The sequence below is a fragment of the Macaca fascicularis genome, chromosome 10 (genome assembly GCF_037993035.2).
Source record: "Macaca fascicularis isolate 582-1 chromosome 10, T2T-MFA8v1.1".
Taxonomy (NCBI): domain Eukaryota; kingdom Metazoa; phylum Chordata; class Mammalia; order Primates; family Cercopithecidae; genus Macaca; species Macaca fascicularis.
Genome location: NC_088384.1, coordinates 54246790 through 54366667, shown reverse-complemented (window position 1 = coordinate 54366667; position 119878 = coordinate 54246790). Strand labels below are relative to the sequence as shown.

At 41.4% G+C, this 119878-nt stretch overlaps 1 protein-coding gene, 1 non-coding gene and 3 pseudogenes across 2 annotated transcripts; 2 read left to right on the top strand and 3 right to left on the bottom strand.

Annotated features, from left to right (window-relative positions):
- Positions 1-13206: 13206 nt before the first annotated feature.
- On the bottom strand, positions 13207-14707 carry LOC135965528 (unconventional myosin-Vb pseudogene; annotated as a pseudogene).
- Positions 14708-26958: 12251 nt separating this feature from the next.
- Positions 26959-27329, bottom strand: LOC135965337 (cyclin-dependent kinase 2-associated protein 2 pseudogene; annotated as a pseudogene).
- A 3996-nt stretch (positions 27330-31325) lies between these two features.
- Positions 31326-63705, top strand: LOC135965276 (POTE ankyrin domain family member B-like). The gene is made up of 16 exons (XM_074003175.1): positions 31326-31609; positions 31871-31996; positions 36721-36835; positions 36995-37168; positions 40073-40179; positions 41510-41647; positions 44404-44474; positions 50285-50355; positions 51728-51772; positions 52805-52971; positions 59864-59987; positions 60643-60789; positions 60898-60963; positions 61348-61598; positions 62281-62517; positions 63243-63705. The coding sequence occupies exons 1-16, from the start codon at positions 31326-31328 to the stop codon at positions 63703-63705; spliced, it is 2586 nt and encodes an 861-aa protein (XP_073859276.1).
- LOC135965798 (U6 spliceosomal RNA) lies at positions 43189-43295 on the top strand. Its single transcript, XR_010578911.1, has one exon. It is a non-coding gene; the product is annotated as a U6 spliceosomal RNA (small nuclear RNA).
- Positions 63706-101060: 37355 nt separating the features above from the next.
- On the bottom strand, positions 101061-105537 carry LOC141407767 (uncharacterized; annotated as a pseudogene).
- Positions 105538-119878: the final 14341 nt, after the last annotated feature.

Sequence of the window (119878 nt, the reverse complement as noted above, 5' to 3'; positions counted from 1 at the left end):
CTAGGTTGGGTCTCCTTCTGAGAATCTAATGGCTGATGATCTTTCACTGTCTCTCATCACCCCAAGATAGGACTATCTAGCTAAAGGAACGCAAGCTCAGAAAACACAAGAAGAAAATTTATTTGCCTGAAGGAAAAATAAATATGAGCAAATAAACAATTCAACCTACATATTTTAACTATAGAAAAGGTCAGAAAATTCAACAATTCCTCATGAATCTGTAACTGTTAATAATTCAAACTCTATGGGTTATCAGCAAAGGTTTTTAAGATATTGGTATTGAACTTTAAGAACAAACTATTCTTTTTCTCTTCCATCAAGTAGATTGAAGAACAAATGCCATTAAGTACAAATATAATTAGGTCCACACTATAGGAAGCCACTTCCAAATCTTTCCCAGTGAAAGATTGGGAAAGCTCAGGGCTCCCACTGATTCTGCATTATGGTGAGTTGTGTAATTATTTTATTACATGTTACAATGTAATAATAATAGAAATAAAGTGCACAAGACTTGTAATGTGCTTAAATCATCCTGAAACCATCCCCCTCAACCCCTGGTCTCCGGAAAAACTGTTTTCCATAAAACCAGTACCTGGTGCCAAAATGGTTGGGGACTTCTGCTGTATACCTAGATCTTACGTTAAGTGTTCTTGCCACGTACAAAAAGAGCAGTAACGATAATAATAATAATAAAGAAGGAAACTTTGGAAGGTGATGGAGATGTTTGTGACTTTGATGGTGGTGATAGTTTTATAGGTGTATACTGATTCCCTAACTCATTGAGTTGTATACATTAAATATGTGTAGCCTTTTATGTCAATCATACCTCAATAAAGGGTTTTCAAAAATAATAGTGCTTCAAAGGATTGTTTGAGGATAAGTAAATATTGACTTTCACTTAAAATTTTGCCTGGCGTGTAATATGTGTTAACTACTTATTTGTTAAATAAAATAAAAGATGATTTGAAATCTCCTTAAGGTCATAAAATTCTACAGCATTTATGTTCTACCATTTTATGTTTAAATGCACTCAAGGTATTTTCTCATGCATCTCTTCAGTCAATCATTTAACATAATGAGTTAGTAAACAGTGGCACATAAAATTGATGCAAAAAAGTCTGAACCTCAGGGAATTCCCAGTTTAGTGGCAGATGCATATATTACACAAAGCATTACAAGAATAATGAGTGCTATGAAAGAGAAAGCACAGAGGACATGTTATTGAATGCATGATATGGTTGAATGAAATATATTATAAGGCAAAGGGTAAAAAATTCAGCAATTCATCCAAAATTTTGTCAAAATTCAAACATTGACTATTCTCTGAGGATGAAATCATGCTGCATTCATGACATGATATTAAGGTAGGCACCACACTGAAATAGACTTTCTTCCAAGAAGTCCTCATTATATTAAAGCCAAATGTCTCGTCTGTGTAAGTCAGTTTCCTCTAGTACAGACTGGATGCAGAAAAGATACTGATATTGTTAAAAGAAATCATGACTCAACTTTATTTTTCAGACGCATTGATATTCCATTCTTTTTAAAGCACTTTTGGAGATTTTATGGGACCAAATTTTTAAAGTAGCAACTAGTAAAAAAAGAAGAAGAAAATTTATTTGCCTGAAAGAAAAATAAATATGAGCAAATATTTAAACCTACGTATTTTAACTATGCAAAAAGGTCAGAAAATTCAAAAATTCCTCATGAATCTATAATTGTTAATAATTCCAGCTCTGCAGGCTGTCAGTGAAGGTTTTTAAGATATTGGTATTGAACTTTAAGAACAAACTACCCTTTCTCTTCCATCAAGTAGATTGGAGAACAAACGCCATTCAGTACAAAATAATTAGGTTCACACTATAGGAAGTCCCTTCCAAATCTTTCACAGTGAAAGAAAAAGAGCATCAATAAGGAGTAGTATTCGTCCATTCATATCCATAGGGCCTGAGAGTTAAGTAGAAAAGCAATTATAATTACTATTCTGTATGGTCATGTGATTCTGTCTCTCACTAGGAGTAGGGATGATCAGGAAAGATAAATACTACCTTCATTGGATGGTGTTCGTCATCAAAGAGCAGAGTACCTTCTAGCTGATTAAAGCCAAAAGAGATCAGTGCAAGGTGATGAATGGATTATAGAATCATGGAGAGTGCTGGGGAAAAAAAAAAACAAAAAAGATTGTGCTTTCCAGAAAAGGTACAATAGAGAATGAACCACCACAGGATCCACCTTGTCTATGATCAGGAAGCCACATACTCAATTGAGAAGCTCACATGAGAGCTGTTTCCTGTCCATCCACAGACCACTACTGCAGTTAAAAAGTGCCTTCAATGACTGAGAAGCTGTCGTTGCCGCGCTCAGCTTCGGAACCGTGTTATAACAGTTATGTTCAGAACAGATGTCCCACTTGCTCCTCTGGATGCCTACGGTGCTGCTTACTGGACACTGGTACCTCTGCTAATCATTCTACAGGAAAATAAATAAATAATTTAATAAGAAAATTAAAAGTTTCCACAGCAGTACCTATAAGAAAATCCTCAGAAGCGGCAAATGTCCGGCTTTCACCTCAGTTTTCACCTTCTGAAATATGTGCAAATATTTCCAAATCACTCTGGAATCTTACCTGCAAAGAAATTCAAGAAATACGGTTTTCAGTTTTCTCACCTTGGCAGTTCAGAAAATGTCACTAGAAAGAAGTTGGATAGGATGTCATAAATCAATTCACAACATATTGCCTATTTTGAATTTCAATTGAAACACCTATAATTAATACTTATTATTTGGTGCTTCTTAGGAGATTGGTAGTTTAGTACAACAGATCTAACCTCCGAGTAATTAAAGTCATTTGCAATTCATTCTTGTGAGAAAGCACTAGATTTGGATGAGTATTTTGAGGCAAGGCCAGGAGAACTTGTCTCAAAAAACTCATCCGACTCTATTGAGTTTCTCAAGACAGGTAGTGAAGATTTAGATAAATGAGAAATGGCTAGAAATGCTAATATTTCTTTCATGAAATAGTTCCTAGATGAGAGTGCAAATTAGTTGAGTAAGTCTGCTCCAATAGGGTCATGGAAATATCCCAATTTCTTCCAACTTGTACCTCTGCTATCTTCTAGGTATTATCCTCAAAGCATGGCCAAAGCTGAGTTTCAGGCACTTCCTATTTTCATTTGTTAATAAAGGAAATAAATAGTGAAGAGGCTCTCATGTTTAATATCATTCAGACAAAAAATGACATACATCAATTTCTCTCACACTCCATCAATGAGTATTTAATAACTTGACTTCTCCCAGTGGCAATAGAAACAGAAGTATAGTCTTTAGCAGGGCAGCTTTGCACCTAACCAGAAATCACTGATCCCAGAAAAAGGAGAAAACAGACAGATATTAATGGAAACACAGGATGTAGGCACAAGGGAATAAAGAGTGTTGTTTTTTTGATGGCACTCGGATCTCTGAACTTCTTCCAAATTTTGTCACCTATCCAAAAATCACATTGATTGACCATCAAAATTTATTTTTAATCAACTGCTACACTTGTTTAGATTATCCATTAATTTCTTTATTGGACCTGACTGGAAATGTAGTTCATGATTAGAAAGTTGTTACCAATCATTAGAGAATATTTTTTTCTTTTTCTTTTTCTGGGAAACATACTGCAGCAGGCAGATTCTCATCACCTGATGTACACACTGTATTTCATCCTCCCCGCTTGAGTGTGGTTGAAAGTTGATATGATGGATTTTACTCTCATTATGAGTTTACATTAAATGGCCAAGGCTAGGGTATTCTACAGATACAATTAAGATTCAAAATCTGTTGGTTTTCAAGTAATAGAAGGGGATATTATCCTGGGTAAATATTATTTCCTCTAAAAAAGCTTTTAAAAGGGGGACTGAGTCCTTTATGAAAGGAGATTCTCCTGCTGGCCTTCAAGACACAAGTTGTCATGTTTTGAGAGATGGGCCTCCTGGGACAAAGCCCAGAGGGCAGCCTCTGGAAGCTAAGAGTGGTCCTGGCCTACAGCTAGCAAGAAAACTGGGACCTCTATCATATAACCAGAAGAAAATTAATTTTGCCAGCAACCACTGAGTTTGGAAGGAGATCTCAGATGAATCTCAGATGAGTTTGCAGCCCTGATCATGTTCTTGATGGTGGCTTTGTGAGAGCCTGAGCGGAAGATCCATCTAGATTGTGCCCACATTTCTGACCCATGAAAAATGTGAGATAATCCATGGGTCTTATTTTAAGCCAGCAACATTATAGTAATTTGTCATGCAGCAATAGAAAGCAGTATTATTCAACCTTTAAAAAGAAGGAAATCCTGCCATTTGTGACAACATGCTGAACCTGAAGGATATTATTATGCTAAGTGAAATAAACCTAATACAGAAGGGCAAATACTATATGATTCCAGTCATAGGAGGAATCGAAAATAGTCAAACTCATAGAAGCAGAGAGCAGAATGGTGGTTGCCAGGGACTAAGAAGGAGGAGGAAACAGAGGTGTCTGTCAAAAGGCACACACTTTCAGTTATGCAAAATAAGTAAATCCTAGGGGATGAAGGTACAGCATACTGCCTATAGTTAACAGTACTGTAATATGCACTTTAAAATTTGCTAAGAAGGTAGATCGTATGTTAAGTATTCTTATCATAGAAAAGTGAATTCAAAAAGAGTGGGAGGGAGGTTTTGGAGGTGAACAAAGATGTCTATGGCATCGATTGTGGTAATGGTTTCACAGGTATATGTTTATCCCCAAACTCAACAATTTGTAGACATAAAATATGGACAGCTGTTTGTATGTCAATGATACCTCAATAAAGTGTTTTTTTTAAAGAAGACACTAAAATAAACTAATACCTACACCAAAAAAGTTTTTAAAAGACCTTTAAACATGCTTTATTTACGCACGTTGTTTTTTAACTCAGAGGGATTTTACTAAAGTCAGTAAATTAATAGGTAATTAGGAAAAACAACTCTTTAATACATTTTTACCAGTGTCATATTTAAATAAAATTTGTGTGTCTTTATACACCTTAAACATATTAATACAAAAGCCTTGGGGCTACAAATTTAGATCAATCAATTTGCAGAAAGTGTGTAATACCTTACCTACTTGACAGACCAAATGCTTAAGTTAAGCTAATCAGGCTTATTCTCTGTCAAAAAAATTCAGATATCATTTTTAAATTCAAATGTAGATATTGAAATGTGGCAACTTGGCACATATCTCACTTATAAATTCCAATTCCTGGATAAATTCGCAATTAGCCAAGGCATGGTCTTGCCATGAGCTTGTTTCATAGAAGAATTAATGAACCATGCTATTCAACATTTCTTTCTGATGTTCCTGCTCTTTCCTTTAATAAGCCTTTCCCTCAGGCTTACAGTGAGTCGATACAGTGCCCTCTGTATCAGCTCACTGCAACCTCTGCCTCCTGGGTTCAAGCGATTAAATTATTTGACTGCAGTCAGAAAATGGAAGAGCATGTATCATTAAATGAAAATTATCCACTTGCATTGCTCACTCTGTAATATATCTGATTTAATAACATCCTAATATAGTTTTAAATACCACATTTTCTAAGGCAGCTCTTTGCCCTTAACATAAATATGATATATACAAAGAAGTATTGATTAAAAGAAGTTACCTGAAATCAATATATTGAATTGTCTACTTGTTTGATGCCTCATAAAATTTTGCACTCCAGAGTAAAGCATGATTAAGATTCAGGATGAATAAGGTTTTTTCTTTTCTTTTGTAAAGTGAGACAAAAAGAATGTTTACAAGCATACCTATGATGCATTCTCAGATTAATTTTATGAGTTTCATAGATTTTATAGATATGAAATTTTGTTGTTAAAATATCTGTGTCTTGATACCCCGGTTTTATGTCTACCAAAAAGAAAGAAAAACAGCAATTCTAAACTCTAATATGGACTTAATGTGTACATTATAATGATAATCATTATTTATTCTTATTTATAAATATTTATTCTTCCTCAGTAGTCACTAAAAATTATTTTTGTGGCAAGTATGTATAGGCATTTTCTTTAGATGTTTATGAAAATAATCATCACTATATCCAGATAATTCCAGATAGCCATATGCTTGTTGAGGTGAAAGAATCTTTCTAAGATACAGACAGAAAGCATATGTGATTGAAATAGACACTGGATGGTATTTCACATACGCAATATGAGCTCTGATTCTTTGACAGGACAGGTGAATGAAGGATTCATGTTTGAATGATTGGCATTAGTCCAAAGCATTAAATAATTAAAGTGTCCATATTCTCTGCCCAGTAGGATCTTTTAAAATATCATCCACACAAATACAAGTGAGGACATATTTTTTACAATGAGATGTCAAATTTAAAGACAGCAAAAAAAAAAAAAATAATGAATATACCTCTTAGGCTAATTGTTTACCTTAGGGGCTTTAATGATATGGAAAGTTGAAGTTTAGAATGAGAAAAGCACCAAAAAAGAAAATAATGAGTCTCCTGCCTTTCACATCTGGTAGTCTTAGAGTGAATGTCAGAACTGTCACAGGTCAAATAATGGCCCAGTATGTTTTCAAATAAGTGACACTGAACACCATGTTTTAGTAGTACATGATTGTCCTTCCTGATGCTAACCTCAGCACTTAAGGACATGCTTGCCAAACATCATAATTTCTCTTAATAACTCATATCAGATAAATCTCCAGCAGAGAACTATGCTCTGGCCTCCAGACTCATGCCAGGTAGCCTAAGTACTATCTCCACTTGGAGGCAAAATAGGCATCTCAAAGTGAACATACCTCGAAAAGAGCTCTTAATCTCTCTCTACTCTGCTCCCCACTTACCCAGCATCTTGTCCATTCTCACCTTCTCTCATCACGTTCCTCATGTCAGGAGGTAATAGACTCCGTCCTTATAGTTATACAGTTATTAAGCCACAAAACACCTTGCTTATATCCTAGGCTGCCCCCCGCCTTTTAAAAAATTATACTTTTAAGTTCTGGGATACATGTGCAGAATGTGCAAGCTTGTTACATATGTATACATGTGCTACGGTGGTTCGCTGCAACCATCAACTGTCATCTACATTAGGTATTTCTCCTAATGCTCTCCCTCCCTTGCCCACTACCCCCTGACAGGCCCCAGTGTGTGATGTTCCCCTCCCTGTGTCCATGTGTTCTCATTGTTCAACTTCCACTTATGAGTGAGAATATGCAGTGTTTGGTTTTCTGTTCCTGTGTTAGTTTGCTGAGAATGGTGATTTCCAGCTTCATCTATGTCCCTGCAAAGGATGTGAACACATTCCTTTTTATGGTTGCGTAGTATTCCATAGTGTATATGTGTCACATTTTCTTTATCCAGTCTATCATTGATGAGCACTTGGGTTGGTTCCAAGTCTTGGCTATTGTAAATAGTACTGCAATAAACATAGGTGTGCATGTGCCAACCCCATCAAAAAGTGGGCAAAGGATATGAACAGACACTTCTCAAAAGAAGAAATTTATGCGGCCAACAAACATATGGAAAAAAGCTCATCATCACTAGGCTGAGTCCATCCTGCAGACCCTGGCCAAGTAACAGAAGAAAGGAGTACTCAGACAGAAGTATACAGGGTAAGAGCAGGCTAGGGGGCTGCCAGCACTAGGGACAGAGGAGAGTTAGCAGTCTCGATAAGCCAGAGCTGCTTGTATTTATTCAGTACTGGTATAATGTCCAAGGCCTGGAGCCAACATAATTGCTGGGTAATTAACATTATTGCTCCCCTAACAGGGGCAGTCTCATGCTCAGAAGTTCAAAAGTCAGTTTCCGGATGACACAAGTAAACAAGACTATTTAGATAAACTCTTTTACTTTTCCTTGCACCTATTTCTCGTCCTTAGCCTCAGGGTAAGAGAATTCGCTGCCTTCACCTTTATTCTCTCACGAAGCTTTTGCAAGACCTTCCAGCCTTTCAAGAAGGCTTGCGTCTTTCCTTATAGCTTCTCCCACCACCCTGACCGACATCCTACATCACTGGTCATTAGAGAATTGCAAGTCTAAACCACAGTGAGATACCATCCCACGCCAGTTAGAATGGCAACCTTTAAAAAGTCAGGAAACAACAGATGCTGTAGAGGATGTGGAGAAATAAGAATGCTTTTACACTGTTCAAGGGAGCGTAAGTTAGTTCTACCATTGTGGAAGGCAGTGTGGAGATTTCTCAAGGATCTAGAACCAGAAATACCATTTGACCCAGCAATCCCATTACTGGGTTTCTACCCAAAGTATTATAAATCATTCTCCATTATTTGTTGACATGGAGTTTCACTCTCGTCGTCCAGGCTGGAGTACAATGGCATCATCTTGGCTCACTGCAACTGCCACCTCCTTGGTTCAAGTGATTCCCTTGCCTCAGCTTCCTGACTAGCTGGGATTACAGGCACCTGCCACCAAGCCCAGCTAATGTTTGTATTTTTAGTAGAGACAAGGTTTCACGATGGTGGCCAGGCTGGTCTCGAACTGCTGACCTCAGGAAATCCACCCATCTCGGCCTCCCAAAGTGCTGTGATTACAGGAGTAAGCTGCCACTCCCAGTCACCCTCTTTTTTTTTATATATAGCTCATAGCATGTTAATAAGTTTTATCAATAGTAATTCAAAACATCTTCAGATTCTGTTCCTGTGTCACCACCATCACTACCACCCTGATCCAAACCACCATCTCTGCACTCTCCAGTTAGATTTACTGCTATAGCCGCCTAACTGGTCTTCCTGCTTCCCTGTAGCCCCTTGCCTTCGGTCTATTCTTGTCTCTGCAATTAGGGTGATTTTTAAGAATATGTCAGAAGAGCCATTCTTCTGTTTAAACCCTCCAATGACTTCATTCTCCATCCCACTCAATGTATTAGTTTCCTCAGCTACTAAAACAAATTACCACCAACTGAGTAGCTTAAAAGTACAGAAACTTATTCTCTCACAGTTTTGGAGGCCAGGAGTTGAAAGTAAGGTGTCATCAGGGTCATGGTCTCTCTGAAGGCTCCGGGGGAGGATCCTTCCTTGTCTTTTCCTAGCTTCTCATAGTTGCCATCAATCCTTGGCATTCTTTGGCTTGTAGTTACATGATTCCAATCTCTTCCTTCATCTTCACATACCTTATCCACTGTGTGTTTTTCCAAATATCCTTGTTCTTACAAGCACGCTAGTCATTTGATAAGGGCCCATGTGAATCCACTTAACTCGATTGACCAGGCAAGGTTTTATTTCCAGGTAAGGTCACATTTACAAATTCTGAGAGTTGGGCTTTGAACATCTTTTTGGGGAAGACACAGTTCAACCCACAGTACTCAAGTCCAAAGCCCTTACCATGCACAGATCTCCAGTCCTTTGGTATTCAAAGTGTGATACATAGACCAGTAACACCAGCATCACCTGAAACTTGTAAGAAATATAAACTCTCCAGACCACCTGAATCAGAATCTTTATTTTAATGTGAAACCTAAGTGATTTATATGCAAATTAGAATTGAGAAGCATACCCCTCAAAATGACCTGCCTACTTTTCTTATTATTTCATCTGCTCCTCACTCCGTATCACTCTGTCATTAGTCTGCTTTCATCATATTGGCCTTTTTGATATTCCTGTAGTGCCTGCACTATTCCTCCCGCAGATATTTGCATGGGTTATCTAATTACTTGCACCAGATGTAAAGATACAGTTATTATGTATAGTGCTATATAATTATACATATAACTTCAGCTCAGTTGTTCCTGGATATTCTATTTTAAATACACATCCTATCCCATTCTTCTTCCTTGCTTTATTTTTCTTTTTTTTATTCAAAAGTATTTCCATAAATTTTTATCCACAGCTAAATATTACAGTGAGCATTCCAAGCATTTTTCTGTAAACAAAGGTGTAGTTTACAGATTTGTTCAAAGTGGAAAATATTTTCATCAGTATTTCTTCCATGGTGTTAGGTTCACCCCTGAATATGTTCTGAACTCTTTCGGAGAGACAGTTCTTCATCTAAATGTCAGGTGGTGGCAAAATGTTATATTCAAATCTGGATTGTTCTGATACAGTATCACTTCAGAATGTAGCTTAGTTTCATTTCTGATTGATCCCCTTTCTTAGAATTAGAAACTTGTTTTTGAAAAACAATGTTTTGTATCTAATAAACTTTATAATAAAAAACCCTGTCCTGTGTTTGTCATTGGCATTAACCTCTGTCTACACCCTCTAATTCTCTAATTATGGCACCAGTGGGTACAAAAGGTAAATTATGGTTATTTGGTTCGTGCAGCAAATTAATTGGAGAAACTGATGACAAATGTTCTGTGAAGAACTACAAGGTCTTACCCCATGCGGTCCCGTTTTAGTGACCATTTACTTATATAGGCATTATCCAAATGTCTCAATTTAGGACACCCTTGGTGTCTTAGTCAAGTGTATGAAAATTTATGCAGAAGAAATAAATTCTAATTTATTGGTTACTGGAATCTTAATGTATGAAGGCTCTAAGTAAATATTTAATTAATTGATGGTAACAGCGTTAATTTTTAAAAGTTCCTAGTTTTGTTTTTGTTTTCACAAAAGCCTTAAAATGCTTCCAATGTTTTAAAAGACAAAACTCCACCATGATATCACATTAAACATTAAAATTATTCACACAGCAACACTTATTTCAGAGAAACAATTGATAAGTCAGTTATGTTAGTAACTACTAAAGGCACCTGGTGAGAAAAGCATCCACTAAATTTTACATATTAAAAACTAAAGAGACATCTAGTGCAGAGTTCAAACCTTTACGTTGAATTGTTAAAGAGTCATTAGTGATTTCATGACGCTGATAAGTGTTCAATCAAGTTGAAATGATTTTTAAAAATGCAGGGAAAATGCTAACAAAATACTATATAGTTCCCCTAAAGATGCTTCTTCTAACCTCCCAAGTATTAAATAAGACAGATCTAAATATTAAGTACATATGAAGTATATATTTGTTAGTCATCTATAAATTTTGAGTACAATTCCAGTGATATACCTTTATCTTTTGGAAGAGAAGAACTAAACCTACCATTTCTTGGGCTAAATGGACTATTCCTAAGGTCTTTCCCTCCCATTTATTCTAATTGCCAAGTTTTTAATTCAGTAAGCTCTTGACACCTAGTGATTAACCAGTAACAGCAGAATTTAGTGACCAAGAGAGATGGAGAGAATATGGTGTAAGACAGTATATAACGACAGTAAGCCACTGTATTTGTGGAACCACCGCATGTCAAAACTCCTTAATACTCTAACAAGGCATTTTTGGTCTTTAAGATTAAGGACAGTCCTTACATAAGAGACTCAGTTTCAAACTAAAGTGCATCAAAAGGCAAATTATACTTCAGAAACAACTCTAAAGAGGTAGCCAAAAACCCAGTTGTTTTAGATTGGCCTTGTAAATGAAGTCAGCACATGGATCCACGTGTCATTACCCATGACACGGGTAAGTGTCATGGAGGTCAGTGATTATGTAACTGTAACTGAAAGAAAAAGGCACAGCTCTACAGACGCCCAAGAGAAGCCGGTATGTTTAATGTGGATGTAGAGGGGATAATGCCCATGACAACTGATTGGAACACAACTGTCAGCAGCCTTAACACAGGCTAAGACTGGGTTAAGCCCCAGGAGATGCAGAGAATGACTGAGGAAGCGGTGCTCTAAGGGCACAGTACAGAAGGTAGCTTGGAGTGTGCTGTGTTTCCAAGGGCCTTTTAAGTTGGGTGGTTGAGTAAAAGAGGGTGGAGGCAGGCTGTTCTACTTCCAATTCATGGAGAAATCTTATTTTCTCAGTGTAATACAGAGGCTGTTCTATGATTTGTAAACACTATACTTATCATTGGAACAGCATACTGCTATCAAGAAATAGGGAAAAGACAGTAAAAAAAAATGTGTGGAAAGAATAATAATGGGTTTCTAACTGAATGCTTGCTTTTGAAGAGCCAGAAACAAACAAAAAATCCTAAGAGCAGCAAACATCTTCCTCTGTTATATTACTGAATTACTCTTTTTTTTGATTCTTATTTCATAGGAGAGATATTTACAATTTTGAATTACAATGTTTGAAAAACGTTGAAAATAACCTGAAAGGGGAAAGTTGACCTAGGCCATTTTATTCTCTTAAAAAAACCCAAACTTTTATATAATAGTAATCCCTGAACTGATTATTTTTGAAGGCTTTTCAGGTGATCTGATGTGCAAGTTGAGTTTGTTTTACTATTTAGTTCTTTGGAATAGTAGAGCATTATATGATGCTCTTACTGGAGGCTTAATGGGATTAAGAGATTAAAAGCTTTCACATTGTTTGGTTTTTACATCTATAAATAAAACAAGTTGATATCATTTTCTAATATTTAGCTATACACATTTTTGTGAAAATTCTGTGGGACTTGGAAAGTGTTATGGATTAGCATAAGAAACAAAATATTTTTCCATCTTTCTCACTTGGAATTTCACATAGCAGCATTTTAATCATCTCTTCCATTAAACCAAGATTACACAAAAGCATTTGAGGACATTGAGGACTGGCACTTCTAATTTTGCTTCAGAAACCAGTACTCTAAATATCGGGTTTGGAGGTCAGTTACATCACTGTCTTTGTATAATCAGTCATTAAAAAATATTTTGGGGACATTTCTCAGAAGTCTCATCCCCGTATTTTTGTTCTTAACACATCTCACCACAAACTCAACCACACCTATGGTTTGCAAACTTTGGGAAATGTCAGTATATGCCATTATCATGGTTATTAGTACTATTATTTGTTAAAAACCCTTTGAAGACAATTTTATGTGACTTATATATATAGTTAGTATTTTAATTTGGATATTCTCCAGTTATGTGCAAAGATTAAAACTAGGCAGTGTCACTTTATATAACTGGCACCTTTTATATGGCTATGGGGACTGCTTGGTGTCTATAATTATTATGTATATTTGTTGGACTGAAATCAAACTTAAAGTCTTCCATATTTCAAGTGTTTCTGTTGTAAGCAGTAGGTACAGAAAATAATGACATAGTTGTGTCTAATTCTGTATAGTTCAGCACCCTCCACAGCTGTCAGTCTCTGATTTGATCTACCTTTACCATACTGAACAGATCCTTGAATTTACTTTTGTGTATATCCTTCCTTCTTGCTCACATTGGGAATCAGACTAATGCTGGAAAGATGCATCTTCAGACTTTATTGAGGAACTCCAGATTGAGACACGCTGGGATTGAGTCCGTGGTTAGAGAAGATGGATTAAATAGAAACAAAACAGGAAACATGTGCTTGGCATCTAATAGCAGTTGCTGAGGGTGATTCCACTCTTGTAGTTGTGCCTGGATCGTTGGTATAAAGGCCGCTCTTACCCGTTCTTCAGATTCATTCAGGGGAGGATAAAAGTTTTAACATTTTGACAGTCTACTGGGTGCTGAGGGAGGTACACATGGAGCAGATGGCCTCTGCATCCTCCTGAGTTTTCTTCTTTAATTGCAGGTGCTGGGCTGTTTGGATCAGAGGTTCCACAGTCTGAACTACTCCACTCTGGCTTCTTCCCCGAAGCCAGTCCCCAAGCTGACTTATATTGTACCTGAGTTGCACGTCTGTGCTCCAAGAGCAGAGGTCCTTCCACAGGAACAGGTTGTTAAGAGTCACTGCATTGATCATGTAGAAGAGCTGTTTGAACACCTGCAGGATGATCGCAGGGTCCAAGCCCTGGTCACACATGACTGTGTGAAAGGCATTCGTCTGGCAGATGATAGCTTCCAGGCGGTATGAGTTATCCCCACCTGCCATGCTGGAGGAGCGCTTCCCGTAGCCAGTGGGCTTCACACCAGATAGACCCTGAATGCTGTCATTTTCCAACATGGCAGAAAGTGTCATCGGCTGCAACACACCCTCGGCAATTTTAATGAGCTGCTGGTAGATCTGAATGGAAAGGTCACACAGCACCTGACGGTGTTCGGCGAGGTCGAAGTTCTTAAGGCAGTGTTCTGCTTTGTAGTGTTCTGAGTCATGAAGCCCTCATCCCTGCTGTACTGCTTCAGACGGTGAACAAGGCGGCAGGTGTTGGATAACAAGAATGACGTCATCTCAAAGTCATCTTTGTGCTTCTTCAGGACTTTCTTAATGCTGTTGATGGTGGAGGTCATCAGGGAGTGCACCTTGGGATCGTCGTTGGTGTAGTCCGCGTGTCAGATGCACATGTAGAGGATGTAGGCGGGGAGACAGGGCACTGCTCCCGACAGCATCTTGGGCTTCAAGTCTGTCACCAGGTTCCAGATGAGGAGGGCCTCGCCCTCTTTGTGGTACTCCAACATGCCCTGGAAATCCTTCTCTTTCTGCTGGACTGTGACCTGCCTGTTGAGCTCATGGCGCTTCCTCTCACTCTGGGCCAAGGCCTGGGCAGCTTCTAGGTCATGCGATTTCTTCATGTAAACCTTCAGTTACTTTTAGAGCTTTCTCTCATTCTTTTCCTCTCACTTTATTTTTCACCACAGAACTTCCTATCAGCTAGTATGTTGAATATTTTGCTTATTAACTTTGTTTATTTTTTTCTCCCTCAATTAGAATATTTGCTCCTTGAGTGCAAGGATTTGAGCCTGTTAGGTTCACTGCTGAATTTTAGGCTCCTGGAAGATACTCAGCATTCAAGAGAGACCATTCAATAAATACATGTCAAATGAATGAGTCTGTAAGTTCATCAATTTATTTGCCCATGTGCATTAACTTTTGCCCATATACATCCAATAACTCTTGTTATATGAAATCAACTCTACTATTTCCTTCATGTAATACTTTCAAAATATGTGTGTATATAAATATATACAGAGATCATAGATCATGTCATCATATATGACAGATACATACACACATGTATGACTGACATATATATAAATATATACACACATTTATATGACTGATACATGTATATGTACATATATACCTTATATAAGTGGAATCAGGCAGTATTCAAACATTCAATTAGTAATGACTATAGTTTAAGAGAAAGTTTAAAGCTTCTGATAATTTAAATAAGAGCAAACATCACTACTACTAGTTTTTTGGGGAAAAGATTACAAATAGGGATAGTGTGATAAAAGTGTACAATATTATTTACATTTGTGCACTTAGATCCACGTTCAAACTTTGGCTCACGTATATATGTATAGCACATTTGAATATGTGCTACAATATGCCATTTATAAAGACTGAAAATAATAGTTTATAAACATTATTTATTTAGCAACCTCATGAGCTTGGTTTCAAAAATACCTGAGTTACATAGCATAATCCTAGTGATGGAGAACAGATCAGTGGCTGCCAAGGGTTAGGGTTGGTTGGAAGATGTGATTAGTGAGGGATAACATGAAAACATGTTGCACTTTATGGCGATAGAGCAGTTCTTCATCCAGATTATAGTGATGGATACATAAATCCACACTTCATAGATCTATACACACATCACACATACATTCACACACACCTGTACGTGTAAAATCCTTTGAATAGTGTCTGAACCTGAGTTAATGGCATGGAAACAATGTCAATTTCCTGATTTTGCAATGCACTAGGTTGAGTTAGAAATAATCATTGGGGAAAGTTGGCTGAAAATAATATGGTCATTCTTTTTAATATTTTTGTAACTTCATATGAGTTAAATTATTTTAAAAGAAAATATTAAATTCAAAAATCAAAGCCCATATGACTTTGGACATATTACTTGATTTCTTTCATAGACCTTGATTTCTTCACCTGTAAAAATGGAATAATAGTATGATTCATATCTTATTATTGTCATGCTTAAATCATACCATTTATTTAAGTGCCTATATACATACACACACACACACGTGTCTATATATATGACTGACTTAGGTCTATGACTTAAGATGCGGAAATTGGAATTTACCAGAACATTTGTGAATTGATTTGTTCTTATGTTTCACCAACTGTCATGGTAAAGGACACCTTAGCCCTAGTACATAGTATGAAAATACATAAATGCTTCTATTTGCCATAAATTTCTCTTGGTTAAGCTTTATAGAGTTTTTTTTTTTTTGTTTATGACATAGAAATATGACCACAAAGCACATGTGTACCACAATATAAATTTCATGTATTTTGTCTCTTTGTATTATGTTTTCTTTCCATTTACCTCTTTTCAAGCTAACAATTCCTCATCTCCTAATACAGTGGGCCTTCCAAGCACTAACTTCTTTAGACAGTCATGTTCTTTTAACTGGAATCCACAGATAAAGTTATGAAAGCATGGAAAAGGATGAAGAACCTTGACTCCTTCCCCTCTCCATCCCCCATTGAATTCAGTTCGGCCCAAACTTGTATTTGTTTTATTCTTCTGGAAAAGAAAGTATAGTCATTACCCTCAATAAATATACAATCTAGTTAGGGAGATAGGACTTCAGAGTAGGATTTCTTAGTTTTGATTTTGATTATCTTACCTTCAGATATTTGGAAAGACCCAAATGCTGTATGCTTGTGGACTACAAGCAGTATGAGTGGAAAACAAAAGTAATAAATGTTACTTATGACTTTATTATAATGTTAGGATTGTCAATAGTTAACACTTACTGAAGGAAGATTTAAATTGAATATTTCTAAATGGGAAAATTTTAAAAAGCAGGTGAGTCAATAAAGTTTAGGACCCAGAATCTACTGAGATAAAAACTCAATGAGAATTAATTCTCTATTGGTGGTGTAGCAATTCTCGAGGTTATTTTTGAAGACTCACATGAGAGCTAAACAGTAAAAAAGGGCTGAGACCATTTCAAGGGATGGAGAACACCTTCCTTTCTTGTTCAGATGATGCTCTGAGACATTGCCATTTATTTTTAAACAAACTTCCACTTAGGAACTTTAAAACCACTTATAAACCAATAGCCACAAAATAAGTGAGGAACTCAGTGTCTAAGCACTATTGTTCTGCCAGACACAGTACTGGGCGCATATATAAATGCTATGATTTAAGCATGACATTAATGAGATAGGAATTGTACTATTGTTCCAGTTTTACAGGTGAAAGAAATCGAGGTCTACAAAATAAATCAAATAATATGTTCAAATTCATAAGGGCTTTGATTTTAGAACTTTGAGATTTTTTGTTTAATACCTATTATTTTTCAATAATTCGTCTCAACTCAGAAGAAGTTAAAAAATACTAAAAAGAATGACCGTGTTATTTTCAGTCAGCTTTTCCCAATGATTATATCTAACGTAACAGTACGTTGCCAAAATCAGGAAATTGACATTGTTTCTATACCATTAACTCAGATTCAGACCCTATTCATATTTTGAAGGATTTTACATGTACTCTTGTGTAGGTGTGTGTGAGTGCATGTGTGATGTGTGTATAGATCTATGAAGTGTGGATTTATGTAACCATTACCATAATCTGGATGCAGAACAGCTCTATCACCACAAAGAAAGTGCACCATGTTTTCAGGTTATCCCGCACTAATCACATCTTCCAACCAACCCTAACCCTTGGCAGCCACTGATCTGTTCTCCATCACTAGGATTATGCTATGTAATTCAGGTATTTTTGAAGCCAAAGCTCATGAGGTTGCAAAATAATAATGTTTTATAAAATATTATTTTCAGTCTTTATAAATGGCAAACTGTAGCACATATTCAAATGTGCTATACATGTGTAGGTGGCAAAGTTTGAACATGGATCTAAGTGCCTGAATGTAAAAAATATTGTACGTGGCCAGGCGCGGTGGCTCAAGCCTGTAATCCCAGCACTTTGGGAGGCCGAGGCGGGCGGATCACAAGGTCAGGAGATCGAGACCACAGTGAAACCCCGTCTCTACTAAAAACACAAAAAATTAGCCGGGCGCGGTGGCGGGCGCCTGTAGTCCCAGCTACTCAGGAGGCTGAGGCAGGAGAATGGCGGGAACCCGGGAGGCGGAGCTTGCAGTGAGCCGAGATCGCGCCACTGCACTCCAGCCTGGGCAACAGCGTGAGACTCCGTCTCAAAAAAAAAAAAAAAAAAAAAATATTGTACACTTTTATCACAACATCCTCATTTGTAATCTTTTCCCCCAAAAGCTAGTAGTAGTGATGTTTGCTTTCTCTTATTTAAACTATCAGAATTATAGTCATTACTAATTGAAAGTATGTTTGAATAATGCCTGATTCCACTTACATTAGGTATGTAAAATAGTTAAACTCCTAGAAACAGGGTAGAATACTGGTTGCCAGGGACTGGAAGGAGGGGAAATGGGGGTTGCTGTTCAATGGGTATAAAATTCAGTTACAACAGATGAATAAGTTCTAGAGGTATGCTGTCAACAGAGCACCTATAGTTAACAAGATTTTATTGTGCAGTTAAAAATTTATTAAGAGGCTATGTCTCATGTTAAACGTACCTACTTCGTTAACAGAAAAAAACATGGAATATTTTATGCATAAAAATTATGTATGTGTCTGAATTTCACATTTAGTTTCACAAATTGAACTGGTGCTAAAAAGGTATTTTTATATTGAAAAACATGTAGTGAAGGAGAAGTTACAAATGAGGGATCATTCATAAATAAAATACAATCCTAGGGACTGCTGTTTTTCTATTTTGAATACCCTCCACAATTAGTCTTACTAATTATGTTGATTCAATGCAAAATAATGATTTCTCGAGAGACAATAGAGAGTAGAGAATAAGTCCATTCTTGAGAAAATTTGTAGTTAGTCAAAGTAATTTTTTCATCTTCTTTTCTTATTTAAACCTCAGGTACTCTCTGCCACTCTCTGCTCTTTTTTTCTGGTGTAAAATATGCCAGCTATCCAGAGAGTCAGGGCTTTCTCTAACCGCTCCTCCCTAGAGATGTCAACAGACTTTTACTCAGCTAGACTGTCTAGTTGCCTGTCTTCATATCAAATTCGCAAGACCTGTGGACCTTTCTCTTAGGCCCTTGCAGGGCAGTGCATAATATATTCCATGCTAATTATCTAATGAAGTTCACTAAGTTAATATTTTATTATACCACATAAAATATTCTTAGATCTAACAGTACAAAAATTTCCAATTATGGGCTGGGCACGGTGGCTAGCACCTGTAATCCCAGCACTTTGGGAGGATGAGGCGGGCAGATCACAATATCAGGAGATCAAGGCCATCCTGGTTAACACGGTGAAACCCCATCTCAACTAAACATACAAAAAATTAGCCGGGAATGGTGGCGGGCACCTGTAGTCCCAGCTACTTGGGAGGCTAAGGCAGGAAAATGGCATGAACCCAGGAGGCGGAGCTTGCAGTGCGCCCAGATCAGGCCACTGCACTCCCACCTGGGAGACAGAGCGAGACTCCATCTCAAAAAAAAAAAAAAAAAAAAAAAAAAAAAATTCCAATTAAGTCACTCCTTTGAATTACATCTAAAGGCTAATTTAAAGAGGGTATCACAAAAATAGAAATGATAGTGACAGAAAATGGTCCCAATCTTCACTGCACTGTTGCTGAGACCACCTTGCCACTCATGATTATAGAATGCCTTTCAGGTAACATAAAAAGAGCCAGTGTTAAAATGGAACCTTACTACACCCATGTGTGACAGGCAGGACCTCTATTATTATTCAAAGCTTACAGATGAAGCAGTTAGATTCGGCCCAGGTCACTGGCTTATTAAATTACAGGCTAAGACAGAACCAAGTTTTATTCTCAAAGAAGACCATAAAGAAGAACATTGATCCAAATGAATTATAAGTTTCTTACAGCCCCAGTAGCAATAATTGATAAGCTAATGATTTCTTTAATAAAAATCTGATAGGACAAGTAGAATGTGACAGAATCAACATGATCTATTAATCAGATTTGGGTAGTAGTTGGTAGCTAAATTTTGGATACTCCTGGACATAAAGATGACAATATTTATGACTATAAAGATGGCCATTCCACAGTTTCAGAATTTCTACAGAGAAAGAGATGAAGAAACTTTCTGAAGTGAATGAAACTGTGTGAAGATGAATTATTTGGTTGATAAACTGCTGTCATTCTAAATTGACTTCACTTTCTGAAAAAAAAAGTGCATAAGGATGAAATATGTATTGAATGAAAATTATCTTTTGTTTTTCCATTTTTTACGTAACAAAAAAATCAGAAAAACAGATTAAAAACAAAAAGAAAAGATGACAATAATAGACAATGGAGACTACTAGAGGCAGTAGGGAGGGCAGCCAGGGTTGAAAAACTACAGGGTACTAAGCTTCATACCTGCGTGATGAGATCCATCATACCCCAAACCTCAGCATGGCACAAAATACCCAGGAAACAAAGCTGCCTGCATACCCACTGTATCTAAAATACAATTCGAACTTAAAAATACTAAAAAATAAATAAAGCATATCACTACTGTTAGAGTAGGACATTATTTTAATTTGGGCTGCCAGAACATATTTCCATAGACTAGGTAGTTTAAATAAAAGAAATATACCTTCTCACAAGTCTAGAGGCTGGATGTGTCCTAGATCAAGGTGCTGTCAAGGTTGGTGTCTTCTCTAGCCTCTCTCCTTGGCTTGTAGAGGGCTATCTTTTCCATGCATCTTCACTTCATCTTCCCTCTGTACCTGTTTGTGTTCAAATTTCCATTTTAGCTTAATTACCTCTTTAAAGACCATGTCTCCAAATACTGTCACTGTATTTTAGGTACTGGGAGTTAGGAACTCAGCATATGAATTTTGAGTGAACACATGAGGCAAGGGTGAAATACAGTGATTATTTAAAAGGCTGTTGCATTATCCAAAAGGAAACATTTTTCTAATTGCACTAGAATACAAGTTATGAGATTCAGTAATTATATAACTTTACATAATTTTGTTGTTTATTTGGTTTTTTTGGAGGTTTTCTGTTTTGTTTTATAAGTAGGTTTCAGTATTACTTAGTGATAGTCATGGTGGATATTTGAAGAATAATTTCTCTCTTTCGGATTATTCCTCTAACACTACAAGCAAGTATCACTGTGTTCTTTCTCTAAAGGAAAATATAAAGCATAGACAAATTAAATGCTGCTCAGATTCTAAAACTTTGAAAATACAACAATGGAGAAAACAAATAGAAAGTTTGTAGCTACTCAATGACTTGAGCATTGAGTGAATCCTAGCATGCCTATTTTTGCATAGAATGAAAAAAGACACAGCAGGTTCCTTTGGAACAACAAAGTAAGAACATTGACTACAGCTTTAACACCCTTCAAAGAAATTTTTGGCAGAATGCAAAAGTATGCATAATTGAGAAAAGTACCCTAATCTGTAGAATAAAATAGGTATAAAAAGAGGCTAAACAAAAATGCTGCTGCCTGTTCTTTTCACAACAATTTTCCACCTGTCCCTGACTGCTGTGTTTAGGGAATCCAAGTTTAGAGCTGAAAAAAATAGGAGGTTGGAGAGTTTAGGACGAAGGCAGTGTAGGGCTGTGTAAATTGCAGAGAACTTGGAGCCAGAAGACTTGAGTGGAATGCAATTGTGGGTGGGCTATGAATCGGGGAGCCTGGCTTTAAACCCCAACTCAGACATGTACTAATCCTATGATCCCAGGCAAATACCATATCCCCTCTTTGACTCAGCTTCTACATTTTTAAGTAGAGATAAAAATAGTGCCTTACGGCCGGTTGCAGTGGCTCACGCCTATAATCCCAGCACTTTGCGAGGCCGAGGTGGGCGGATCACGAGGTCAGAAGATCGAGACCATACTGGCTAACACAGTGAAACTCCATCTCTACTAAAAATGCAAAAAATTAGCCGGGCGTGGCGGGCGCCTGCAGTCCCAGCTACTCGGGAGGCTGAGGCAGGAGAATGGTGTGAACCCGGGAGGCGGAGCTTGCAGTGAGCCGAGATCACACCACTGCACTCCAGCCTGGGCGACAGAGCGAGACTCCCTCCCAAAAAATACATAGATAAAATAAAAAAATAAAAACGGTGCCTTACTTTCTCAGTGCCTGACTCATATTATTTATTAACTATTAGCCACATTTTTATTATATAACTAGATTGGAACTGGGTACGTCACCTTACTTTGTGTCTCAATTTCTTCAACTGTAAAATGAAGTAGTTAGACAATGTGAGCATGTGATATCACAACCAGATGTGAAATTCTGTGGTCCTATCAGGACAGCAACAAGAAACTCACTGGATGCTATCACCCTACCATTAGAATAGGTTTGGAAATTATTTGAAGCCAGCAAAGTGAATATGAAAATAAAGAATTTGAAGCACAGTAGGGGAGAAAAGGAGAGAAGAGAAATAAGAAAAGTCACTTTTACAGAAAGATTTTTTATATCTACATTTATCATCTGAAGCTATAATTATATCAAATATATGATTGATTGCATAGGCAATAAAGTTACTCTAAAACAGTCATTTGTGCACTGCAAGAAGAGTGGTTTTTTCCAACTTCCTTTTGTAAGCCAAAAAGTGAATGAGGCAGATCTCAAGTGATTTAGAGATTTTGCTTTGCAAAGTGGAGGATACTTGCAAAGGGAAAATAGGAGGTTGGAGAGTTTAGGACGTAGGCAGTGTAGGGCTGTGTAAATTGCAGAGATCTTGGAGCCGGGAGACTTGAGTGGCATGCAACGGTGGGTGGGCTATGAAATCGCGGAGCCTGGCTTTAAATCACAACTCAGATATTTACTAATCCTATGATCCCAGGCAAATACCATATCCCCTCTTCGGCTCAGTTTCTACATTTTTAAATAGAGATAAAAATAGTGCCTTATGGCCAGAAAAAAGAAGCACAAGTCACAAGTAGGTGGTGTCCTGTGCTTTTTCTAAAGAGGGTTTTGGGAACTTAAGTGTTAAAGGAGAAAGAGCAAGCAGGCAGGAAATTAAAACCGGGGAGGAAAAGAGAGAGAGAGTAGGCAAGGAAGCTAATCGCTACATTCTTGCAAGGCTCTGATAGTTCTCAGTGAATCTGTATGTTACATGTGGCAAAAAAGAAAAAGAGGAAGGAGTCAGTTGTGCATGCATCCTCGCTCTCAATAAATCTACATTTTACATAAGTTAAAGTAAGCATGTGAAATTACAGCTATCTGTTTAGGAACAAAAGGATGGCAGTTTTCGCATGACTCAGGTTCCAAGCTTAATTTTCCTTTGTCATAGTGAGTTTGGGGTCCCGAGATTTTATTTTCGTATCACACTTTCTCCTAATATAAAGCTTCCTCATAGTTGCCTTCTTTTTTCAAACATTAACAGCCCTCGTGGTTTTCTCTCCTTTTAAGTACAGAAAAACATAATACTGTATAATAATCTTATCTGTCTTAAATACAAGACTGCTTATGATTCACTTAAAATTTAAAAAAAGCTCCACATTTCTGGCTTTTAGCTGGATTATGATTTCAAACACAAATCAGAGCTTTTTAACATTGAGCTTGAGTTTCATAGACACAGTAAAGTGGAAATATAGACTTTTTCTTAAAACAGTGTTATGACAGTCAAAAGAATCGTGGCCAAAATTAATTACCTGTTGTAAACATCATTGCAGTTTTTTACTGAACTATCAGACACTTTCCAATGCCTATCACAGTGTATACTCTAAGTAAATATTATGGGTCCAGGCACACTGGCCCAGGCCTATAATTCCAGTGCTTCAAAAGGCCAAAGCAGCAGGATTGCTTGAGGCCAAGAGTTTGAGACCTGCCTGGCCAACATACCACAACCCCATCTCTAAAAAAAAGTTTTTTTTAATTAGCCAAGTATGGTGGCAGGTGCCTGTAGATCTAGCTACTTGGGAGGCTGAGATGGGAGGATCATCTGAGCCCAGGAGTAAGGTTACAGTGAACTATGTTCACACCACTGCACTCCAGCCTGGGTGACAGAGTGACACCCTGATTCTAAAAATAAAAAATAAATTAAAAACACATAAATACATAAATATTATGGAATCAGCAAATAAATAAATTGAACAAATGATTGAGTAAAATTACTTGGTAATGAGGCCTTTCTTGTCTATTCTTACACAAAATAAATCCCCAGGCCCCCACATCCCCCTTACTATTCATATTTTCCTCCATACCATTCATAGTCATGTTGTACTACATGTGTATTTGGTTATAGTCTTTCTCTTGCTGCTAGAATGTAAACTCCATGATAGAAGAGACATTGTTGGTGTTTTCCTTTGTATTTTTTTCACTGCTTAATTCCCAGTGCATACAGTAAGCACACAATAAATATTTACTGCATGAATACTTAAGCAAGTCACTTCCCTAGATTTCTTTGAATTATTTATGTTACTTTGAAATTAAAATCTCTCTTCTGTACATCATTTTTCCTTCAATCTTCACTTTTAATATCTGTCACCAGCAAACTTAACAAGTCTGCTCTTTGTCCAGGTCAACAATGAGAATTTTTAAGCACTTTATTCAATGTGTACTGAGTGCTCCTCCATAATGGACACTCTACTATACATTTCTGCCTTACTTGTGGAATGTATTCAATGTAATTATGCCACACACGTAGACTTCCAGATCCTTGTGTCAAACTTGCTTTCCTTGGCTTTGTGTGAGAACACATACTCTTATGAAGCTCAGTTTAAGGCAAATATTTCTTGAAAATACAAAACTGATGGATATATGTATGCAGGGTTCCTTCTTATACGTCTTTTATAAACAATGAGGTTGTATTTCTCCTTTAGTGTTTAATGTGTTTCATCAGATAATGCCCTACAAGTTTTATCAAAGTTTTCGGTCTACGTTTTAAGGTTGTATGAGAGTGAAAAAACTGCAGTGTGCTGTTTCACTAATAAAACTAGGACAAAGGCCATTTAAACTTAAATATGTGAAACACTTGGTTTTATTAATTTCAAGCATTTTAAATGTCTAAATTTGGACTGGAGTAAAGACATTTCATAGAAAAACAAATATTTGTACTTGTTTATTTTTTAATCTTGATAACTTTTAATAGTTTACAGCCACAGTGGCAGCTTTTACATATGTACATGCGTTTAAATATAGTTTCATACCATAAATAGCCATGTGGCAAAATACCTGCCTCTAGGCAAAAAACAAAAAAAACAAAACAAAAAACAAAAAAAAACTTTGCCATTACATAAACACATTTAAGTAATACTGAAAATAGATGTGAGGTAACTTTTTATCTAAAGTGACTGTAGCCTATATTAAGACATATTCACTGTAACAATTCAAGTTTTAAAATCCTTGTTTTATAACTCTAAAATGTGCCTTTTTTTAAAAACACATCTTTACATTTATTGCTATTGTACATTTATTTGGCAGGAAACAGGGGTGTTTGATGTCTTGCAATGATAAAATTATCCTATTCAATAGAATATTATCTCACATTCTGCATGACTTTTGAACATTCTATAAGACAATTACATAAGAGAAAAACCAATTTGTAGATATCTGAGTGAGTACAACCATTTAATAAATGTGAATAAAAACATTTCCGAACATTTTAATATACACTGCATTTTCTGATAGTAAGATTTTAGGTTAAAATAAGATCATAATTTAAAAAGTTTACCATTTTGAAAAAAATCATATCACTGTTTGCAATGCCATTTTCATACTTGAGATGCTAGTCCAACATACTGCTTATCCATTTGCTTTTGTTTGATTTTATTATTAGATTCATGATAATGCTAAAATACACACATGCACACACACAATTACTTCGGGTTTTTTTTATTATTATTAAAAGCCCAAAGAAAAGTGGTGACAATGTTCAGTTGAAATTTTGAAATTGGGTTTTATAATTCTGTCCACATAGCAAAAGTTGAAATGGTCGATGAAGAGGTAGTTTTTGAAATAATGCAGCAAGTAGTAAAATCAACAACACCAAGTGAAAATTATACAAGGAAACACAATAATAAGTTAACAAAGGAATTATATATAATACACTTTTTCTTCGTGTTGACAAGACATGATTAAATCCTTTTTAATATTTTCCTATCTCATAAATAAATAAGCTTGCTTGTTAATACTTTGTCTAACTCTAATTTTTATTCTGTTACCAATGTCAGTAATACTTTATTTTTCATTATTTCTCTTATAAAGTGACTTCTGAACTTCCTAGTTTGTTTAAACTATCACAAGGTCAGAAAACCAAACACAGCATGTTCTCACTCATAGGTGGAAATTAAACAATGAGAACACTTGGACACAGGGCGGGGAACATGATACACCGCGGCCTGTCATGGGGTGGGGGGCCGGGAGGAGGGATAGCCTTGGGAGAAATACTTAATGTAAATGATGAGTTAATGGGTGCAGCAAACCAACAGGGCACATGTAAACATATGTAACAAACCTGCATGTTGTGCACATGTACCCTAGAACTTAAAGTATAATAAAAATAAATACATAAATAAAATTAAATTAAAAGGTAAATGCAAACATATTAATCATAAGTAAATGAAATATCTGATGATCTCATTATGTCTGGTAGTAATGTCATCTCTGAGTACTTAAATATTCATCTATATATTCCGTTGCTAAATTTCCCTTTATTTCTCTTTTATATTAAACTTTTTTTTAGAGAGCGCAACTCCAAATCATCTTTTATTAATGTAGAAAGGTCATATTTAGCAAAAGACACAAGGCAGGGAAGTGTCAGGCCTGAGGCCTGAGCCCCTGCTGAGGGAGAAGGAGGCTGGGGGCACGTGGGAGAAGTGCTGGGAAGGGCTGAGTGGTGGGGGCCGCAGAAAGTTCCAGTGGGCAACATTGTGGGCAGATCATGGGTGGGACTCACGGGGACCTCGCTGCTAACTCTTGTTGCTTTGGCAGAGTGGGGTGGGGGGAAGGGAGGATCGTTAGTGCTGCCACCTGGAGTGAGAGCCGCCCCTTGGTTCCTGAGGGCACCATCAAGGGACACAGGACAGGAAGCCCAGGATGGTTAGTGCAGCTAGGGATGAGGGCCAGGGAGAAGCAGGTGCTCTGGAGTGGCCGGGAAAAGTCCAGACACGGAGGCTTATGAGCTTCCTGTTAAGTGCGTGGGTTCCGCCCTGTCTCTGCCAGGCACTCTGACTAGGGATGGATGATCTCCCTCTTCAGGTGCTCCGTGGTGGTCTTGCTCCCAGCAAAGGTGGTCCGGATCCCTTTGCCCATCTCCCCTGTGACCGACAGCAGTTCCCTGTGGGTGCTCTGGGAGCCCTGGGCGCCAGGTGGTGTCATGGCCTGCATGCAGCCGATGGAGGCGGTCCAAAGTCGTTAAATAGCGGTCTGAAAGGGACAGCAGCTCCTGGCACTGAGCCCAACGGCGACGGGACACTTCCTGTAGGGACCGGGGTGCCCAGCCCAGGGGTGCTGGAGCCTGGGGTGCTGCTGGGGGCAGGCGTGATGGGTTTGTAGGACATCCTCAACTCCTGGGCGCTGGGGATGCCAGCAGGCCGCTCCTCGGGGGTTGGCTGCCTGGCCGCTCAGCAGAGATCTGATTTGCAAGCTGGCTGCACGGCCCCCCTACTAAATCTGTGTTGAATTTTTTAACTGCAGTTTTTATTAATCTAAATACAGTTCAGATATTCTCGATGAAAATTTCACATTTGAGTTAGTTGAGACATACTAAAATGTAAAATACACAATGGATTTCAAAGATTTCATATGAAAAAAGAATGCAAACTATCTCTAGTAATTTTTACATTGATTACATGTTGACACAGTATTTTGGATATATTGAGTTAAAATATGCAATTATTTTTTTTAAAAAATCTATGCTACATTTTTGTTAAAAAATTTAAATAAACTATGAAATTACTTCTTGGGATAGAAAAGGGGACATTATTAAATATTTACCTAAATTTTTTCAAAAACGTATCTTTAACAAAAACACATTTTCAAACAAAAAAGTATTTTAATTTTGAATAGGTAAAATAAACTTATTCCTGCTGAAATTCAATCCTGGCATGATTTCTTTTTTATGCATTTGAGGACTCAGTTTATAACCCAGATAAAACATAAAGCTTATGAAACTCCTCTGAGAATGTCGAACACAAATTACCTGTATAGATATCAGGGTGCAGATGATGCTGAGGCCGGGCTGGCTGAAGAAGAGCAGGATGAAGATGCTGTACTGGCACAGGGGCTGGCCCCGGTTACCCGTCCTTCATGTACGTGGCGATGGTCACCTGGCTCACCAGCAAAGTGAACAACAGGTCGTTGGTGGCCAGCCGCATACCAGTGTGTAGAAGGCGGTCTCCTTCTGCTCCTCGCGCGACTTGCACAGCAACACGATGGCCACCAGCTTGCCCACCACCCCGAAAATGGACGGTCCCAGGCTGTCCAGCAGATTGGGCTCCAGGTGAGGGACACATTGACCTAGGAAGGGGTTAACATGACGGTGGCTGGTGGTGTGCAGCCCTGGAGTGTGAAGCTGAGTCTGGGGTGATAGAAGAGAGACAAAGCCTCCATGAGTGAAATGACCACCTGCAGGATGTCAGAGCCACGCCCAGGAAACGGGATGCTAACATGACAAGGGAGGATCTCAGTCCCACTCTCTGGATTGCAACCACTTACCAACTGCAGCCACCCAAATCTCCAGGCTCGCTCTGCTCCTGCCAGCGGCACACCATTGCTGATCTTAATATGTATAAACTGAGCCTCACATTCCTCTTCCTCTCCCCCGCACCCCCCCCCCCCCACGCCTATCTCACTACTCTGACAAGAGCCATCTTCAGGGAAAGGTAACTCCCTAGTATTATTCCTGACAGATTCTGAGTTAATAAAATGCTCACAGAAACCCTGGAAGACAATTTGGAGAGTGTTCTCTTTCCTCCCTGGCTCCGCTGGCAGTGCCCCATCTCCACGCCTTCTACCCAATGGCCCAAATCCCATGTCACATGTAGCGGCCCCAGTGGTGGCCTCTGCACGACCCCCCATGGTCAGCCCTCAGCTGTCCTGGACCAGCCTCCAGCCTGCCTTCACCTCCTCCTGCTCAGCCTGGAAAGTGCCAGGGCTTTGGCTTCTGAGAGCCAGGTCTCAGTGGCTGCGGATTTAGGGATCTGAGGTCAGAGTAGCCAGTTTTCAAAAACGTGGGAAACAAGAGGGCCAGCGGGATGGATCTGGAAAGAACAGTGCTGGGTTACTCGTTCGATTTTTTTCCTTCCTTCAAACATGAGTCCCAGCTTTGCTGTGCCCCCCGGTGTAGGCTGTGGGAGGACAGCTTCCAGGTGTGCGCCGCACGCACAGGTGGCAGGAAGCCTGGGTCCCGGCTCTGGCCGCTGTCCGCCCCAGTCGCTAGCAGTGTCAGCAGCTACTGATGTTGGCGGCTGCCGCTCACTGACATTTATAAAGTACTCCACCCTTGGCTGGGTGCGGAGGCTCACGCCTGTAATCCCACCACTTTGGGAGGCCAAGGCGGGTGGATCACCTGGGGTCAGGAGTTGGAGACCAGCCTGGCCAATATGGCAAAACCCTGCCTCTACTAAAAATACTAGAATTAGCCGGGTGTGGTGGCGGGTGCTTGTAATCCCAGCTACTGGGGAGGTTGAGGCAGGAGAATCGCTTGAACCCGGGAGGCGAAGGTTACAGTGAGCCGAGATCAGGCCACTGCATTCCACCCTGGGCAAAATGAGCGACACTCTGCCTCAAAAAAACAAAACAAAACGAAACAACAAAAACCCCTGCTCCTCCACCCCCTAGCATCAGAATACAGCAGAACATTTAGGTACCCACAGAACATAAACCAAGATGGTCTGTGTCCTGCATTTTAACAAACATTAGAGTTTTAAAAGAACTGAAATCATGTAGAATGTATCCTCCAGCCAAAATGGCATCCAATTAAAAATAAAAAAGATAACAGCAAAATCTTAAATACTTGAAAGATAAACAGCACACATTTTAGTTTTGTTGATTTTTTTCTTTTTTACATTTTTATTTATTTTATTTTAAGTTCTGGGGTACATGTGCAGGATGTGCAGGTTTGTTACACAGGTAAATTTGTGCCATGGTGGTTTGCTATACGTATCAACCCATTGCCTTGGCATTAAACCCAGCATGCATTAACTATTTTTCCTGATGCTCTCCCTCTCCTGCCCCCATCCAGGGGCCCCATTGTGTGTTGTTTCCTTCCCTGTGTCCATGTGTTCTCATTGTTCAGGTCCTACTTATAAGTGAGAACATTAGGTGTTTCGCTTTCTGTTTCTGCATTAGTTTCCTGAGGATAATGGCTTCCTGTTCCATCCATGTCCCTGCAAAGGACATGATCTCATTCTTTTTTATGGCTGCATAGTATTCCATGTTGTATGTGTACCGCATTTTCTTCATCCAGTCTATCATTGATGGACATTTGGATTGATTCCATGTCTTTGCTATTGTGAATAGCGCTAAACAGCAAGGACACTCCTAAGGGAAACGTCTCAAGGGAAACTATTAAATATATTAAACTGAATAAAAATACGACATATCACACTTGATTCAACACAGGTAAATCCAGTGCTGGCAGGAAAATGTGTTTCACTAAATGTGTATGACGGAAAAGTAGAAATTTCTCAAATAAAATTTCAGCTATCACATCAAGAAAGTAGAAAATAGTAGCAAAATAAAACCAAAACAAATATAAGAAAGAAGCCCGAGCTCTGACCAGCAGCCGTGGCCACCCGCAACAGCACCGCCACGAGTCTCTTGCGGGCTTTCCTCAGAGGAGCCTGTCAGCATCCTCCAGTTCCAGGCGCTCTAGCCCCTGTCCTGCTTCAAGAGGCTTTTTCCAACCAGAGGCCTCTCCTCCATAGCCTGAAGGCTCGGCCAGTTCCCACGAAGTTTGCCGGGAACGCAAGGCTGTCACTGATATTCGTGGCACCAAGACTTGTGCGCAGGTTGCACACATTGGCCACTGTCTGTGCCACGTGCAATGACGCCGCCTGAGGCGCGCACACCGCACGCGCACCCCCTTAACGGCTTGGCTTGCCTGTAACGGCGAGGCCTGGCTCTGCGTTCCTGGCTTGGCTTGGCGTTCCTCGCTTGGCTCGGCGTTAATCGCTTTGCCCGGTGTTTCTCGCTTGGATTGACGTTTCCTCCATCGTTCCTTTGCTGGGCTTGACCTTTTTGCTGCTGGGCTTGGCGTTCCCTTGGCTGGGTTGGGTGTTTCCTTTGGGCGGGGCGGGGCGGGGCGGGGGTTGGCCCTTCCTTGGGGGGGGGGCGTGGGATCACCCCGGGTGGGCGTGGGCTTTCCCCGGCTGGCTGTGGGTTTTCCCAGGTGGGGTGGGCTGGGCTCCCCTGCTGGGGTTGGCAGGTTTTGGCTGGGATTGACCTTTCTCTTCAAACAGATCGGAAACCCAGAATTTCCTGCTAGTTGGTGAAACTGGTTGGTAGACGCGATGTGCTCGCGACTCCCGGCCTCCCCTGGCTGTTCAAAGCAGATGGTGGCTGAGGTTTCTTCAATACCCGCTGCCTCCGCTGTGAAGAAGCCATTTGGTCTCAGGAGCAAGATGGGCAAGTGGTGCCACCACTGCTTCCCCTGCTGCAGGGCGAGCGGCAAGAGCAACGTGGGTGCTTCTGGGGACCACCATGCCTCTGCTGTGAAGACACGTAGGAGCAAGATGGCCAAGTGGTGCTGCCACTGCTTCCCCCGCTGCAAGGGGCGCGGGGAGAGCAACGTGGAAGCTTGGGAAGACTACGACGACAGCGCCTTCATGGAGCCCAGGTACCACGTCCCCAGCTGCAAGGGGCGCGGGGAGAGCAACGTGGAAGCTTGGGAAAACTACGACGACAGCGCCATCATGGAGCCCAGGTACCACGTCCCCAGCTGCAAGGGGCGCGGGGAGAGCAACGTGGAAGCTTGGGAAGACTACGACGACAGCGCCTTCATGGAGCCCAGGTACCACGTCCCCAGCTGCAAGGGGCGTGGGGAGAGCAACGTGGAAGCTTGGGAAGACTACGACGACAGCGCCTTCATGGAGCCCAGGTACCACGTCCGTGGAGAAGATCTGGACAAGCTCCACAGAGCTGCCTGGTGGGGTAAAGTCCCCAGAAAGGATCTCATCGTCATGCTCAGGGACACTGACGTGAACAAGACGGACAAAGAAAAGAGGTAACCGGGCCTGGGCTGGGAGGAGGCGGGACGTGGGGGGATGATGGAGGCATACCCTCCTGGAGGGATCGGGGTCCTGACTTTCTGTTCCTCCGCAGGCCCCACACCACCCTGGGTGTGGAAACCTCAGAGAGGTCAGGGCACAGGCCCTTTATGAACAACAACAAAGAAACAAAACTTTAGCTGATTTCCTATCCGATTATAATTTCCCTTATAGAACACTAATAGACTGTATGAAAGTGACTTAACTCGCAAAATCAAGTCGATGCAGCAGATTATTTTTAATGTACACATTTTAAAACAATGTTCTATACATTATAGAAAGGTGTATATTGAGAACTAAGTCCCATAATATATCAACTTCTGGGCTAAGTATTTTTCAAATAAAATCCAATATGGATTTGATATCAATGTACCCTATGTAAATATGTCCTTTACTGAGGAACCTTACAAGGAAACTGAAATGGGAAGATGGTTTGTGTCCTTGAATAGGAAGATTCGTTTTTCTTAAGATGTGAGCTTTTTCTGTGTTTATCACTTTTGCGCAAGCCAAATAAAAATAGCAAAGTTTTAGCATTTTTACACTGCACATCCTGTATTTTATTGCTGTAATAAGTTAATTTTTTGTAACAGAATGGAAAAAGACTTGCTTTTCCAGATATCAAAATGTGAATGTGCTATTTCCACAAATTGTTTACTAACAACTGAAAAAATATCAATGAATAGAACAGAATAGGAAATCCAGAAATACCCAAATATATGTAAGAATTTAGCACTTGATAATGGCGATGTTTCATATTGATAAAGCAAGATTAATCATTAATAAATGAAATGCATGCTGTTTGGAGAAAACTAGCTAGATTTTTATGTCACAAAAGTAAGTTCCTGGAGTATAGATTAAAATTTTTAAATATACAAAAGGAGAAAAATACCAGAAGAAAACACAAAAGCCTATTTATATATGCAACTATTTATTTATTTATTTATTTTTCTGGGACAGAATCTCACTCTGTTGCCCAGGATGGAGTTCAGTGGCGCAATATCAGCTCACTACAACCTCTGCCTCCCGGGTTCGAGCAATTCTCTGCCTCAGCCTATTGAGTAGCTAGGATTACAGGTGCCCGCCACCACACCCGGCTAATTTTTTGTATTTTCAATAGAGGCAGGATTTCACCATCTTGGCCAGGTTGGTCTTGAACTCCTATCCTTGTGATCCACCCGCCTTAGCCTCCCAAAGTGCTGAGATTACAAGCCTGAGCCACTGAACCAAGCATATATATGCAGATATAATAAAATAAGCTCAATTTAAGATTGGGCAAGGTACTTTTTTGCATATCTACCAGTGACCTGTGCACATAGGAAAACGTAGTGTTCCTGGTAAGAGAAGGAATTTAAGTTAGAAGAGGAATGAAATACTGTTTTCTATTGAAGTTAGAAGAGGAATGAAAGGCCGGCCGTGGTGGCTCACGCCGGTAATCCCAACACTTTGGGAGGCCAAGGCAGGTGGATAACGAGGTCAAGAATTTGAGACTAGCCTGGCCAGCATGGTGAAACCCCGTCTCTACTAAAAAATACAAAAAATTAGCCAGGCATGGTGGCATGCACCTGCAATCCCAGCTACTCAGGAGGCTGAGTCAGGAGAATTGCTTGAACCAGGGAGGTGGAGGTTGCAGTGAACTGAGATTGCACCACTACACTCCAGCCTGGATAATGGAATGAGACTTCATCTCAAAAATAAATAAATTAATTAATAATAAAAATAAATAAATAAAGGAATTAAATACTGTCTTCTATCCACAAAGTTTGTGAGGGTGAAGAACAGTGGTATTTATGTAGTTGCTGAAAGTTTAAGCTGCTGCAACTTTTCTAACACACTTCGATGATAAGAACCACATGTTAAAAATGTGTATGCCTTTTACCTATCGACTCTATTATACTGAAATATCTATATGAAATAGACACATATGTTTTTCTTAGTATTGCTTAAAATAGCAGTGTATTGAGAAGAGCTCACATAAAGATTTTATGCAAAAATTTCAGTGCATCCATAGGATGAAATAACATGTAACCATTGAAGGTGTCAGTAGATACAGAGATATGTTGTTGTGCAAAGATGTGCTTTGCTATATCAAGTGAGGAAAAAATCAGTTTGTTATACACCTACACAAACAGAATCTGCTCTTGAGTTACCTGAAAACATGTAGAAAACATAATCAAACTTATTTCTGGGGATTTGTAAGTGAAGTTCTTCCCTTTCTCTTATCTGTGATTTCTGCAATGAATATCTGAAAAGTTTCAGTTGAATTTCACTAGTAATGAAATAATCCTTGGGAAGAGAAGAAATATGCTACTTGCATAGATACAAATAATTTCTCACATTTTATTATTTATTTTTATTCCTGTGGATAGCTATCTTCTGTGAAGTTTTACCCTCTTGAGAAGTAGAGGGTTTCTGTTTACCTGTTCCTGTAGATTTTATTGTATATACATTTTATTATAAAATTATCTTTTCATTATATATATAAACATGTGTAAAAGGTATGAATTATTTTATTTTAGTTATATATTTATGAAAACTAAAATAGCAAATATAAATGACCATTACTATTGTAAATGTATTGCTCTACTCAACAGTAGCATTCTTTAAAAATATTGAACTCCCAAGCTGTGTTTATGCATTCTTTCAATCCGTTTAGTCATCAAACATAAGCCAGACACCTATTATGTGGAAGGCATATTCTACCATCTCTCAGGATCCTTCCATCTTTGAAAACTTCATATTTACCTGCTGGGCCTGAGCAAGTTGAGAGATTTAAAATTGGGGCATTAGGAGGTAATCTGAATTGAAACTTTTCTTCCCTCCTTTCAAACAAAAGCATTTCTGAAGGTAGACAATAGTAAAAGATAACTCTCAACTACCCTTCTGAAAATGTATAAGTCTTGAGTAAAGACTGTTTTAGTACTTTAAAGAACTAAAATGTGGTACACAAACAGCATGGAATACTATGCAGTCATAAAAGAAAGAACGAGAGCATGTCCTTTGCAGGGACATAGATGGTGTTGAAGGCCATTATCCTTAGCAAACTAATACAGGAACAGAAAACCAAGTACTGCACGGTCTCACTTATAGGTGGGAGCTAAATGATGAGAACGCATGGACATCTAGAGGGAAAGGACACACACTGGGGCCTATCAGAGGGTGGAGGGTGGGAGGAGGGAAAGAAGCAGCAAATAGAACTAATGGGTACTGGGCTTAACACCCGGGTAATGAAATAATTTGTACAACCAACCCCCTTGACACGTTTTTACCTATGTAACAAACCTGCACATCCTGCACCTGTACCCCTGAAAGTAAACGTTGAAAAAAAGCTCCACAAATAGTTTCATAAATTCATTTTAAAAGGAGAAGAATTATAACAGTCTTAAATCCTAATATGAATGATTGGAAATATATAATGTACATACATTGTATAAATCTAAGGTTTTTGTTTTTTTTTTTTTTTTTTTTTTTTTGAGACGGAGTCTTGCTCTGTCACCCAGGCTGGAGTGCAGTGGCCGGATCTCAGCTCACTGCAAGCTCCGCCTCCCGGGTTTACGCCATTCTCCTGCCTCAGCCTCCCGAGTAGCTGGAACTACAGGCGCCCGCCACCTCGCCCGGCTAGTTTTTTGTATTTTTTTAGTAGAGACGGGGTTTCACCGTGTTAGCCAGGATGGTCTCGATCTCCTGACCTCGTGATTCTCCTGTCTCGGCCTCCCAAAGTGCTGGGATTACAGGCTTGAGCCACCGCGCCCGGCCAAATCTAAGTACTGATAAAAATGAGCCCATGCCATTCATTTGAATTTCAAGCTTTCTTTGGCGTAAAGTTTTTGAAAACCAAAGTAAGAAATAGATTATTTTAGAAATTTGTTTGTGTTTTCACCTCAGCCCTCTTATTCCATACTTCTTTTAAGAACTAAAATTTATCTAAATGCTAGTCATCTGACTGGAACCGCCCCAGACGTGTTGTATTGTAATATATTCTACTTAATGTAAGGCACCAGGGATTGTATGATGCCCCATTATTGTATGTCTCAATAAGAGAATTATTTAAATGCTGCCAATTATAGTTATAGTAAATCATGAATTATAAGTGGTATTTCAGTGTGAGAAATGGTGAAACATAGAGACAATGATCATCTTAGAATCACTAAAATACATCGTTACCTGTAATCTTTAAGACATACCTGAAAGTGTAGGTATAATTGTATCATCTCACTTAATTCAAATGTTGTTTTTAGTGGTATTAGTAAAAATTATAATATCTTACAATTACTGAGCTGTTATTTGTGTTAGGAGCTATTCTATATCTTTCATGTAGAGTCTTCCTTAAGCATTACTGTGGTTTCCTCTGAGAAATCGACTCTTTTCATTCCCATTTTATTGATGAGGAAATTGAGAGCCAAAAAAGGTAAGCAACAGCTGGGAAGCATCAGAGCTTCAAGTAGGATTCCAGCCCATGTTGAATGCCATTCAAGGGCTCTGCTCTTCCTATTCAAATAGGCTGCTCTTTCATTCATACAGTGAGTCATGAGGTAATAAGTAGTGTGCTTTCTTCAAAGGGAAATTAAGTTTGTTTTGAAGGCAGAGTAATAGCAGGCTATTCTGTGTTTGCTATTGCATGAATCATTGATGTAGCTGTAGATAGTGCACTACAATTTCCTAAAAAGTCTTCTCACTCTCATAGGACTGCTCTACATCTGGCCTCTGCCAATGGGAATTCAGAAATAGTAAAACTCCTGCTGGACAGACGATGTCAACTTGATATCCTTGACAACAAAAAGAGGACAGCTCTGATCAAGGTATGCAGTAGTCAACTATATCAGTATGAGATGGCTTTGATTTCAATACATAGCATAAAAATGAGTTTTCTCATTTAAATGGAACTAGTTGGTGAAAGCTGTGGAATGTTAGTTTTAATTCTCAGGACTTATAATTTATTTTTGGTCTAATACTGACAGGCTGTACAATGCCAAGAAGATGAATGTGCATTAATGTTGCTGGAACATGGCACTGATCCAAATATTCCAGATGAGTATGGAAATACTGCTCTACACTATGCTATCTACAATGAAGATAAATTAATGGCGAAAGCACTGCTCTTATACGGTGCTGATATTGAATCAAAAAACAAGGTATAGGTCTACCAATTTCATCTTCAAAATACTAAAATGCATTCATTTTAACATTGACCTGGGTAAGGGCCAGGCATTCATTTTAACGTTGACCTGGGTAAGGGCCAGTTTTCCATATTTGGAAGCTCAAGCATAACCTGAATGAAAATAGTTTGAAATGAGTTAATTATCTAAGACTTTGTTTTAAATATTGTTACTTTTAAAGAAGCATTCGAGGGTACAGTTTTTTTTTTAATGCTCTTGTGGTTTATGTTTTTTTAAAACACACTGAATTTGTAAAAGGTAATACTTTGTTTTTTTTCATGCCAGGTTTTTTTTCCCCTAATAAGTGTAAAATGACAAAATTTGCCCTGGAAATAGGTTTTACATTAAAACTCCAAGAAAACTCAAACAGAGTTCAGTGAATAGTAATCCTGCCCCTTTGGCAAGTTCCCCCCCCCGCCCCGCAAAAAAACAGAACAAAACAAAACAAAAAACAGTAATAGATATGAGGTGATGGATTTCTCAGTGACAAGTCTTTTTCTCAGTGACAAGTCTTAAGATATTTCTGATTGCACATGAGGCAGAAGCAGAAAGGGAAAAAGACAGCAATCAGAAATATCAAGGCCAATTTGGAAATTAGGTAATGGAGGGAAAGACCATGAAGAGGTTTTCTGTGTGTGTGTGTGTCTCTGCACGTGTGTGTGTGTGTTGCTGTTGATCATTCATTTGTTTCCTTTGTATGGTGAGACAAGGTTCTTTTCAATTTTAGAGAATGACAGTTTTCAGTTTGGGAGAGGGAGTTAATGGGTTGTAAACTGCTTAGAGATCAATTTCAGGAAGCCTCTGAGGATCCAGATTGGCAGTGAATAGGTGGTAATGTAGTGGGAAACACTTGAGCAGAGGGAACGACAAGTAATTAACTGACTTAGTGTCCTATTCTGGTAAAAATGGCCAATTGGAGTCTCAACTCTGCTTTCAACTCTAGAATATCTTGATGGGAAGGTGGGTGATAAGGGGCTTATAAGGAACAAGATCAGGTTGGATTTTGAGTTTACTAGACCTTGTTCTACTCTTACCGGGGAAAATTATGTGATATTTTCAGCAAATGAGTGTCTCTCCTACTCTTTCCTCTTTTTGGCCAAATCCTCAAATGATAAAGGGAATTGGTTATGTGGATGAGCGCTGAGACTGAAGTAATCATCTATTGCACTAGCTTCCAGCTAGAGTTGTGCATTCCAGTTACCTCAGGAAAATTTTTAAATAATCCACAAGTCTAGGCTTTCCCCTGAAGATTTTGATAGAGTAAGTCTAATATGTACACTTAAAAATGTTTCCTTGAAGCCAGGCATGGTGTTGCATGGCTGTAGTCCCAGTTGCTGGGGAGTCTGAGGTGGGAGGATTGCCTGAGCTCAGGAATTCGAGTCTAGCCTGGTCAACATACTGAGACCCTGTCTCTAACAACAACAACAACAACAACAACAAATTTCTTAAAATCTGGATACACTTCTGCTTAAGAACCATGAATACATAAGTGTAATATGTAAATTCTTATGTATCAGAAACTTAAGATATTTCTAGAAGAGTTGGAGTTGGATATGTGCTAATTCCTTTCAATCTTTCCTTTCCAATAACATTAATCTTTTTTTTGGTTTGTTTTTGAGATGGGGTCTCAATCTGTTCCCCAGGCTGTAGTGCAGTGGTGTGATCACAGCTTACCACAGCCTTGACCTCCCCAAGCTCAGGTGGTTCTCCAATCTCAGTTTTTTTTGTTGTTGTTGTTTTTTGTTTCTTTGTTTGTTTTTTAGTAGAGACGAGGTTAATGCCATGTTTTTCAGGCTGACCTTGAACTCCTGGGCTCAAGTGAATCACCCACCTCAGCCTCCCAAAATGCTAGGATTACAGGTGTGAGCCCCATTCCTGGCCAAGTCTGACTTTTATATGTGGATGAGACATTAAAATGAATATTATTGGCACTATCAGCTTACGGAATAATACCTTTTCCTTTATACCTTCAGTTATTCCCTGCCAATCAGAAGGTCTTTAGAAATTTGCAGTGAGTAGTCTTTCATTAAGTAGAGAATGGCCCTCTCAGGATTTTGTGTCTCTTTGTTCAGTTATTCAAGTGCTTAGGTCAGTAAGTCATTGTTAAGAGCAGAGTTTTCTCAATTAGAATTGTAGCAAATTCTAAACCTTTTTAAAAATCAATTGAAGCTGTATCGTGGACTATCCATTATGTCTCTTATGTTTGCAGAGCTTTGACATAATCAAGATGACAGGTTTAAACACTAAAAACCATGGAGTTATTAAGAATATAGACGGGAATTCTGTTAGTTTCAGTAATCCTATGAACTGATGATTTAGTTAACAATCTGGAAAAAGTAAATACAAATAGATTTTAAATGAATGAATGGAAAAATTCTTCAAATGGGCAGTAGGAGTATTAATAGCAATTTTTATTGCACATTGGAGCTTGAACTTTTGGTAAAACATGTGAAACTAAAGAAATATTTTACATTCAAATTCTTGCTTTATACACAAGAATTTTGTCTTAGGGTTGGATAATATAGAGATAAAAGATACATCCCCTGCCCTCAAGAAGCTCTTTGTTTAAATGGAAAAAAAAATCATCATCCAAAAGTGCCATGCCAAATGCTGGGTTAGAAGCAAAGAGTCTTAGAAGCAGTAAATGTTGAAAGTGAGTTTTTGAGATAATCAGAGTTGATGTGGTCAGGCAGCGAAGGGGTGTTTCCAAGGGAAGCAGCAGCATGTGGGAAAGCACAGAAGAGTGAGATGGAAGCAGCTACATTTGATTTACTTTCTATGAGTGTAAGTCCATGGGATCTTATATAAAGTTTCCAGTTCAGCTGAGAAATACGTAATTTTTTAAATTACATATTGTTTTTGTTTTATATTGTTTTACAGCATGGCCTCACACCACTTTTGCTTGGCGTACATGGACAAAAACAGCAAGTGGTAAAATTTTTAATCAAGAAAAAAGCTAATTTAAGTGCACGTGACAGATGTGGAAGGTATAGTTATTTCTTTTAATCTGTGTGCTGTTCGAGATTGATAGCAGTCACTCAAGTCATAAATAATAAATTAGTAAGATTAAATTATACTTATTGGGACATAGTGATGAGTATCAACACAAATCAGTTAAGTAGAAAAACAATTATTTGGACTGGGCAACATGAAGAACAGTTTTAGTAGGATTCATCTTCTCTTATTGTATTGACTGATGTTATTTGTTGTATGATGTTTTTGGTTAGATGATATTATGTTAGCTAAAGGGATTTCATGTTAATTTTATGAAATGTGAACTTTAGCTTTTAGTTTACTTTATGACCCAGTATTGAACTTCTTAACCTTTTCTAGTAGTTTTTAACCTCTGTGTCGTATATGCTTTTCTGCTAAATATGCTGCATGAAACATAAATAGGAGTTGAAAATCCTTTTTTCTATTCAATGACTCTGCTTTAAGTTGCCTTGTTTGAAGAATATTAATGTTAGCTTATCCCTACTTGACAATTAATTGCTATTCCCACATACTGTGGGTCCAACAGCTTTTGCTTTTTTATTTCCAGTGTATTTTGATGGTTTTATTTTTAATTGGTATGGAGAGAGGGAGTGAAGATAGTTTTAAGTGGATACACTTTTCCTTTAATGAAGGCAAGCCGTAGGTGGGTGATAAAGAGAAAAGAGCTAGGCTTTGGATTCACACAAGACTGGGTTTAATCCCTGGCTTTCTTACTTGGTAAGTGTGTGACCTTGGGAATCTTATTTACCACCAAATGTGTTGTCATATATGAAAAGTAGGAGAATATATCCTTCAAATTGATTGTGCATAAGTAAGGAAGATATATATGGCATTTAATTCAGTGCCTAGCACATGCTTATTGGCATCATTAACTGAAACTCCTATGACTATTCTTACCATTATTATTAATATTACTGCTTTCAGCAAGCAGAGAGGTCTTACTTATCTTACCCTCTAGCTGATTTTCTATTACAGCATATCAGTCTAGGGAAGCTGTAAGGAAATCTTCACTTATAACTTTGTCCACTTCAGATAAGTGGCCCTAGCATTGTTTCTTGCCCGTTGAAAGACTTTAAATTAATGTCTTCTACTTTCCAATACCTCACCGAGATAAGAGGTTTCCTTGTTGTCCCTTCCTTTAAACCTTGTTGGTATTTTACAAAGATGAACACTTAAGCACCCAAGTGCTTGTGTGTTTTAGTGCATGTAAATCTTTAATTCTGCATGGACAGGCAAGATGTTAAGTTGATAAAGTATATCAAATTAGCTTTTAAAATAAGTTTATTACAGTTCCTAAGGGAGAAATTATCTCTGTCATTTTAGAAATGCTCTCATACTTGCTGTACGTTGTGGATCAGCAAGTATAGTCAGCCTTCTACTCGAGCAAAATATTGATGTCTCTTCTAAAGATCTATCTGGACAGATGGCCAGAGACTATGCTGTTTCTAGTCATCATAACGTGTAAGTGTTTACATTAAAAGGCGAGTTAATGCTAAATTGAGGTTTAAAATAATTATAACAATAGCTTCTTATATATCAGGTGAGATGTCATAGTGCCGTTCAGCTAGTTTTAGAGTGGCAGTCAGTTAGTCCCTTGCATCAGCCAGAAATTGGAAAAAAGGCAAGACAATTTAGAAGTACCAATGGATACAGGATTCTTTATCTCAGGACTTTTAAGACCTTGATACTGCCGGGCGCGGTGGCTCCAGCCTGTAATCCCAGCACTTTGGGAGGCCGAGACGGGCGGATCACGAGGTCAGGAGATCAAGACCATCCTGGCTAACGCAGTGAAACCCCGTCTCTACTAAAAAATACAAAAAACTAGCCGGGCGAGGTGGAGGGCACCTGTAGTCCCAGCTACTCGGGAGGCTGAGGCAGGAGAATGGCGTAAACCCAGGAGGCGGAGCTTGCAGTGAGCTGAGATCCGACCACTACACTCCAGCCCGGGCGACAGCGCAAGACTCCCTCTCAAAAAAAAAAGAAAAAAAAAAAAAGACCTTGATACTTAGAGATCCCAACATTGTTCATTTCATCCAAGTATAACACCTATGGATGGGATTAAAAAACAGTGTCATATCTTTGATTTTTCTGATTAGTTATTTGGGTCTTGAAATGTCCAGCTTAACAGAAAACCTTGTACTGTCTTCTGGAGACTATTTCCTACATACTCCTTGAATTTTTCAATAACTGAAGGGATTCACTAAATCCAAGGAAGACAGTCCCTTTTATCAAGTCAGAAGGAGGAGAATAAAAAGGTCATTCCAGTCATTCTGATGTTTCCCTTGTTTCTGTTGCTGCGTTGTTGCCACTCAAACTGGTCCTGTTGCCTGGTAATGGTTGACCTTTGACACCAAGATGCCCTTACTGATTCAGATCCCTCAAGTCTTTAAGTTCCCATATCTATGCTTCTATGCTCAGCCATTGTTCCCAAAGCACCAGCACCCTGCTCTGGCAGCTGGGCATCCTGTCTTGATCTGCAGACAAAGTGAGCAAAATGACACTTGCCCCCATATTCAGAACCTAATGTGGAAACCACATCTTAGCCAAGAATTAGCTGAGACCTTCATGGTACAAAATCCTTTGAGGCCGTTGTTGGTCTTTTCTCTGGCAGATATTAATTGGGCTTGTTCTAAAGGGTCAGAGGGGTTCAAATAATGTGACAGAAAGAGATCAGTGTTTGTTTCTTCTTCTTTGCTATCAGATCTGTACTATGAGGCACCTTTATATTCTCTATAGAACCTTAGGCAGTAGAAAGTCCCATATGAACCTTCTCCGAGCAGTGGCTCCCAGTTGTGGTCGGCCCTTGAGTGATCTCTTTTACATGATAATGAAAATCGTCCAAGCTACTTCATCTGTAACTCAAGATTTTAAAATATTTTCAAATTCTACCTCACAGGGAGCCATTGAAGAGAATTCTCAGAATCTCAAGTAGGTTAGTTGGACTTAACAGAACCAAGCCCTGTGCATGACTCATCACTAATCATGTGTAAAAGTAGGGCTTTGTGCTTGCTTCAGCAGCACATATCCTAAAATGGGAACAATACAGAGAAAATTAGCATGGCTTCTGCATAAGGAAGCAGCACAAATTTTTGAAGCATTCCATAGTTTGGTCAGTCACTGGAAGGTCATTTGACTATTTGCTGACTAGCTCTAAGGAAACAGTGTGAATCAAAGCAAAACATGGGTGCCACCAAAATATTGAAATTGTGATTTGCACTAAAAAAATAGTCATGTAAGATGGTCTATGAGGTGATTCAGAGCTGAATAATGTGTTTGGTGCAAAATATGTTGTTAGTGTGTATGTCAAAAATTAGAGAATGTCAACTTACAACTTCTTCATGGAAAATAAAAAACATATAGGTAGAGTTTTGGTCTCCATGTCAGCTGGAATTGAACATCAACATAAACCATTATCCTACGAAACATCCGCTGGCTCAGAGTTGGAGTCGGTAGAGAAGGATCACTGGTCCAAGCCAGGTCTTAACATCCATTGGTTTTTCTGCCCTTGGTGTGATTGGTCAACTCCGTAATAGTGGACACTCACATTAGCTACTTTAATGAGATATTTATGAGTAAATTTAGTTACAAACTAAGACGTAGTTGAGATGCCCAGAATTATAAGCCCTAAGGAGCAGGAAAACTAAGAAGCAAAATTAAGACTTAATAACACTTGCTGAAAACTATAACATTTGCATATTAGAACCTATGAACAAAATATGCATTGGGTTTTATTTGGGATTCCAAGATAATTTTAGTTATAATGTTTAGGAACAGATTATTCCTTTGCTTTACTATTTCTCTGAGCATTTAAAAAATGTTATCTTGTTAAATCTTTGTAACAACCTAGTGAAAGAAGGCAGTAAAGTCCTCATTTTGTTGAAGAAGATAAGCAAGTCATCCAAGAACAAATAGCAGCTGTTCATTATGGAGCTAGGACTTAAGCAGAGTTGGAACACTTTCTATTATGTCATGCTACTGCAAGCTAATTTACTGGGTCACACTGCTCTCAATTTATGAGCATTTCACCCTACATTTTTGTCTTCTTTACTTAGAAGCTTCAAGAGAAGTTTGTAGAATGTACTCATAAGTGGATGGGATAATACTGTTAAGTTCTGATATTATGATATTGTTTGAAATACTCTAAGAATTTTACATTTGGTAAGTGTTTTACATCAGTATTAAAATAGTAATGTGGTTTATTACATTTTTATACATAGAATTTGCCAATTACTTTCTGACTACAAAGAAAAACAGATGCTAAAAATCTCTTCTGAAAACAGCAATCCAGGTAACACTTGTGATAGTGAATTACTTTAGGTCAGTTGTCCCCGATCTTTTTGGTACCAGGGACCAGTTTTGTGGAAGACAGTCTTTCTATGGGCTGGGGGAAGGTGGGGATAGTTTCAGGATTATTTAGTCATGTTACATTTATTGTGCTACTTTATTTATATTATTATTACATTGTAATATACAATGAAATAATTATACAACTTACCATCATGTAGAAGCTGTGGAAGCTCTGAGCTTGTTTTTCTACAACTAGATGGTCTCATCTGGGGGCAACATGAGACAGTGACAGATCATCAGGCATTAGATTCTCATATGAAGCACACAACCTAGATCCCTCGGGTGGGCAGTTCACAACAGGGTTCATGCTCCAATGAGTATCTAGTGCTATCACTGATCTAGGAAGGGGCAGAGTTCAGGCAATAATATGAGCCATTATTATTGGTTGGCCGTAAGTACAGGTGAAGCTTCCCTGGTTTGCTTACTGCTCACCTCTTCCTGTGTGGTGTGGTTCATAATAATCCATGGACTGCTACCAGTCTGTAGCATGGGAGTTGAGGACCCCTGCTCTGGGTGGTCCTACCATAGATAAAAAAGTAAAAGTAAGGAATTTTTGATCTCAAAAGAATGCTGAAGCAAAGTTATGTTACATATGCTTGTCCCAACAAGGTCTCACTATTACTGACTTCATTCCTCCTCATTTGAAGTTGGAAAGAGACACATTTACTTTGTTGGAACAAGATGTGCTCTTCTACCTGTTGGTTAGTTGTCATGATAACAGCAATTTTGTTAGAACAAATGCTCTACTACCATTTGCCAAAAGATTGTCATAATAAATATACAAATTTCTCAACTCTTGGCTCAGGAGATTATAATAAAATTAGAAAAATGTTTCACAATAACAAAAATGCTAGTATGCTACCTGGTTGTGGACACCTAATATATTGTATAACCCAAACGGTATGAGGACACCTTTAATTTAGCCATCAATTTATCAAAGAACTTTTATAAGTTTGGTTTTACAAGTTGCAGGAGATAAAGATGGAGCAGATGTAGTTTTGATTCTTAAGGTGCTCATAATAGAGCTGTCTCTATTTCATTTCTGTGCTTTTTCAATAGAATTTACAAAGAAAATATTTCCATTTATGTTTTCACTTCACTTAACAAATAACTATCAAATGTCTTTTAGATACTAACCATTTTTCTAATGCAACAGAACACAATTAAAAATACAGACAGGAGCTTGTTATTATCATTGCCATTATTTTTTTATTTCACTACTTTATTCAGTTCTTACTGTGTGCTAGATGCCCACTGGAAGCTTATAATTTATTATATATTGATTATGTGCCAGACATATGTGATGAGGAATGAAAGTTTTGGTAAAAAAAAAAAAAAGTAGGTATGATTCAAGGGAAGCATGCAGAGTGAGAAGAATTTTTCTAGGTAAAGAAGCAGAAGAATAATGTTTGACAGAAGGAACATGCAACAAGATTGTGTGTTGGCCAGAAGGAACATCTAAGGAGATTGCCTGTTTGGCAGGAAGGGCAGCAAGTGCAAAAGACAAGATGCTTGAGTGAACTTTGCAGGGTTTCTGAGCAGTTCACTTTTGCTAGCACCAAAAGTGTGAGATACCAGAGGTTGGGAATGAGGTGAATACTTAGCTAAGGCAAGTTTATGACAGACTTTTTAATACTACAGAAATGAGTAGGTTTTATCCTGTGGGCCATGGGAAGTTTACCAGGTAGAATGCTTTGGACTGCAAATACTGATGAGCAGTGGTGAAAACAGTAGGAACCAGAGTTGTTTTGTTTGTTCAGTGATATCCTAGGGATCCCTCTTGTCCCTCTTTCTGTGCTGTCGACAGTGTTTTATTCATGTCTCCTTTCATGGTTGGGTAATCTGCAACAGCTCCAAACATCTTGTTCTCACAACACAACATCTCAAGGGCTTCTTTTCTTCACCTGTGTTTTCTAAACAGGGAGAAAACTTAGAAACACACAAGGGGCTTCCTGTAACATTTCATTGGCTGTGTTACACTACCTGCTCATTCCCAAACCAAGCACTGGGAATGCAAATACGTGATTAGCTTAGAATTAACGTTTCTCTTTCTGAGGCTGAGGAGGGAGATTCGGATAATAAACATCCCAATAGACTTGTGTTTCTTCTGCAAGAAAGAATAAGGAATGGCTATTGGTAGGGAGTCGACAAGGTTTGCTGCAGGGGCTCATTGGAGATATGGGAGCAGGGGAGTCACAAGATTAAATTTGAGTATTAAGGCATTCTGGTTATGGTGTAAAATGGGTTAGCAAGCTTTTCCTGTAAAGGACCAGGTGGGAAATATTTTAGACTATGTGGTCTCTGTTATAACTACTTACTCCTGCTGTTGTCTGCTGTTGTAGAGTGAAAGCCACCATGATTCTATGTAAGCAAACAGGCATGACTGAGCTCCTGTAAAACTTTATTTACAAGCCATAAGGCAGATTTAATTTGGACTGTGGCCTATAGTTTCCTGGGATTGGTGGAAGGTTACCATGGAAAGAAACCAGGAGACAAAGGAAGCTTTTGCAATAGTCAGCTATAGTTTCCGTCACACATCCTTGGACTAGTATCAATGTATTATAAGGTTTTCACCCATCCATGGTGGAATAAAGTTAGGAATCTCAGTTACTCATTTTAATATGTTGGTCTTTGTTTTTATGGTGTTATGCCTTTTTATTTGTTTTGCTTAATTTTTCATGTAAGAACTAACATTAGTAGTTGACGGTTTTCTTTTAAATAGAAGCCATTTTGTAAAGTTTATGTTCCCAGTGGCAGTGGGAATATAAAGCAGAGGCAGAAGAGAGGTATAGTCCATATGATTTAGTGATAATTGAATGAGAAAGGCTTGGGGGACCGAGAGAAATGTCAGATGATTTACAGGTTTCCAGGTCGTACACTAGTATTTAACCTGGACATGAGGAAGGAGTAGGAAATTTTCTGGTGAATACAGAAGAGCAAAGAGCTGCAGGTCAGCAGAAATGACCAATTTTTTCCTATGCATGTTTAATGGAATATTCATGTAGCATATTTTGAGTAGGTAATTGGATAACCAGCATTTATAACTCACATCCTACTACTTTGACTCTCAGTAACAAGACTTATCAAAGATCAAAGAATCTGAAAGTTGATGAAAATGCCTATGTGTATCACCATCAGTGACCGAAAGTCAGCATCCACAGAACACAGAATTGGGATAGGTGAACTTAATAGATAAAGATGAATATCAGAATTGTGTTCCTCTTAGGGAATGATAGTCTCCATGACCTGTGTGAGTCACGGCTGCCAGAAAAGAAAGAGAGCAAGGAGTGTATTAAAGAAGCACAGCAAATTCAGTCCTAGAGTGCCCTGCTTGACTTCATGTCATAGTTCTGATTTCTAAAATACTATTTTCTGCAAAATATGCTTTCTGTTTTTCCCCTCTTGTAGCCTGCAACCAAACAGAATCCCTTCAGTGGGACATTTTTGTGTTCTTCCTTTAAAAACAGCAACATATAAATAACAAAAAGAAGTAAGAGAAAGAGTGTTTTTTTATAGGCTAGTATTTAACATAAACTTGAGAGTGAGTACCAAGATTATACTTAGAATTTACAGACCGGGTAGGAAGACGAGATAGAAATCTGAAGATTACTGACTCAAACACAGTGTAGTTTCATTGCTTTATTGTCACATCTCTGAATTCACAACTATGAATTATATTCATATGCATTATAACTTTAGAAAGCACCTTCCCAAACCAAATATTAAGTGATTTATTATAATTTCTTTGACTTATTATAGAATTGACTTTCCAAGTGCTCATGAGAATTATTGAGAATTTGCTACATAGTAACATCTCAGCTGTGTCCACAAGAGCTATCTGTCACCTTGTCTTAATGACTATTGGCTCACTAGGAATATTGGTTTTGGCATTAAAATGATATTTTTCTAAATGCAGATAGGACCAGGGATCACTCTTGAACATTAATGTCCAAGCATCTTAAAATTACACATCAGGTTTCATAATCTGACTTCTGTCCCACTCTCCATCTTTAGCCCTTTTCCCTGTGCGCCCTTTCTCTGGCATTACTGAGCTGCTGGTAATGTCCTACTCACTCGTTCACTCTTTCAGGCCTCACTCCTGCTCTTGCTGCTGTGTGGAATGCTGTTACCCTTTCCTTCCCTCTACTGCTTTTAATCTGCCTAGCCTCAATATTTCAGTCTGTGCTTGGGCATGTGTTCTAGAAAAGCCATCCCTGATATGCTTTATTTTCATTGTTTTTAAACCCTAATGCCTAGCATGTATGTAGCAGGACTCAATAAGAAATTTCTGAGTAAAATAAAGACTGTTTTTACAAAGATGATGTGCAAGACTGTTCTCTGCAGTCTTGGAGCAGAGGGGACAGACATGTGGGGGAATAATGTACAGTTCAGGTGGTAAAGATTCGGTAGAAAAATCAGTGAAGTCAGAAGGCAGCCTCAAGAAGGAGGTACCTTTTTATCTGGGGAAAGACATGCAGAATCAAGGAAGACTTCACATATCATTGTTTTAAAAGATGAAAATAAGGCCAGTTTTTGTGTCTCACAACTGTAATCCCAGCATTTTGGGGGGCTGGAGGAGGTGGATCACAAGGTCAAAAGATCAGGAACATCCCGGCCAATCATGAAACACCATCTCTACTACAAATATGAAAATTAGCTGGGCATAATGGTGCATGCCTGTAATCCCAGCTTCTTGGGAGACTGAGACAGGAGAATCACTTGAACCAGGGAGTCAGAGGTTGCAGTGAGCTGAGATTGTGCCACTGCACTCCAGCCTGGTGACAGAGAAAGACCCTGGCTCAAAAAAAAAAAAAAAAAAGAAGAAGAAGAAAAAAAAAAGAAAATAAAATAAATTTGTCAGAATAGTAGAGGAAACATTTTAGGTATTAGGAAGACATTGTGCACTAATAAAGGTGTCAGTAGTAGTTTTGGAAATCATTTATAAGGTACTATTGTTGCAGAAAACAGGAGGCAGGAGAGACCCAGTGGGTGAAACAGGATTTTATTTAGGTGCACACCGGTTCAGTGGATTTGCATCCAAATGCTGAGTCCTGAACAAAGACAGAGCCTAGCTTATAAAGGCAAGCTTACAGAAGCAGAACAAAGGCAGTTAATCATATAGTGACAGTTTTGCAACCTCAGCATAGCTTGTGACTTTGCAACCACATTGAAGGAAAAGAGGAACTTGCAAAATATATGCATTTGTACAAATAGCTATGAGTAAATGCTGAGGGGAAGGGGAGACGATAAAGGAATTTGTTTTCTGAACCTTGCTCTGGGATGTCTGGACCCATACCTGTGGGCTCTGGCTTCTTGGACAGGGTCAACACGACCTTACCTGGGCCCTGCCTGTTACTGTCCTTAAAGTCAGAGTAGCTAAGTGCAGGAAAACTTGTTTCTCTTTAAAACTAAATTTCCTTTCCATTACATTTACTGCTTCATGATTAGGATGTGGAGAACAACATACTGTGTTACCTTATATGTTTCTACTGTATTTTAAAGTTGTGTTACTGGTGGTTTTGTTCATTTATGTTGGGTGGATGAATTTGTGAGTGAATCTCATCAGGCGTCTCCCCAAGTGGTTTGTTGAAGTCTTAGAGAGTGATTTCCTAAGTAACTATTTCATGAAACACTAAACACTCAATTTATGAGATAAAATAAAATGTTGTCTTAAATCTATTTTTATAAAGGCAATAGTTTTTAACTGTTCTAAGTGGTTCATTTTAACTGAATATATGGATTTCTCAACAGAACAAGACTTAAAGCTGACATCAGAGGAAGAATCACAAAGGCTTAAAGGCAGTGAAAATAGCCAGCCAGAGGCATGGAAAATTTTACATTTAAATGTTTGATTTAATGCTGTTTTCTTTGCTTTAATAATATTAGGCTGTCCAAATGAAATTATCTTTCAGACTAGGTTTTGAGAATCAATAGATTCTTTTTTCTAAGAACTTTTTAATAGATTCATAAAATTTAATAAATTCAGCAATCTCATTAACAGAAGAATCAATAGATTCTAAGTTAGCATTTGAAACTTAACTTAAAAAACATAACCACTATAAACTTTAAAGTACTCTTATTTTACAATATTCTTATTTAAAATATTCTTATCTGCCTTTTTGATTAGCTTATAGGTAATCTTTCCTTTTGGAATAGAGGCAAAAGAAATTCCAGAACTTTGTTCTTTTATTCTTACAACACCCTGACATGATAAAGAAAGTAACATCAATTATTGGATTATATTATTAAGCAATAGAATTATGAACAATGTAACACTGATGGTCCCTGAGCTGGATTCGTGGTTGAAGAGTAATCATGGCCAGTGATTGAAAATCTGCAGTTTTATATTGCAGTCACTGATAGCAAGGTGAAAGATATATTCTGCCTTGTGATCTCTCATTGACCTCAGCGTTTCTCTTCAGGGAGGGAACCAGGTCATAAAAGCAACCCAAATGCCTATTACAAGAATCGTATCTTGCAGAATGGGACCTTTGGTGTTAGTGCAGAAACACAATAACATTTGAACTTACTGCAGTTGCAGAAAATCAGTACAGATTATTAAAATTTTTATCCACTGTCATTAGTACACATTAGAATATATTAGAACTGGACTTAAGCAGATAAACTAGATACATAACACTATCATATTACAACATATAATTTCAATTAAAATTTAAGAATTTGCATTTCTTTCTGTTTGGTGTTGATTTCAGCTCCTAATAATTGAAAGCATGCCTACAATCCAGTTAGTAATCTGTAGAGGCTCACTGGTTAGGGTTTGGTGAGGTAAACTCTTTTCAAGTGAGGAAGACTTTGCAACACTACAAATCATCCGCTGATGCATTTTTGGCAGATTTAACACGTAACAAATTAAGTGGAGTCCAAACAAATGGTGACAAAGTTAAGTTTGCTGGTTCATGTTTATCTTCTCCGGTTGGCTAAGGTGAATTATTTTTCTCATGTTAGTCAGAAGCCAGTGATGTGGCAGTAGCTGAACATAGATTAAAAAGTTAATTTTTAATTTTAATTAATTATTTATTTTAACAGTTAAATTTTAATTTTAATTATTTTCTAATTTTTCATTGTCTATACTTGATTACTTAAAATAAAATTATTTTTAAAACACGCATTCCAAAAGAGGAAACATCACAGAATTACAACAAGCAAATTAACGTTCTATTTTTTCATTTGCAGGAAATGTCTCAAGAACCAGAAATAAACAGGGATTGTGATAAAGAGGTATACCATTATATTCAAATGTTTCTGTTGAATTAGATTTTTACATTATGTTGTTTAATAAAGTGTTGTAAGTATAGGCATACATGATCCTATCATGTAAGTAGCATAAATCATCAGTGAAAAATTTAATATTTAACTCAGAAAGAATTCTGTAGATTGAGTTTTAAAGAGATACAAACCCCAGAGATATTCTTTCATTATTATGGAATAATCCTGAATGGTGCCGTAAAGTGCTAGGTCATGTGACTTTAGGAGCTTTGGATCAATCATTTTATCTTTCTTGGTTTTAGTCTGATTATCAATAGTTAATGTGGCTAAAGAAGATCATTTCTTATTCTGTGTATCTTCCAGCTAGAAAATTGTATGGCTATGGAATGTGAAATTTGGGGAGCATCTTATTTTCTGGGCATCCACGCTTGTACCTCAGCAGTTTTGCTCTGCTCCTTGTGTTGTGGCAAACTTTGGTTCCCATGTTTCAGTGAGAACCATCACGTTTTTGATATCCCAGGGACCAAATGAAAAAAAAATGATCAAAGGCAGTGGGGGAGAAGAATATCTCAGTGCAGAAAAGGGCAATCTTCCTTTCTATTCCTGAAGCCCCACAGTGTCTCATCCTCTAAATCTGACTGCTTAATGTGAGATCTAGGTGGTAAAGACAGAAGAAGACACATTTTGCATCTTTGTCTTTTTATTTGTGTGCTCCCACGAGTCAAACGGGATAAATATATATATAAGATTCTGAAGAGTGGTTGGGAATAAAAGCACAAAATGAAGGAGGACCCTTTTTGAATTTTGAAAAATTCTATTTTATTCAGTCAAACAGAAATGAAGCAAACTTTACAATGTTATGATAATTACATCTTAAAATTAGATGGTAATTGTTCTGTATATATGACCAAACTTAAGTGTGAAATATTTTTAATGACTACAATAATGACAAACTGAGTCAATTGATAAAATCAATTTAAAAGGTTCTTTTTATTCAATAAAGTGAATATCCTTAATATCCTTAATATCAAACTTCCACTCAAGGCTGAAGAAGAAATGAAGAAGCACGGAAGTAATAATATGGGATTACCAGAAAACCTGACTAATGATGCCACTGCTGGCAATGGTGATGATGGATTAATTCCACAAAGCAAGAGCAGAACACCTGAAAGTCAGCAATTTCCTGACACTGAGAATGAAGAGTATCACAGGTAAGCCTATGGCAACATTTAATAGGAGACAGCCATATGCTGTCAAACATCCTAATTTGGGCTAATATTCATGATTAAAAATTTTATATTTTTCCTAGGATATTCAGCCTTGCCTGGTAATCAGAAAAATGAAAATCAGCAAAAAATGAGTTACCATTTTTTCCAGTCATTAATTTATTTGAAAAATAACGAGTATTGGCAAATGTGAGGGGAAAGGAATTTCTTTACGTTTTAGTGAACTTTTATTTTAGCTTCAGAGGTACATGTGCAGTTTGTTATATAGGTAAACTGTATCATGGAAGTTTGGGCTACAGATTATTTCATCAGCCACATAATAAGCAAAATACCCAAAAAGTAGTTTTTTGGTCGTCTCCCTCCAGCCATGCTCCACCCTCAAGTAGACCCTTTTGCCTGTTTTTCTCCTCTTTGTGTCCATGAGTTCTCATTGTTTAGTTTCCACTAAATGATTAAGAATATGTGGCATTTGATTTTCTGTTTTTGCATTAGTTTGCTTAGAATAGTGGCCGCCAGCTCCATCTGTGTTGCTGCAAAGGAAATGGTCTCATTGAAAAAGACATGTCGTACACTGTTGGTAAATGCATTTCGAACATTAATTGAGTAGCATATTCACACACACATATATAACATAGTAAGGATATATATATATATGTTAAGGATACTTGTATAGATTTGTTACGTATATACTTACGTATAAGAACATTTATTACAGCATCATTATATCAAAAGATGGATCCTTATCAGTAGGAATTTATCATTACTAAAAGTAAATCCTTACCAATAGGAAATAGCTCAATTTTCATTCCCAGAAAATAATGTAGTATGGAACCATTTTTTACAAATGAGGTTAGATCTAGAGTATACGGATTATTTCACAATTAAAATGTATTTAAAACCTTTACTTTGATAACACATCTTAAGATAATTTTGTTAGAATTCTTGTAATATCTGCTGTGTTGCAAATGGAAGCTGCATGCTCCATTGACACTGTACCTTGATTGCTAGTTATTAAATTTTTGTTGTCAGTGCCTGAGTGCTGAAATATTGGATCTTCAATCTGAATATTGCCAAGGGATTGTATGGGGATCTATATTTAATATAAACATTTCAGTATATTGGGTAAAACTTTTATTAAAATGTATCAAAGGATCTTTCATCTACTAAACCAGGATTTGGTCAGATTTTTCTGCAAAGAGTCAGTTAGTAAATATTTTAGGCTTTGCAGACTGTATATATATTTTTGAGACAGGGTCTCTGTTGCCCAGGCTGGAGTGCGGTTTTGTGATCATGGCTCACTGCAGCCTCAACTTTCTGGGCTCTAGTGATCCTCCCACCTCAGCCTCTCTGCTAGCTGGGACCACAGGTGTGCAACATCACACCCAGCTAATTGACTCTGTGAACTGTAGAGTGAATAAGCGTGGCTGGGTTCCAAGATACTTGACTTACAAAAACAGGCAGTGGGATTCGGCCCACAGGTGTTAATGTGCTGACCTTGTGCTAAAAGGAAGGTGCTGCTAATGCAATAACTCTTATTCATAAAAGTGTCCTGCATGTGTGACATTATCCTTCCTTTTAGAAAAGGATATATTTCAGTATTCAGCACACCACATTTTTCCACAGTGACTTCATATAATTTTTAAAATTTCATTTATAACATAAGACTATTTTCTGCATTTCTGCCACTTTATTCCTGTGAATAGAACTCAGTAGTTGACTGTGATCAATTACTTTGTATATTTGATGAGTATCAACTGTTCTAGAATTGGCTGATTTTTATCAAGCCAGAAATACTCTCCTTGAAACGTTTAGTGTTTCTTGGTCTTTATGTATAAGCATGAACAAAGTGATATTCAGCTTATGGAATCTAGAATTGTTTAAGGTGACTTTTAGTTCTATAGTTTTAAGAATTTAACACCTCAGTCTGGCATTTTTAATGCCACATGTGTATAATTTTATAACTTTTAAAATATATAATTGTTATGTAAAATTTGAAGACTACACCTGTTATATAAAATTTGAAATTAATTGTCTATTATTTTCCATGACTGTGGAAGAAAATAACAACATTCTCAGCCATGACTTCTAAGTATGATGTCCTTAAAAGAACTGTCTACACTCATGAACTCAATTTTCTTTTCATTCACTCTTGATCTCACACCAGTAAGTCTTCAGTTTCAGTACTCCTCCAACGTTGTTTTTCCTCAAGATTATCACTAATTTTTTTTCTGTAATAGATCTAGGCATTTTTCGTACACTTCATTTTATTTAATCTGTTAGCAGAATTTGAGCAATGGAGGACATCTCCTCTCTAACAGCGTCTTCAACTTGGCTTTCAGGACCTCAGTCCCTCAGGCTTTTCCTCCTGCCTTTCTAATCCATTCATCATGGCCTCTTTTGCTTGCTCCTCCTCATCTTTCTCCATTTGGACATTGTTTTTTCCGAGGGCTCAGTCCTCAATCTTCTCTCTCATGACTTTTTCTTTTTTTGAGACAGAGTTTCACTCTGTCACCCAGGCTGGAGTTCAGTGGTGTGATCTCGGCTCACTGCAACCTCCACCTCCTGGGTTCAAGTGATTCTCCTGCCTCAGCCTCCTGAGTAGCTGGCATTACAAGTTCGTGCCACCATGCTCAGCTAATTTTTGTATTTTTAGTAGAGACAGCATTTCCCTATGTTGGCCAGCCTGGTCTCAAACTCCTGACCTCAGGTGATCTCTCTGCCTTCGCCTCACAAAGTGTTGGGGTTGCAGGCATGAGCCACTGCACCCAGCCCCTTGTGACTTTTTCTACCGTGTATATGCTAGTGATTTCCAAATGTATGTCTCTGGCTCAGATCTCTCTCCCTAATTCCAGATTTCCATATGAGCCTGCCTAGTTGATATCTCTATTTGGTTAGCTATTGGGTATCACACACTTGTCAGACCCAAAACTGGGCTACTGATGGCCTTCCTGAAATCTACCCCTCATGTATTCTTTCCTACTTTGGTTAAGGGCAACTCTTCCAGTTGCTCTGCCAAAAATCTCGTTGTCATTCTTGACTCATCTCTCTCTCCGTCTCTGACACCTTACATCTATTCTCTCAGTAAATCTTGTCAGGTCTACCTGAAGAATATGTCCAGAAGCCAATCATATCTTCTACATCTGAGCCACCCTCATCTGCAGTCTACATGAGTGTCATAGACTGGTAATTGATAGTCCTGGCTTTTAAAAACTTCCCTTTTCATCAATTCTTAACTCAGTGGATGTACTTAAAATATAAGTCAAATTGTGTCAGTCCTGTGCCCCAGCCCTTCTGATTGCCTCCCATTTCACTCTGAGTATGTGTCAAATTTCCTCCTAATTATCTTCCTTGCTCTGCTTTAGCCACACTGAACTTCTTGCCATCCCTTATCTACCCCTAGTGCTTAAAGACTCCAAGCACACCTCTGTACTTGGCAGTTCCCTGTGTCTGGAATGCTTTTTCCCCAGATATCCTTCTAGCTTACTCTTTCCATTCCTTCAGTTCTTTATTTAAAACCTCCTTTCTGCTAAGAAGCAGAAAAAGGGTAAAAAGAAACACATTATGGAACAACCACTTTCTGAGGAAGAACCATGTACTGCCCAGATGCATCATGCTTAAGATTCAACTGGGAGTGTACCAGGGAGGCTCTCTAATGTAACCAAGGGAAGGTTCAATGAAACAAACTGATTTATCATCTCTAACTTCAAATCCATTTGTATCTTGGCATCAACACTCTTAACCTTATATCATCATTTCTTAGAGTCTTTGATATACAAATAAAAGATTTTTTGTATTAGAAAGAAATCCCCTTTCTCAGCAGAGACTTTTCTGACCATCCCAACTTTCCCACCACCCTCCCCATCAAACACATAAACATTTCATTTTCCTGCTTTAGTTTTTCTCCTCTAACGTACTGTATATTTTGTCTTCTCTGTCTATTGTTATTGTGTGTTTATCTCACTCTCATGAATAAGGATTTTATTTTTCACTACTATATCCTCACTGCCTAGAAAAAGGCCTAGCATATTGGATGTAGCTACCTAATAAATCCTTATTAAATGAGTGAATGGAGTTTATCCTGGGTATGTTGTTTGATTGATTCTCACTTTAAAATTTTGACATGGGTCATTCTATTAGTTTTGTCTGGTAATTATATGCATTTTAATAATTGTTTTGGCTTTTTATAATAAGCTACATTCTTTATATTAATTTTTTTATTTAGGGAGAAAAGCCCAATATTGCAGTTATTCATTATTTATTCTTTTATTTGTAATCATAATTGTAATTATGGTAAACTGACTCAGAGGAATTGCAAACTTTACTAGTATTTTATTTGATTTGATTTTTGAGATAGAGTCTCACTCTATCACCCAGGCTGGAGTGCAGTGGTGGGGTCTCAGTTCACTGCACCCTCCGCCTCCTGGGTTCATGTATTTCTCTGCCTTAGTCTCCTGAGGAGCTGGGATTACACTGGCATGCCACCACAGCTAGCTAATTTCTGTATTTTTAGTAGAGACTACTAATTTCACCTTGTTGGGCAGGCTGGTCTCGAACTCTTTACCTCAGGTGATCCACCCACTTTGGCCCTTCAAAGTGCTAGGATTACAGGCGTGAGCCACTGCACCTGGCCACCTGCTTTAAAAAAAAAAAAAAAAATTGGGGTGGCACATTTAATGGACTTACAAATTCTTTTCAAGGGATTATTAACCTTTGGTATTTGAAATAAAAAGACAGAGTTGGAAATTTTTTGCTTCCTATAGTAAGAGGAATACTGGTCCGGCACTGGCTATTCTGATGGAGCAGGTGCTGCTGCTTGGCTGTATTTCAGAAGCAAGCTGCTCACGTCTGTATTGGTTGGTGAGCAAGACCAGTGGTCATTGATTGGTTGACTAGATTTCAAACTGGCTCTGGGTGGCTTCTTGTTACCATTGGTACAGGTCATTTCTTTCCTAAGTTACACTCAACTTTAACTGAACAGTTTCTGTTTAAAAGTTACCTTCAATTAACTATGTTCAAAATGAAACTATTTTATATTCCAGAATTTTAGACCTCATTTTAAAATTGTGGTCACGATGAATTGGTTAATAATAGCTCTCAGGAAGATCTGTTTACATTTTTTAAAATACATATCTCTTTGCATAATTTATTCCTTAAAATTAATTGCCTTGTTTCTGTTATTGGTATTTCTAGAAGCTTTTGTTCAAGTCCTAACATAATCTCCAGTAGGAGATTTTAGTCTCTTTGTCAGTTAATATATGTATATGGTAGTGATATTCTCTTTTTAAATTCCTTTTCTTGTTCACTGTCTTCTCTGTACAATAACAGTAATATTCTTATACATTTTTACCTCATTAAAAATAATTACAGTTTTCAGGTCATGTGATGCCAACATGTTTGTTCCTTTTGCTTGGTGTGTGTGCTGCTATTCAGGCTCTGTTGTGGTTCTACATGAATGGCAGCTTTTTAAAATAACTCTGTGAAGAATGACATTGGTGCTTGGGTAGAAATTGTATTGGATCTGTAGACTTCTTTAGGCACTATGATCATTTTCACAATATCAATGCTTTCAGTCCAGGAACATAGGATGTATGTTCATTTATTTGTGTCATCTCTGATTTTCTTCATTGGTGTTTTCCAGTTATCCTTTTATAGTTGACTCACCTCCTTCGTTACATATTTTCCTAGGTATTTTACTCTTTTGCAGCCATTGTCAAAGGGACTGGGTTCTTGACGTGACTCGCAGCTTGGTTGTAGGTTGTGTACAGTGGTACTACTCATTGGTATTTGTACATTTTGTAGCCTCTGAGACTTTACTGAATTCATTTATCAAGTCTAGGAGTGTTTTGTAGGAGTCTTTAGGGTTTTCTAGGGATAAGATCATATCATTGGTGAAGAGATAATTTGACTTTCTTTTTTCCAATTTGGATGTCCTTTATTTCTCTTGCCCAATTGCTCTGCCTAGGACTTCCCAGTTTTATTCTTAACATGCATGAAATAAAAGTAAAATCAAAAGTGATTAATGATTACTTTATTTCACATCTCTGTCACATACACAGATAAAATTAATTCAAAGTTGAATGTTAAAGACACAATATTAGACCCTGTCTTGTTCCAAAAGGAATTTCTAAGTTGTCTATAAAATACAGAGGAATCAAGAATATAAGTGGAAAGAGTTTCCCAAAAATAAATATAAAAAGTATGGGTTAACACAGGGCTTCCCAATCCCCAGGCCATGGACCAGTACCAGTCCCTGGACTGTTAGGACCTGGACCACAGAGCAGGAAGCTAGTGGCAGGTGAGCAAGCAAAGTTACATCTGTTTAAAGCCACTCTCTGTCACTCACATTACTGCCTGAGCTCCTCTTCCTGTCAGATTGGTGGTGGCATTAGATTGTCATAGGAGTGTGACTCAAACCCTGTTGTAAGCTGCTTACACAGGGTATCTAGGTTGTTCACTCCTTATGAGAATCTAATGCTTTATGATCTGTCACCATCTACTGTCACCCCCAGATGGGACCATCTAGTTGCAGGAAAACAAGCTGAGGCTCCCACTGATTCTACATTATGGTGAGCTATGTAATTATTTCATTATATATAAGTAATAATAGAAATAATATGCACAATGAATGTTATGTGCTTGAATCATACTGCAACCATCCCCCAACTCAGGTCTACAGAAAAATTACCTTCCACAAAACCAGTCCCTGGTGCCAACATGGTTGGGGAGAGCTGGGTTAAGAGATGTGAGACCCCTTTGCCTTGTCTTGGATTAATGTGGAGATATGCATTGTGTGAATGACATCTGATGGCACCATGTTGCCCTGTAGATCATTTTAGGGACACCTCCAGTATTTCATGAAAATCAAAATTTCTTCTAGTGATGAACAAAATGATACCCAGAAGCAAGTTTCAGAAGAACAGAATGCTGGAATATCACAAGAAGAGATTCTGACTGGTAAACAAGAGCAGATGGAAGTGGCTGAAAAGAAAATGAATTCTGAGGTATTTTCTTTAGTCATTTTCAAATGTTTTAATATGTGTATTTATTTAAAAGACAACTTTATGTATTTTGGAAAGTACAAAGGATTTTTAAAACAGAAGTGCAACGTTTAGATGCCTATGTGTACATTGTGGAAGGGTACAATGCTTAAACAGTTATGAATAAATGCAATTCTTATAACTGACTGTAAAAATATTAGAAAAGCAGTATATTGATAAAACTTTCTTCAGAAAAAGGAACTTAAAGAACTTTAAGAAATTGCTTCTGTCCAAATATATGCATAGCTAAGGTTCTTACAATGGTGTGGTTGATAGATTAGATATCAGAGAATAAACCCAATTTAAAAAATATACTCATGCATATTAATCTTATATTTTATGCATTTGTGTTTTTTATAATTCATAGAAAGGCTTTTCCAATTCTGAAATTCTAAAAATCCTCTAGTGACTTATTTTTCATGGTCTTTAAATAAGTATTTCAACTTTTTGGAATTTACACATTTTTAGATTTGAAGTTTTGTCCAACTTTTTTCCAGTTAAATATCCACTATGGGAATTCTTTCCTTTTACAAATATAAATGTCATACTTTAATTTCAGAAGAAATCATCATATGTCATTCTCTTGAGTGCTAATTAAAAGTTCCCTTTGTTTACTTAGGTTTCTCTTACCAATAAGAAAGAAAAAGATCTCTTGCATGAAAATCGCATGTTGCAGGAAGAAATTGTCATGCTGAGACTGGAAGTAGACAAAATAAAAGAGCAGAGCCAGCTAAGGGAAAAGAAACTTTTGGAGGAAATTGAAAGTGTGAAAGCAAAGAATGATAAACTTCTAAAGGCTGTAAAATTAAAGGAGGATCATTAACAAAAATCAGCATTTAAGTACATTGGACAGCTTAGCATTTTGACAACTGAGAATAATGATAAACTTCTTAAGGCTGTAAAATTGAATAAGGAAGCATTAGCAAAAATCAGTATTTCGGTAGAGTGGACAGCTTAGCATTTTGACCGCTGAGAATGCTCAGTTCTGAACTGCAGAATGTAAGACACAGCTAGGAAACACTGGAAATGGAAATCCTATCATGTCGTTTTAGACTGACTGCTGCCCTACATGACTGTGATCAATGTCAAATAGATGAAAGAGACTTCTTTACAGAGAACAAACATGAACAGGTTTATTTACAGGAAAAAATGAATTCTCATATATCTAACCTAAAAGATAACAGTGAGATTCTTTCTGAACAACTCTATTGTTGACAGCAAAATTAACAGCCTAAACATTAAGCTGCATCACACAGGATAAATTCTGAGAGACAAGATGGGGCAGGACCCTATCTTTCCTGTTCAGACAACTTAGTCATTCTAGTGTGTGGGCTTTGGAGACTACAAACCCATCAAGGGCAGAAGAGATCCTGTGGCACGGCACAGCTGCTTTACCAAATCATGGCCAGACTGCTTCTGTAAGCAGGCCCTGATCCCGTTCCTCATCACTGGACAGGACCTCCCACCTGAGGCCTCTAGCTACCCCCACCAGTGTTCCCTGGCCAACGGAGATTTGAAACCTTCCTGGGACAGAGTTCCCAGAGAGAGGGGAGGGCCACCACCTTTGCTGTTTGGGTACCTAGCCGTTCTGGCCCATGGGCTTTGGAGAGCCCAAGCTGACCAGGGGTGGAAATAGTGTCTCAGTGCAGCACAGCCACCCTCCAAAAACGTGGCCAGACTCTTGTTTAAGTCAGTCTCCGACCACATTTGTAATCACTGGGTGCAGGCTTTCAACCAGGGTCTCCAGCCACCTTCACTGCTGTTCTCTGGCTGACAGAGGTTTCAGACTTCCCTGAGTCAGAGCTCCAGGGGAAGGACCAGACTGTCATCTTTGCCATTTGGACAACTTAGCCATTTCAGCCTTCAAGTTTCAGAGTGTCTGAGGCAACCAGGGGCTGAAGTCAACCCCCAGCACAGCATAGCCACTCTACAAAAATGTGACCAGACTTCTTTTTTAAGCAAGTCCCTGTTCCTGTTCCTCCTGACTGTTCAGGACTTCTCAACTTGCCTCCAGCCACATCCTACAGGTGTGTACAGATTGGCAACAGGTTCATACCTCCGAGGTGCAGAGCTCCCAGAGGAAGGGGCAGGCTATCATCTCTGCCTTTTCGCAGACTTCACTGCTGATACCTTCAGGCACTGGAAAATAGGAGGCCATTGGGGACTGGAGTGGACCCCCAGCATACCACAGCAGCCCCACAGAAAAGTGGCCAGACTGTTATGTGGGTGCCCATTTCCATATCTCCTCAATGGGTAGGCCCTCCTGGCAGGGTCTCCAGCCAGCCCCTCACTGGAACTATCAAGCCTGTAGCAACTTGGCAATTCCCTGGACTGAGCTTCCAGGAGCAACTGAAATCCTCTCTGCTGCTGCCTCTGCAGTGGAACTGCCCTTGCTTCTCTCAGAATATCAAGGGAGCAAAGACCCTAAGTGCCATATCGACACCTCCAACAAGCTGCAGTTGACCCAAGGAACACACCAGTCCACTTCCCACAGGTACCACACACCCTGCACTGTTCATCACCAGACAGGGAACCCTGGCTTGGGCTCACAGCACAGACCCTCCATCCTGGGGTGATTACATTAAGTAACTGCTAACTTACATCTCTCTCGGGTGGAGCCTCCAGGAGACAAGGAAAGTTGTAGAGCAACAAGTCAGATGACATGCAGCCCAGAGGACAGGGACAGCTATCTCTCTAGCTCTGCTTGCTCTTATGAGACACTTTATCCCAGCACTTAAGGAGTGCTGCGATCAGACCAGCCCTGTCTCATGTGCAAGATTGCCCAGCACAGATCAGGTCTAAGAGTTTCCTTCTTTAAAAAGGGGAGTTGCTTAAAAGAGAAGTCTGGCCATGTTTGTGTAGAGCAGTTGTGCTGTGCTGGGGTTCACTTTTGAGAGTTCTCTGAGACCTGATCTCTGCTAGGCAGTTTTGCACATCAGGTGAGGCTGGTCTGACCTCAGCACCCCTTAGTCAGCTTGCCTCTCCCAGGACCCCAGCCAGGCCACACCTGCTTACAGGACACTCTCAGATGCACACACCATAGCTTCTGTACCAGTGGACCGTGCCTGATTAGTGGAGAGCTGCAGCAAGGTGGCCCCTACAGCCATGCACCAGCCTGCACATCACCTCTCCATACTGCAGCCCTTTATATGGAAACTTCTCACATCCCTTTGCTGTGTGTGTTTACACAGGTGGGTTTTTCTGTACTTGCCCTGATAGCACTAGCACATGGGAGTGCAGCACACACCCCAACCCACACCAACTGCCACTGAAGACGAAGCCGTGGTTGGAACAGAGCCAAAACCCCCACCCTTGTCAACATTTCACCATTGAGGTAATGCTGTGCAGAGAAAAAGGGACCTTCTTATATCCTGAGCGACCACTGCTGCTTTGGGGGAGGGGGGGCTCAGAGAAGGCACCCAGAGGTGCACTGGCCAGCAGTCCACCCCAAACCAGCACTGCCTCCAGTGTAACAGCACACAGAGTCAGCAGGGGCCCCCTGGCCCACACACCAGCAGTCTTGCCTCCACCCCCGGTCAACGCTCGCAGGGAGACAGGGACTCTTGCATCCGCTAGCATTCCGCCGCAGCTGCCACACTTGGATCCCCTCAGTGCGGTGGACTCCAAACCTCAAGGAGCCAGAGAACAAAGATGGGGCCCGATACACGTTCCCCAGAGTTAAAGCACACAGTTCAGGAATTGGGAGCTGCGTCTTGGCCCCCTAAAATCCTCCAAAAACAAAACCAGTTGGCTGAGTCTGCCTTACACCACAATCAAATCCTGATGGTCATCAGATATAATAAAAGAAAAATACCCTGTCCAAAGGTCAGCAACCTCAACGACTGAAGGAGGATAAGCCCATAAAGATGGAAAAGGATCTGTGCAAGAAGACTGAGAACTCAGAAAGTCAGCATGCCTCCTTTCCTCCAAATGACTGCATCAGCTCTCCAGCAAGTGTTCAGAACTGGGTTGATGCTGAGATGTCTGAAATGATACAAGCAGAGTTCAGGGTATGGGTAGGAATAAAGTTCACTGAGTGAAAGAAGTACGTTGTCATCCAATACAAGGAAGCTAAAAATCATTGTACAACACTACAGGAGATGACAGACAAAATAGGCCGTACAGAGAAAAACATAACTGACCTGATAGAGCTGTAAACCACACTACAAGAATTTTCATAATGCAGTCACATGGTGATTGTGTGTGATGGCATTATGAAAATTATTGTAGTGTGTGTGGGCACCCGAGAGTGCCCTGTAAGCAGGTGTGCCCAAGCTGGAGTCCTGGGAGGGGCAAACAGACTAAGGACAGCAGAGGTCTGACCAGCTCCATCTCATGTGCAAAACCACCCAGCAGAACAGACGAAGCAGAGGAAAGAATCCCAGATCTTGAAAACTGGCTTTCTGAAATAAAACAGGCAGACAAGAATGGGAAAAAAAAAGAATGAAAAGCAATGAACAAAACATCCGAGAAATACGGGATGATATAAATGACCAAATCTGTGACGAATTAATGTACCTGAAAGGGATGAGGAAAATGGAACCAACTTGGAAAACGTACTTCAGAGTATCATTCATGAGAATATCCCCAACCTAACCAGATGACCAACAATCAAATTCAGGAAATCCAGAGAACCTCAGTAAGATATGCCATGAGAAGATCATCTCCAAGACACACAGTCATCAGATTTTCCAAGGTCAAAATGAAAAAAAATATGTTAAAGGCAGCTGGAGAGAAAGGCAAGGTCACCTACAAAGGGAATTCCATCAGACTTAGCAGAACTCGCAGCTGAAACCCGACAAACCAGAAAAGATATTCAACTTCTTAAAAAGAAATTTCAACCCAGAATTTCATGTCCAGCAAAATGAAGCATCATAAGTGAAGGAGAAATAAGATCCTTTTCAGACAAACAAATGCTGAGGGAATTCATTATCACGGGATCTATCTTACAAGAGCTCCTGAAGGAAGAACTAAATATGGAAAGAAAAGACCATCACCAGCCAGTACAAAAACGCACTGAAATACACAGTCCACTAATGCCAAAAACCAACCACATACACAAGTCTGCAAAATAACCAGCTGACAGCATGACGACAGGATCAAATCCACACATACCATGACTAACCTTAAATGGAAATGGGCTAAACGCTCCAATTGAAAGACACGGGGGCAAGCTGGATAAAGAACCAAGACCCATTTGAGTATGCTGTCTTCAAGAAACCCATCTTGCATGCAGTGCCATACATAAGCTCAAAATAAAAGAATGGAGAAAAATATTTCAAGCAAATGGAAAACAGAAAAAAAGCAAGTGTTGCACTCCTAGTTCCTGACCAAACGGACTATAGCAATAAAGATAAAAAAGACAGGGGGCCGGGCGTGGTGGCTCACGCCTGTAATTCCAGCACTTTGGGAGGCCGAGGTGGGCAGATCTCGAGGTCAGGAGATCGAGACCATCCTGGCTAAGATGGTGAAACCCCGTCTCTACTAAAAATACAAAAATTAGCCGGGCACGGTGGCGGGTGCCTGTAGTCCCAGCTACTCGGGAGGCTGAGGCAGGAGAATGGCATGAACCTGGGAGTCGGAGCTTGCAGTGAGCTGGGATCGCGCCACTGCACTCCAGCCTGGGTGACTGAGCGAGACTCCGTCTCAAAGAAAAGAAAAAACAGAAGGAGATTAGAAAGGTGGTCCTGACCTTTGATAAATCTCATTATTGATTGATACCAACCTGGGCTATCTTTATTGCCCAAACCAATAGGATAATTTGCTGAGGTTGGGGAGCTTCTCCCCTGCAGAGAGTTCCTGATCTCCCAAAATTTGGTTGAGATCTAAAGTTGATTTTGCTGTACAAGTCCTTTGCTGAAGTTTTACTCATTTCCAACAACAAAGGCAAGTTTTCCTGCTTCCATGGCGATGGAGAGCAGGCACCTCCTTTCCTGAGTTTCGGCTTGCTTCTGACAGGAAAGGTGAGTGTCAGTTTTTTCCAGCTTCTAAGATGGCAGAGAACGATCACCAGCCTGAGACTTATTTCCAGGTAAGTAGCTGAATTAGAATTTTGTCTTAAAATTTTTTCTGATGACTAAAATTTAAGATTATCCACCAGCTGCTTTTAATTTCTCCTTACCATGAGAACACTCAGTAATCATATAAATGGTGCATTTGTTTGTTTTGCTCAATTCTTTGTGTGTGTTTGTGTTTGGGGTTTTATTGTTGTTGTTTCACTTTTCTCCCATCTCTTCCTGACTTGGTCAAATCCAAGGAAATTTTCCAAATTGTGGGGAGCAAGGCATCTGAATTGGCTAAAAGCCCTGTGGCTGCAAAAATGAAAAAAAAAATCCAGTTATCAGAGAATATTTTTTATGTGTTTTTTTTTGTTTGTACATAAGCAGGCTCACCTACATAACAAGGCCATCTTTTGCTAGCCAAGGCCAGGCTGAAGGAGTAGTCTTGGTGACCCAGTGTTAAGATTCTGCCTGTTAACTACAGAAACCTGAGTTTGGTTCCTAAGTCTAGTTCTTTCTGTTTGATGTTTGTGTTACTTTTAAAATATCAGCAGTTTGTCCAAGCTATGATGTGGTAGTAAAAGATTCAAAAGGATTTTTTTTTTAAGTTCTATGATTAAAAGTTTACTTAAAAGCAAATTTCCTTTTTTTAAAATTATACTTTAAGTTCTGTGGTGTATGTGCAGAACATGCAGGATTGTTTTATGGGTATACACATGCCATGCTGGCTTGCTGCTCCCATCAGTCCGTGATCTACAGTATGGATTTCTGCTAATGCCATCCCTCTCCTAGCTCCCCACCCTGACAGGCCCTGGTGTGTGGTGTTCCCCTTCCTGTGTCCATGTGTTCCCATTGTTCAACTCCCACTTATGAGTGAGAACGTGTGGTGTTTGGTTTTCTGTTTTTGTGTTAGTTTGCTGAGAATGATGGTTTCCAGCTTCATCCATGTCCCTGCAGAGGATATGAACTCATCCATTATTGTGGTTGCATAGTACACCGTGATGCATATATGCCACATTTTCTTTATCCAGTCTATCCTTGATGGGCATTTGGGTTGGTTCCAGTCTGTGCTGTTGTCAACAGTGCCTCAATAAACATACGTGTGCATGTGTCTTTATATTAGAATGATTTATAATTTTGGAGGTATATACCCAGTAATGGCATTGCTGGGTCAAATGCTATTTCTAGTTATAGATCCCTGAGGAATCATCACACTGTCTTCCACAATTGTTGAACTAATTTATACTCCCACCAACAGTGTAAAAGTGTTCCTCTTTCTCCACATCCTCTCCAACATCTATTGTTTCCCGATTTTTTAATGATGGCCATTCTAACTGGCATAAGATTGTATCTCATTGTGATTTTGCTTTCCATTTCCCTAATGACCAGTGGTAATGTGCTTTGCTTCACATGTTCGTTGGTTGCATAAATGTCTTCTTTGGGAAGTGTCTGTTGATATATTTGCCCACTTTTTGATGGGGTTCTTTGTTTTTCTCTTGTAAATTTGTTTAAGTTCTTTGTAGATTATGTATATTAGCCCTTGGTGAGATGGAGAGATTGCAATAAATTTCTCTCATTCTGTGGGTTGCCTGTTCACTCTGATGATTGTTTCTTTTGCTCTGCAGACACTGTAGTTTAATTAGATCCCATTTGTCAATTTTGGCTTTGGTTGCCATTGCTTTTGGTGTTCTAGTGATGAAGACTTTATCCATGCCTATGTCCTGAATGGTATTGCCCTACTCAAGGACATTTCTGTGCCTGAGTGCCATACCACCTAAAGTAATTTATAGATTCAGTGCTATCCCCATCAAGCTACCACTGACTTTCTTCAAAGAATTAGAAAAACTGCTTTAAATTTCATATGGAACCAGCAAAGAGCCCACACAGCCAAGAGAATCCTAAGCAAAAAGCACAAAGCTGGAGGCATCACAGTACCTGACTTCAAACTATTCTACAAGGCTACAGTAACCAAAAGAGCATGGTACTCATACCAATCCAGATATATGGACCAATGGAACAGAACAGAGTCCTCAGAAATGACACCACACAACTAAAACTGTCTGATCTTTAACAAACCTGACAAAAACAAGCAATGGGGAAAGGATTCCCTATCAATAAATGGTGTTGGGAAAACTGGCTAGCCGTATGCAAAAAACTGAAACTGGGCTATTCCCTTACGCTTAATACAAAAATTATATTAAGATGGATTAAAGAGTTAAATGCAAGACCTAAAACCATAAAAAAACCTATAGAAGAAAACCTAGGTCACCAACTGCAGAGAAAGGTACTTGCAGTGAAATGCATGGTAAAAACATGCATTCCCGGCTTCCCTGAGTGGGTCGACAAGCACAAGCCGCAGTGCAACAACTGTGCTTCAAATGGAGCCACACAGAGAAAAGCAGCAGCAGGATCAGGAGCAGGGTGTGCCTGCCTTCAGGGTTCCAGTCCATTCCTCAGGGCTCAGATGGCCCTGTGGGCTTCTTCGTTGCAAAGAGGGAGACCACAGGCCATCTTGAGGAGGACTTTATGTTCAAGTGCAGAAAGCAGCCAGGAGTTCCACCCAGTGGACTCGGCCTTCTGCGCCCCTGGCCAGATTTAGAATTTGACCCGAGGCAGGACAAGGTCACTCAGAGTAGCATGGTGGTAGCTGGGGTCTATGCATGCCAGGCAAGGCCAAACTGGCTCAAGGAGCAAGCAGCCAGGTCTACAAAGGTGTGGCTGGAACAGGTGGAACAGCCACTGACCTCACCCACTCAAGGAAGCAGAGATGGTTTCAACAGCCAGACTGGCTGCCTCCTGATGGCTGATGGAGCTGAGGCCTGAGGAGAAGCAGATGGCACTGGGGCCCTACCTCTAGGGTAGACCTGATGTACTATGAGCGGCAGTGAGTGACGTTGGTGGCTGGTCCACCAGCTCCTGGCACACCCTTGCAGAGGTGGTTGGTTGCTTTTTGAGCCAGCTTGGCCTTGCCTGGCATGCACAAGCCTCAGTGCAACAACTGTCTTACACATGGAGCCACATAGAGGAAAGGAGCAGCAGGCTCAGGAGCAGGGTGTGCGCTGCCTTTAGGGATCCAGTCAATTCCTCAGGGCTCATATGGCACTGCGGGCTTCTTTGTTGCCAAGAGAGAGACCACAGGCTTTCTTGAGAAGGACATTCTTCTCAAGTTCAGAAAGCAGCCAGGATTTCCACCCAGGGGCCTAGGCCTTCTGTTACCCTGGCCAGACGTAGAATTTGGCCCTAAGCAGGACAAGCTCACTCAGAGCAGTACTTTGGTACCTGTGGTCTGTGCATACCAGACAAGGCCAAGCTGGCTCAAAGAGCAACCAGCCACCTCTGCAAGGGTGCGCCCAGAGCAGGTGTAGCAGCCACCAACCTCACACACTCAAGGAAGCAGGGATGGCCAGTTTCCAACAGACTGCGTGACTGCCACCTGATGTCTGGTGGAGCAGAGGCCTGAGGAAAAGCAGATGGCACTGGGGCCCTACCTCTAGGGAAGAACTGATGTACCATGAGCGGCATCGAGTAAGGTTGGTGGCTGGTCCACCGGCTCCTGTCACACCCTTGCAGAGGTAGCTGGTTGCTCTTTCAGCAAGTTTGGCCTTGCCTCGCATGCACAAGCCTCAGTGCAACAATTGTCTTACACATGGAGCCATATAGAGGAAATGAGCAGCAGGCTCAGGAGCAGGGTGTGCGCTGCCTTTAGGGTTCCAGTCAATTCCTCATGGCACAGATGTCACTGTGGGCTTCTTGGTTGCAAATAGGGAGACCACGGGCCATCTTGAGGAACACTTTATGTTCAAGTGCAGAAAGCAGCCAGGATTTGAACCCAAGGGAGTCGGTCTTCTGTGGTCCTAGCCAGACTTAGAATTTGGCCCAAGGCAGGACAAGCTCACTCGGAGCAGAAAGTCTGTAGCTGGGGTCTGTGCATGCCAAGCGAGGCCAAGCTGACTCAAAGAGCAACGAACCACCTCTGCAAGGGTGCGCCTGTAGCAGTGGGACCAGCCTTCGAAGTCACCCATTTAAGGAAGCAGGGATGGCCAGACTTAGAAATTGGCCCCACGCAGGACAAGCTTACATGCAGCAGTGTCTGTTTCTGGGGCCTGTGCATGCCAGGCAAAGCCAAGCTGGCTCAAAGAGCAGCCAGCCAACTCTGCAAGGGTGCGCTCAGAGCAGGTGGAGCAGCCACCAATCTCACCCACTCAAGGAAGCACGGATGGCCAGATTCCAACATACTGAGTGGCTGCCACCTGATGGCTGATGGAGCAGAGGCCTGAGCAAAAGTAGATGGCACAGGGGCCCTACCTCTAGGGTAGAACTGATGTACCATGAGCGATAGTGAGTGAAGTTGGTGGCTGCTCCAACTGCTCCAGAGGCACTCTTGCAGAGGTGGCTGGTTGCTCTTTGAGCCAAATTGGCCTAGCCTGGCATGCACAAGCCTCAGTGCAACAATTTTCTTACAGATGGAGCCATATTGAGGAAAAGAGCAGCAGGCTCAGGAGCCGCATGTGGGCTGCCTTTAGGCTCCAGTCAATTCCTCAGGGCTCATATGGCACTGCGGGCTTCTTCATTGCCAAGAGGCAGACCAGAGGCTGTCTTGAGGAGGACTTTATGTTCAAGTGCAGAAAGCAGCCAGGATTTCCGCCCAGGGGCCTAGGCCTTCTGTGGCCCTGGCCAGGCTTAGAATTTGGCCTCAGGCAGGACAAACTCACTCAGAGCAGCACTTTGGTACCTGAGGTCTGTGCATGCCAGGCAAGGCCAAGTTGGCTCAAAGAGCAACCAGCCACCTCTGCAAGGGTGCCCCTGGAGCAGGTGGAGCAGCCACCAACCTCACTCACTCAAGGAAGCACGGATGGCCAGATTCCAACAGACTGTGTGGCTGCCACCTGATGGCTGATGGAGCAGAGGCCTGAGGAAAAGCAGATGGCACTGGGGTCCTACCTCTAGGGTAGAACTGATGTATCATGAGCAGCAGTGAATAAGGTTGGTTGCTCGTCCACTGGCTCCTGGCACATCCTTGCAGAAGTGGCTGGTTACTTTGAGCCAGCTTGGCCTTGCCTGGTATGCACAAACGTCAGTGCAACAATTGGCTTACAAATGGAGCCATATAGAGCAAACGAGTAGCAAGCTCAGGAGCAGGGTGTGGGCTGCCTTTAGGGCTCCAGTCAATTCCTCAGGGCTCAGATGGCACTGCGGGCTTCTTGATTGCAAATAGGGAGACCGCAGGCCCTCTTGAGGAGGACTTTATGTTGAAGTGAAGAAAGCTGCCAGGATTTTCACCCAGGGGACTCGGCTTTCTGTGGCCCTGGCCAGACTTACAATTTGGCCCCATGCAGGACTAGCTCACTCAGAGCAGAATGTCAGTAGCTGGGGTCTGTGCATGCCAGGCAAGGCCAAGCTGGCTCAAAGGGCAACCAACCACCTCTGCAAGGGTGCACCTGGAACCAGTGGACCAGCCACCAACCTCACCTACTGAAGGAAGCAGGGATGGCCAGATTCCAACAGCCTGAGTGGCTGCCGCCTGATGGCTGATGGAGCAGAGGCCCGAGGAAAAGCAGATGGCACAGAGGCCTTACTTCTCAGGTAGAAGAAGTTATGTACCCTGACCGGCAGCGAGTGAGATTGGTGCCTGGTCCACCGGCTCCTGGCGCACCCTTGCAGAGGTGGCTGGTTGCCCTTTGAGCCAGCTTGGCCTTGCCTGGCATGCACAAGCCTCAGTGCAACAATTGTCTTACAAATGGAGCCTTATAGAGGAAATGCGCAGCAGGCTCAGGAGCAGGGTGTGCGCTGCCTTTAGGGTTCCAGTCAATTCCTCATGGCACAGATGTCACTGCGGGCTTCTTGGTTGCAAATAGGGAGACCACAGGCCATCTTGAGGAACACTTTATGTTCAAGTGCAGAAAGCAGCCAGGATTTGAACCCAAGGCACTTGGTCTTCTGTGGCCCTAGCCAGACTTAGAATTTGGCCCAAGGCAGGACAAGCTCACTCGGAGCAGAATGTTGGTAGCTGGGGTCTGTGCATGCCAGGCAAGGCCAAGCTGACTCAAAGAGCAGCCAGCCATCTCTGCAAGGGCGCACCTGTAGCAGTTGGACCAGCTGACAACCTCACCCACTTAAGGAAGCAGAGATGGCCAGATTCTAACAGCCTGAGTGGCTGCTGCCTGGTGGCTGATGGAGCAGAGTCCTGAGGAAAAGCAGATGGCAGTGGGGCCCTACCTCTAGGGTAGAAGAAATGGTGTACCCTGAGCAGCATCGAGTGAGGTTGGTGGCTGGTCTACTGGCTCCTGGCACACCCTTGCAGAAGTGGTTGGTTGCTCTTAGAGCCAGCTTGGCCTTGCCTGCCCTGAACAAGCCTCAGTATAATTATTGTCTTACAAATGGAGCCATATAGAGGAAATGAGCAGCAGGCTCAGGAGCGGGGTGTGCACTGCCTTGAGGGCTCCAGTCCATTCCTCAGGGCTCAGATGGCACTGCAGGATTCTTGGTTGCAAAGAGGGAGACCACAGGCCATCTTGAGGAGGACTTTCTGTTCAAGTGCAGAAAGCAGCCAGGATTTGAACCCAAGGGACTCGGTCTTCTGTGGCCCTAGCCAGACTTAGAATTTGGCCCAAGGCAGGACAAGCTCACTCGGAGCAGAATGTCCGTAGCTGGGGTCTGTGCATTGCCAAGCGAGGCCAAGCTGACTCAAAGAGCAACCAGCCACCTCTGCAAGGGTGCGCCTGTAGCAGTTGGACCAGCCTTCAACGTCACCCATTTAAGGAAGGAGGGATGGCCAGACTTAGAAATTGGCCCCACGCAGGACAAGCTCACATGCAGCAGTGTCTGTTTCTGGGGCTTGTGCATGCCAGGCAAAGCCAAGCTGGCTCAAAGAGCAGCCAGCCAACTCTGCAAGGGTGTGCTTAGAGCAGGTGGAGCAGCCACCAATCTCACCCACTCAAGGAAGCACGGATGGCCAGATTCCAACATACTGAGTGGCTGCCACCTGATGGCTGATGGAGCAGAGGCCTGAGCAAACGTAGATGGCACTGGGGCCCTACCTCTAGGGTAGAACTGATGTACCATGAGTGATAGCGAGTGAAGTTGGTGGCTGCTCCAACTGCTCCAGAGGCACTCTTGCAGAGGTGGCTGGTTGCTCTTTGAGCCAGCTTGGCCTTGCCTGGCATGCACAAGCCTCAGTGCTACAATTGTCTTACAAATGGCGTCATATTGAGGAAAAGAGCAGCAGGCTCAGGAGCCACGTGTAGGCTGCCTTTAGGCTCCAGTCAATTCCTCAGGGCTCAGATGGCACTGCGGGTTTCTTCATTGCCAAGAGGCAGACCAGAGGCTGTCTTGAGGAAGACTTTATGTTCAAGTACAGAAAGCAGCCAGGATTTGCGCCCAGGGGCCTAGGCCTTCTGTGTCCCTGGCCAGGCTCAGAATTTGGCCTCAGGCAGGACAAACTCACTCAGAGCAGCACTTTGGTACCTGAGGTCTGTGCATGCCAGGCAAGGCCAAGTTGGCTCAAAAAGCAACCAGCCACCTCTGCAAGGGTGCCCCTGGAGCAGATGGAGCAGCCACCAACCTCACTCACTCAAGGAAGCAGGGAAGGCCAGATTCCAACAGACTGTGTGGCTGCCACCTGATGGCTGATGGAGCAGAGGCCTGAGGAAAAGCAGATGGCACTGGGGCCCTACATCTAGGGTAGAACTGATGTATCATGAGCAGCAGTGAATGAGGTTGGTTGCTCATCCACTGTCTCCTGGCACAGCCTTGCAGAGGTGGCTGGTTACTCTTTGACCCAGCTTGGCCTTGCCTGGTATGCACAAACCTCAGTGCAACAATTGGCTTACAAATGGAGCCATATAGAGCAAACGAGTAGCAAGCTCAGGAGCAGGATGTGGGCTGCCTTTAGGGCTCCAGTCAATTCCTCAGGGCTCAGATGGCACTGCAGGCTTCTTGATTGCAAATAGGGAGACCGCAGGCCCTCTTGAGGAGGACTTTATGTTGAAGTGAAGAAAGCTGCCAGGATTTCCCCCCAGGGGACTCGGCTTTCTGTGGCCCTGGCCAGACTTACAATTTGGCCCCATGCAGGACTAGCTCACTCAGAGCAGAATGTCAGTAGCTGGGGTCTGTGCATGCCAGGCAAGGCCAAGCTGGCTCAAAGGGCAAACAACCACCACTGCAATGGTGCGCCTGTAGCAGTTGGACCAGCCGACAACGTCATCCACTGAAGGAAACAGGGATGGCCAGGTTCCTGCAGCCTGAATGGCTGCCTCCTGATGGCTGATGTAGCATAGGCCTGAGGAAAAGCGGATGGCACTGAGGCCTTATCTCTAGTGTAGAAGATATATGTACCCTGACCAGCAGTGAGTGAGATTGGTGGCTCGTCCACCGGCTCCTGGCACACACTTGCAGAGGTGGGTGGTTGCCCTTTGAGCCAGCTTGGCCTTGCCTGGCATGCACAAGCCTCAGTGCAACAACTGTCTTACACATGGAGCCACATAGAGGAAATGAGCAGCAGGCTCAGGAGCGGGGTTTGCACTGCCTTTAGGGTTCCAGTCAATTCCTCAGGGCTCAGATGGCACTTCTTTGTTGCCAAGAGGCAGACTACAGGCCGTCTTAAGGAGGACTTTATGTTCAAGTGCAGAAAGCAGCCAGGATTTATACCCAAGAGACTCGGCCTTCTGTGGCCCTGGCCAGACTTAGAATTTGGCCCAAGGCAGGTCAACCTCACTCGGAGCAACATGTTGGTACCTCGAATCTGTGCATGCCAGGCAAGGCCAAGCTGGCTCAAAGGGCAACCTGCCACCTCTGCAATGGAGCTCCTGTAGCAGTTGGACCAGCCTTCAACCTCACCCACTGAAGGAAGCAGGGATGGCCAGACTTAGAATTTGGCCCCATGCAGGACAAGCTCACATGGATCAGTGTTGGATTCTTGTGCCTGTGCCTGCCAGGGAAGTCCAAGCTGGCTCAAAGAGCAACCAGCCACCTCTGCAAGGGAGCGCCCGGAGCAGGTGGAGCAGCCACCAACCGCGCCCACTCAAGAAAGCAGGGAAGGCCAGATTTCAACAGACTGAGTGGCTGCCACCTGATGGCTGATGGAGCAGAGGCCTGAGGCTCCTGGCACACCCTTGTAGAGTTGGCTGGTTGCTTTTGAGCCAGATTGTCCTTGCCAGACATAGACAAGCGTCAGTGCAACAACTGTCTTACAAATGGAGCCATTTAGAGGAAATGAGCAGCAAGCTGTAGAGTGGGGTGTGTGCTGCCTTTAAGACTCCAGTGAATTCCTCAGGGCTCAGATGGCACTGTGGGCTTCTTTGTTGCCAAGAGGCAGTCCACAGGCCATTTTGAGGAGGACTTTATGTTCAAGTGCAGAAAGCAGCCAGGATAGCAATCCAGGGGACTAGGAATTCTGTGGCCCTGACCAGACTGTGAATATGGCCACAGGCAGGACAAGCTGACTCAGAGCAGCACGTTGGTACCTACGGTCTGTGCATGCCAGGCAAGGCCAAGCTGGCTCGAAGAGCATCCACCCACCTCTGCGACGGTGCGCCCGGAGCAGGTGCTGATGGAGCAGAGGCTTGAGGACTCTGCCTTCTGTGGCCCTGGGCAGATTTAAAATTTGGCCCCAGGCAGGACAAGATCACTTGGAGCAGCTGGGGCATGTGCATGCAATGCAAGGCCATGCTGGCTCAAAGAGCAACCAGCCACCTCTGCCAGGGTGCGCCTGGAGTAGTTGCACCAGCCACCAACCTCACCCACTCAAGGAAGTAGGGATGGCCGGATCCCAACAGCCTGAGTGACTGCCACCTGATGACTGATTTAGCAGAGGCTTGAGGAAAAACAGATGGCACTGAGGCTTTACCTCTAGGGTAGAAGAAATGAGGTACAGGAGTGGCAGTGAGTGAGGTTGGTGGCTGGTCTGCCTGCTCCTGGCACACTCTTGCAGAGGTGGCTGGTTGCTCTTTGAGCCAGCTTGGCCTTGCCCGGCATGCACAAGCCTCAGTGCAATAATTGTCTTACAAATGGAGACATATAGAGGAAATGAGCAGCAATCTCAGGAGCAGGGTGTGTGCTGCCTTTAAAACACCAGTCAATTCCTCAGGGCTCAGATGGTACTGCGGGCTTCTTCGTTGCCAAGAGGCAGACCACGGGCTGTCTTGAGGAGGACTTTATATTCAAGTGCAAAAAGCAGCCAGGATTGCAATCCAGGGACTAGGCATTCTGTGGCCCTGGCCAGACTTTGAATGTGGCCACAGGCAGGACAAGCTCACTCAGAGCAGCACATCGGTACCTGGGGTCTGTGCATGCCAGGCAAGGCCAAGTTGGCTCAAAGAGCAACCAGCCACCTCTGCAAGGGTGCGCCTGGAGCAGGTGCTGATGGAGCAGAGACCTGAGGACCCTGCCTTCTGTGGTCCTGGGTAGATTTAAAATTTGGCCCCAGGCAGAAGATCACTCGGAGCAGCTGGGGCATGTTCATGCAAGGCAAGGCCATGGTGGCTCAAAGAGCAACCAGCCACCTCTGCAACGGTGCACCTGGAGCAGTTGCACCAGCGTACAACTTCACCCACTCAGGGAAGTAGGGATGGCCAGGTCCCAAAAGCCGGACTGGCTGCCACCTGATTGCTGATGGAGCAGAGGCCTGTGGAAAAGCAGACGGCACTGAGGCCTTACCTCTAGTGTAGAAGAAATGAGGTACACGAGCGACAGTGAGTGAGGTTGGAGGCTGGTCCACTGGCTCCTGGCACACCCTTGCAGAGTTGGCTGGTTGCAAGCCAGTTTGGCCTTGCCCCGCATGCACAAGCCTCAGTGCAACAACTGTCTTACAAATGGAGTCATATAGAGGAAATGAGCAGCAGGCTCAGGAGCAGGGTGTGTGCTGCCTTTAGGGCTCCAGTCAGTTCCTCAGGGCTCAGATGGCACTGCAGGCTTCTTCATTGTGAAGAGGTAGACCACAGGCCGTCTTGAGGAGGACTTTATATTCAAGTGCAGAAAGCAGCCAGGATTTCCACCCAGGGGCCTAGGCCTTCTGTGTCCCTGGCCAGACTTAGAATTTGGCCTCAGGAAGGACAAGCTCACTCAGAGCAGCACTTTGGTACCTACATTCTATGCATGCCAGGCAAGGCCAAGCTGTCTCAAAGAGCAACTAGCCACCTCTGCAAGGGTGCCCCTGGAGCAGGTGGAGCAGCCACCAACCTCACCCACTCAAGGAAGCAGGGATGGCCAGATTCCAACAGACTGAGTGGCTGCCACCTGATGTCAGATGGAACAGAGGCCCGAGGAAAAGCAGATGACACTGAGGCCTTGCCACTAGGGTAGAAGAAATCAAGTACCTTGACCGGCAGCAAGTGAGGTTGGTGGCTGATCCACCGGCTCCTGGCACACCCTTGCAGAGTTGGCTGGTTGCTCTTTGAGCCAGCTTGGCCTTGCCTGGCATGCACAAGCCTCAGTGCAACAATTGTCTTACAAATGGAGCCACACAGAGAAAAGGAGCAGGAGGCTCAGGAGTAGGGTGTGGGCTGCCTTTAGGGCTCCAGTCAATTCCTCAGGGCTCAGATGGCACTGCGGGCTTCTTCATTGCCAAGAGGCAGATCACAGGCCGTCTTGAGGAGGACTTTATGTTCAAGTGCAGAAAGCAGCCAGGATTTTCACCCAAGTTCCTAGGATTTCTGTGGCCCTGGCCAGGCGTAAAATTTGGACCCAGGCAAGACAAGTTCACTCAGAGCAGAATGTCCATACCTGGAGTCTGTGCATGCCAGGCATGGCCACGCTGTCTCAAAGAGCAACCAGCCACCTCTGCAAGGGTGCTCCCAGAGCAGGTGGAGCAGCCACCAACCTCACCCACTCAAGGAAGCAGAGATGGCCAGATTCCAACAGACTGAGTGACTGCCACCTGATGACTGGTGGAGCAGAGGCCTGAGGAAAAGTAGAGGGCACTGGGGCACTACCTCTAGGGTAGAACTGATGTACCATGAGCGGCAGTAAGTGAGGTTGGTGGCTGGTCCACTGGCTCCTGGCACACACTTGAAGAGGTGGCTGGTTGCTCTTTGAGCCAGGTTGGCCTTGCCTGGCATGAACAAGCCTCAGTGCAACAATTGTCTTACAAATGGAGCCATATTGAGGAAAAGAGCAGCAGGCTCAGGAGCCGTGTGTGGGCTGCTTTTGGGCTCCAGTCAATTCCTCAGGGCTCACATGGCACTGCGGGCTTCTTCATTGCCAAGAGGCAGACCAGAGGCCATCCTGAGGAGGACTTTATGTTCAAGTGCAGAAAGCAGAAAGGATTTCCACCCAGGGGCCTAGGCCTTCTGTGGCCCTGGGCAGACTTAGGATTTGGCCTCAGGCAGGACAAGCTCACTGAGAGCAGCACTTTGGTACCTGCGTTCTGTGCATACCAGGCAAGGCCAAGCTGGCTCAAAGAGCAGCCAGCCACCTCTGCAAGGGTGCGCACAGAGCAGCAGGAACAGCCACCCTTGCAGAGGTGGCTGGTTGCTCTTTGAGCCAGCTTGGCCTTGCCTGGCATGCACAAGCCTCAGTGCAACAATTGTCTTACAAATGGAGCCATATTGAGGAAAAGAGCAGCAGGCTCAGGAGAAGGGTATGAGCTGCCTTTAGGGCTCCAGTCAATGCCTCAGTGCTCAGATGGCACTGCGGGCTTCTTCTTTGCCAAGAGGCAGACCACAGGCCATCTTGAGGAGGACTTTATTATATTCAAGTGCAGAAAGCAGAAAGAATTTCCACCCAGGGGCCTAGGTCTTCTGTGGCCCTGACCAGACTTAGAGTTTGGCCTCAGGCAGGATAAGCTCACCTGGAGCAGGTGGAGCAGCTGCCAACCTCACCCACTCAAGGAAGCAGGGATGACCAGTTTCCAACAGCCTGAGTGGCTGCCACCTGATGGCTGATGGAGCAGAAGCCTGAGGAAAAGCAGATGGCACTGGGGCCCTACCTCTATGGTAGAACTGATGTACCATGAGCGGCAGTGAGTGAGGTTTGTGGCTGGTACACTGGCTCCTGGCACACCCTTGCAGAGGTGGCTGGTTGCTCTTTGAGCCAGCTTGGCCTTGTGTGGCATGCACAAGCCTCAGTGCAACAATTGTCTTACAAATGGAGCCGTATAGTGGAGAGGAGTAGCAGGCTCAGGAGCAGGGTGTGCACTGCTTTTAGGGCTCCAGTCAATTCCTCAGGGCTCAGATGGCACTGCGGGCTTCTTGGTTGCAAATAGGGAGACCACATGACGTCTTGAGGAGGACTTTATGTTCAAGTGCAGAAAGCAGCCAGGATTTCCACCCAAGGGACTCGGCCTTCTGTGGCCCTGGCCAGACTTAGAATTTGGCCCCAGGCAGGACAAGCTCTCTCAGAGCAGCACTTTGGTACCTGCAGTCTGTGCATGCCAGGCAAGGCCAAGCTGGCTCAAAGGGCCACCAGCCATCTCTGCAAGGGTGCACCCGGAACAGGTGGAGCAGCCATCAACCTCACCCACTCAAGGAAGCAGGGATGGCCGGATTCCAACAGCCTGAGTGACTGCCACCTGACGGCTGATGGAGCAGAGACCTGAGGAAAAGCAGATGGCACTGAGGCCTTACCCCTGGGGTAGAAGAAATGATGTACCCTGACTGGCAGTGAGATTGGTGGCTGGTCCATGGGCTCCTGGCACACCCTTGCAGAGGTGGTTGGTTGCTCCGTGAGCCAGCTTGGCCTTGTCCTGCATGCACAAGCCTCATTGTGACAATTGTCTTATAAATGGAGCCATATAGAGGAAATGAGCAGCAGGCTCAGGAGCACGGTGTGCCCTGCCTTTAGGGCTCCACTCAATTCCTCAGGGCTCAGATGGCATTCTGGGCTTCTTTCCTGCCAAGGCTCAGACGACAGGCCATCTTGAGGAAGACTTTATGTTCAAGTGCAGAAAGCAGCCAGGATTTCCACCCAGGGGCCTAGGTCTTCTGTGGCCCTGGCAAGACTTAGAATTTGGCCCCAGGCAGGACCAGCTCACTCAGAGCAGCATGTTGGTGCCTGGGGTCTGTGCATTCCAGGGAAAACCAAGCTGGCTCAAAGAGCAACCAGTCACTTCTGCAAGGGTGCACCTGGATCAGTTGCAGTAGCCACCTACCTCACCCACTCAAGGAAGTAAGGATGGCCAGGTTCCAACAGCCGGACTGTCTGCCACCTGATGGCTGATGGAGCTGAGGCCTGAGGAAAATCGGAAGACACTGGGGCCCTACCTCTAGGGTAGAGGAACTGATGTACCCGACCGGCAGTCAGTGGGGTTGGTGGCTGGTTCACCAGCTCCTGGCACACCCTTGGAGAAGTGGCTGGTTTCTCTTAGAGTCAGCTTGGCCTTGCCCCGCATGCACAAGCCTCAGTGCAATAACTGTGCTACAAATGGAGCCATATAGAGGAAATGAGCAGCAGGCTTAGGAGCAGGGTGTGCAGTGCCTTTGGGGCTCCAGTCCATGCCTCAGGGCTCATATGGCACTGCGGGCTTCTGGTTTTAAAGAGGCAGACCACAAGCCTTCTTGAGAAGGACTTCATGTTCCAAAACAGAAAGCAGCCAGGATTACCACCCAGGGGACTCGGCCTTCAGTGGCCTTGACCAGACTTAGAATTTGGCCCAAGGCAGGACAAGCTCACTCAGAGGAGCATTTCAGTAGCTGGGGCCTCTGCATGCCAGGTGAGGCCAAGCTGCCTCAAAGAACAACCAGCCACCACTGCAATGGTGCACCTGGAACCGGTGGACCAGCCAGCAACCTCACCTACTGAAGGAAGCAGGGATGGCCAGATTCCAACAGCCTGAGTGGCTGCCACCCGATGACTGATGGAGCAGAGGCCCGAGGAAAAGCAGATGACACTGAGGCCTTGCCACTAGGGTAGAAGAAATTATGTACCTTGACCGGCAGCGAGTGAGGTTGGTGGCTGGTCCACGGGCTCCTGGCACACCCTTGCAGAGTTGGCTGGTTGCTCTTTGAGCCAGCTCGGTCTTGCCTGGCATGCACATACCTCAGTGCAACAATTGTGTTACAAATGGGGCCATATAGAGGAAAGGAGCAGCAGGCTCAGGAGCAGGGTGTGCGCTGCCTTTAGGGCTCCAGTCAATTCCCCAGGGCTCAGATGGCACTGCGGGCTTCTTTGTTGTCAAGAAGCAGACCACAGGCTGTCTGAAGGAGAACTTTATATTCAAGTGAAGAAAGCAGCCAGGATTGCAATCCAGGGGTCTAGGCTTTCTGTGGCCCTTTCCAGACTTAGAATTTGGCCTCAGGCAGGACAACTCACTCAGAGCGGTACGTGGGTAGCTGGGGCCTGTGTATGACAGGCAAGGCCAAGCTGGTTCAAAGAACAGCCTGCCACCTTGGCAAGGGTGTGCGTGTAGTAGTTGGACCAGTCACCAACCTCACACACTGAAGGAAGCAGGGATGGTCAGGTTCCCAAAGCCTGAGTGCCTGCCACCTGATGGCTGCTGGAGCAGAGGCCTGAGGAAAGCAGATGGCACTGAAGCCCTACCTCTAGGATAGAAGAAATGAGGTATCCTGAACGGCAGTGAGTGAGGTTGGTGTGCTGGTCCACCGGCTCCTGGCACACCCTTGCAGATTTGGCTCATTGCTCTTTGATCCAGCTTGGCCTTGCCAGGTATGCACAAGCCTCAGTGCAACAATTGTGCTGCAAATGGAGCCAGACAGAGGAAATGAGCAGCAGGCTCAGTGGCAGGGTGTGTACTTGCTTTAGGGCTCCAGTCCATGCCTCAGGGCTTGTATGGCACTGCGGGCTTCTTGGTTACCTCCACAAGCCATCTTGAGGAGGACTTTATGTTTTAAAATGCAATTCAAATGAGCATAAAACATTTACAGCCTAGGAAAAGGCTTATGGCATTAGAATCCTTATTTATATGATTATTTTGTGTTTTTTTGAGATATGGTCTTTGTCTCTCATCCAGGCAGAAGTGAAGTAATTTTGTCATAATTCACCACCGCCATGAACTCTGAGTCCAATCCCTCCTTTTGCCTTTGTCTCCCAATTAGTTGGAGCTGCAAGCATAAGGCACCATGCCTGGCTAGTTTTTTAAATGTGGTTTTGTTGTTGTTGAGAGTATAGTATCATTATGTTGCTCTGGCTGGTCTCAAATTCCCAGCCTAATGTGATCTTTCTGCCACAGCCTCCTAAAGTGCTGGAATTACAGGCATGAGCCACCATGCCTAGCATAGAGTAGTACATTATTTTCAAAGTCTTATTCTAAGATCCATTTATTGACTTTGGCCTAAATAACTCAATATAATATCTCAGAAACTTTTTTTTGACAAATTTTGGGGCATGATGATGAGAGAAGGGGGTTCAAAACTTTCTAATAAGAGTTAACTTGGAGCCATTTAAGGAGGAACAAACACAAATTATCAGAAAAATAAAAGAAAGATCAAGTGCAGAAGTTCTGTGGCAAAGATGATAGTAAAGAATATATGATTGTGACTCATGGTGGCTTTTACTTTGTTCTTGAATTTCTGAGTAATTTAAGGGTTAACATTTAAAGAATGTATGTTATAGATAACATTTTATTGCAAGTAAATATATTTCAAATTTTGTTACTGGTTTTGTATGAGATTATTCTCAGCCTCCTTCATTATCAAGCTGTATTATTTTATTAATGTAGTTTGATGATCTTACAACACAGCTGGGAGCTGTATCTTCAAAATATGTCTATTTGACTAAATAAAATCAAGTTATTCAATGGGAGTTACTATCTATGAAAAAAGTACCACAGGAATGTAAAAAATTTGAGGAGGATAAAAATATGTTGGAAGAAGAAATATTAAATCTTAAGATGCTTATGGAAAGAACACACTGGTGAAGACAAATTGGTGACGTACAAAATTATAAATTGGATCTAGAAGAAAGCGCATTGCAGGCAATAGAAAAATGAGTAGAAATCCCTTTACAGGTTAGTTTGTAAAATCAGGTAAGTTTATTTATAATGTGCTTCTATTTATTTCACTGCAAATTATATTTTGGAGATATATATATATTTCCTCTGCCTCTCTAATAGCAATTTGCCTTGTAGAATTCTAGAAATAAGGTGGCATCTGTTTTTACTTTCAAGTATTTAAATTTCCATCATTATAACAAAATTGATTTTTCAGAGTAATGATTCTCACTGTGGAGTCATTTGATTAATAAGACCCATTGGCATAAGATTACATCCTCTGACTACAAAAATCCTGGAAGAAAAACTAGGAAATATTCTTCTGGACATTGCACTTCGCAATGAATTTGTGGGTAAGTACTCAAAAGCAATTGCCAGAAAAATGAAAACTGACAAGTGGGATTTATTTAAACTAAATAGCTTCTTCTGCACAGCATGAGAAACTATCATGGGATTGAACAGACAGCCTACAGAATGGAAGAAAATATCCACACACTATGCACCTGTAATCCCAGCTACTCGGGGGGCTGAGGCAGGAGAATCATTGGAATCCGGGAGGCGGAGGTTGTAGTGAGCTGAGATCACGCCATTGCACTCCAGGTCGAGACTGCGTCTCAAAAATAAATAAATAAATAAATAAATAAAATAAAAACAAATAAATAAAAGCTAGAAGTTCTATGAAAACATTAATGCACATATAATCTTTTAAAAATGTTCATTGTTTCTCTAGAGAGTTCAATACCTATTCTAGCTTATTACAGTAACCTACAGTTTATATTATATCAACTATGGCATAAAAACCTTAAATTGTATATTTCTGTTTCCTCCCTCCTTTACACTATTTATGTCATGCACTATAGTCTCAAATATTATGAATTCCATGATGTGAAGTTACTCTTTTAAAAAAAAAAATTTAGACAATCCATGATCTTTAGAGCAATGTAAAATAATTGGGCTACATATCTTTATATCTTCCCTGGCACTCTTTATTTCTTTGAGTAGTTTCAACATTCATCTGCTTCCATATTCCTTTTGCCTCAAGAAATCGTTTTGACGTTTATTTTAGTGCAGACCTGTTAGCAAGGGACTCTTCCAGTGTTAATCTGAAAATGTCTTCATTTAATTGTTATTTTAGTTATATAGTTAATGGATATAAGATTGGGGACTGATTTTTTTTTAGTTATTTAAAAATTTTGTATCATTGGTTTGTGACTTGTAGAGTTGCTGACAAGCAGTTCACTGTAATGTTTGTTTTTGTTTATCTCTGTACACAATGTTCCTATTTTTCTGTAACTGAATTCAAGATTTATGCTAATCGTTGGTTTTCATCAGTTAGACTAGTGTGATTATTCTAGCGTTCTTTAAATTTTTTATTAATCTTTCTTGGAGCTTTTTGAGGTTGCTTGGGGTCCTCAGTCATCTTTTTCCAATTTTTCTTCTCTCACACTCTGTTTTTAATCTCCTTCTGGAATTCCAATTAATTGTATTTTAGTTAATTTCGTATTGGCAGAGAATTCTTGGACTCACCGGAGTATTTTATTTGCTTGGTTCATTGGTTTATTTTGTTTTCCTCTTTCTTCCCTTTGTGCTGCCATTCAAATAATTTGTGTTGGCCTAGTATAAAATTAGCTGCTTCTTTCTTAACTCTGATGACCAGTCTGCTAATCAGCTTGCTGATGTAATTCTTCATCTCTGTTCTCAAGCTTTCACTTATTTCTAGCTTTTGCCTTTTACTGTTCCCATCTCTGCTGAAATTCCTCATTTTTCCATGCATGTCTTTTTTTTTAACTAGATCCTTTAACATTTTGATCATTATTATTTTAAATTACTTGCATTTAGTTCCAACATCTGAATTATCTCTGAATTTGATTCTGTCGACTTTTTATCTTTTGAAAATATTATAACTCATAACTCAAATTTCTAACTTGCTTTTATGTGTCTCCCAATTCCTAAAAAATGCAGATCATCAGATGTACAAAAACAGTAGCTCATGAGATAATTACTTATGTCAAGATTGTTTTATGTTTCTGTTTCATTTTGGTTTGTGTCATGCTATTAGTGTGGGCAGGAACAAAGGCTGGTTTTTGCTGTGGTGTCTGAAACATTCAGTGAACCATGTAACTTCAATTTCTCCAGCAGTAGGCTGCCATACCATTTGCCTTGTGTGGGGCCTTAGGCTCTGGAGGGCATATGCCAATGCTCCTGTTCCACAGTTACCTTCCGGTAGTCCTTACCACCTATGTCACAGAGAGGGTCTCTCTCCACTTTCTTGTTCCTCTCTAACTGTAGAACATCATTTCTTGTGTGTGTGTGACTATGCAGAAAATTGAGGTTGGGAGCAGAGGGATGATTCATGTTATTTTGGAGCCAGTTTCATCATCGGAGTCTCAGAGAAGGGATATTTTTAGCACTTCGCGACTCTTATTCCAGTGGGAGTCAAACTGTCCCTTATCTGTGTTGGTTTTTGAGGAAGAAATAATATCTTGCCTCCTCCCACCTCAGTGGTAGAAAACCTTTGATTTATATCATTGAAAGTTTTCAAACCCACCATAAGGGCTAACTCTTTTCTTTCTCCTTCCATAGGAACAATGTACCTTTGTCTGTGGTCACTGGATGGAGATTTTCCAACCCTTTACCACAGTAGCACGACTCTGCATTAGTGCAAAATCCTGGACCCCAAAACAATCCTTGTTCCTCTCCTGATGGAGAAGTATTTTTCCTCCATCCGTGACCCAGAAGCAGTGATCCTTTGCCTGGTCTCAGGTGGGGTGGTGTAGGGTGTGAGAGGTTTCTTAACCTTCTCTGAAAGCTGATGTGTTTTGCTTCTTCTTATCTCCCAGAAACAGTAGACTTTTGCATGGCTTGTGGACCTAGATGCCTTTAAGCCACAGCAAATTAAGCGTTTTGATTCTTAGGAGAGAAGCAAATGTTCATGTAGTCCATTTTTTTCTTATTTATCTTTTGCTTTGTTTTCTTATTTCAGTCATGATGAGTTGAATATGATCATGATTTTCCAGTTAAGCCGCTTGCATTTCTAAAATTTTATTAGTCCCCCTTTGGCCTTTCAGCACTAAATCAAATGCAGATAATCATCACTTGTGTGAATAAAGTGTTTTTATTGAGAACAGAATTGTTCATATACACACGAATGTGGATATTATCTACTTAGCACAATATGTCATTGTTTCAAAATGTAAAATCTGCTTTAGGCTGAACAAAGAATGGTTCTTGAAACTATTTTCCCTTTGTGATCAATTCAAAAAACCCAGTGCTTTCTATCTCATGGGTAGATTATTAAAATAATTACATACCTGATCTTCATTTTATGTTCTCTCTCTTCGAGATATTTCCTTCAAAACTACTTTGACTGATTAGTCTCTTTTGGATTACGTTATACTCTGTATTTTCTTCACAAGCTCATCAGGGTAAATCCTGCCTTTACATTTGTTATAAAAATTCTCTCTCTCTCTTTTTTTTTTTTTCAAATCTTATTTGAGCTGAAAGCTCTCCACCAAATGTCTCCTATGCCACAAAGCCTTATTTTACTGATCTCTCCTGTCCTCCTTGCTCAAGCTCATTTAGGAATTTTTTTAATGAAAATATTCAAGGAATACTTTTTTAAAAAAAGTATGAATATATAGTATTTTCAATTTGAACACAAAATACTGCTCTACTTGAAAACAAGTTTTAGAAACAATTAAATGTTTCTAGAAGGAGAATCAACAGTGTCATAAATATCATAATCCAATTTTCCTGTTTGTACTAAAACACACATTAGCAAATATTTACTGAGAAATTACTATCTGCCTTAAAGTATAATGCTTTTGATACATGTTATAAAAACTAGGTACTATTATTAGCAGTATTTTAAGAGTAAAAATATCAACTCTTAGAGATGTTAAGCAATGTGCACAAATAGCATAGGGAAAGTTGGAGTTCTGAAATTCTGACTATGCTGTATGTATGATAGGAGAATCAATTCTTGTCAAATGTAACTGTCAAGTCATTGTGCAGATTCGGAGGCCTCTGATTGCTAGGGTCAGTACACTTAAATTATGTCACAATTTAGTTAAATCTATTTCATTAAAGCAAAATTCCATGCATAATTTCACAAAGATTATTGGCACCAAAAACATTATTTTTCCTTCCTTCCTTTCTTTCTCCTTCCTTCCTTCCTTCCTTCTTTCCTTCCTTCCTTCCCTCCTTCCTTCCTGCTTTCTTGCTTTCTTTCTCTTGTTCTTTTGTTCTCTTTCTCTTTCTTTCTTTGAGATAGGGTCTCAGTCTGTTGCCCAAGCTGGAATGCAGTGACACAATCATGGTGCACTGCAGTCCCAGCTTCCCCAGGTTCACGTGATCCTCCCACCTCATCCTCCTGAGTATCTGGGACTAAAGGCAAGCCACCACACCTGGCTTTTTTTTTTTTTTTTCAAGATTGGGTTTCACTGTACTGCCAAACCTGGTCTGCAACTCCTCAGCTCAAACAATCCACCTGCCTTTGCCTCCTAAAGTATTGGGATTCCAGATGTAAGCCACATGCCTGGCAAATAATGTTATTCGATAAGTTCAATTTAACTATTAGATTTTGGACAATGAGAGATAGAATTTTCTATATCATAATTCATCTTGTGTTCTTATTTGAAGTAATATATAAGGATTTCAATTCCACTCAAATATATTTATTAGCAAATTAAATTTCTTTTTCAGGATTCCAAACTTTTGTTCAAGATATAAATGCTAAATGATGTCACTAATTTTAATTAGATTAACAGAAAGGTATTCTGGTGTTTAATAACAGTGACAGAATGGGCTATTTATTTTATTTTCTTTCTCTTTGTCTCTTTCCCCTTTTTAAAATATTTTACTTTTTAGGCTCTTTGGAATCCCAAAGATAGAGTTTTAAGAATTAAACAAAACACTCACAGAAACTGCCAATGCTACGATGAAATATATTGTTACTGTGCTTTGGGATTAAAATAAGGAACTACAGTTTACAGAACTTTTATACTGATACACAGACACTAAAAAGGGAAAGGGTTTGGATGAGAAATTCTGCTATGCAATCAAGAATCTCAGCCACTTATTTCTGTAGGAGCTGCAGGAGCTCCCTGTAAAGGGAGGTTAGGGAGAGTGTAGCTTCAGAGTTTCTCCATTTTTCCCAGAGGTTCCCCCAAAAGGTCATGACACTTTATAAGAATGCTTCACTTGTGAAAAACAAATATCAAAGTCTTCTTGTAAATTATATTTAAGGACAAATCTTCATTCCATGTTTAATTTATTTAGCATTTTATATGTGCAAATGTGTAAAATATCATCACCCAAATCTATATAACATGTTCTATTTCTATACTGTGATTGCAGGTTTATAATTCTGGAAAGATATACAGAACAAAAGATTTACGTTTTTAATCACTTTAAGTGCACGGTTTTGTGGCATTAAGTATATTTGCACTGTTGTGCAACAGTCACCACCATAGACCTCCAAAACTTGTCTTCTTCTCCAACTAAAACTCTGTACTCATTGAACACCAACTTCCTATTCCTCTCCCTACCCCTCCCCGTAGCAATCACCATTCTACTTTCTGTCTCTACAAATTTCACAAAGTATCTCACAGAAATGGCATGATATAGAATGTTTGAATTTCTCGAACTGGCTTATTTCACTTGGCATATCTTCAAGTTTCATCTATTTCATAGCATGTTCAGAATATATTTTAAGGCCGAATATTATGACGTTGCCGTATATACCACATTTTTCTAACTACTCATCCATCAATATTCACATGGGCTGCTCCTTCCCTTTGATTATTGTGGATAATATTGCTCATGGACACACTGCACAAACATCTGTTTGTTCCCTGCGCTCATTTATTTTGGATATGGATTTGCATTTTAATACAAAGGAGAAATTATGCAGCTTTTTAAAAGTGTCCAAATGAAAAGGAGTACGGCATCAGTAAAGTATTAGAAAGTAGATTATTGGAAAAAGTAGGGAGAGAATTGAACCAAAATTTAATAAGCAGTGTAAGAGAGTTTCAAGACGAGGGAAAAAATTGACAATATAAACAGAGAATTAAATAGTGAAAGGTCGATATTTAGAAAATTGTCACATGTACCCATATGTTGCCTGTGAGCTGATATTTACATTATTGTTTTATTCCAGGTTTCCAAAAGTAAGTGCAATGTGAGAGTTTCATGATGCTAAATAAACTGAAACGTGATACATATTTTGATGTATTGTCCTTGAGAGCAGGCTGGTGGTAATTAGTGCAATTTTAAATTATGATATGATAGTGGAGTCAATCTGCCAAACTGAAAAAAAGTATATATACAATGTGTATACGTTTCTCAAAACCCCGTTGTATCATACAATTAAATTATGATTTAAAGCTACCTGACAATTACTGGAGGAAAAAATGAAACATTTACATTAATATTACCACAATTTTGGTATTATTGCAAATATCAAAGCGTGTAGTACTTAGGGATAAACCTGCAAAAAAGAGAAACGTTTGAAAACTATGAAACTATAAAATATTGTTAAAATAAATAAGAGACCTCAATCAATGGAATGTATGAGTCATAAATCTCAATACTGTTAAAATGTCTTTTCTTCCCACATTGATCTATAAGAATTCCAATCAAATCACAGCTGTATTCCTTATTTTAGAAGTTGAGAAACTAAAATTCTGAAATGTATGTCGATGGGTAGAGGACCTATAAAGGCAAATTACTTTGAAAGGAAACAATTACTTTGAAACCAGGTGCTGTTGGAGAATTAACAGCACCTGGTTTCAAGACTTATCAAGTTACAGTACTTAAGACAATGTGGGACAAATATAGATATACACATGTATATCAGCTTTCAGCTAGTTTTTAATAAAGTTCTTAGAGCATTCATGGACATAACATTTTCAACAAATGCTTCTGAAACAATTAGATATTCCAGTGTGTGTGTATGTGTGTGTGTAGCTCAGTACTTCACACCTGAGAGGTATGAGCGTGCATTACCAAGGGGAACTGAGAAGCTTTGAGAGTATTGGATATACTCACTGATCCCTTCATGGTGATTGTTTAATGGGCACATGTATACATCAAATTCATCTCATTACGCTTTAAATATTGGTAGTGTATTTTATGTTCATTCGACATGAATAAAGCTGTAAATGTTATCAAAATATTCACTTACTATGCTTCTATTCATTTTACTCTCTCTCTCCAGAGACCTTCAGATAGAAAATGCAGTTCAAAGATATTTCATAAAGGAAGAAAAGAAGTATGAAGACAGGTGAGAGATAGTACTCAGATTTTTTTTTTTTTCAGTGCAATCCTGGTCTTTTGTGACTAGCAATATTTTTATGTGCAGAAGTAGTAGAAAAGATAAATATTTTGTACAGTAGAGAAACGCATAATTTCTGTGCCATGGAAGAGATAACTCACGAAGATGACAGCTTCTGGCTATGTTGGATACCATCTAGTATTGTAACTAACCAACGATCTCACCTTAACATTGGCTGTAAAGCTACTTTAATGTTCCTTGCAATGACTTGAAGCTTTTACTGGAAACTTCATTGCTTACTGAGTTGAATAACACTGTTGATACGTGTTTATCTTATATTAGCACTAGAGTCATAATTTTACTTCTTAGAAAATTAAAATTCTTAGAAAATGAAATTATATATTTTTAATGTTTCAACTGTGATATCACTCCACATGCATCTTTACATTCTTTTTTTTTTTTTTTTTTTTTTTTTTTTTTTTTTTTGAGACGGAGTCTTGCTCTGTCACCAATATAGAAAGAATTATTGTTGATAATAGAGAACACAGAACTGTTGAACGGTGTTGAAGCTGAGCTGGAGAGAGTCACCAAAGCTGGCACAGAAGCTGGCGAGGTCGGAGAGTTTCCTGCCTGGACACAGCTTGAGCTCACCCCTGCGCCACCACCAGTGGCAGAAACTGCAGACCCAGCTGGGCCCTGAGGCCTCCGCCCCATCCTCCCACCAGCCAGGAACTGTGCTGAGGTCGCAGATAGGCGACCCTGGAGGGGTGCGCCTGAGGGAAGGCGGCCCATGTTCCGGACAGCAGCAGGACACCAGGATCCAGGGACCCACCTCCCACCGCGGGAACCCCAAACCTTGCCTGGCGCCCCTTGCTTGCTCCGCCTGGCCTCCAGGGGCCGGTGTGTGTCCTGGTCATGAGGATGCACAGCAGGTGCCCGGGAGTCCCCTTCCGCCATGGCCTACCGCTCTGCCAGCCATCACGCCTGGTTCACAGACCGCAGCGCAGCCTGGCTGCCTCTGATCCCGCCAGGCCGGGACCTGTCCTCCTCCTGGGCGACCAGCCGGGGGAATGCACACTGCCCGGTGGCCTGCACAGCCCCTGACCGCCCATCCCCTCTGGCGCCTCCGGCCCAGGCCAGGACCTTCCTGTAGCACAGAACCCACCTTCCTTCCCGCCTCAGAGCTGCTCCGCTTCCGCCACCCACAGGGAAAAACTCAGATCTCCAAACAAACAGAAATCCGCGTGTGACTCCTCTGGTTGGATACTGCCAGTCCCCACATTTACTTCCAGGAGTTTTCTTGGCAGAAGGTGTCCGACATTTGATGTTTCACCAGCGATGAGGCTGAAAAGTGACAGCAATAGAGAAACACACCAGGCTTTCCGCAACAAAGATGACCTTCCCTTCTTCAAAACTCAGCAATCTCCAAGTTCCACAAAGGACTCAGGACAAGATGACTGAACTGGAGTACTCGGCCCAGGAAATGCAGGCCCAGAGTGGGTCACCTCCTTAGGGCAGGCCCAGCCTTCTCCTGGCTGCCTGGGTGCCTTTCTCCTCACTCCCACCCAATGCAGGGGACCCCACAAACTCGGCTCTTGGGGCTCCCTGCACCTCCCTCCACAGGAGCCACCTCCTGCCCGCCAAGCTGGGGCCTTCTGGGGCATCCTGGGCTGAGAGGGCAAGGTGCCAGCTCTGCACGCTGGAGAAGGAACACCGCTACACTGTCACACTGACACACCGCCATACGAAGACACTACCACACGGGCACACCACCACATGGCCACATGGACAGACACACACATGGAGATGTCACCATACGGACACACAGACACACCACCACACTGTCACATGTACAGACACACGGAGACATTACGACACGGACACACTGCCACACTGTCACATGAACGGACAGACAGACATACGGAGAAGTCACCACACAGGCACAGCACCAGACTGTCACACGGACACAGACACACGGAGACATCACCATAAGGACACACGACCACATACCACAGGGACACACAGACACACAGACACATCACCACACTGTCACAGGGACACACCATCACTCTCACACGAACACACAGACACACTGCCACATGGACACTGCCACACACACAGACACACCGCCACACTGTGACATGGACACACCTCCACACTGTCAGACACCACCACACAGACACTGCCACGTGGACACAAGGACACACAGGCACAGTGTCACCTGGATACACAAACCTGGGAAGCCACATCTGAAGGAACTGCCAGGTGACTAGGGCCATAAGTCAATCAAAGTAGACTTTCCCTGGCTTGCATACAAGTCATTTAAACTGTGGTGGGATGGTATCTCATTGTAGTTTTAATTTGCATTTCTCTGATGATCAGTGATACTGAGCACCATTCTTATACCTGTTTGCCATTTGTAGGCCTTTTTTTGAGAAATATCTATTCAAATCTTTTACCCCCTTTTTTAAACCAGGTTATTTAGATTGTTTCTTAAAGAGTTGTTCGAGCTTTTTATATATTCTTATTATTAATCCCTTGTCGGAAGAGTAGTTTGCAAATATTTTCTCCCATTCTGTGGATTGTCTCTTAATTTTGTTGATTGTATCATTTTCTGGGCAGAAGCTTTTTAACTTAGTGTGATCCATTTGTCCATTTGTGTTTTGGTTGCCTGTGCTTGTGGGTATTGCTCAAAATATTTTTGCCCAGACCAGTGTTCTGGAGATTTTCCTCAAACTTTTTTTGTACCAGTTTTATTGTTGGAGTTTTAATCAACTTTGATTTTACTTTCATATATTATGAGAGATACTAGTCTGTTTTCATTCCTCTGCATATGGATATCCAGTTTTTTGAACACCATTTACCACCAGTGTATGTTCTTGGCACCTTTGTCAAAAATGAGTCCACTGTAGCTATGTAGATTTGCTACTGGGTTCTCTATTCTGTTCCATTGATCTATGGGTCTGTTTTTATGCCAGTACCATATTCTTTTGGTTACTATAATTCTGTAGTATAATATGAAGTCAGATAATAAAATTCCTCCAGCTTTATTTATTTATTTATTTATTTTTGCTTAGGATAGTGTTATTTCTTATACTGAAAGCATTCTGTTATTTATTATTAGTCTACTTTTATAGTTTTACAATGCTATCCTCTTTTACAAAGCTATGATCAACTCAAGGTGTCCAGATCAGGGTTAATTGTAGCTATTTGAAAATGTAGCAATATTCTGGCTGGGCATGGTGGCTTATGCCTGTAATGCCAGCTCTTTGGGAGGCCAAGGTGGGCAGATCACCTGAGGTCACGGGTTCAAGACCAGCCTGGCCAATGTGGTGAAACACTGTCTCTAATAAAAACACAAAAATTAGTTGAGGATGATGGCAGATGCCTGTAATCCCAGCTGCTCAGGAGGCTGAGGCAGGAAAATTGCTTGAACCTGGGAGGTGGAGGTTGCAGTGAGCCCAGAATGTGCCATTGCATTCCAGCCTGGGTAACCAAGACAGACTTCATCAAAAAACAAACAAACAAAAAAGGAGCAATATTCTGTGTAATTGTTGACAGCTTAATTCCCTATTATGTGGATCAGAGAGCAGAGGATTCTGAATGCATGAACATATCTTTAACATTTCAATACATTACTCATAATTACTAATGAACTAAAGAGAAAGCAAGAAATTATGGTGATAGTTATATTGACCTGGAGAAATGTAGACATAAAAGAACAGTAAGATGAGAAATGTGTTCACACGGTCTGTAAGAGCACACAAGAATAAAAATAGGGAAGAAAACATGAGAGTTTTCAACAGATTTCTGGTCATGTAAGTCAATTTGTATCAGTTAATTTTTAAAAGTTTTATTTACATGCAATAAACTGCACATACTTCAATTGTACATTTTGATTATTCTTGGTATTTGTAGCTCTATAAAACCAACAACATATTCAAATAAAAAGCATATCCATTACCTTTACCACCAAAGTTTTCTTGTGTTTTTGCTACTCTCTTTCTCTTGCCTATCCCCACCCCATCCACAGGCAACCACTGATCCACCTGCAGTCCCTGTGAGTTTTTATTTCCAAATACATGAAATCATAGGGTGGGTATACTTTTTCATCACTCAGCATCACTATTTTGGAGATTTATTCATGTTGCTACATCTATCAATTGTTCTGTTCTTACTAGGGAGTATTATTTCATTATATACATATACCATAGTAAATTTTTCAGTCACAAATTCATCTGTCCATGGACATTTGGACTGTTTTCAGGATTTTGCTGTTGCAAGTAAAGCTGCTATGAAGATTCATGTAAAATCCATTGAGTGGGCATATGCGTTAGGTTTTCATCTCCACTGGAAGTGGAATAGATAGATATATGGCTATCATGTCTGTAACACGAAAACACAAAGCCTGACAAAACCCATTTCTAAAGTGGAAACTCCACCAGAGAACCTTGACTCCAGCCTGACTTTTGAGACTATCTCCTATGTCTGGTGCAACGACTGGTCCTGGGGTAGCCACATGACCCAAGGAGGACCATGTTTAAACTTCCGAGTTTTCACTGAGATTAATATGCATTTGTTGAAAGAGAAGCCCCTTTGCCTCCTCTCCCAGCTGCAAATGCTTTCAGGGATCACATCATGCTGGAGCATGTGGTTACAGTGTTTCCTAAACTTTGTGGGGAAAATTTGTTCAAGCAGGTAAAAATGGAGCAAATACAAAGAGAAAAGCAGTCCAGAAATATCAAATAAAAAAGAAACGGCCTCCATAAAATCATTTGAACTTATGATTAATTCAATAGTCATTAAAACCAGTTTAGTGTACAAAGAGTCTTCCCCTCCACCACCCTTTATTCCTTCACCAGGTTTAAGGTACATTTTTTAACTTGCAAACGAAAGTTTTGTCATTGACTCAGACATTAAAATCCCTTGTCTCCAAGAGCAATCATTCAATTCTGTCCCTCTCATTGTTAGAATAATATGTTCACTTTATTCTGCATACACTTCTCCTTTGCCCTTGTTTGCCTATTCTATTAAAGTTATATTCAGACATTTATTTCATTTTATATCAAAGAAACTGTATACATGTTCTTAATCTTTTTTTTTTTTTTTTTTTTTTTTTTTCAGACGGAGTCTCGCTCTGTAGCCCGGGCTGGAGTGCAGTGGCCGGATCTCAGCTCACTGCAAGCTCTGCCTCCCAGGTTTACGCCATTCTCCTGCCTCAGCCTCCCGAGTAGCTGGGACTACAGGCGCCCGCCACCTCGCCCGGCTAGTTTTTTGTATTTTTTAGTAGAGACCGGGTTTCACGGTGTTCGCCAGGATGGTCTCGATCTCCTGACCTCGTGATCCGCCCGTCTCGGCCTCCCAAAGTGCTGGGATTACAGGCTTGAGCCACCGCACCCGGCCACATGTTCTTAATCTTACAAAAAGTTCTGAGTAATTTTTTGCCTCATATTTGATTTTAAACTACCCAAGAAGCATTATTTTCTCATTTAGTATTTTAACTTTTCTAACCTAGGACTTTTATAGTAGATATTATGTCTTTTTCTAAATGCCTTGCTTCAATTTACATTTTAAATGTAATTTTTAAAAAGTGTATGTCTTAAATATTTGCATCTTGCAGCTCAGGCCTAAATATCCCTTAATAACAAATATTGTCTTTTTTCCTGTATATTTTTCACATATTTCAGTTGTGAGGTATATTGCCACAATAAAAGTTTTTGTCAACATAACAGAACACATAGGCAAAATATTGTTTCCAAGTGATTGATGATGTGATGCTTTCAGTCTAGCGACAATCCCTTGAAGTAATCATCATCCCTATATCTAATGAAATACGAAATAAATATTTCACTTTGTTTCTAAAATTCAGCCGACAAATATATAGCCTGTCACATACAGCCTGTAACACCAACATATAAAAATTAAAGCAGTTCCTTCTCCACTCCCACTGCTTCACTTGACTAGCCTTAAAATATAATAACAATAATAAAAAATAAAAGCAAAACGGTTCCTTAACTTATGTTTGAAATTTAGTGGATAGACTATCATAAAAGCACTTATATGTATGGAGGGCCTCTGTAAAATATAGACTTTTAACAGAAAAGTAGACATATATAATAGTTAAATTAAAAACACAATTATATATAGTACCATCACAAACACACCAGGACTTGTTTTAGAATGCAAGATGTAATTGACTAAACCATTTAGGGCTAGACCTCTGAAACAAAAGGCATTCACACTTTGCGATTCTAGGGGGACAATATTATTCAAAATAGAAGCATGCAGAACCTTTACCTGATCATGATAAAAATCTTTCCTACTTGTTGTTAATCCGCCACAGCTTTTACAAGGTCAGCAAAAAGAGATTATCCCACAGTATAAGCTGATGGCCAAAATTATCCGCTTTACTTTAGGTAACATAATATCTATTAACTGTAAATTTATTCTGAAAGAAAACAGATACATTTTTCTCAGAAATGTCTTTAGATGAAGATCTGCCACAACTGTTTTGCTCGCTTTTTAAAATTGTTTTTATTGATAAATAAATATATATGGATACAATGTGGTACAATACATGTAAATATTGTGAAATGGACAAATTAGGTTAAATAACATATCCTCCACCTCACATATTTATTACATTATGGTGAAACATTTGAGTTGTAGTATTTTAGCAGTTTTAAGATACGCACTTCATTATGAGTAACTGCTGTCACTTTGCTGTGCACCATATCACCAGAATGTATCTCTCCTTGCTGAAGCATTATCCCATTGAATAGTTCCCCTTTTCCCACCCCCCACTCCGCCCTGATCAGCCTGTGATAAACCGCCATTCTAATCCTAACTTCACCCCCGCCCTGCTCAGCCTCTGATAAAGCACCATTCTACTCCCAACTTACCTGCACCCCGGCCCTGCTTAGCCTCTGACAAACCACCATTCTACTGCCGACTTCCCCCCGACTCCGCTCAGCCTCTGATAAACCACCATTCTACTCCTAACATCTGTGAGTGCACATTTGTGGATTTCACATATAAGTGATATTATGAGATATTTGTCTTTCTGCGTCTGGCTTATTTTACTTAGTATATATCCTCTAAATTCATCCATGTTTTTACAAATGACAGAATTTCATTCATGTATAAAGATAAGTAGGATTTTTGTATGCATCCTACATATACTTTTAACTTCCCACAGCTTTATTGAGATATTATTCATACTTCGTGTGATTCACTCATTTAAAGTACAAACTTCAAATTCTTTTAGTATATTAACTGGGTGGAGAAATAATCATCATAGTATAATTTTAGAACATTTTAATGTGCCTTAAAGAGATTTGCACCCATTAGCAAACTTTCCCCATTTTCTCCAGCCTTTCCTAAAGCCCTCCTAGTCTAGGCGACCACTCGTCTACTTTCTGAATATGAATTTGCCTATTCTGGACATTTCACATAAATGGAATCATTATAACACATAGTCATTTTTTACTCACTTCTTTCACTTCACATATTTTTAATGTTCATCCATTCTGGAGCATGCATTAACACTTTTTTCCCTTTTATTGCTAAATAAGATTCTATTTTATGGATTGATTTGATTCATCCACTCCTCAGTTGATGAACATTTCTGTTGTTTTCTACTTTTTGTTGCTATAAACATTTGTGTACTACTGTGTGTAGCATTTGTTTTGTTTTCTTTTTGGTAAACACACAGGAGTGGAATTGCTGCGTCATGTGCTGAGTCTATGTGTAACATTTTGAAGAACTGCCAGACTGTTTTACATTTTGAAATCTCACCAGTGGTGTAGAAGGGTTCCAATTTTTCCACCTATTTTTATCCATTCTTCAGTTGATAAGCACTTAGGTTGTTTCTAATTCATGGCTATTAGGAATAATGCTGCAATGAACATGAAATTGCAGATGTCTCTTTTTGACATCCTGATTGAAATTCCTTTGGACATATATCCAGAAGTGGGATTGATGGATCATAGGGTAAATATATTTATAATTTCTTGAGGAAGCTTCATACTGTTTTCCAAGATGGTTGTACTAATTTCCATTCTGACCAGCAGTGTACAGGGTTTCTTTTTCTCTACGTCCTCATCAACACTTATCTTCCATCTGTCTTTATGATAGCCCTAGTAAAATGTGTGAGGTGATATCTCAGTGTGGCTTTGATTTGCATTTCTCTGATAATTAGGAATGTTTGTGATTTTTTCATGTACCTGTTAGCTTTTTTGTATGCCTTAGGAAATGTCTATTCAGGTTCTTTGCTTATTTTTTAAAATAAGCATAATTTTTTTCTTATTTTTGAGTAGGTTGAGTTACTTATATATTATTATATGAGCCCCCTTATCTGATGTATGGTTTAAAAATGTCATCCCATTTGTGGGTTCTCTTCACTCTATTATTGCTTTTTTCCTGTGGAAAAGCTTTTTAGTTTTATGCAATCTCATTTGTGTGTTTTTGCTTTTGTTGCCTGTGCTTTCGGAATAATCTACAGAAAATCATAGCTCAGGCCAATGTCAGACAGTCTTCTTCTCTATCTCCTTGTGGTAGTTTTACATTTCAGATTTTCATTTTGATTTGATGCTTGTATAAAGAGAAAAATAAAACTCAAATTTTATTCTTCTGTATGTGGAGAGTCAGTTTTTTCTATACCATTTATTGAAAATAATTTTCTTTCTTCTTTGTGTATTTTTTAGTTATTTTATCAAAAAACCAATTGACCACAGACATGTGGATTTATTTATGGGTTCTATATCCCTTTTCACTGTTCTATGTGTCTCTTTTTATGCCAGTGCTATGCTGTTTCAATTACTACAGCTTGGTCATAGAGTTTGTAATTGGGTCGTCTGATGCCTCCAGCTTTATTCTTTTTGTTCAAGATTGCTTTGGTTAGTTGGGGTCTTTTGTGGTTCCATACAAATTTCAGGAGTAATTTTTCTATTTCTGTGAAGAATGACATTGGAATTTCATAGCGCTTACATTTAATCTGTAGATTACTTTGGGTAGCATTGACACTTTTAAAATACTAATTTTTGAATTCATCAATAAAGGATGTCTCTCCATTTATTTATGCTATTTTAATTTTGTCATCAATGTGCTATAGTTTTCAGTGTGCAAATCTTTCACGTTCTTGATTAAATTAACTCCTGTCTTTTATATATTTATATATCTGTTTTGATTCTATTATAAATGAAATTGCCTTATCAATTTATTTTTCAGGTAATAGTTTGTCATTATTGTATAGAAACAATAATGGTAGTTGTATATTGATTTTGTAACTATTAACTTCATTGAATTTCTTGATTGGCTTTAACCATTTATTTTGGTGGAGTCTTTAAGATGTTCTCTATCTTAAGATTATATTTTCAGAAAACAGAAACAATCTTACCTCTTCCTTCCCTATATGGATTTATTTTATTTCTTTGTCTTGTGTAATTGTTCTGGCTAGGCAATTACACATAATGTTTTCAGCATTTGTAATTTTACATCAAATCCATTCATTGTAACACATTGATTGCTACTTTTCAACTAGTAAACCTGGACATTTATCACTACTCTTCCCCCAGTACAGGAGTCCATGACGTGGTGTGGGCCCTACTGGGCCACAGTCCAGGGCAGGCTTGGTGGAGGGTCTCTCCTGCAAGAGTCCGCGGCTCTGTGGAGGAAGAGTTCTCCAGTGCCTTAGTCCAGGGTGAGGCAGGGGTGGGGCTCCTTCAGTAGCTCAGTCCAGTGCGCTGCCCTGCAAGGGTCCTCCTGTGCAGGAGTACACAATGCGGCCGGAGTCCTACTGTGCCTTAGTCCAGGACGCCGGGTGCTGGGTCCTCCGTTGCCCTTGTCCAGGGCGCGGGGAGCTGGGTTCTCTGATGCCATAGTCCAGGGCGCGGCGGAACAGGAGTCCTGTGGCGCAGTAGTCCAGGGCGCACTGGACTGTGGATCCTCAGGTGCCACAGTGCAGAGCGCCACAGGGCGGAATTCCTGCCTTGCTATATCCAGGGTGCAGCCAGGCGGGGGTTCTCCTGTGCAGGAGTCCAGGACGGGACTGTGAAGGAGCGGGAGTCCTCCGTGTAGGAGTCCTGGGGTGTTGGAGTCCAGAGCGCAGTGAGGCTGGGTACTCTCGTGCCATAGAGTAGGGCATGGCGGGACAAGGATCCTGCCCTGAGATAGTCCAGTGCTTAAGTCCACAGTAATGCAATGGTCCTCCAATACTGGAGTTCACGGCGTGGTGGGGTCGGGGTCATTGCCTGACTTAGTTCAGGGCATACCAGGGCGGGGGTCCACAGTTGCCACAGTGAGGACCTCCGAGGAGTGCGGTTCCTGTCTTGCTGTAGTCGGGGGAGCAGGGGGCAGGAGTCCTCTCTTGTCAGAGTCTCTGGCACGGTGGGACTGGGGGTTTTCCTATGCGATAGCCCACGGTGCGGTGAGGCTGGGTCCTCCCTTGCCTTTGTCCAGGGCGCAGGGGGGCGAGGGTCTTCGGTGGTGGAGTCCATGGAGCGACGGGATTGGGGTCCTCCAGTGCTGTATTCTGGGCGCGGCGGAGTGAGGGCCCTGTCCTGAGGTGGTCCAGGGCATTCGCGAGTGGCGGTCCTCCTGTGCCATAGTCCGAGGTGCAGAGGGGCGGGGGTCACCTCGTCCTACAGTCCCCCACACACGAGGCCCCAGTCCTGCTGTGCCTCAGTCCAGTGCGCCGGGGGACGGCTGTCCTGCTGTGCTGTAGGGCAGGACGCAGTGGAGCAGGGGTAGTCCAGAGAGCGCCCTGGCAGGGGGTCCTCCAGTGCTGAAATACAGCCCATGACGGGTCAGGGGTGTTACTGTGCCGGAGTCGGTTTGCAGGGTCCTCCCCTGCCATAGTCTACGGGGAGATGGGACAGGGTTTTCTAGTGTAGGTGTCCAGGGTGCGGGGGGGACAGGAGTTCTCTGGTGCAGGAGTCCAGGACGTAGCCGAGTGGGAGTCCACCAATGCCAGAGTCCAGGGCTCTGCGAGGCTGGATTTCCCATGCCAGAGTGTAGGACGCGTTCAGGGGAGGGTCTTGGCGTGCGGTAGTCCAGGGTGCGGTGGGGCAGGAGTGGTCCATATCTCCGTGGTGGGGGTCCCTCTGTGCTGGAGTCCAGTGCTCAGCGAATTGGGGGTCCTTCTGAGCTGTAGTCCAGGGCACGGCAAGGTATGGGTCCTCTGGTGCCCTAGTACAGGGGGTGTCGGGTCCTCCTGGGTCTTGGTCTAGGGCCCGGCAGGACTGGGGTCCTGGAGTCCAGGAGGTAGCCCAAGTTGCCGCAGGACCAGGTCCTCTGGAAACACAGTCCAGCGCGCTGAGGGGCAGGAGTAGTTCAGGGCGAGCCAGGGCCGGAGTTCTCCAGAGCCAGAGTCCAGGGTGTGGAGGGGTGGGGGTTCTGCAGTGGCACAGTCCAGGACACCGCCGGGCGCTGCAGGGCCGGAATCCTCCGGTGCCTTAGTCCAGGGCGGAGAGGTCCTTCAGCAGCATAACCTAGCTCTTGGCATTGCAGGGGTCCATGGAGTCACCGGTCGGGGTCCTCCCGTGTTTTAGCCTAGGGCTGGGAGAGGACGGGGTCCTCCTTTGCCCTAGTCCAGGGCATTGTGAGGTCCGGCTCCTGAACACTTACTGTCTGTGCCACTACCGCGGCGGGGGAAAACTACACCATCTCAGGTAAGCCTAACAGAGCAGCTGTCCTTAAAAGATTCCCAGTTGAGCGTGGCTTGGAACAGGCCTGAGAAGTGTGCCCTTAGATGGCTTCAAGGGCTCTGAGCAGTGTTTAAGGAATCCAGCTGACCTCAGTTACTCCAAGCCCTTTTCCACTCAGCAGAACTTCTCGCCAGGGGGTCCCCCATCTGCGGAGCCCTTTCATCATCCCTGATCCCCACAGGGTGGACTCCGTCTCATCCTCACGATCTCAGCTCAAGCCTCATTCATCACCACATTCCTGGCTCCAGGTCTGGCCCAGAAGAAATGGGTCAGATTAAGAGCTCAATGTGTTCCCATGGTCACTTTTCTTCAGCCCTCCTTTCTTTGTGCCAACATCTATCTTTGGGTTTCTGGATAAAGTTTTCAGCAGCTGCATGCAGCTCCATTTTTCTTACCAGGTAAGAGACTGTGCTTGAGTCCGCAGTAAGGCAATGTTCCTCCAATGCTGGGGGACTCCAAAAGTCTTCCTGAAAACAAAGGCACAATGCTTGTGACCAGAGAACTCCCAGTCCTCTCCCTGCATAGGAAAACTGGACTTCTCCGGAAGGCTCTAGTTCCTGGCAAATCTCTAGGGCCACTGAAATCGGCTGTCCCCCACCTTTGCTTCTGGTTCTGAAGGGACTGAAGTTGGGAATCCTTTCTAAGTCTCTACACACGGAGCCCTTCTTTTGTGGGAATGTTTTGCCATACACTAGGATTCTCATTTACCTTTCAGGGCCTTCAAGAATCCTGATGTGCTTTGGCTTCTGTTCCTGGCAGGGAGGCCACTGAACTGCTCTGGAGCGGAAGTTCAAATAGTCATCACTGTTATTAAACCTTTACATAGCATGTTCTTTCTTTCTGGCAGGCTTGTGGTTTGCTTGTATGTAGATGGGCTTGTATGTAGATGGAGTGGTTTGCGTCCTCATTAGGTAACACCCTCAGTCTTTCATGCTGAGATTGGCCATTTTATTTGTAACTCACTGTACTATCCATTTGCTCTTCCAGTGTCCCTTAGAAGGATACAGAGTGTTCTGTAGAATGCCATAGAGACCTGGGCTTAGGGAAAATATTTGACCCAAAGTCCGCCAACTCACATGAGTATCTCCCCACAACTTGTACAGGGCTAGTCTCTGGGTATATAGGAAATGAAACCGTGCCTGAGCAGATGTTACAAACACCCTCCCCTGAGAGACTCCAGGGCTGCTTTATTCAAGCAAAACAGTGTGCTCTAATAAGCTCAGAATTGAGAGAAACAAGTTTTCATTCCATCTTTCTTAAAAACTCCCTTTGTAACTTTAGACATAATAATAACACTGCCTGGGTAGTGAACACCTCTGTGCCAAGAAGTATGATGATCGTTGCCTGAGCTGTAATTCTCACCATAGTCCTGCAGGAGAGCTGCTATTACTGCTTATTACACAGATGGGCAGCCTGAGGCTCAGATGGAGTTAACTGGCTTAATTGGTAGCAATAGAGACAGGATTTGAACCCAGGGCTGCCTGATCACCAAACGTAATTATATTCAACATGATGCACTTAACACTTCTGGCCCTCCCTTGAAGATGGTGGCTTGTCTCTCTTTCTGTAGGCAAATGTCATGTCATAACAATATTAAACAATTACAAGTAATGTCCCTATCTGCTTCTACACTGCCTTTGAAATATTATTTTAGATCTGCCAAAATAAAATGCAAACTCATTAACAAGAAAGGAGGTTGCACGCATCCCTGCCTTCCTGAGTAGTCTACTCACCCAAAGACAAAAGGATGACCAGCCTCCAGCTGGGATATTCAAAGACACAGTCACCCTGCCATGCAGCCTGAGGCTGGTGAACGTCCAATCTCCTTTTTAAGAGGCTTGTGGCGTGAGCTCTTCAAACGTACAACCACAAAGGAAAGGCATAGCTGGTGTGAGCAAGGCTGATAAGATGGACATTTTGTCTGCTTCAAGGTTAGAATCCAACCTATCAAATGTGGTTATCTGACCTTCACAATGCTGCAGTCCAGCTAAGGCCTGCAAATATTCCTCCACCATTTACTATGGATGAAACAATAATGTGCTGTGGGGAATCCAGTTACACACACACATGCGTGCACACACACTGCTCCTGCTGTCTCAGAGCTTCTAGGCTGGCAAGAAGGAGGTGCAAACACTAGTAGGTAAGTCCACCATCAGTATGAAGCTATCATCTAGTTATCAACTAGATCCAACAAGGTAGAACACAGTATGATAGAAGCAAACAAGGTGGAGATGAGATCTGACTCCCTTTCCCTTATGAAACTGATGATGGAATAGTGTATGAAAGACTTGCCTGAATGAATCTCATATTTTCCAGTGTTTTCTATCCCCGTGATTGGAACTTTTATTCATCTATATCATTATCCAAAAGGAAAAAACAGGAGATTTTCCTAAGACCATTCTCTGTCTTATCCCTCATATCCCCAAACATCACCAAGCCCTGCCCACTTTTACCTCCTCGGTTTCTCTCCAGTTGCTCTGTTTTCTCCACATACACTAGCGATACCTTGGCTACATGAAGACCACCAGCAGCAGCTGGGGCAACCAGCACCCTGTGGACCTGCATAGGGTGCATAGATTATGTCCAAATGATAGAATAATCCAAATCTGTTTGCATGGTGCATGGTGTGGCTATCTGAGAAAAACCTGGCTTTTATAGGAAGGAGAAAGGAGAATGCTTCTTGAGGGGAAGAAACCAGCAGGAATGTGCCTCAGGGAAAACTCTCCAGAGGGGAGTGAGTTGTAAAGAGTATTTTGGTAGTTTGCATGTTTCTTGGGTTCCTTTGGCCTGTAGAGCTACCATTTATTCATTTGACAAATATTGGGGTGGTCGACTCCAGGGTTCAATAGTGAGCAATATGCACAGAATTTCTTCCCTAGTGGAGCTTTGAGTCTAACAGAAAGAGGTGACGTTATTCACGGAATTATGTAATAAGGGGAAGTGCAGCAGACCCAGGTGTGCTGCAAGAGCCTGGGAAGATGGACTGGCCCCACGAGGGAGGCAGGAAAGGCTGGCCCCAGGAAGGAAGCAGCACTTGAGCTAAAATCAGGGAGAAAACTAGGGAAAGACACAGCATTCAGGAGGAAGTAGAAGCTGGCCCATGAGGATGGTGGTGTGGAGAGGTGCACCAATACCCAGGTCCTTGGATTTATTGTTGAGCTGCTGAACTAAGCAATGTTGGCTCTTGCCCAACCTCTGCACTTCTTGTTTTGCAAGATTATACATTTTTTTATTTAAAAGCTAGTATGAGTTGGTATCTGTTGCTTTTCTGAGGCCCTGTCCTGTGAGGTAGACAGGGGGCCTCATGGTACTCTGTGGAAGCTAAAGATGGAGAAGAGTTTTGGAATGCCTGCAGAAGAGAACTTTTAATGGATCATTTAAGAAGAGGGTGCTACCCCTAGACTGCCCAGATTCACTTCCCAGCTTTGTGACCTTGGACTCTCTGTGTCTGTTTTCCAATCTGAAAAATGGAATAATGATAGTATCTGCCTCTGCCTGCAAGACCCTGACCTATCAGACCAACTACCTTTTCACTTGGAACTCTCCTCCTACACCGGACCCCAACCGGACCGCTCATTAACACTTTACATTGGCCTGTTTTCCTTTTTGAGATTTCGCTCAAGACATTTCCCTCGTCAAAATTAACTTGGTCCATCTCCCCCTATTGGAATTCAACCCATTCTCCAGAAATCAGTTCAAATTGTATCACCAGAAAGCCTCTCTCAATTACCTCCACCCTTTTTCATTCTTTGGGCCATTTCTGCCATGATTTCTTATGTTTTTCTTTTTTGCTACATATTGGCATTGGTACATATAATCTCCACTTCCACTCAAATGTGAAGTTATTGCGGACAATCCCTATGGGTATAGTCCTATCCCAAGAGTCCTGGGCAGAGGGTCTCCCTCTTTCACCCAGGCTGGAGTGCAGTGATGCAACCAGAGCTTACTGCAGCCTCAACCTCCTGGGCTCAAATGATCCTCTCACCTTAGCCTTTCCAGTAGCTAGTACTAAAAGGCAGGCACCCCCATGCTTGGCTAATTTTTGTATTTTTCATAGAGATGGGGTTTCACCATGTTGCCTTGCTTGGTCTCAAGCAATCCACCTGCCTCAACCTCTCCACATCCTGGAATGACAGCATGAGCTACCACACCTGGCCACATGCGAATACTTTAAAGTCATTTATGCCTGACGCTTCCAGGGCATACAGAAGTATGGTGGCATTAACCGACACCTTAACCAACTGCCTCGCTTACTTTTCTTTTGACTCAGTTTATAAATTTTCTTAATTTAAATTTTAATTTCAACATGAATGCATCTTTGAAATAAATAAAATAATCTCTTTGAATATTTGACATAATGTAGAAGAAATTGACAAATGGACATCTCTACTTCATTTTCCATCTCAAAATAGGGTAGAAATACACTCCCCTAAAGTGATCCCATATATTACATAGCTATCTTGCTGTGGTTAATGTAGGATGTTTCTGCAATATCACGTGCATGACAGGGCATATCCAAAAATCATTTGAGTGAAAATAATACTAGATTCTAGAAAGTATCTAGACACTTAAGAGCAGGCGGTGATGATGTTAATTAACAATAACAATGTCAAGGGGCTGGCTTTTGCCCTTCCCTAATAAACATAAAGAGCATAGAAACTCAGCAAATTTGCTCTTATTGTCTTCATGGTTTGGATTTTGAGTCAGTAAATGCTTTCCACAGGGTCCATCTTGTGAGTCATCCTGTCATTTTGCTGTGTCCCGTCTTCATCCTTGCACTTTTCCCTTTCTCCCACTTTGGCGTGGATTGAGAGGAGTATTATGCTGATGGAATTCCCTGTACTGACTTGCCATCTATTAGAACTTCCCTCAACTTTTAAAATGCTTCTTGATATGGTTTGGATTTGTGCACCCTCCACTCCCAATCTCATGTGGAATTGTAATGACCAGTGTTGCAGGAAGGGCTTGGTGTAAAGTGATTGGATCATGGATGTGGTTTCTTGTGGTTTAGCCTCATCCCCCTAGTGCTGTCTGAAGACAAAGTTCTCCTGAGATCTGCTTGTTTAAAAAGTGTGTAGCACCTCCCCTGACTCGTTTCAGCCGTGCGAATATGTGCTTGCTTCCTTTTCACCTTCTGCCATGATTGTAAGTTTCCTGAGGCTGCCGTATAAACATAATTCTGTACAGCCCACAGAACTGTGAGCCAATTCAATCTCTTTTCTTTTTGAATTACCCGGTCTCAGGTATGTCATTATAGCACTGTGAGAACAGACTAACACACTCCTCCTCAGAAAGCATTCAATTCAGCTTTGTCTAAACGTATGCCAGCTGTCCTGGGGGATTATCTTAGCCAATCGTTCTTCCTCTTCAGCAAGATCTATTTGCCGATCACAGCTTGACCTATAGTTCCTACCATACTTGTCAGTAACAAGTAGCCCATAACATCTGTAGAGACTTCATTGAAATCAAAGAGGTTCCTTAGTTCTTTACTTTATTAGCAGCCATTAGGAAAACCGATCAACTTTCTCATTTAATAAGGTATCTGTTGTTTTGAAAAATTGCTCAAAAGAAGCAAGGAGAGGCTTACTTAAAGATATCACTATAGGCATGGCATGCTGGTCCACACCTGTAATCCCAGTACTTTGGGAGCCTGAGGAGGAAGGATCAGTTGAGACCAGAAATTCAATACCAGCCTAGGTGACATGGCCAAGTCTCATCTCTACAAAACAAAACAAAACAAAATACAAAAAATATGTAGGCACGGTGGCACGTGCTTGTATTCCCCCTTACTCAGGAGACTGAGGGTGGAGAATCACTGAGCCCGGGGAGGTTGAGACTGCAGTGAGCCACGATCATGCCACTCTACTCTAATCTGGGTAACAGAGCAAGAGCTTGTCTCAAAAAAAAAAAAAAAAAAAAAAGACTGTCACTATACTATCTGTAACTGTTCTTAATTAGTATAACTATTAGTATAACTAGGTATTTCCCAACAGTGGAAACTCAAAACAGACTAAAGTTTTGTACATCAAGATGAATTGTCATAGTCAGTTAATTCCTTTGCTTACAACTGCCCAATAAATGGATGAGGAGTCACTTCACCAATAAATAAGAAGGGTAAACAGCACGTGGGGCCTGTAGATGCCTTTTGCAGGGCCCTCTTTTTCTCTTCCTCAAGTTGCAATGTGTGTATTTCTCTAGGTGGGCAAGTCATAGACACTGTCACACTAGATCAGAACCTGGAGAGAGATATACAGGTGCCATGTTTACATCTGCAGAGTGGGAACAAGCCCAGAGAAATCAAGACGATTGAGCAGAGAGCTTCCATACTGGAAATAAACCAGCTGTGCAAAATATCACACTTATTGAACAAAAAAACATTGCACCATCGAAATAACTGATTTAACTAAGAAGTAAAGGAACTGATGCCCCGACAGAGCACAGAGAGCCACACAGACAGGAGCTACATTTCAAACAAGGTCATTTCTGTTGTCTCCACCCTGAGTTAAGTGTGCTTCACCCTTCCTTACCAAAATTCTGCTGGATCACCATTTTGTTTTCTTTTTTTTCTTTTTTGTACTTCACTTCTTTGAGAAAATATAAACCAAAATCTTACATAAAACAGGAACTGAACTTTTGACAATGTTCGCCATTGAAACAAACAAAAAAAAAGGTTTCTATTATTTCTCATCTCTGTGCTATCCACTGCAGTAGCCAATAGCCACAGGTGACTACTGAAATTAAATTTAATTCAAATAAAACAAAATTTAACATAAGCTGGTTAGTTGGAGGAGGCCTGAAATGTTTCGAAGATGAAAATGGTTTGAGAAACAACTTTTTTTTTTTTTTTTTTTTTTTGAGACGAGGTCTTGTTCTGTTGCCCAGGCTGTGGTGCAGTGGCACGATCACAGTTCACTGCAACATCCATCTCCCATGTGCAAGAAATTCTCCTGTCCGGTCTCCCAAGTAGCTGGGAATACAGGCACACCCCACCACGCCTGGCTATGTTTTTGTATTTTAGTAGAGATGGGGTTTCCCTGTGTTTCTAAGGCTGATCTTGAACTCCTAAGCTCAGGCAATCCACCTGCCTTGGAGTCCCAAAATGCTGGGATTACAGGCGTGAGCCACCACACCTGGCAATAAACAACATATTTAAACACTGGAATGTTATGCAAATATTCCAGGCATGGTTCGGAAAAACAATTAATCTCACAAAAGTTGCTTATGTTATTATATAGACTAAGAGACCAAGATTCTCCAGGACACTTACTATGTTATGTGTGTGAAGTACAATATAATACCATATATAAATTGTGACCTCAACTCAAGTCCCCGTCTTTTCATATGGAAAATTCTATTAATTATACTGCCCTTCCCCTTTTTAGGTTTTCTGCAGGAGTTAATACAATACACTTTGTCAAATGCTTAATACCATGTGCAACACTGGTAGGGGAGATATAAATGACAGCTTAAGTGCTTAAAAAAATTCCCAGTTCGCATTAAGTACTCAATAGATTGGGTTTAACATCATGAGTGCATGTGTTTCTGGAGCAATGTTCATCTTGGGCTGGGTGGTGCCTGCACAGAGAAAGACTCTGGCCTCTTCTCATCCACATGTATCTGTCTTATGCCTGGTTCCCATTCCCAGATCCTTGCTGAAACAGTGAAGGGTGATGGGCACCTCAGGGCAACTAAGTTGCTCCCTAAACATCTTCCCCCTCCCAAATGCTCCTGTGGTCTTTAGCATTTAAGAGGAATCTCTCGCACTCTCAAGGGGTGATCCTCTCATGGAAGGCCAGTGGGGAAGAGGCTGCGGGAAAGGTCAGGCTCTGTGCACTTCCCTGACAGCTGCAAATGGTTCTGTTTCCAAGCCCACAGGTCACTACAAAGAAGGCAATGTGTTTGATATAATAATGTCATTCTTTGGAGCCTCAGTCCACACTGGCATTTTAATACTCCTCGAGTGGATTGCATGGTGGTCAATTAAAAGATATGTCTAACTGGAGCTTGTGAATGTGCCTTTATTTGGAAAACACTCTGCAGATGTAATTAAGTCCAGCACCTTCAGACAAGGGCATCTCATCTTGGATTAGGATGGGCCCGAAATCCAATGACAAGTATCCTTATAATAAAAGCGGCAGGTAGGGCCCAGTGGCTCACACATACAATCCCAGCACTGAGGAAGGTCCAGTTGGGAGGATCGCTTGAACTGCAGGCGTTCAAGACCTGCCCGGGCAACATGGTGAGACCCTGTCTTTCCAAAATATGTCTAAAATATAATAGCCAGGCTTTATGGCACCTGCCTGTAGTCCAGCTACCAGCTAATCAGGAGGCTGAGGTGAGAGCATAGCTTGAATCTAGGAGGTTGAGGCTTCAGTGAGCTGTGATCATGACACTGCCCTAAAGCCTGGGTTGCCCCTGGCCCCTCCACAACCTGCGCTAGAAGAGCTGGGCCCTGGCTCTGGGAACCATGCAGCCTCTGAGGTGGGGCTGAGCGCCAGTTCCCGTCCTCCTGCAGCTGAGGACCAACACCCTGACTTCGGTGCCCTGAAGGCTTCTGGCCCAAGGGACCGCACTGCTGGTGGCGCTGGCAGGGTCGGAGTTTGCCACAGCTGCTGCAGGTTGCCACTGCAGCTGAACCTACAGCAGAGGCACGCAGGGTGTTCCCAGACCGCCTGGGGATCGCTGAGGGCACGGCCCTTTCACCATAGAGTCAGCTCTTTCTTGCAGGCACCCAGAGCAGGGTGCTCATGCGCTGGGCATAGGGCAGCCTCCAGGAAATGGTTGAGTAGCCGGTTCCCATCCTCCTGCAGCTAGGCCTGACCACCCGAATTAGCCGCTGGGCGGCTTCTGGCCCTGGGGTCCGCCTGGCTGCTGTAAGAGCACGGTCTTGGGTCGCCACCAAGGCTGCTGCACCCATGTGCAGTGGCTGCTGCAGCTGAGCCCATGATGGAGGCTGGCAAGGCTTTTCCCAGACAGCCTCAGGGTCATGGAGTGGACCACTATCCCAGCATAGGGTCTGCGTTTCCTTTGCCTGCGCCCAGAGTTCCGGGTCGCAGGCACTGGGAACTGTGCAGCCAGGGGGACTGGGCCGAGGGCAAAGGTTTCTGCCCTGCGGCTGCTGCAGGGCTGACTTCCTGAATTCGGTGCTGAGATGGCGTTGGCCCCGGTGTCTGGGCTCTTGGTGGTGCAGGCAAAGTGCCCGGTTGCTGTGCTGCTGCAGTGCCCTTGTACAGGTGGCAGCTGCAGCTGAGCTCTCAGGAGAGGCCGGCAGGGTTGGTCCCATAAAGCGTGAGGATCGCCCAGTGCACCGCTGTCCCAGCCTAGGGTCCATTCTTCCTTGGCCCGCGCCCAGAGCTCGGGGTTTCAGGCGCTGGGCCCTGTGCGGCTGCCTAGAATAGGCAGAGCGGCAGGTTCCTGCCCTGGAAAGGCCTCCAGCCATGGAATCCTCACTGCTGTTGGCAGGCGCTGAGCACAGTGCAGGCGATGGGATGGGGCTGAGCTGCAGGTTTCTGCCCTCTGGGGGAAGGTTTCCGCTGCTGGGGGGCCGACCGCCTGAGTCGGGTGCCTCAGAGGCTTTTGGTCATGGGGTCTGCACTGCCAGTGGCTTGCACAGGGTCCGCGGCTGCCACAGCTGCTATAGTTCAAGTGTGCACTTGGCAGCCGCCCCTGACCCCACCGCTGAGGCTGCAGGGCTGGTCCGGTCCCAGATGGCCTGAGGGTCATTTGCCCGCACCCAGAGCACTGGGTGGCGGGCGCTGGGCACTGTGCAGCCTCCAAGAATCCGCCGAAGGGCAGGTTCCCGCTCTCCTGCAGCTGTGGGCTCACTGCCTGACTTTGCCACTACGTGGCATCTGGCTCTAAGGTTTCGGGGCCGCTGGTGTGGCAGGCAGAGGCCTGGTTTGCCACTGCTGGGCGCCACGAGCAGGTAGCAGCTGCAGCGGAGCATTAGACCGAGGCTGGCAGGGCTGACCCCAGATGGCCTGAGGATGTGAGAGTGCAGGCTCTTCCCACCCTAAGTCCGCTCTTCCTTTGCTCTTATCCAGAGCGCGTTGTGTGGGCTCTGGGCTCTGTGCAGCCGCCAAGATAGGGCTCAGCGTCGGATTTCCACCCTGCTGCAGCTGGAGGAGGAACACCTGAATTAGCCGCTGAGGCGGCATCTGGCCCTAGGGTTCCTGCTGCTGGTGATGCGGTCAGGGTTGGTTCCAGGTGGCAGCTGCTGCTAAACCCATTGCGAGCCTTAGGGTCACCAAGTTCACCGTCCTTTCATGGTAGTATCTGATCTTTGGCCCGCGCCCAGAGTGCAGGGTCGCCTCGCTGGGCATTGCATAGCCTTTGGGAGCTGTGTCAGCGGCAGTTTCATGTCCTCCTGCAGCTGCATGGCCTAAGGTCTTAGGGGCGGAGGCACACTCTGGCCCTGCTGTCCACGCTGCTGGTGGCGGGGACAGGGTCAAGGGTTGCCACTACTGCTCCCATGTGCTGTCAGCAGGTGGCAGTTGCAGCTGACCCCACAGCTGAGGCTGTTGAGGCTGTTCCTAGATGGTCAGAGTGTCGCCGAGTTCACCGACAGGCCACCCTAGGTTCTGCTGTTTCTTGGCTTGCACCCAGAGCGCCCGGTCACGGGTACTTGGCCCTGTGCAGCCACAGGGATGGTGCTGAGTGCAGGCTCCCGTCTTCCTGAGAAGTGAACCGACTACTGGAATTAGGCCTTGTGGTGGCATCTGACTCTAGGGTCCAAGCTGCTGGTGGCGTGGGCAGGGTCGAAGCAGCCTCCCTTGCTGCTGGGCGCCATTTGCACTGTCCTCCGGAACAGGCTGGTCTGTGCTGTGTATGGTCAGTGGAGTCTTCTCTGGACATTCTTCACTGATATCTGCTGACGTGGCTCATCTTCTCTTTGATTTTGCATGTATTGGCACCCACTGATGCAGTTTCTGGTCACCCAATGCCATTTCCCTCTAGCCTCCTAGACCTCACATTCTGAGGCCAGCATGTCCCACCGGGGGCCTCCACTGGTCCAGTCAACCCATTTATGAGTCCTCCTCCCACTAAGCTTGGAGAGACTGGATTTTCAGGCAGCACTCACAAGCTGAGAGTAAGGGAATTGATCTCTAAGGCACCTCCCGCTGTCCTGCCACTCTGTCATTCCTGGGCCACCCTATGTGCACTAGAGAAGACACCAGCCTCCATATTTTCTCATCTTTCTTGGTCTATTTTTTCTTATCTATCTCTTTGAGCGAGTCCCAGGAGGATGCTGGGGCTGAATACCTGATCAGAGACACAGGCAGAGCCATAGTCACTGAGAAAGTTCACATCTCCTGGGAACTTTCTCCTTCCTGTGTAGTTCAAAGCTCTTCTCTTCCTCTTGTTCATAGAAATTCCCCTTACATTAAACCTTTGACTAAAACAATCCCTTCAGCTTGATAAAATTTTAGACAGGATTATTTCTGATTCTAGGCTCCTTTTCTTTTCTTTTTTTTCTAATATCCTAGAAATGTTATCATTGTAAATTCTTTCTCTGCCTCTTTGACATAGACATCTTTGTAAGAGCTCACTTGCCAGTTTTACACTTCAGAAATGTCCATTTCAAGAACCTCAGTGCCATCCCTTTGAAATATACTTCTCAAGAAAGATAACACCATTATCTCCCAGACTCCATGAGAGAGTAAGAGCAAAATTTTGGTGGGCATATTGATCTAATTTGTAAAATTACCTTCTGTCATAAAGATAAAAAGATAGTTTAGCATTCCTTTGGAAAAAGACAACTAGCAAAGAAAGGTGGTCTATGATCTCCCCCTCATCCCAACTCTTAAAATCTCTACTGCTGTTTGTTTCAGTGGAGCTGAGTTCAGACTAAGTACTGGCCTCTTTACCCTTTTGCGATAACCTTCAATAATAGCTTTTTTATGTGTTTAACTTTGTCTGGTGCAATTTTTTTCTTTGACAATTTCCACCCTAACTAGAACTTCCATTAAAGTCATAGTAGGATTCAAAGCAGCCAAACTTGACTCACATACGTAAAAAATCTCTTTAGGATTTAGAAGCCCACATTCTCTTCAATAAATTGTTTCTTGAGACTATTGCCTTATTAAAACTGTCTAGGTCTTATTTTGGCATTGAAAAGGAGAATGCCAATTTTTAAATAAGTCTCTGCTCACTTTTAATTTCTGCTATCACAATTTTATTGCTTTCCATGGCTGAACAAGGAGAAGAGTAGAACACAATTTTAAATTAAATTTTATTTAATTTTTACTATTACAATGGTTTTGCTTTCTGTGACTGGAAAGAGAAAACTCGAATAAAGCAGTCTAGTCTATAAAGAGACTAGAACAAAGAATCACATCTCATTAATACATTTCAGAAAGTTACTTCCATTTAACATCAATGGTGTCATTTAATATTCTTACCCTTCCTATCAACTAGACACTATTATTACCTCTACTTTATAGGACATTAAGTCTTAGATATCATATCTAATCAACTGAAGGTCATGTAGCATAGTAGATATGATAGGTGTACAAAGAAACAATGACATTAGAAGCAGAGGAGGGAGAAGGATTAAAAGATTAAACTTGGTCGGTTAAGAGAAAAAGAAAAACGAGGAGGAGACATATTCTTGTTAGAAAAAAATGATCGAAGCCGAGCAAGACAGTGGTGCAGACCTCTCCTGCTATCACACCCCTATAGAAACATCAATATGAGCAACTGTCTACATGTGAAATTACCATTACGAGAACAGAACCTCAATGCATGAACAAGGTTATGAAGCACGTTTGGACTGTGAAGATGAGTAAAACCATGGCTTAGACAGTGAGCGAACCAACTCTGTGACTGTGATACTCCTCCCTCAGGTTATTATGGTACCATCTGCAGAAACTCCCACAGGGCTTATAGTTTTACACTGAAAAAAGTCAGCAAGAGGTTGATGTTTGGTTTTTTCACTATACTGAGTGCCTTTACAGTAGACTCACTCCTGTATCAGCCCACAAGTGGCATCATGAGTGCCAAAAGGGATGAACCATGTGAGGATGCTAAGGACATAAGAGGAGGTGAGGCTAGCAACAGCCTCATGTGAAACAACACACAGACTCTACAGGCTTGATGGCCTTACGTGTTCACCCCATAGCCAGGGGACTCTGTGGATCACTCATGGGCCCATTCAGCAAATGGTGCATCAGTGGTGGAGCCATCGCAAGACTTATGTCTAATGCGGGATCTGGGCTATCTCTAATGCTACAATGGAATACAATTGTGAGTCCACTCAAAATTTCTTAATAAGTCCACTGAAAAGTAGTCACAAAGAAACCCAAACTGAGAAGACTCAAATATCTAATTCATCAATGTGTAGATGGAGATGTATATCTAAAAATATTAATAATAGCTTAGGAAAGTTGCCTCACCAAATGGAAAAAGCAAGGTGCCAGCAACCGAACTTAAAGACATACAGATGAATGATCTGGCAGGCAAAGAATTCAAAATGGCTGTTTTAGGAAGAACCTGTGAACACTGAGAAAGTAGAAACACAATTCAGAAATCTACCAGAGAAATTCAACAAATAAATCAAAATAATGGGAAAAAATCAAATGGAAATCATGGAGCTGGAAAGTTCATTGAACACATTGAAAATCCAATGGAAGGCATTAATAGTAGAACTGATCAAGCAGAAGAAACAGTGAGCTCAAAGACAGGCTCTTTGAAAATACATAGTCAGAGTAGAATGAAAATAAAAGAGAATGAGAAGAAACAAAGAAAGTTTATGAGATTTGTGGGACAACAACAAAAGAGCAAATCTACATATCATTGACATTAAAGGGGAACTAAGAATGAAAAAGTGATAGTTTATTCAAATAGATAACAGAAAACTTTTTAAACCTGGTGAAAGATTAAAATGTTTAGGATGGTCAAAGTCACCAATCGTATTTAATCGGAATAAGGCAACCAAGGACATGTTACAATTAAACTCTCAAAGGTAAAAGACAAGGAGAAGACCCTGAAAGGACTAAGAAAAGGGAAACAAATAACACATAAGAGCATTTCCATATGCCTGGCAGCAGACTTATCATCAGAAACACTACAGGCCAGGAGAGAGTAGGATAATAGATTCAAGTGCTGAATAAAAAAAACTGTCAACCATGAATACAATATCCAGCACAGCTATCATTTAGAAATAAAGGAGAGATTGAAACATTCTCAGACAAACAAAAAGTGAATGAATTCATTGTAATCAAACCAGCATTAAAAGAAATGCTAAATATTGTTCTTCAAACTGAAAGAAAACAGCAGCAATATGTAACATAAAATATCTGAAGGTATAAACCCACAGGTAGAAGTGAGGATTCAGACAAATTTGGAATGCACTAATATGGTAATAATTGGATGTAAACCACTTATATATCCTTAGTAGGAAGGTTAAAATACAATACAAATAATAACAATTACAATAATTTGTTAAGGAATAAGCAATATACAAAGATGTAAATTAAGACATCAGAAATGCAAAATGTGAGGGATTGATGGAGTTGAAGAGTAGAGTGGTTTCTTTTCCCCTTGTTTGAATCAAAATTAAGTTGCTATCTCTTTAAAATAACTTATTGTAAGCATAAGATGTTCTTTGCATGCCTTGAGGTAACCACAAAGCAAAAACTTTTAATAGATACTCTAAAAATTAAAAAAAAAAAACAAGAAACCAAAACACACTGATAGAGAAACCTTAATCACAAAGGAAGATAGTGAAATCAATCAATCAATCAATCAATGAAAGTATAAATTTTAAGAAAAACATGAAAACAAGTAATAATGTGGCAGTACCAAGTCCTTGTCTATCAATAATTACCTTGTATGTAAATAGATTATCCCATTTAAGACATATAATGGCTACACTGATTAAAAACAAGACCTAGCTATAAACTTTCTACAGGAAATTCACTTCATTTGTAAATATATACATAAATTGAAAGTGATCAGATGGAAAAATATGTTTTATACGTATGGAAACCGAAAGAAAGCTGGGTATAGATATATTTATATCAGATAACATATACTTCAAGCAAAAATCTATAAAAACAGACAAATACGGCCATTATATAACTATAAAGGGGTCAATATCACAAGATAATATGATAATTGTAATTGTATATGCACTCTATATTGAAGCACCTAAAGATATAAAGCAAATGTTAATAGATCTAACAGGAGAAATAGCAGGCAAGAAAATAATAGTAAGAAACCTTAACATTCCACTTTCAGCAATAAACAGATTATCAAGCCAGAAAATCAACAAAGAAACGGCATATTGAAACTGAACTCTGGACCAGAATAACTTAGCAGTCATTTACGGAACATTTTATCCAACAATTGCATAACTCACAGTCTTCCCAACTGTGCATGGAACGTTTTCCATGATGGGTCATATATTAGGCCACAAAATGAGCAAATTAAAAAAATCAAAATTATATTACATGTCTTTTCTGACAATATAGAATAAAACCAGAAAGAAACAACAAGAACTTCAGATATTGTGCAAATAAATACAAATTAAACATGTCCCTAAGCCACCAATGGGTTAAAAAATAAATTGTTTCATTTTAAAAATTCTTAAGACAAATGAAAATGAAATCAGAACATATAAAAACGTATGAAATACAGCAAAAAAGTCCTCAGAGGGAAGTTTGTAGAAATAAATTTGTATATGAAAAACAGAAAACTCTCATTAACAATTTAAGAATGTAATCAAGGAATTATAGAAATGTGAACAAACTAAGCCCCAAATTGGTGAAAGAATATAAATAATGAAGACCAGAGCACAAATAAACAAAATGGAGACAAAAATATGAAAGATCAATGAAATAAAACGTTATTTTTTGAAAAGATAAACACAATCGATGTATCTTTAGTCAGATTAAGAAAAAAAGAGAGAAGAGTCACATAAATAAAATCAGAGATGAAAAAAGACACTAAAATAGTTACTACAGAAATACAAAGAATCATGAGAAAGTACAATTATACGCCAATAAATTAGAAAACCTAGAAGAAATAAACAATTTCCTGAACACATGTAACGTATCAAAATTGAAGAATGAAGAAATACAAAATGCGAACAGACCAGTAACAAACGATGAGATTGAAGCATTGTTTGTCAATACAAGAAAATCAGGAGGGCTTGGCACAGTATCTGACACATGTGAAATCACACTTTGGGAGGCCAAGGCAGGAGGATTACTTGAAGCCAGAAGTTCCAGATTAGCCTGGGGAACATAGTGAGACCCAGTCTTTACAAAAGTAAAAATAAAAATTAGCCAGGTGTAGTGCTGTGCACTTGTAGTCCTAACAACTTGGGAGGCTGGGGCAGGAGGATCACTTAAGACCAGGAATTTGAGGCTGCAGTGAGGTATGACTGCACAATTGTACTCCAGCCTGAGTGACAGAGAAAGACCCTGTCTCTAAACAAAAATATTTAATAATAAGAAGAACAAAGAAGGAAGGAAGGAAGGAAGGAAGGAAGGAAGGAAGGAAAGAAGAGAGAGAGAGAAAGAAAGAAAGAAAGAAAGAAAGAAAGAAAGAAAGAAAGAAAGAAAGAAAGAAAGAAAGAAAGAAAGAAAGGAAGGAAGGAAGGAAGGAAGGAAGGAAGGAAGGAAGGAAGGAAGGAAGGAAAGAAAAGAAAGAAAGAAAGAAAGAAAGAAAGAAAGAAAGAAAGAAAGAAAGAAAGAAAGAAAGAAAGAAAGAAAGAAAGAAAGAAAGAAAATAACAGTTCAGGACCTGAAGCTTATACTGCTGAATTCTTCAACACATTTAAAGAGGAACTTATACTAATTATTTACAAACTCTTCCAAAAAAAGTGAAAAGGAGGAAACTCTTCCAAACTCATTCTATGGAGACACAATTACCTTATTCCAAAATGAGACATGAACAGTGAAAAACTAAACCACAGGCCAATGTCACTGATGAACGTGAATGCAAAAATTCAAAACCAGCAATGCTAGCAATCGTAATTTGAAAGCACATTAAAAAGATCACTCACCATAATCAGGTTGTATTTGTTCCAAGGAGGCAAGGAGGGCTTATGATATGTCAGTCAATAAATGTGATACACCACATTTGATAAGGGAAGATAAAAATAATATAATCATTTAAATAGATACAGAAGAAGCCTTTGACAATATTCAATGCTTTTTGTAAACATAAGATCTCTTAACAAATTAGTCATAAAAAGAACATAACTCAATAAAATAAAGGCCATATATGATAACCCACAGCCAACATGATACTGAATAAGGAAAAGTTGAAAACCGTGTCTCTAAGATCTGGAAGGAGACACGGATGTTCACTTTACTAACTTCTCTTCAACACAGTACTGGAAGTCCTAGCCAGAACAATTAGGCAAGAGAAAGAAAAGACATCCAAATTGAAAAACAAAAAGAAAGCCAAATTGTCCCTGTCTGCAGATGACATGATCTTATGTATTAAAAAAAACCCTAAAACAGAAACAGTAAATGAATACAGTAAAGTTTTAGAAAACAAAATCAGCATAGAAAAATCAGTCGCATTTCTACACCCAACAGCAAACTATCTGAAAAAGGAATCAAGAAACCAATCGCATTTAAAACAGCTATAAAAAGATGGCTGGGAATAAACTAAGCAAAGAAAGATGTCCAAAATGAAAACTATAAAACATTCATAAAAATCAATTAAACATAGACATACAGAAAGTTATTCCATTTCTATGAATTAGGAGTATTAATACTGTTAAAAAGACCATCATACTCAATCTATAGGTCCAATACAATCTCTAACAAATTTCCAATGTAATTCTTCACAGATGTTAAAATAGATTTTAAAGATCGTTCTGCGATGTTAAAAAGATTTTTAAAACCGTTTTTTTCGTTCTTGAGACGAAGGCTGTGGCTGAGCTCCCGCCGGCCAGTTCCCAGCAGCAGCGCATCGCCCCTGCTCCGCGCATTGGCTCCAGGTCCGCAAGGTCACAGCCCCGCGGGGATCGGCACTGA

Bases quoted from the DNA above. Each gene is read 5' to 3' on its own strand.
- LOC135965276 (XM_074003175.1), top strand. From the start codon at position 31,326: ATGGTGGCTGAGGTTTCTTCAATACCCGCTGCCTCCGCTGTGAAGAAG. The intron at 31,997-36,720 runs GTAACCGGGCCT...TCACTCTCATAG, and splicing joins AAGACGGACAAAGAAAAGAG to GACTGCTCTACATCTGGCCT. The intron at 60,790-60,897 runs GTGAAAGCAAAG...TTGACAACTGAG, and splicing joins TTTTGGAGGAAATTGAAAGT to AATAATGATAAACTTCTTAA.